At 46.2% G+C, this 143395-nt stretch overlaps 4 protein-coding genes across 5 annotated transcripts in view; 1 reads left to right on the forward strand and 3 right to left on the reverse strand.

Annotated features, from left to right (window-relative positions):
- Stk4 (serine/threonine kinase 4) overlaps positions 1-19958 on the reverse strand; it is an 83289-nt gene extending 63331 nt beyond the window's left edge. The window contains exons 1-5 of the mRNA XM_021149719.3: positions 19843-19958; positions 14225-14305; positions 9762-9890; positions 7092-7206; positions 4752-4916 (exon numbers count right to left, since the gene is read on the reverse strand). Coding sequence (XP_021005378.1) covers positions 4752-4916; positions 7092-7206; positions 9762-9890; positions 14225-14305; positions 19843-19877 — 525 coding nt within the window. The 5' untranslated portion in view covers positions 19878-19958. The remainder of the gene's footprint in view (positions 1-4751; positions 4917-7091; positions 7207-9761; positions 9891-14224; positions 14306-19842) is intronic.
- A 2682-nt stretch (positions 19959-22640) lies between these two features.
- Positions 22641-41011, forward strand: Tomm34 (translocase of outer mitochondrial membrane 34). 2 transcript variants are annotated; one of them, XM_021149653.2, is made up of 7 exons: positions 22641-22882; positions 27170-27269; positions 28582-28734; positions 33742-33911; positions 35947-36094; positions 39733-39859; positions 40050-41011. In XM_021149653.2, exons 1-7 carry the CDS (start codon positions 22756-22758, stop codon positions 40152-40154), a joined length of 930 nt encoding a protein of 309 aa, XP_021005312.1. In that variant the 5' UTR covers positions 22641-22755; the 3' UTR covers positions 40155-41011. The 2 variants fall into 2 exon arrangements, with proteins under 2 accessions (XP_021005312.1, XP_021005303.1); XM_021149644.3 differs by lacking the exon at positions 22641-22882 and adding an exon at positions 22914-23326.
- Positions 41012-49006: 7995 nt separating this feature from the next.
- On the reverse strand, positions 49007-75304 carry Pabpc1l (poly(A) binding protein cytoplasmic 1 like). The gene is made up of 14 exons (XM_021156020.3): positions 75112-75304; positions 73123-73316; positions 68675-68790; positions 67232-67371; positions 66973-67067; positions 64109-64246; positions 62061-62156; positions 56293-56541; positions 55600-55690; positions 54858-54974; positions 53115-53221; positions 51710-51803; positions 49764-49894; positions 49007-49412 (listed from the first exon to the last, which is right to left on the reverse strand). Exons 1-14 carry the CDS (start codon positions 75302-75304, stop codon positions 49350-49352), a joined length of 1824 nt encoding a protein of 607 aa, XP_021011679.1. The 3' UTR covers positions 49007-49349.
- Positions 75305-82883: 7579 nt separating this feature from the next.
- Ywhab (tyrosine 3-monooxygenase/tryptophan 5-monooxygenase activation protein beta) lies at positions 82884-106462 on the reverse strand. Its single transcript, XM_021186263.3, has 6 exons — positions 106209-106462; positions 89571-89873; positions 87373-87496; positions 86078-86241; positions 85247-85342; positions 82884-84768 (listed from the first exon to the last, which is right to left on the reverse strand). The coding sequence occupies exons 2-6, from the start codon at positions 89868-89870 to the stop codon at positions 84712-84714; spliced, it is 741 nt and encodes a 246-aa protein (XP_021041922.1). The 5' UTR covers positions 89871-89873; positions 106209-106462; the 3' UTR covers positions 82884-84711.
- Positions 106463-143395: the final 36933 nt, after the last annotated feature.

A 143395-nucleotide genomic window follows, 5' to 3' on the forward strand; every position in this document is an offset into this window, starting at 1 on the left:
AGAACGACTCAGATGTTTTCCTTCTTACACTCGGTAACACTCCCTTGGTTTATATGTGCAATTAGAAAAATCGCCTTAAAGCTGAGATATAAAAAATGGTCCCAAGGTTCCCCCGTGGCTTGAAGAAGGGTAGATGGCACTTACTACACTAATAAGCAGGTAAACACTGTCCCAGAATCTTGCTACAACTGATGCACAGTTAGGGAGAGGACTTCCAAACACAGCAAAGATACAGACAAGTCTCCCATCCCTATTCCCATACTCCTGAAGTGCCTGTGACTTAGGTTATGTCAGTTAGGAGCAATGACAGATGGCACTTCTAAACTAACCTCACACTGACCACCAAATTTAAAAACAACAACAAAGGAAACAACTTGGGCTTAATCATTTCCTTAGCAGAAACCTCAAACTTGCCGGCGTGTTTTCAAATGGTGATACCCAAAGTTATTTTTACTAGATTACTTAAACCAGAAAGGGATAGCTACATAAAGGAAAGTGTTTTGAGAATTAAGTAACCTGTGTATCCTAAACTCCAATTAGTTACAGAGTTACTAAGTACAACAGAGCAACAGAAAGTGTTAAACCCAAAAACTGGCTCATAACTATATATGCACACAATCAAAAGCCTGTCAGCTCTCACACAGACAATTTAACAGGCTTTCAAACCAGCGTGAGAAGGACAGAATATCCCCAAACTACAAAGCACTGGCCAAGGGTGGTAGCACAAACCTTTAACCCCAGCATTTGGAGCTAGAGGCAGGCAGATCTCTCTGAGTTCAAGGCCACCTGGTCTATATCAAAGTTCTAGACCAGCCAGTACTATGTAATGATACCCTATCTCAGTGGAGGAGGAAGAGGAGGAAGAAGAGGAGGAGGAAAAAGAAGAGGAGGAAGAAGAGGAAGAGGAAGAAGAGGAGGAGGAAGAGGAACAAACTAAAATCTAGGTAGTCATGTATAAAACTCTAAACTTAAATTCTATCTAGGGCTGGCGAGATGGCTCAGTGTGTAAGAGCACTGACTGCGCTTCCGAAGGTCCTGAGTTCAAATCCCAGAACCACATGGTGGCTCACAACCATCCGTAATGAGATCTGACGTCCACTTCTGGTGCATCTGACGACAGCTACAGTGTACTTAGGTATAATAATAAATAAATCTTAAAAAAAAAATTCTATCTAATACTTTTACCAAAATAAGTTTCTATATTTGGGGGGAGGGGGCAATTATCCTAAGGACAAAAATCAAATACACACTAAAAACTCCAGCTCCTGACGCTTACTTACCACATATCTACCATCACACTTGTGGCAGTAGGAACTTAAACAGCAAGGTCAGTGAGCACCCAGTGTGCAACAGCACACTCACACATGAAACTCAAGCTGCATCACACACTGAGTCTCAGAGATAGCCGTGTGCTGCTAACCCAGGGGGCTGAGGCAGAGGGATGGAGTCTAACACCAGCCTGGGCTACAGAAAACTGTCTCCAAAACAGAAAAAGAAACTAATTGCAGATTTCTGCTTAAAAGATGACAGACTGGACAAACACATCTTAATGTCACTTCTTCCCCAAACCATCTAAAACTGAAAAGCAGAGCCAGAAAATTCTGTAAGCTGGGAAGCAGATGGCAGCTGAACAGGGGAAGAGTCCTGAGGCAGTCACTGGAAAACTGAGGAACAACCTAACTGCAACCCAAAGCCTTCCAAACGGCTTAGAGGCAACTGGCATGAGAGGATGCTACAAGTGGACATCAGAACAGCAATGCTGGCTTCAAAGACTCTACGGAAGGGTTTAGAAAGCAGGCATCTTGGCAAAGGCCTCGTATCCCAGCCTTCAGGAGGCTGAAGCAAGGGGACTAGGAGTTCCAAGCCAGCTAAAGCTATACTGCAAAACCCTCTCCCAAAAATAAAGAAATGTCTATACAGTAAGGACGGCTAGAGGAGTGCTCAGTGATGCACGGCACTTCTTACTCTGTCACAGCACCTGCGTTTGGTTCCCAACACCCCCATCAGGTGTCCACATCAGGTGTCTGTAATTCCAACCCCACATGGATCTGACATCTCCAATGCTGACATCTAACTCAGTGAAAGACAGGCTTGAAAGCCCATCTGTAATCCTACATTCCTCCTAGGAGATGGGAGGTGAATTACAGGAGAACTTGTGGAATCTGCACCATGAAAAACAAAATGCCCTCTCTCAAACATCAAACATGGTGGAACCCCACATGCATACCTCACCACAGCATAGACATCCACACTACAACCACACACACATACTCTCACACACCTTTTATCAAGTTTTTTTTTTTACAAATTTATTATATTAGACACACACACACACACACATATACATGAGTACACTGTAGTTGACTTCAGACACACCAGAAGAGGGCGTCAGATCTCATTATGGGTGGTTGTGAGCCACCATGTGGTTGCTGGGATTTGAACTCAGGACCTCTGGAAGAGCAGTCAGTGCTCTTAACTGCTGAGCCATCTTTCCAGCCCACACACATACACTTTTTAAAAATGAAAACTAGCAATAAGCAACAAGCTCAGTGACACTGTAGGACAGAGTACATGCAACTCAACCATACTCCTGCACTCTAACAATGAACAATGTGAAACCTGTGTTCTACTTAAAACAGTATCAAAAAGGAACCATTAAAGAATAAACTAACCACAGCCGGGCGTGGTGGCGCACGCCTTTAATCCCAGCACTTGGGAGGCAGAGGCAGGCGGATTTCTGAGTTCAAGGCCAGCCTGGTCTACAGAGTGAGTTCCAGGACAGCCAGGGCTACACAGAGAAACCCTGTCTCGAAAAACCAAAAAAAAAAAAAAAAAAAAAAAAAAAAGAATAAACTAACCACACTAATGCAAAATATGGATTGTGCAACCAATATAACATCAGTGAAAAATAAAAGATCTAAGTAAACAAAAAGTCGTCCTCGTCTTTCAGGGCTGAATCCTAACATGGTGATACTTCAAGGCTGACCCACGACTCAGTGCAGTGTCTACCAAAATGCCAACAATCTCTTTGCAAAACTAACCCAGTAATCTAAACCTCAGGGGAAACACAGGGTCCCCGAGAGCCACACCAATCTTGAAGGATGAGAACAAAGTGAAAGGGCTTGCATCCAACCATCGTAAAAGGTAACAGTGGGGCAGCAACATGATGACATATGTCCCTACTCTTCCAAAGGTTCCGAGTTCAATTCCTAGCACCCACATGGTGGCTCATAACCATCTGTAATGGGATCTGATGCCCTCTTCTGGTGTGTCTGAAGACAGCAGCAGTATATACTCACACACATTAAATAAATAAATCTTTAAAAAAAAAAAGAGAGATCAATGGCCAGTTACCAATAGACAAAAGAATGCAGCACTGACTGTTCTTCCAGAGGTCCTGAGTTCAAACCCCAGCAACCACATGGTGGCTCACAACCATCTGTAATGAAATCTGATGCCCTCTTCTGGGGTACCGACCTCAGGGCATGAAAATTAACTCAGATCTCAAAGCAAATGTTGGATCTGAGACCACTAAACACATAAAAGATCTCGCACAAGGTCATAGTTTCTTAGTTGCATAAAGTACCAGAAGTATAAGCGGCCAAAGAAACAAGAAACTGAACATTGCCTCAAGTTAAAAAGTCAGATAGGCATGGTGGCACCGGCCTTTAGTCTCAGCACTTGGGAGGCAGAGGCAGGCAGATTTCTATCAAGGCCAGCCTGGTGGTCTACATTCAGAGTTCTAGACCAGCCAGGGCTACAGAGTGAAACCTTGTCTCCAAATAAAATAAAACAAAAGGTCTATATATAGCTGGGAGAAAAGGGGCATGGGGAGGATGAGACCCAGTTCTCCCTGTACTGCCCAGGAAACCGGTTGGCTTAACTGTAGAACTGTTTGCATTTTCCTAGACTTTCACATTCACCACACCACCACCACCAGCACCACCACCCCCAACCCCCTACCCCTCCACCTCCCATGCCACCCCCACCCTCCACCCCTGTTTTGAACAGTTTTCTTTCTCACTGGCAAGCACCGGCGAACAGGCGGAAAATCAAGAGCCAACACTGAACAGGCAGGAGGCTTCTAGCGCAGCAGCTGAGCTGCTTGGAAGCAGATAGGAGGAATCTCTGCCTTGCTGGAGGAAAGCAGTCTGGCTTAGTGAAGCTTTTATGTACCTGATGTATCAGATTTAAACTAAGGCTCATTTCTTATGGTAGTTTTCATTTCTTTAGGAGGACTGAAACATGGAACCCGGATTCCAGAAAAGATCTAAGATCCTATTCGCTCTTTGATACTGTACTCATAAATCCCACAAATTCGTACTGACACAATTAAATCAAGTATGATATGTTTAAAAAGTGAGAAAGTTGGGGTTGGAGTGATGTCTCTGTCAGTAAGGCATTTGCCATGTATCCCTGAAAAGCTGAGTACAGTTCTCCAGCTCCACACAACGCAGGATGCTACAGCATGCTCCCACAACCCCTAACTGGTGGGCAGACACAGACGGACTCCTGGAGCTCACTAGCCAGTCAGCCTATCTGAATCAATGACCAGTGAAGGACAGTGTCTCAGAAAGGAAGGTGGAGATCAACTACCACAAACAACATAAACTCTGGCTTCCACAGCACACAAATGTGCACATGAGTCGACAGGCATGCACACACACACACAAATAAATAAAGTCACTTATTGGAATTGGCTTCTCAAGACACAGCCTAAAGTACTGGTACCAGTCCCCATTTCCACTTACTGTAAGTTGACCTGCAACTCCAAAGTCTGCAAGCTTGGCATGGCCTTCTGTGTTTAGCAAAATATTTCCCGCCTTGATATCTCGGTGTATTTTTCTCATAAAATGAAGGTATTCTAGTCCCTTAAGAGTTGATTGTAATATTGTAGCTATTTCATCTTCTGTTAACTGAAAAACAAAAAACAGTAAGATGTCTCAGGCCTGTTAACATCAAATAGGAAAAAAGAGAAAAGCTACATCCAAACTCTGGGACACACAGCTGCTTCAACCTCGCTCTGTCCTTCCCATTCCGGTCCGTTCCCTGTGAACTCCGAGCCCGAGCTCTGGTCCCCTGGCTCATCTCACCTGCCTGGTCTATCTACCTGAGGCTCCCCCTCCCTACATCTATCTGAACTGCAGGCCTTCCTCAGTTTGCCCAAATGTCACTTATCAAAACAGCAGAAGCCTTTCCTTCGCCATGCCTAGGTCGTTCTCTGTTATAATCTAACATACGATGCAGTCTTCCTTGTTACAGATACATGCCCATTAAAAACTGGCTTTTGGGCTGGAGAGATGGCTCAGCAGTTAAGAGCTTGGGCTGTTCTTCCAGAGGTCCTGGGTTCAATTCCTAGCAACCAAATGGTGGCTCACAACCATCTGTAATGGGATCTGATGCCCTCTTCTGGTGTGTCTGAAGACAGCTACAGTGTACTCATATAAATAAAATAGATCTTTAAAAAAAAAAAAAATCCTGGCTTTTATTGTTTACCCTGGTATCAAGAGTGGGAAATGAAATTGCTCTAGAATGTCAGTGCTGGAGGCTGGCACAGATCTCTGAGCAGACTCAAGTCCTAAACAGATCCCATCAAACCCTCACACAGTTCCCGTGTGATAACCAAGTCACATTTGGGAGTAAGCAGTGGACACAGGGACCCAGGATCAGAAGGAGCAGCCTGCACTTCGGGCACTACTTTCTTTCACTTTTATTCTAAGACTTGAAATTGCTGAACGAGGACTAGTAAGGAGAGAAATCATCAAAACAAGGACAAAAATGAAACTCGGAGGAAACAGTGGAACGACCAGCACGTTATCTCAGCATTAATGATCAGCAGGGGAAATGTTCCTGCAAGCGAACCTCAACAATGACTCCCAAAAGAACAGAACCGGGAACTTCAAATGTCTCACAGGTGGTCAGATTCCCCAATCAATCATGACTTCAGGGTTAAATATAGCTACCATCTACTTAGATTTAATTATAGGGCAATTTTCTGCTTAAAGTCAAAATTTTACTGCCTCATGTGGGCCCCGTTCTAGTTTCCTGGCATCTACCCTCCCCACCCCCACGTAGACAACGTTTATAAAACATGAGAGGCTGAGATCCACATCAGAACACACCCAGGCCAAGAGAGCAAGCAGTGTCTGTGGTTTCAGCCTGGGCAACGTCACTTAGTACAACAGTATGATCAGTCTACTGTTATCTTTTTTCTCTTTTTTTGAAGATTGGTTCTATCATGAGAAATATTAAATTTTTATGTCTATTTGTTTGTTTTTCAAGACAGAGTTTCTCTGTGTAGACCTGGCTGTCCTGGAACTCAACTCTGTAGACCAGGCTGGCCTCAAACTCAGAAATCCACCTGCCTCTGCCTCCCAAGTACTGGGATTAAAGGCATGCGCCACCACTGCCCGGCCACTTTTTATGTCTTTCTGTGGTCATATTTCTTCAAATTGAAACAATACTTCTAGTCATCTGTGGTTGGCAGTGGTCACACTAAATGGTTCTTATGTAACACACAGCAAAATAATAATTAAGTCATATAGACTAATAAGCTAGTATTAACCTATCATTAGATTCAGAAATTGCTATCACATAACCTTTAAATTTTTAAAGTATTTTTTAAAAGTCACTCTAAAGCAGCCAGGCATGGTAGGGAGAATGACACAGGAGGAGTGAGTCCACGGCCAGCCTAGGCTACACTGTCAGTTCCAGGTTACTTACTCTTCCCCACTAAATCCTTATAAAAGAATGAAACCTCATCCCCAAACCATGGTTTGACAGCTGTTTCGCCTAATAAGAAATAAGCAAAACCCACTGGAACAAGTCAGTATCAAGCTGCCACGGTTAGAAGGGAATCGAGCAAGGTGGCTGACCCCGGGACCTAGCACTCGGGCTGAGCCAGAGGGATCAAAGGTAAGAGACCACACTGAGATTCTCCTTGTTTGAGGTTGGGGGAGGTGAGTATAAGAGAGCAGAGACCCAAGGAAAAGGGAAAATGACAGTCACTTCTCCGTGTGTAGAAGCACAAAAGGCCAGAAGAAGCTGGAGAAACTGCTCTCCCTCAGCCCCGTCCTAGGAGGTAAGCTTACCGTCTTGTTTCGCAGCCGAATGATATCAGATACAGAACCAGCCCCACAGTACTCCATAACAATCCACAGGTCTGTGTTCTTAAAGTAGCTGCCATAATATTTGACTACATGAGGGCTGGAAAGAGACACAATACAATTCAGTGGAATGTTCGTCAAACATTTTAATTCATTCTGTTCAATGCATGGAAAGTAACTTCTCATTTCATAAAAACGAATTATTTCTAGTTAGGACTAACAAAAGCAATCTCTCGAGAAGAAGATAAGCGATAGCTTTTCCTAAGAGTAATACGCAGATTCAAACCAAGGGAACTGTATTTCTAAGTGTATAACTTTTCTTCAGAAAAGAATCACAGACTCTCAAAAAATTAGCTATGAACAGGGACCTGATAAAGGAGACATGAGGTACGTGAGCAGCCAACATGAGGGAACCTAAGAAATAACAGCCTACCACATACTAAATACAAGTCCACAGAACATGTTAGAGGAATGGTTAATACATAGTGTTAATATATCCTGGGAGTAGAGACATGGATCAGCTGTTAAGGGCACTTGCTGATCTTCTAGAGGACATGGGTTTGGTTCCCAACCCCACATGGTGGCTCATAACTGTCTGTAACACTAGTTCCAGGGACCTAATGTCCTCTTTTGTCCTCTAGCACCAGGCATGCAACTGATACACAGACATGAAATTTAAATTAAAAAAAAAAAAAAAACAGCGTAAGAAAGGGGAAGCTAAGCTATAAACCAGCAAAGCAAACACAGGCAAACGCCCAGTGAGCCAGGGACAGATACCCCAAGGGATCCGTAACAGTGACGTAAAGTAATCTTTCTTCTTTCTTTTTTTACAAAAGCCATGATATAGTTGGGAGGAACAAGATCATCACTGTATAGTATAAAGACAGACAGACTACTTAGCATCAAATCTGAACCCTTGGTCTTAAATTTGCTGAGAGACACCAAGTAAGAAATATGTGAGAAGCCAAGCATCTCAGGAAAATGAACGCTGTCTCCACACCCGTGCCATTAGCAGCTGGACTACTGTTGAAAGCCGGGTTGCAGAGCAACAAAAGAAGCTAAAACTATCCTGGCTTCCTTGACTTTTGATTGCAAACGCCCCTTCATCCTTGGGACATATGCCAGTGGCAAAGAAAACACAGCACATAAAATGAGAATTCGTGAAAGCACAGGTAAGTGAGTTCCCAATCCGGGTGCTCTGCTCCCTCTCCTCTGTAGGCACTGGCTTTACTGTTGGGATAAGAGCTGTGCAGCCTTGTACTGCCCCGGCTAAGATTTCCTGCACTGCTCATGCCTGGGCTGTCAACTCCCAGAGAACAGAGGAAACCTACTGACGCTCTTCCTCCAGCCGATTTTTCTAGTAAGCCAGACAAAGGTCCCTAAACCCTCCCTTTACTCAAAAGACAGTGACATAAAAATAAAACAAAGAAGCAAACAGACAAAACTGCCAGGACACAATGACTCTGCCCTGTCTTCTTTTAATTCAGTTTGACACAGAGACCTTCACACATCATTTCTTAGCACATGATGCTCTCGCAGAGGACCCAGCTCCCAGCACCCACATGGCAGCTCACAACTGTCTGTAACTCAATTCCAGGGGATTGGATACCATCCATCTTCTAGCCTCCACAGGCTTCAGGCCCACATGTGGGCCTCATACATACATGCAGGCATACACATAAAAAGTAAAAATATATAAATCTTTAAAAGTCAAATCTTTAGTTAGAAGCATTTCCATACTCTATCTAGATACAGTCCCCATTCACCAACTAAAGAGAGTTCGAGTAAGTCCACCATGTGGCTAAGAAGAAAACCTGCTAACTTAATTCCACCGATCCAGCTGTGGGGCAGGGTGGAGGAGTCTGTGCGGTACAAGTCACCATACAGACAGTAACCACAAAGAGAGAAAGAAGTAAATAAAGCGGAGGCAGATGAGCAGCAGCTGCACTTCAAAGTCAGCGAGATCTGAGATCGCTGCAAAGTAACAAGATGCACTGCCCAGTCTACCGCCGAAGCCTGAGGAACACGAGGACAGGAGGTAACAGACTCATCTGCCCAGACTGGCCTGGAGCAACCGACCATGCTCCCCCCGGCCCCTCGCCCGCACCCCAAACTCCAGGACCTGGCACATTCCATCACTGTACTTGTACATCTAACAGAGCAGAGCCCAGGCCTGCTCCATCAACCAGCAAGTTGTCATGGAACTTCAGGGCAGATCACGTGCTCTTCTGTGGTTGACTTTGGGGCCAACTTCCTGCTTAGAGCTTGACAAATCTTAGTTCCTCAAAAATAAAACACTTAAGTACTCTTGACCCGAATCACTCTTAACGGCAAAAAAGAAAGAGTACCTAAGCAAATATTCTCTTTTTTATACACCAATCTGCTATGCTATGGTTTCTGGAGCTAAAAAGTATTTGAATTATCTTAGCTACCTGTGCAATAGGAAGTAAGAGAGACCTCTAAAAGGTCTGACTGATGAAGGAAATATACAAAAATGGAAACTGAATTAGCTACAAAAGCATACATGCTTTCTCCTATTTTTCAGAAAGAACATGCCCTGCGGTTCCCAGCCCCGCCCTCCTGAGTCGGCTCAGCAGATCAGTCTGTAGGCGGCAGGCTGGCCGAGCCTGTCTGTCAGAGGACCCGAGGCTTTACCTGTCGCACTGCTGCATGATGGAGATTTCCTTGATTATCTCCTGCAGGTCCGATTCCACGGGCACTTGCTTGATTGCAACGATCTGGCCAGTCTCTTTATGAATAGCCTTGTACACACTGCCATAAGACCTGCGTTTGGGGGAAGGAGGCCATTCATAAGGCACCGAGAGGCAAGGCCAGGTGTGGCACAATCACATGAATTACCCACGCTTGTGGAAGTGCTGCTATGATCTGAACCATGCAGTCTGAATGCGATGCTCGTTTTCCCTTCACAGCAACACAATACACATGTGTGTTTTCTATGGCCACTCTATTACCAGTCTCTCTGTCTTTATTCCTCTCATGTGCGGCAAGGCTTAAAACATGGAATCTCATGAAAACCTAAGTCTCTTCCGTGCCAGAATCAGATGAACAGTGCACATTCAAATCTTTTTTGCCTCGTGTTTCATCTTCCCCAAAAAGCTTATCAAAAGCAAGGTTCTATGTTCATTCAGTGTAGGTGCTACAAGAACAAGAGGTTTAGAATCTGAAGAGGGCAGACTGCAACCCACTGCCGATACACATTATTATAGCCTAAGTTGGCTCCTTGTGCCTCAACTGCCTTCTTCACAAGATGACAACAACAAAAATGCAAACCCCCTTACCAGACAGCTACGGTGCTCACTGGAAACACGCTAGAACCTTATGGACATTCTTTCATTAATACCCCGGGCAGCATTCAGTGATATGAGAAAAATCATCTCTTAAATTTCCCAAACATGCTGGGTGGGGACGGCATGCACCTTTAATCCCAGCAAGCAGGAGGCTGAGGCTGGCAGATCTCTGTAAGATCAAGGCCAGCCTGGTCTACAGAGGGAGTTCCAGGACAGCCAGGGCTACAAGGAGAAACCTTGTTTCAAAAAACTAAAAAAACAAAAAGAATAAATAAATTTCACGAACACACCGTTTCTACACACTATCTTGGTGAAGAGAAAATCAAAATAAAGAAAAATGTGGCCTTAGATGTCAAAATAACAGAGCTTTGTCACTGCCAAGAAGAAATTACCTCAATGTCAAAGTAGATTTTAAAAATTTCTTTAAAAAAAGAAAGAAGCCGGGAGTGGTGGCCATCTTTATCAAGAAATGATGTACTTGGGAGGCAGAGGCAGGCAGATTTCTGAGTTCCAGGCCAGCCTGGTCTACAAAGTGAGTTCCAGGACAGCCAGGGCTATACAGAGAAACTCTGTCTCGAAAAAAACAAAAAACAAACAAACAAACAAAAACCAGAAAGTATTATCTATGAATGCAGAGCACATGAATTCCTTACACTTGAAGAGGAATCAAGTCGCTCCAAGGAGCTTCAAGCACTGTTTTATCACAGAAAACAACTGTTGAGCAAGCAGGGAAGATCCAACCAGCGCCCTCTCCTCCTTGCTAAAATAACCCTCAATTAGGACAAATCTAGATAGGCTGTGCCATTTCTCTTCCTGGTGAATGAACCAGCAGCAGGAATCTAACTAGATCTGGCCAGCGTATGGCTAGAATTCTCGAGACTTTCTTTCTAGGTAAGACAAGCAAACAAGGCTGTCCATTTTCACTTGTCACTTTCCGCCCTGCTTGGATCCTGTCAAGGGGCGTGACACTTGAAACTAACATAACCATCGTTTGACCGTAGGAACTGCCCAGACCAACCGTTGTCAAGTCAACTGTCCACCTGGGGAAGACATATTAGCCTGTCAGTGCGTGCCTCCGTAGTTAGCCACTGTTAGCAGGTGCTGTTACTGACATCCACAGGCCTCTTTGAAATACTAGACTGAGCATCTGTGCAGGGATCTCTTCATGTCGGCTCAGGCTGGAGTGAGTTTTTCTGGGTACAGAACTCTTTCCCTCAGCACACGTGTACTGCGGTTTTCCCATGCCTTCTGCTTCTCATTCCTCACAGATAAGCTCTCCGCAGTATTCCATGCTTTAACATTCATTAGCCATGAAACTATGGGAACAATTTGTTACTATCTGATAATAAAAACGTAACGAAGGCTACATTCTTATGTAGCTCGGTGACGGAGCACATGCCTAACATACATGTGGCTCTTAGACTGAAGAAAAAAAAAAGGAAAATCTTAAAGGATCCACAGTGTAAAACTTGACAGAATCGGAAGGAGACGGGGCTCCTTTCTAAAGCCTCCAGCTGCTCAGCTCAGCTCAAACTGTGACTCTGCCCTGCCCCAGAGACACAGGATTTCTTCAAAAGAGCATGACCACAGCTCCAGAACTCAATGTAGTTCTTCAGCACACGCTCACTCTGAGAACAAGCCACAAGTCAGTGGAAACGGCAGCCCTTCCCTGCAGGACCATCTGCGTTAGCGGAGAAGTGCAGGTAAGGTCCTCCCTCAGGATCACGCTGGTTCTGTGAAACCTGCTCAGGTTCATTACATCAGGATGACAAAAATCCAAGTGTCTAATGGTGCCAGTTAAAAGTTCAACCAGATGATAGCACGAGAAAGGATCTTTAGAGGGAAATTCCCAAGTTCTTTGCTGAAGACATCCATATCTAAACAGAATTAAAAAAAAAAAAAAAAAATCAGTTAGCTTGTTGTTCTTCCTAACATGGTATTTCTGACATTTTCTGTCTGTAACTGTGATATTTCCTAAATTAAGCACCCCAAGCAATATTCCTGCTAAGAATACCTAATTGTAGTTAAAGAGTTAAGATTTAGCTTTGAAAAATGCTTCAGCTAATATACTCAGAAACAACAGCTGTAACTTACTAAGCACTCAGTGCGTGACAAGCACCGTACCCAGTACTTCTCTATTATTTCACGCAATTCTTCTGTGGCACCATATAATAGGCACTGCTATTATCCCCACTTATAGATAAAGGTTATAAGGCTCCGAGATTTAGAAGTTCATCTGCTATGACTAATCAACAGGACACCAAGACTTTTAACCCGGGTCTGCGTGACTTCATTACTCTAACATGCTTTTATTAAAAGTGAAAAATCCCATTAGTTATACATACAATTATGTCTACAAGTTTATATCCTATTCCAAAAATAATCTGTGAACCTTGTTCAGTAAAGGTGCATGGACTAACTGCCTTCAGGAGAGTGCCAGGAATGGCAAGCCAATGCTACAGATAGCAGGCAAGAGATACAGTGACTTCCACCACCTCATACCTTTACTGAAGCCGTCGGCTGACAGTCTTCCACCATCATGGGCTTGTCAAGGGCACCACAACACATGTTCTCTTCCTTCCTTCCCCTGCTTGACTTGCTGATGGATCCCAAAGAGTACTTTTCCAACTAACAGAAAGTTGAAGACTCATGTGTTTAACAAGGAGGTAATCCATGAAAATATAATCCATGTAATCCAGAATTGCACTTGTTACTACCACAGGTCTGTGTTAAACATGACTAATACTAAACTCTCAAAACAGCCAGGGAAGGGGAGGCTTTGCTCCGGCAGAGCACTTGCCTAGCAAGCGCACGGCCCTGGGCTCAGTCCCTAGCACCACTGAGAAAGGGGAAAAAAGCATATGGTCAAGTTAGTCATTAGTCAAAGGTATTCTGGACAGACAGATTTCACGTACCACATCAACCATCTCTGAATCATATGAACTTATTACGCATTCAAATGTTACACACTTAAGGTATCCCTAGCGTTTTAATGCACTGATCATTACAGAAGGATTGAGTCCACAGAATTAAATTGCAATGATATGTAGAAGCGTAATAAACTCTGACATAATGTCCTACTGTGTCGGTGAAAGTCTGTCACAGCCCATCATCTATTACTGAATGTCACTGCGGCACATTTCAGAGCCTCCACCAGATATCGGTACGTTAAGAAGCCCACTGGTTCCCAGCTGGGACACTGGATCTCAAGAAGATGCAGACAGTTCTTAATTCATTTGCTCTTTTGCACAAAGCTGCACCAAAAATGTTGACTTCCAGAACAGCATACAGAACTGACTCAGTCTAACTTTTTTTGTTGTTTGTTTTGTTTTGTTATGTTTTGTGTGAGAGTCACGTTCTCACTGTGTAGCTGGCCTGGAACCTGCTATGTAGAGCAGACCTGCCTCAAACTCTAAGATCTGCCTGCTTCTACCTCCTAAATGCTGGAATTAAAGGTGTGTGTCTCCATCCTGGCTGGTTTTCTAAAATCTAGATGAATTATAATCTAATTAGTGTTTCCTGTTGATGACATAAAACCATATGCATCACAGATTCTGTAAGGGAAAACAACAGATGACGTAGTATTAACAAGCCTGGAGTTCACCAAATCTGTTTAGTGGTAAGAGTGAAAACTGCAAAGGCACTGCAAGTAGCAGATGCACTTCCCCCAGAACCTAGAGCCACGCTGAAACGGGACGTTCTTTCTTTTGCGCTTGAGTGTCACACCATGAGAAGTTCACATCCTTTAGCTGCTAGGCCGGCGGGGGGAGACTGGGACGCACAGGTCAGATGTAGTTTATCTATACTCACCCCTCTCCAAGCTTCTCTAAAACATCAAACACTTCCTCTGGCTGCTTGGTTAAACTATCTTCATCCAACTTTTTCAGCTGCCTGTAGATTGAGAGATATGAACACAAAATGTGTCTTACTTGCAACTAAAAAGTAAAGAACACTGTATTTTACAATTACTGTTCTAGGAATTGCTCTATGAAGTCTAATTTCTCTACTAATAACTAATAGTTAAGGCAAGCTAAGGGTTTTTTTGTTTTGTTTTTGTTTTTTAAGTCAGGCTCAGGTTATAACTCAGATTAGCATCAAACTCACAGTCCCCCTGCCTCAGCCTCTCATGTGCTAGGATTATACGTGTACACCACCATTCCTGGCTCCTTTAAAGGGTCTTAGCAGACTGCTCGGTGGGAGGGATACTTTTGTACAATGAGCACATTCTGGACCAGAACATAAAACAATCAAATTTCAGTTCGACATCTATATGAATTTTCTAATAAGATGCGCTGCCCTAGAGTGATACAGACTGCCTTGAGAAGGCCAAGTGCTGTATGGTTGGAAAACTTATAGAAAATAAGATATCATGTGACTGAAATGCTATAGCACATTGCATAAATTAAGTCTATGGGTTTGAATGGCATAGTTATCTCTTGGTGTGTAAGTAACACTGTTTATTCAAGCCTGAACTGGACTAGCTGACCTTTTCCCTCTAGTGGGAAAGTTTTGGCCATCTTGTTTACCCAATTAAGTTCTACAGGTAACACAAAAACAGGAAGTAGAAAGCAGACATTTATACAGAAGCAAAAGTGCAAACTAACTTGACAGCAGAGACTTTAAACAATCTCCCTAAGACCCTCCCCACCATGATCAGCCACAGACCTTCCACAAGTGCCAAAAATCAAATGGGCCACTCACTACTTCTATAGAGCTCAAACTCTGCAACAATGGTAGACACTCATAATAAACTGGAGAGGCTACAAAGCAACATTCAGATTTAAAACTCTGAGACCTCTAATAAAACATATTAACAAAGAGTTTGCTCTGTGTGTGTGTGTGTGTGTGTGTGTACATGTGTGCCTTCTATACAATGGTTTCCTCAAACTACAAAGGACAACAAAGAAAAGGACAGCTCAGGAAACGGTGAAATATGGAAGCAGTCACACTATAAATTTCTTGTGAAAAAAAAAAAAAGGCTTGAACGATCTGAACAATACCAATTCTTAAAAGAAATTACTTTAAACAAAAATAGTAAAATCAGAAGGATATAAAGTTAAAAATAAAATAAAAGGCTGAGCACATGAAATGTAACTAACAAGCCCTGACCTCAAAGGGGCTGGGGGCCTGCACAGTTCTACAAAGAAAAGGAGAGCTGCAGAGCGTAAAGCCTGGACTTGAAGATCACCAACACACTGACATTTGGAGATTCAAAATCCCAGTGACTTCATAAAAACTCCCAGGTTCAAAACAAAGGGCTGAAGTGAGACTCCTCTTAAGCGTCAGGAGTGGTATTTCTACGAACTCTTAAGACCAACAGCTCATATGCTGGGAGTTTTTGGTAAAAGCCCCAGTCATAGCTGTATAAACAATGCACAATGCCTCATTCATCAAGAATAAACTCTTATAAACAGCTTATATAAAGGAAGATCTGATTCCCTTTCAAGTGTTGACTCTCATAGTTTAACAAAAGCAAAAGTCTCTATTTCAGAGACCACAGAATAACAAAGGAAACTGCCAGGGCCCTAAGAGACAGTTGCAAGACTCGATAAAACGCTAATGCTCAGACTGACAAACTTTAAACAACCTTCATGAGAGTTGTGTTTTGCACCTAGAGTTTTGAAAACACTTCAAACTTAACAAAGCTTTATTATCTCTCATGCCAAATAAACAAGAGATGGTCAGAAAAATATTTGCTAAACAGATAAACCAATGTAAGGGTGGCAATCACATAACCTTCAATAGCAATCCCTGTGTTCTCCGTGTTATCAAATAGAATTTCATTCCTTCTTTTTTTCGGGGCGGGGGGAGGGTTCGAGACAGAGTTTCTCTGTAGCTCTGGCTGCCCTGGAACTCACTCTGTAGACCAGGCTAGCCTAGAACTCAGAAATCCGCCTGCCAAATGCTGGGATTACCATTCTTTTTATTCTCTATCTTTCTTTCTTTCTTCTAGCCTAGCCCCTTGCCTAGCCTAGCCCTGCCTAACCCTGTCTTTCACCAGGTTGTCCTCGAACTCAGAAACTGACTGCCTCTGCCTACAGAGTGCTCTCATTAAGAGCTTGAGCCACCACTGAATGTCGGGATTACCATTCTTTCTTTTTTGAGACAGGGTTTCTCTCTGTAGCACTGGCTGTCCTGGAACTCGCTCTATAGGCAGGTTGGCTTCAAGCTCAGAGTTTCGTCTGCTTCTGCCTTCCAGAAGATGCTGGGATTAAAAGGATGAACCACCAGGCTCATGAAAAGGAAATCTCTCCTGAGATGCTAACTAGTAGATTATCAACAAATAAATTTCTATGAGACATCTGCTAAGTGACTGAGCCCTTAAGGACGAGGACTGTAGAACCCAAATAGTCTTGCCTTTAGTGAGCTGTGGTGACGAGGTTCGCACAGTGGTGACGTCCTATGCCAGTTTTCACTTGCTCATAATGAATAGGCCTGACCAATGCAATTACACACACCAAATATTGGTGACGTTCCTCTCCTATGTCAGCCGACATCCCAGGAATGGCCAGCATCCCAGGAATGCATCCTAAGCCTTCCACCACACCATTAGCCAACAGCAACTTACAGTTTAAAAATCACTAACTCTTGCAAGACACCGATCCATCATTAGCCACTGAGTCACACACAGATGTCAAGCTCATGACTGCAGAGAACATTTCCTGCACCAAGACTGCTGGGACACACACCACCTGAACCTCTCAAGAAGACATCTGTATTTTTCCAAACACAAGGTGTTATGAAATGATCTCTCAGATGACTAATTCTCAATCAACTATCCCATGTCAGAACTCTTAGAGGCTCAATGCATTTATGCATATTTATCTCTCTAATAGAATTTTACAGATTACAGTGACTATAAAAGATAACTGAAGCCGGGCGTGGTGGCACACGCCTTTAATCCCAGCACTCAGGAGGCAGAGGCAGGTGGATTTCTGAGTTCCAGGCCAGCCTGGTCTACAAAGTGAGCTCCAGGACAGCCAGGGCTATACAGAGAAACCCTGTCTTGAAAAAGCAGAAAACCCAAAAAAAACTAACAAAGATTAACTGAAACATTTTAATAACAAAGTTGTCAAGTCCAGCACCTGCTGCCTATAATATGACAGATGCTGCCAGGTTGTAGAGCGTTTGAGGACAGCCTAAGACACTGTGCAAGACCCTGTCTCGAAATAAACAAAAAGGGTAACTAAATTAACTGTGTCTTCTTCATGTGACTATAAAGATTCTAACTCAGAGAACCTCAGAATATGAGATTGCATCTGGAGATAGGAAACTTTGAAAGCGGAAGAGATAAGGGCACAGCCAGAGAAGACCGAAGACCACAAGAAGAGGTGGGGGGAAAGATGGTCATTTGTAAGCCAAAGACATCTGATTCCAAACTTCCAGCCTCCAGAATGGCAACTAAATAAAAAATTAATTTCTGTTGCTTAAAGCATCCAGGTGTGGTGCTTGTTATAGCAATCTGAACCACTTAATTCTGATAGTAAAATGCAGCAGTCCACTAGTTACAACGAACAAGGCAGCACCAATCCTCCAAGGACTCGGCCCTGCAACACTCTTCTCTCTCACTTTACTACAGTTCCTACAATCCAAACGGTGGCGCACGCCTTTGATCCCAGCACTTGGGAGGCAGAGGCAGGCTGATTTCTGAGTTCGAGGCCAGCCTGGTCTACAGAGTGAGTTCCAGGACAACCAGAATATTTACATAGAGAAACCCTGTCTCTGGAGGGAAGAAAGAGAGAAAGAGAAAGAAAGAGAGAGAAGTGTGCAAACAGAACTTTTAGTTAAATGAAGGTTTTTGGGGAAAGGAATCGAAGAGAAAGAACTCGCCTAGTGGTTACTGACTGTATACATACAGTAACAATCTGCTAAGATGTATATACACAAAGAAAGACCCAATGTAACAGGTAACTTCCAGAGAGACATCAGAGTAAAAAAGCTAAGCGCAAGGGTTTTAAGACTAGATCACCAGATATTAACACCCCAACTGTGCCTCTAACTATGGAGCAGCTAACAAGTGGCCTGCCTCTCTGTGCCCTGGCTTTATCCTCTTTACACTAAGGATACAGGGATATCCTCCTTATATGATAGTTGCGAAGGCTAGCTGCGCCAGTAAGGTGTACCATGTTTACAAGTTCAAAACACCAGCAATTTCCTATGGCTGAACAGGCAATCTGGAAAGCAATGAAACAGTGCCTGCCGCCCTGCAGCATTCTCTGGCTGTAATTAATAAATATTCCTTTGAGCGCCTCAGCACACCACACTAAGTCAAACCTGAGCCCATCTCAACAAGCCTTTTGTTTGATTCCATGTTTGTGTACTTCCAACAGCTCCTGCCTCCCCTAAGAGTGCTGCCCAGGCTTTCACACACACACACACACACACACACACACACACACACACTCCACCTCTCCGGTGCCCGGCACTCCCTTACTCTGAACACTTCCTATTTTAGTGCTCATTCTGCTGCAGGAAGTCAAATGTCTTCTCTGTGAAACCCAAGTTTTTAGTTGTGTCTGAGAGAAGCATGACTCCCTCAGGCTCTAGGCTTTTTTTTCTCCAGGTGAGACGGGGAGTGGTCCAGCACAACAGCAGTCAGTTCATCTTGACCCAAAACAACTCGAGATACTTCTAGAATCTAGAGCCGAGAGAGTATCGAAACAGAATTTGAACAGAACAAAGTCTGGCTGAACCTACTGTGTCTAAACTCTATTTATTGGACCTCAGCTTACCCACTCCCAGGTTGGTGTTTGTTTGTTTGTTTGTTTGTTTGTTCTTTATCAACGTCCCAACTTTGGGTGTTGGAAGGCTGAGGAGGATTTGAAAAAAAGTAGGCAGTCACTCAGGACATCAGTAATAAAAGCCATTACCGCCATCACTACTACATCATCCTACATGGGGCTGACACCCTTGGAAACTCTAGCCCCCCATAACCCACTCTCCATTACTAGAACCGTGAAACGTTGGTACTGACACAGTAAGGCAGTTAGGAGCAATGACTTGGGACAGAACCACCAGGACACAAAATCCCCGCTCCACCCCTTACTTAGCCATGGGACCACCAATCAATGTTTCTAACGACTTCTGCCTCGAAAGCGAAGCAACAGGGGTTAAGTCCTCGCTCACCCGGCCTCAGCATTCGCCCGTACATCCTCGGGTCCCTTCTTGGGGCGCCTTCCCCGGCCTCTGCTGGGGTCTCCCTAACTTGTCCGCACGTTGCCCAGAGAGTGCTCTCCCTAAGCAAAACCACTTCTGCCCGGGCCAGCGGACGCTCCCTCCTCGCTCGGCAGGTGCTCCTGCAGCCCGGTCACCAGCCTCGCGGGTCCCTCTCCGCCCGGCCCGAGCTCGCACCCCGGGGTCTACCCTCAGCAAGCTCGCGCCTTCCCTCCTCACCCAACTCTCTTGCCTCTCAGCCTACGGCCCCTCACCTGCGCGGTGGGTTCCTCAGCTGCACGGTCTCCATGGCGCTGCCGGCAGCCGCCCAGACTGCCTCAATGCTCCATCCTCCCGGAGTCCGCCCCGCGAACCCTCCCACACTTCCGCTTTCCGCCCCTACCGGAAGCGAGAGGAGGCCGGACCGAGAGGCGGGAGTCACGTGGTACAGTGGCGGGCGGATACAGAAGTCAGAAGCCGGAGAGGTGCCTCTCGGGCGGCCTCTAGTGGCCCGAGTGTCAGCGACACCCTCTCCTTGACTTGCCTTTGGACTGAATACTTACTTTCAAGCCTGACTCCTTGAGGGTTCTCCAGTTTCTCAGATGGGGAGGCTGTTAGCAAAGCACGGGCTTGATAAGAAGTGAGTTCGTGTTAGGGCCAAGGGGAAAAGCCCCAAACCCTCTGTAAGCTAGGGCGCAGTCAAGAAACCACCCAAATCTCTGCTCCAAGACTGGGGAGGTTTTATTGTAGATGAGCCCAAACAGCATCTGGAAGACTCCTGAGCAGAGAGAAAAAACAGACTGGCCAAGACCCGGGCTATATCTTCCGGGCAGAGAAAATAGCGAAGAGGGAGAAAGAACCGGTCGGGACCTTGCTGTAGTGTAACTGCTGCGGAGGGGAGTGTGCGAGTTGTAATCTGGAACAGCCTGGGAGCATAGTGGAGGAGGTAAGGAGGGCCAGGATGCTTTGCTACTCATAACAGATATATGTTACTAGGGAACAAGGAGCCTGCAGGTTAGCTTGGCTTAAGTCTCCTTTTGCCAAAGGCAAGGACGATAAAGGAGTGGCTCCTTTTGGTAGACAGAAACCAACAGGTTACAGAGGAATACTCCGGTCTATCCACCAGCAATCTTTTTGTTTACGCTCTCAATATTCAACACAAGCCTTCCCTTTTGGGGGAGGAGTTGGGGGTTCGCTTTGGACCTGGCACACCCCAGAAACGGGCAGACCCACTAATTTAGTCCAAAATGACAGTCTAGACTCAGCTCAAGCCGATAGGGTTATTAACAAAAATAAAGCTCAAGGGCTGGAGGGATGATGGCTCAGTGGTTAAGAGCACTGACTGCTCTTCCAGAGGTTCTGAGTTCAATTCCCAGCATCCACATGGTGTGTCACAACCATCTGTAATGGGATCTGATGCCCTCTTCTGGTGTGTGACTGAAGGCAGCTGCAGTGTACTCACATACATAAAGTCAATAAATCTTTTTTTAAAAATAATAAAGCTCACAGGTTTCTGAAGTTCCTTCGCTGAGCCCTCACCGTTCTGTTTTTAGGGGCGTAGTGGGTATATTTTTAGTTTAGGGTTGTTTGTAGGGATTTGTTTGAAGCAGCATCTGTATATTCCCTAGCTGGCCTGGAGCATGCTATATAGACCAGGCTGGCCTCAAATTCAGAAACCAACCTGCCTCTACCTTCTAAATGCCGGGATTAAAGCGTCCACCACCAAGCCCAGCTATTCATCTGTATTCACTGTATTCATCTGTATCCATCTGTATTCACCCACTAAATAAGTTTTATGGTCCACAAGATGCCAGGCGCTTTCCAGCTTTCTAGAATCCTGTTCCCGACATCTCAGGTTTCAGCTGATTCTCTGCCTCGGAGGCTTTCTGTGGCCGGCTCACGTTTAACAGCCTCCACAGGGGTATTTCCTATTGTTTGCCTTCCCCAATCTCCAGGTTCTCCCAGCATCCCTCAGTGCCTACCTGCCATGCCCTGCCCCCACCCCTGAACTTTACGCCCAGGGGCTGGGCTGCCCTTCCCCCAGAGGCTCCTCCCTATATAATCCAGACACTTTGGTCTGCCCTTCTCCTTTTCTCTCTATAGGTAAGCGCCCTCCTTCTTTCTTTCCCCCTCCCACCCCCCGCCCCACCCCACCCCACCCCACCCCCCGTCCCCATGGCGACTTCCCTGGCATCCTCCTTTGGGACCGGTGCACTTGCCCAAAAGCAGCTTCCCAATAAACCTGCCTTTACTATAATCTGGTTTAAATTGGCTCATTTCATCGGCAACGGAGAATAACCTATCACCTATAACATCACTGTGTTTTCTTAGTTTTGTTTTAAAACAGGAGCTCAGCTATCCTGTCCTTGGCCTCTCAAGTGGTGGAACTGCAGACTTCAACTTTGGATTGTGTTGCTTCAATTTTTTTTTAAAGTGCATTGTATTCTTTTGTGCGTATAACATTTTTTCATCATTCTCACTCTATCCCATACAGTCCTCGAGGGTGCCTTAGACTTCCACACGTTTGCATCATCCCGCTCTTTGCTTCTTTATAGTATTAAGATCTTGACGAGCCGGGCGTAGTGGCGCCCGCCTTTAATCCGAAAACTTGGGAGGCAGAGGCAGGCAGATTTCTGAGTTCGAGGCCAGCCTGGTCTACAGAGTGAGTTCCAGGACAGCCAGGACTATACAGAAAAACCCTGTCTCGAAAAAAGTCAAAAAAAAAAAATTCTTGACAAAAAGTACGTTTTCCTTTGGTCGTGGATTAAATGCATCCCAAGCCCAACGGACTGTGAGCTGCACGAGGGAAGATAATCCGCCTCCTTCGGTGATTCAACCTGTCGCCTCAGCACTGGAGTGCCAGCCACCATCTTCAAACTTGTTGATCACGAGTTCCAGACAGAGCATACGCTAAAGGCCCTGTTTCTCAACGTCCCCGCCTCCGACCCTCTTAGCTCCGCCCTTCCCTGGCCCCACCCCTGGACAAGGAAGAGAGGCCAGACCTAGCTAAGGGCTTGAGCCCACTCTTCCGCCCGCCCCGGCCACCTAGCTCCGCCCCGTCTGGCCCCGCCCCTCAGGTCTGGTCCACAGTGGGCCTTAAAGGCACGCAGCCGTAGCTTCCGGGTGGAAGCTGTTGCGCACCACCTAGCTGGGAAGTGCGTTGCTCCCTGTTTCCCAGCCCGCCCGGGATGGCCCCCAAAGTCTCGGATTCCGTGGAACAGCTCCGCGCTGCCGGCAACCAGAACTTCCGCAATGGCCAGTACGGCGAGGCCTCGGCGCTGTACGAGCGCGCACTGCGGCTGCTGCAGGCGCGAGGTAGGAACCCGCCCCACGTTTCCCTCCGGGCCTGCGTCCTCCACCCGCATCCCCACACCGGGCCTCCCGTTGGCCCAGCCTCCCTGGCTTTCCTTTCCCCGCGTCCAGCCGCCGCACCAGGCCCTCCCAGGGCTTCATCCCGCGCTTCTTTCCGACCCTGGCCGCCTAGCCGCGACCCCGTCTACCATCACCACCCCCCACCCCCCAGGCCAGTCGGCTGCGGGCCTTAAGGGCACGCATCCGCTGCTTCCACCCGGAAGCTGTTGCGCACTCCTCAGCGGGGAACGGAGGTGGTCCCTGTTTGCCGGCCTCCCGGGATGGCCCCCAAACTCTCAGACTCTGTGGAAGAGCTCCGCGCTGCCGGCAACCAGAGTTTCCGCAACGGCCAGTACGCCGAGGCTTCGGCGCTGTACGAGCGCGCGCTGCGACTGCTGCAGGCGCGAGGTAGGAACCCGCTCCCCCGTTTACCCTCCGGGCCTGCAGGCGTCCTGCACCCGCATCGGCGCCCTGGACTAAGTGTTGATCCTGTCCTCTGGGTCTTTCTTTTCCCCGGGCCATCTGCCGCACCAGCCTCTCCCACCACGCCCCCGCATCTTCCCCACTTTAGCATCCTATGAGAAATTTTACTTGGCTGTTTATGCCTGCTTTTTAGCTGCCCTATTGGATTGTATCCTAAATTATTCAGGCCTCCCTCTGACCCTTGAGTTATATATAACGCACCTGTTCGCCCCTCATGTATTCATTTTAAAATTCAGTTGACTTTTGTATATTGACTGAATGTGGCTGGCAAGATGGGGTCCTTTCAAGGATAGAACTTCCTGGGGCCAGTTGTCTTACATTTCTAAGTAAAGGAGACCTCTGAGATTAGAACTATTAATACAGAGTAATGTGATAAGGTTGGATCCTTTAGAAAGGAAGTCATGGGCGACTTCTAAGAGATATTTGAGATGTCTCTGAGAAGTTGAGTGTCTAATGCATGCCAGGTGCGGAGAACCATCAGATACACTAAGCAGCATAAGCTATTAATGAGACTATTTAAGACAGGAAGTACACAAAACCTTAATTGTGTTGGTGCTTTAAACCCTCCAAAGAGTTGGGATTTTATCCCCTAATTGGAAGAGTTTTAAACAAAAGAACAGCATATTAACAATGTTCCTAACCTTTGCCCAAAGTTCCAGAAGCTTTGACATGAAGACAGCCTTGAGTCCCACTTTCTCTGAGTCTTCATTCTCATTTTCTTTTTTTAAGATTTATTTACTATTATATGTAAGTACACTGTAGCTGTCTTCAGACATTCCAGAAGAGGGTGTCAGATCTCATTAAGGATGGTTGTGAGCCACCATGTGGTTGCTGGGATTTGAACTCATAACCTCTGGAAGAGCAGTCAGTGCTCTTACCCGCTGAGCCATCTCACCAGCCCTCATTGTCATTTTCTTGACCAGCGTTTGTTGCATGGTTTTCTGTGCTGGATGTTATTTTTGTTTATCTTCACTATGACCAGATCAACCTGTAGATGAGGAATCCCAAAGAATTCATTGCCTTCCTAGGATGACACAGTGAAGATTGTTAGACCCAGAATTTGAATATAGCCATCTGATTTCTGAGTCCGGTTTTATTTGTGGTCATGGGGTGGGGTTAATGTGCGAGAGGTGGCATCCCCATGGAGCTGGAGTTACAGGTGTTGTGCACTGCCTCACATGGGTGCTGGAAATTACACTCTGGCCTTCTGCAAGATCAGTACATGCTTTAAACCCCTAAACCATCTCTCCAGCCCCCTGAGTCCAAATTTTTAATCATTAGCTAGACTAATTCATAAATCCTCCTTTTTAGACCTTTTATGGGTTGAAGCTATTCGTGGGTGTACACACACACACACACACCCTGTTGTTTTCTCTGGAAACCTTCTTAGGCTCCTCCCACTATGTCAGTCCCACATCTTGAAGTTGCTGGGGACACTAAGGTGGCTGTTTCCTTCTCAGCCCCCTTCCCTGAGTAAAAGGCCAGAAGCTATGCTTTTGTGTGGATTTGTTCTGAGACCACTAGAATTAAACAGCCCTGCTGTTTAAATTTGCCAGATTTTATTTCTGTCCTTTCTACGGATTTTCAGTGTGATTATGGGGGTAATTCTCTTGGCTTCTCAGATCAGATTTCTCCGCTCTAAGGAGCACAGGGAAGCCGTGTAGCAAGTCTGAGACTTGAAACCTTCAAATATACATGCACTCAAGTACTCAGAAGAGTTGAGTGGATTTTGTAGGACCATTAACTAGAACCTTTCAGTACTGGCAAGGACTATTCAACTTACTCTGTATTTTCTGGCCCAAGAGAAGAATAAAAGAAGTATAAATTTATTGTGTTTATTACTCATTGTTAGTATTGAATGAAGGATATCAAGTGTCAACATGGTATCCTACTTCCTGAAGCAAGTGCAAAAGGATAGGCTGTGTGATGCCCCTTGGGGAACACTTTAGTGGTCCAGTTCCTTATGTGTTAATGATACGCACTAACGCACTAAAGTGGGCAGGGCTTGTGAGCATTGTGCTGGCCTCCAGGGACAAAAATGAGGATGGATGGAGCTTTAGCCATTTCAAAAGCAAAATTGAGGCCAGCCTGATGTATGGAGTGGCTTCCAGGCCCCTTAGTGCTACACAGTGAAGCCTTGCTCCCTAGGAAAGGGTGTGGAGGTGTCCACTTGATGTCCCAGCACTCAGGAGATAGGTTGTCAAAAGGTCAAAGCTAGCCTTCTGCACAGAAGATGGAACTCTGCCTGCCCCTGCCTTGGGACTGCTGAGGCTAAAGATGTGCCACCATACCAGCAATTTGTTTTAAGTTTTGTTGTTTGGTTTTTTTGTTTTTAAAGGAGGTGGGCGGATGGGTAAGGGGAGAAACTATGACGACATGAAGTCTTGTAGCTCCAGTACTTTGGGAGACTGAGGCAGGAAAATTGCTAGTTCAAGGGCAACCTGGAAAAGGTGGTGGGACCTCACTCGAAGGTGAGTGGAGGTGGGAACAACTGATTTTGATAAAATGGTGGATGCTGAATGTCATGTTAAGCATAAGCTATGAAAATAATGTTAAAATCAAATATTTCAGGAAGACCTTTAGTCTATATACCTAGGAGTTACTTGGTCCACACTGTTTTCTTATGTTCTGTGTTTGCTGTCTTGTATTTTAGGACCCATGCTAGTGAGTAAAATGTAGTTGAGAATATCTTTAAAATGAAGACGGGGGTTAACGGAAAGTACAGAGTTGAAGAGTGTGGAGGCAGAAGTGAGCCTAGGGGAAGTTAGAGGAGGGGGTTAATGAAATTCTCCAAAAAGTGAAAATCAGGGTTCTCCTCAGCAGGCAAAGGCACTTGCTGAGTTCCTAGGGCCCACATGGTAGAAGGAGAGAACTGACTCCCTCAAGCTGTCTTCTTTTTTTTTTTTTTTTTTTTTGGTTTTTCGAGACAGGGTTTCTCTGTGTAGCCCTGGCTGTCCTGGAACTCACTCTGTAGACCAGGCTGGCCTCAAACTCAGAAATCCGCCTGCTTCTGCCTCCCGAGTTCTGGGACTAAAGGCATGCACCACCATGCCCTGCTCAAGCTGTCTTCTTACCTCCATACGCATTCCTTCTGCATGTGAGCTTGCACGCAGGAGCACAAGCACGCACACACACACAGTAAGTTTTAAGAAATGAAAGTGATTACAGTCAGAGTGAGAGGTCTGAGCTTCTGTGCCTGGGTAAGAACATTGACTTTAGAGAAGTGACTAATGAGAAACGTTATGGGGTTGTTCACATTTCTCCATTGAGGTGCCCATAGTTCTGGCAGACCTGGCTCAGTTATATTTTTCTGGTAAAGGTTTTTCTGACTTAACTGCTTGCATTTCCCTCTGACTCTGAGTTACCCCCTCGTTGAGGCATTTGTTATCGTCCTTTTCCTTTCTCTATTGAGGCCCTGTGCTTTCTGTGATAAGTTAGCCACGCACCCAAGTAATTACAACAGGGTTTTCTCTCAGGCAGAAACCAGCTGCCTTATGTTTATATTTTTATCTGGTACCAAGTTCAGTGCTAAAATAAGTGATGATGGATGCTTAGTTTCCTGTGAATGGCAGAAATCTAGACTTCCCCACTGTGGTGATAGGAATGGTAAATGTGTTACCCTACATGATATATAAGCCTGGTTAGGCTACAAGATTCTGCTGCCTTTTCCCAAAGCCTAGAAAGCTCCGAATATGAAGTGCATCTCTACACCCTCTGACATCTATTTCCCAACTCATGATCTTGCTCTTCCTGCCTCCATCTGGGCAGGTTCTGCAGACCCCGAAGAAGAAAGTGTTCTGTACTCCAACCGTGCAGCGTGCTACTTGAAGGATGGGAACTGCACAGATTGCATCAAAGATTGCACTTCGTAAGTGGCCCAGGGAGCCTCTGGAATACCTGAGGGTTACTGAAGAGCAAGCCAGGCTTCTCCTCGGGGAGAATCCCGCCTCTCTCTCTTTTTACAGATAGGCCACTTAGAATGACAGACTCCTTGTCTTTGGAATTTGGGCTCACTGCTTCTTTAATGGTGTATGATGGGAAGTTAGAAGTAGACTATAACATCTCTGTGACTTGGCACATGAGGTGAGACGCAGTCACAGTGACAGACATGCTCGGGTGTTTTCCTGGGATGATAGTGTGAGAGGAAAGAAGAAAGGGGGTTAATAGATGCTAACAGGTAGTCTAAGAAGCAAAGAGAGGGTGGAGCACATCTTTAATCCCAGTGTCCAGTAGGCAGAGGCAGGCAGATCCTTGTGAGATGAAGGCTAGTCTGTTCTGTATCATGAATTCCAGACCAGCCAGGGCTACATAGTGAGGCCCTACCTCAAAAAAGGGGGTGGGGGCGAAGAGGAAGGAAGAAAAGACAGTCTGTCAGTAATCAGGTGTACAGGGCACTGAGTGGTTTCTCCTGTCTCGTTCTTCCTATATATAAGTACACTGTAGCTGTCTTCAGACACTCCAGAAGAGGCATCAGGTCTCATTACAGATGGTTGTGAGCCACCATGTGGTTGCTGGGATTTGAACTCAGGACCTTTGGATGAGCAGTCAGTGCTCTTAACCACTGAGCCATCCCTCCAGCCCTCCCCCCACCCTCACCCCCCGGGCTAGCCTTTTTTCATCTTGGCTAAACTAGCATACATCTGTGGCTAACCCTACGTGTGATGTTGCTGTACATGCATGGAAGGAGTAAGGAGAGGCATGCTCGTGGAGCCTGTGCTACTTTCTTTTCTCTTTCACAGGGTGTTCACTGTGGTGGTAAGTTTACCCTTCTTCCCAGGACAGAACCCAGGTGACAACGACTGGGATGATAAAGTGCCTGCCTGGGGTCCCGTTGCTAGTGGTAGCGTGGACAGAATGCAGACTCAACCCTAGGCTTGTTTATTACTTCTGGGCCACAGTGTGGACACATAGACACATGAAACTGAGGCCCCTGTTCTTCATCTGGGCAAGAAAGAGGACAGGGTAGAAAGATAGATTCATGTGCACGCACATCTCATTAGTGTTCCTCTGCCTTCTTTCCTTTCCCAGTTCATTCTAAGTTGAGAATTCCCTACCTATTCTAGAGCTGCTGTCTTTTTACCAGAAGTAATTCTGATATGCTGACTGCTCCAGATGACTGACTGAATCACTGCACTGTTGGGGAAACCTGTTGGCCTAACGTTTTTAACCTCCCGTTCTAGCGCGCTGGCCTTGGTCCCCTTCAGCATCAAGCCCTTGCTGCGCAGAGCATCTGCATATGAAGCCCTGGAGAAGTACGCCCTGGCCTACGTTGACTATAAGACTGTGCTGCAGATCGATAACAGTGTGGCATCTGCCCTGGAAGGCATCAACAGGTAAGCCCAGTGTGTGCAGAACTTCCTCATGGAGTCAGGACTGGTTTGGTTTGGTTTGGTTATTTTTGGGGAGCTGGGGGGTGGGGATGTTTTTTTTGTTTGTTTTTGAGACAGGGTTTCTCTGTCCTGGAACTCTCTTTGTAGACCAGGCTGGCCTCGAACTCAGAAATCCACCTGTCTCTGCCTCCTGAGTTTTGGGATTAAAGGCGTGCACCACCACGCCCGGCTCAACATAAAATTTGTATTGATTCTCTGAGAATTTTACATCATGCATCCAGATAACACCCACTTCCCAATCCTTCCATGTAAGTCCCCTGCCCATGTGAACACCCCACCCCAAAAAACAAGTAAGATTTTTTTTTCAATTTTTTATTAGATATTTTCTTCATTTACATTTCAAATACTATCCCGAAAGTCCCGTATACCCTACCCCGCCCTGCTCCCCTACCCACCCACTCCCACTTCTTGGCCCTGACGTTCCCCTGTACTGGGGCATATAAAGTTTGCAAGACCAAGAGGCCTCCCTTCCCATTGATGGCCAACTTGGCCATCTTCTGCTACATATGCAGCTAGAGACACAAGCTCTGAGGGGGTACTGGTTAGTTCATATCGTTGTTCCACCTATAGGGTTGCAGACCCCTTCAGCTCCTTGGGTTCTTTCTCTAGCTCCTCCATTGGGGAAAAGTAAGCATTTTTTAAAAATAGAGAACAGAAAGTCTACTTTGTGTTATCTGTATCTCACTGGCGCGTTGTCAGACTCTCAGTGGCCTGTCCCTGAGATGGAACTGAGCCCTTCCCCTCCCACATCCCTGCCAGAGCTACACCGCAGCATCCTTAGCACACTTGGTAAGAGCTCTTTTTGGGGAGTTGGGTAGGGGATGTCACAGAAGCCTTTGTGTCCCTCTTCAACTGTGCAGTCACTGATATCACAGCAAAAGTAGCCTCCTTGCTCCCACAGTCGTGGGAGCCCAGATTATGGGCCGACTTAATGGATACGTTCAACAAAGTATATACGGAGACTGACTCTGCTGCTGTGTTTGACAGGTTATGGATTATGTTCCTAAAGCAGAAGAGATGGCGCAGCAGTTAGGAGTGCTTACTGCTTTGGCAGGGAACCTGAGTTCAGAACTCTCAGCATCTACATTGGGCAACTCACAACCACCTGTAGCGCTAGCTCTAAAGTGATCTGATACATCCACAGTCACGGCACGCAGGTGGACACACTCAAATGTGAAAACATCTTTCCAGTCTTTTGAGCCATGGCTGGTTTTTCTCTCAAATAACCCTTCTTTGTGTATTTCATCATGATTCCCCTTCATGTGGGCTGCTAAAAGGTCATAGCCAAACTAATAGCAGAATGTGGTCTATGTCTGGTTTCTTGGTTGATTTTAACATCCAGTTTTCTCTTTGAAGTCATTCACCAAAGGCCACCAGTTGTGTGCCAGGCTTTACACGGACCTGGGCTGCTGATTGAGGTGTAAGTCCTGTCCCTGCACAGCTCTTAGCTGGAGGGAGTAGCAGTCCTTGTTACACAGGATCAGTGTAGTCAGTGCAGTGTGCAGTGTTACATGGAGCACCAGCACAGAAGGAAGGTGTTCACCTGGCTGCGAAGAAGGGGCCGTAAAGTGTTTCCTAGTGAAGTCACAAGTGAAGCTGAGAGAAGCAATTCAGTGAGCTCAGACGCAGATGGCCATTCAAAAGGTAGTTAGGTCATTAGGAAGGGAGGCAGGGGTTTAGCTGCAGAAGAGTAGTAAGGGGTGCCCAGGGCCTTTAATAGGTGAGCAGAGTTGAAGGGATTTCAGTCTGGAGTCACTCAGGGGAAAAAAAAAAACAGGAAGGAAAAAGCCTGCCCAGGTGAGGTCCCCGAAGGAGCCAGGGCTAGGACGCAGAGCTCTGTGTGCTCTGCCAGGAGCACAGCTTAAAGGATACTAGTTTGTTTGGATCCACGGTTAGCTGATGCATTCTGTCATGGCAGGCAGCAGGAGTTTGAGGCAACTATCTCCACCACATCGCATCTGCATTTAGGAAGCAGGGTCAATGCGATGCTCAGCCGACTTCTCCATTGTAAACAGTCCAGGACCCAAATTGAGGGCGTGAGTGGCTCTTCCTCCCTCCCTGGCTCCCGCAGACTGCTGTTTCTGTGGTAGGTCTGGATCTCATCAGGCCGACAGTTGAGGGTTTGTTTGGGGTTTTATGAGTACTTTGCCTGTGTGTATGTGTGCTATGTGCATTCCTGGTGCCCTTAGAGGTCAAAGGAGCATGTGGAATGCCCTGGAACTTGAATTATAGATGGTTGAAAGCCATGTGCGTCCTGGGAACCAAACCCATATCCTCTGTAAGAATAACAAGTGTTCTCCCAGGCCCAATAATCAAGAGTAGTCATCAAGCACACAGGCAGGTAGACTTTTATCTGGGGTATAGGAAGAATGCTTTAAAACACATTAGGGCCGGGCGTGGTGGCGCACGCTATCCCGAGCTTTTGTTCCCACCGGCAAGAACACACTCGGGACAACCGGAATCTTCTGCAGCAAAAGCTTTATTGCTTCTTCAAGAGGGAAGACCCTGACCCCAGAAAATGGAGTCGCTTATATAGCCCTCAGCCATGGCGTTTCAGCACCTGATGTGGCTTGTCAGCTCCTGATTTGTTGCTTGCCCATCACCCCACTATTACGCCCGAGAATGGGCAGTGACTAGGAGTGAGTTCACTCTCGCACCTGCGTACAAGGCTTGTTTACTAGTTAGGCACAGCGGAGGCCAGCGCCATCTTATAATGGCAATTGCTCGCAGCACGCACGGCTCTCCACAGCGATTGCTCGCTGCACAGCTCTCCACAGCACGCCTTTAATCCCAGCACTCAGGAGGCAGAGGCAGGCGGATTTCTGAGTTCGAGGCCAGCCTGGTCTACAAAGTGAGTTCCAGGACAGCCAGAGCTATACAGAGAAACCCTGTCTCAAAAAAAAAAAAAAAAAAAAAAAAAAAAAAAAACCACATTAGGGACTCGGGCTAAGGAGACTTGGTATAGCTGGGCCAGGCAGGAGAACCTCTCCAAAGCCAAGTGAAAGGCTGTGACTATGATGTACTTTTAGTCTGGTTTCTCCTCTTGTAACCGGGGAATGTAGCTGTAGGAGCTTCCTTCACTCGTGTGCACGTGCTTGCCTGTCGGCACCAGGTGGTGAACTCGGTGCTGGAACTCCACTAGCAGCATGGCCACATGGGCTGAGAGCACCGTCTTAAGCTGAGAAGTGAAATAAGGAGGACTTAGCGGGATCTCGGGAGGAGTGGAAAATGGAAGAGGGAGTGACACAGAAGCAGGATGTGTCCATAGGGTCGGTTTGTTTTTGCAGTGCTGGGGAATCAAACCTAGTGCATTGCACATGTTAGGCAAACACTGTCGCTGAGCCACACAGCCACTCCAAGGATCAGGAGTGGATGTAACATGAAATAAATTCAAATGCAGAGGAGGGAGACTACTGGGGATCACAGGCCACGTTAGCCTGCAAGTTGGAACCCCTAAAGTGTTAAAGATTGCTGAGTGAGCTAAGATTGGCACTGAAGATGAACGACGAGGAAATGACAAGCGTTAGATTGCTTTGAACTACTTTTATTGGGAAAATACGTTTTTGAAAATGGGATTTCTTCTTGAAGGTGCAAAGTTTATCCTTAACCAGTGGCAGAACACTTTAAAATTCAAATGTAGCGCCCAGAAGCTCGGAATACGCAAGGTACAATTCACAAGCCACAAGAAACTCAAGAAGACCATAGTGTGGATACTTCTATCCATCTTAGAAGGGGGGAACAAAACACCCCTGGAAGGAGTTACAGAGACAAAGTGTGGAACAGAGACTGAAGGAAAGGCCATCCAGAGACTGCCTTGCCTGGGGATCCATCCCCAAAACAACCACCACACCCAGACACTGTTGAGAATGCCAACAAGAGCTTCCTGACAGGAGCCTGATAGAGCTGTCTCCTGAGAGGCTCTGCCAGTGCCTGACAAATACAGAAGTGGATGCTCACAGTCACCCATTGGACTGAGCATAGTGTCCCCAATGGAGGAGCTAGAGAAAATGACCTAAAGAGCTGAAGGGGTTTGCAGCCCCATAGGAGGAACAACAATATGAACTAGCCAATACCCCCCAGAGCTCCCAGGGACTAAAACCACCAACCAAAGAGCACACATGGTGGAACTCATGGCTCCAGTTGCATATGCAGCAGAGGATGGCATTGTTGGACATCAATGTGGGGAGAGGCCCTTTGTCCTGTGAAGGCTCTATGCCCCAGTGTAGGGGAATGTCAGGGCCAGGAAGCGGGTGTGGGTGGGTTGGCGAGCAGGTGAAAGGGGATAGGGGAAGAGTGTTTTCCAGAGGAGAAACCAGGAAAGGGGACATTTGAAATGTAAATAAAGAAAATATCCAAAAAAGTAAATAAAATTTCACGCCGGGCGGTAGTGGCACACTCCTTTAATCCCAGCACTTGGGAGGCAGAGACAGGCAGATTTCTGAGTTCGAGGCCAGCCTGGTCTACAAAGTTGAGTTCTAGGACAGCCAGGGCTATACAGAGAAACCCTGTCTCGAAAAACCTAAATAAATAAATTAATAAAATTTCACATGCCAGCCTGGTCTACAAAGTGAGTTCTAGGACAGCCAGGGCTATACAGAGAAACCCTGTCTCGAAAAACCTAAATAAATAAATTAATAAAATTTCACATGCCAGCCTGGTCTACAAAGTGAGTTCTAGGACAGCCAGGGCTATACAGAGAAACCCTGTCTCGAAAAACCTAAATAAATAAATAGATAAAATTTCACATGTAGCAACCATGCTAAGTGAAGTGCCCCTGTGGTGTTGGATCTGAGAAAGAGTTGATAAGACAGCAGATTCCCGTGCCTCGTTTAGAGCTTGGGGTGGGGGTGGGGAGATGTTCTGACCTTGTAAAGGGGCCTCCACTCCTCGGGTGTGAGAGAGGAACAGCTTGACCTAGCTAGACACCTGTACTTCATCCTTGCCTTCCAGAATAACCAGAGCTCTCATGGACTCCCTGGGACCTGAGTGGCGCCTGAAGCTGCCCCCTATCCCTGTGGTGCCTGTTTCAGCCCAAAAGAGATGGAATTCCTTGCCTTCAGAGAACCACAAAGAGACAGCTAAAACCAAATCCAAAGAAGCCACAGCTACGAAGAGCAGAGGTGAGCTACGCTGGGGCTAAACTTAGAGCAGCCTTCCAGAAACTGACCTCATTTCCTCATTTGTCTCCTATGGAGATGAGGTGACATCATTAGTGTAAGGCTTCAGTTGTACATGGGATATGAATGTCCCAGCCTGGCACATAGGCACAAGTCCTAGCTCTTGTTGCTTACAGTGATTGGGTTCCAACATGGCAGAATAACAGAGGAAATGTATTGGCTCACAGTTACATGTGTAGTGCCAGAACCCCCACCCCACTTTACCCACCCCTCAACTCAATAGTTAAATTAAGGTATTCCCCTCCCCCATATCTTAGCCTGTGTTTTCCCAGTGTCATTGGTCACAGGCTCCTATGACCATGAACTGACATTTTGTAACTTTCAGCCTCCTCCCCCTGGGACCATCTGGCCATCCCCATAACCAGAAAGTGATCTATAGCTAGAGAACATATGCCCTGCGTAACAGAGAAGGGTGAGGGAGAGCAGGAGCAGAGCCGGGCAAGCATAGCAGGAGAGCGAGTGCCGGGAAGCTCCCACGGATGCTCCGGGAGAGCTGACCCGGGCTATCGAGCATCAGTCGAGACGCACAGGGAAGTGCACAGGCTTTTTATCAATGAGTGAAGGAGAGGGCACTCATTACAGGTTTTGGCAGGAAACTGCCTATGTACCCATGTGTGAGCCTGGTCGTCGTTTTCCATTCTTCCTTAGAAGGAGATTGCAGCATGCTAATAAACTAGATGGCTCAGGGTACCTGACTGTTCTTTGTTCTTTGAAGTCACTGAGCCATGTGTTAACAAGCTCTGTGCTAACCAGTGGAGCACAGAGGACAGAACTGGACCCTGAGGGAGTTCTGGTCTAGTGAGCAACTGGGTCATGGAGACAGTGATTTAAAGTATACGGAGGAAAAGCAAGTGCCATGGAATGGTTAGTGTTTGGGAAGTTTAAACACGGGCAGGTGCTAAAGGTAATGTCTTGACTGGACCTTAAAGGATGAGGTCATTAGGGAGGAAACTTGGAGGCAGAGACAATAGGAAGGAGCTGGAAAAGGAGCTACATGGGTACTGAGACTACCGAGGACTACCGAGAGGGGCATTGCAGAGCCCAGGGAGCACTGAGTGCATACATCCACCTACTGGGCTCCTTCCAAGGACTCATGTTCGTGTGTGCAGGAGTGCTCGCTGCACAGTGTTGGATAATAGCAAACCAAAACTAGAAATTACCCAGGTCACCACAAACAGGACAGGGGACAAATCTTTCCTGGAATTTTGGAAGTGAAAATGTATCAACTACAGCTCCACATATTCACACAGACAAATCTCAGAAGTAGACTGTTGCGGGGAAAGCAGCCAAGCCATGAAAGGCTCTATCGGGGACTTGTTTGTTTAAATGAGGCTCCACGGCTAGTTGCTTATAGATGCTATTGTAGCCATAGATTAGATTACACTAGATTAGACTAGATAGAGTGAGCGAGTGAGTGAGTGAAGGACTGTAAAACACTATGGTGGGGCACCTTGGGTTCCCCTTGTTCTCTGCTCTCTCCCCTAAGGGCTGGAGTGACACTACATATGGCAGGTAAAAGTAGATACTTGCAGGCTAAACACAAAACAGAGCAAGCCCTCTTCAGCGTTTCCTGAAACCCAGAAGCCAAGCCTTCCTGTTCTCAGCCTCTCCTCAGGGAGCTTGTAGGCTGCTCTCCCATTTGTTTCTTTTTCTCAGCTCTGACCTTAACTTAGCCCTTTGCACTGAGGGAAAAGACGGAGGTACTGAAGTTAAGTGGGTCATTCCAGCTACCCAGTGTCAGTACCATGAGGAAACCTAGCTTGCTTTTTATCATGTGTGTGTTTCTAAGTCTCCATCCTCTGCTAATGCAAACCTTTAATTGACTAGAAGGCATTAATTAGGGGACTCGGTAGTCAGGAAGAAAGCTCCGCAGCGCCCAGTCAGGCCCTGACTTGGAAGGGGTGATGCTGAGGAGATGTCATTGATCTCCTGTGAGCACCTGATCCATGGTTTTTTCCTCTTCTGAATTTGTGTCTAGTGCCTTCTGCTGGGGATGTGGAGAGAGCCAAAGCTCTGAAGGAAGAAGGCAATGACCTTGTAAAGAAGGGCAACCATAAGAAAGCTATTGAGAAGTACAGTGAGAGCCTCTTGTGTAGTAGCCTGGAGTCTGCCACATACAGCAACAGGTATCTTCTTTCTGCGCAGCCACTGGTTTTGGGGACTTGAGAGCATTTGACTCTCTGAAGGTTGGGATGTAGCTCAGTGGGAGAACACTTGCCCACCATGGGTCCTGGGGGTCGGGCTGTAGCGCAGTGTACTTCCTTGCCTGCACAGACTCCTGACTATCAAGGGATTCGGGTCCTACTGTGTGCATTCCCACCCACCCCAAGACTGCAATCAAGGTTTAAAAGGGTGGAGACGTAAAGAGATGCTAAAGGAAAGTCTTTCATTATCCTAGATTTTATCCCAAAGGTTAAGCTTGCAGTGTCAACACAGACTTTCTCCCCTGCTGTCCGTCCTATGGCTGCTTTAACTCACCTGTTTCTGACAGTTCTGTCCAGGAAGTGGGGTTAAGGTTAGGAACAGGTCTGGCTGTCTGGCTGGAACAGGAGGGAACAGTGCTGTTGTCTGGCTTAGTGCAGATCTGTGGGCCTGTAGCCAGCCCTGCATCAGGAACTGCTGTTGGGAAACCCTGAGAATAAAGTCCAGGGCATCTTCCCTGCTGTGGGGAACTCTGCTCTACACTGATGCTCACAAGTGTCAGCGATAGGCAGTGTGTATTACTGATGCTCACAGTGTCAGCTATAGGGAGCGTGTATTACCGATGCTCACAAGTGTCAGTGACAGGCAGCGTGTATTACTGGGTCAAGTTGAGACAATCAAGGTCTGTCTGAGCTCTGACCAGCCACTGAAATGGTAATAACAAATCTGGAATCTGCTCCTGTGAAATCGAGTAGTTTCTTGTCAGAGGCTTGATCCAGTCAACAGGAGGCTGTGTGTAATCCACACACTTGCTACCCATGTGTGCTCAGTAGTCTAGTTAGGACATCTCGGAGCTGGAGAGAGGGCTGAGAGTGAAGCACATGGCCACTCACGTGAGAACCCAGGTTCCATTCCCAGCAAGCACTGTATTAAGCAGGTCACACCTGTAACTTTCATTCCTGAGGACCGTGTCCTCTTCTGGTCTGTCCAGACACCTGCCTGCATACAGGTAGCGCGCGTAAACACACGCAGGCACACAAACAATAAATCTTTTTGATCTGATAGAAGTTCATTGTCCCTTCATAACAACTTTGAAGATACAATGTGTTTCAGGCCAGTGGGCTGACTTACCAGGTAAAGTTGGTTGCCACAGGAGTCTGGCAACCTGAGTTCTGAGCCCCAGAGCCCACATTTAATAAAGGTGGGAAGGAAAGTCCACCTGTGTGCCGTGGCCTATGCACCCACATAAACATATCATGCACACACATAGACAGTGTTCTTTTTAATTGAAGAAAACGTAAAGGTAAAGCATGTTTCCAGTGTCCACACACTGACCTCCTTGTGCAGGGTCTGAGGCAACTTTCTTGAGTGAGCTGTGGGAACCATCTTCCTGGGAGGTAGTACATGAGCCGTGGGAACCGTGATCCCGGGAGGTGGTACAAAGTATTTTTACCATATCTTGGGAGCATTTTTGTTGAAACACTATTTTTAAGCGGATGTGTCTGGGCCACACAGTGTTCCTCTCCCTCCTGCTCATTTAAATGATAGCCTTACCCTTGGGAGGGGTGGGGCTATGGGCAGTGCAGCGCTGGGCACCATACTGAGGGTCTCGTGCATGTTAGGCAGGCCTTGCTCCTGACCTGCACACCCAGCCTGCCTTAGGTTTGTGTCTTGTTTGTTTTTAAGTCATGATGATGATTCCAGAGTTTGTCAGGAAGAACCCAGACAGCACAACATTTAGTTTATAGTAAAATATGGGGATAAAAACTATCATTCAATAAATAACATTGTGTTGGTGGGGTCAAAGTTAAAACAAATTCTTCCTCTCTTTATTCTAAAATAAACTCTTAGAAGAGTACAATTTCAAATGAAAAACCAAAACAGTTGCAGAATATGTGAGCTGATTGCCATGCAGTGGAAGGAGAGAACCCTACAGAAGTTATTAAAGATAAAGTGGATAACTTTACTTTTATAATAGGGAAAGGCCTGTGCTTTTCATGTTTATAGAAACTAAGGAGCAAAGGAAAAACTAAGTACATTAGCTACCATTTCCTTTCATCTTAACAGAAGTTAAAATTTGAGACCCAGGATTGATAAAATTATAGGAAAAGAAGCTCTTGGTAAGTTCTTCAGAGTGCCTGGTAATCCCGTCGGAATTTGAGCTGTCAGGGTCTCTTGATCCTCACTGCAGCAGTCTGTACTGCACATGGAAGCAGTGAAAACACAGCAGAGCAGGAATAGCTAAAGCAGATCATGCCATGTCTAACCATTGAGTGCTCTCATCCACTCAGCAGTGAGGGAAGATGAGTGGGTGGGGCTGAAAGGCTTCCCTCTGGTCATAAGACTTGAATGATGTAAATACACAGTATTTTCCACATTTTATTATAAGGAATTTCAAAGTACCTTGAACCCCCATCCATCCACCTCTGGATTCTCCAGTAGTTACATGATGCTGGGGCCCTACCCCGTGCTTAGCATAGGCTCCATCTTGTTGTTGCTGTGCTCCAGAGTGATTGCTTCCATCTTCACACTCTACCCCTGAGGTGCCATCTTCACACTCTACCCCTGAGATGCCATCTTCACACTCTACCCCTGAGATGCCATCTTCACACTTTACCCCTGAGGTGCCATCTTCACACTCTACCCCTGAGGTGCCATCTTCACACTCTACCCCTGAGGTGCCATCTTCACACTCTACCCCTGAGGTGCCATCTTCACACTCTACCCCTGAGGTGCCATCTTCACACTCTACCCCTGAGGTGCCATCTTCACACTCTACCCCTGAGGTGCCATCTTCACACTCTACCCCTGAGGTGCCATCTTCACACTCTACCCCTGAGGTGCCATCTTCACACTCTACCCCTGAGGTGCCATCTTCACACTCTACCCCTGAGATGCCATCTTCACACTCTACCCCTGAGATGCCATCTTCACACTCTACCCCTGAGGTGCCATCTTCACACTCTACCCCTGAGGTGCCATCTTCACACTCTACCCCTGAGGTGCCATCTTCACACTCTACCCCTGAGATGCCATCTTCACACTCTACCCCTGAGGTGCCATCTTCACACTCTACCCCTGATGAGTGTTAATTAGTAGTTAATATGCATGCGTTTGCTTTTTTCCGTCTGTTGAGGGGAAGGTTTTGGGAATCTTTTCTTTGCTTAAAGAACCTGATGCAGAGTGATGAGTGGTGGTATTGTGCAGGGTCAGGCTCGAGGTGTGTGCAGACTGGTACAGAGCCAACTGTGGAAAGTTTCTCATAGCCTTTGCATCTGTAGGAAAAGGTAGGGAACTGGAGAAATGGCTCATCAGTTAACAGGACTGGCTGCTCCAGGGAACTGGTTCCAGTTCTCAGTACTACATGGTGGCTTAGAGCCACCTCCAGCTCCAGAGGTTCCAACACCTTCTGTCCTCCATGGGCACCAGAACATGTAGTGGTCACATGCACACAAACAGTGTCAAGAGGTGGGAGAACTGAGATGATTGAAGGTATAGAGCTACAGCACAGAGCAGGTGTTTAGCAAATCAGGTCATTCCCCAGCTGCCTCAGGCTTGCTGGGGGAGGAGGGCTGGGGGGTCCACAAGTGACTGAACTTCTGTCATGGTCTTTCTGCATCAGAGCGCTCTGTCACCTGGTCCTGAAGCAGTACAAGGAGGCAGTAAAGGACTGCACAGAAGCCCTCAAGCTGGATGGGAAGAATGTAAAGGCGTTTTACAGACGGGCTCAAGCCTACAAGGCACTCAAGGTAAAGATTCCCCCAGACACCCAGGCCTAGCTAGAGCTTTCTGCAGGCGCCAACTCCTGTGTTCCTTCTCCCAAGCCCTGGGAAAGCTCCATGATCTTGCATCAGCAGCTGTCGTCTGTCTGTCCATCCATTCCCCACCCCCGTTTTCGTGTCCTCTAGGTCCCCTCCCCAACTCTCTTTCTCTTTATAGGACTATAAGTCCAGCCTTGCGGATATCAGCAGCCTCCTACAAATTGAACCCAGGAATGGCCCTGCACAGAAGTTACGGCAGGAAGTTAACCAGAACATGAACTAAACCATAGAGGGCAACAGGAACCCTGTACTTGACCTTCCCAGAGAAGCTAGGGCCTCCCTTGCATCTGCCCCCCAATACCCAGCATGCCGCCAAGGGAGTGCAAAATCAACCCCACTTTGACTCCTTGGAGAGGTAGCAGCCTTCCACCTGACACATTTTACTTGTTCAGATTAAGTCCATTACAGACAAGCACAGGACTCTTTCTTTTTTTTTTTTTTTTTTCTTTTTTCCAGAAAGGTCCCCACTAGAGGTTTTTGTTTTGTTTTTAATTTAAAAAAAAGCGTGACGCCAACAGCCCTGGCCTCATTCGCTTGCTTCTGCCTGGCCCTTGTCAACATAGTCCTTGGCAACTGTCCCTGACCCAGATATGCACAGACTGGGTGCCTGTGGCTTCCTCTCCCGCCATAGCTCTGCAGTTCACCTGAGTGCTGACGGGCTAGAAGTGCTTGCTCGTCCGCAGCCACAGCGGCCTGTTGAGCTGGTTCTCCAAGGCTGCCATCTCCCCGAGGAGACAGCTGCTGTCTGCACCCTGTCCTTGGCACAGTGTCCTGTGTTGAGCCCCAGTGCCTTTAGTCCAGGCCCTTTGTGGGAAGGCAGAGCCTAACCCTTGGAGGCTCGGTGTTGTTGCCTTCTGTCTGAGCTACCTACGATGTTCAGAGAGCCCAGATTCCTCCTGCCTTGGGGAGAGAGGCCTCCTTGAGATTAATGTCCCTCCAGTCTGAGCAGGGACTTAACCTTTTCCCCCATAGCAGCAGCCCCTCGGGCTCCTTTGTTTTGTTTTGTTAATCTGTTGAAGTTAATTGAACTGATTTTATTGAAGTGTGTGTTGCTGTTGCATTAAAAGGTTTTCTTCTATACAGCTGGCTCTGACGCATTTGTTTATGCCTTCTCGGGTTTGCTCCTGCAACTTGGTCATGGTAACAACTGACTATAACACACAAGACAGGAAGCAAAGGCAAGCTAAATCTTACACATACTTTTTTGATTTTTCGAGATAGGGTTTCTCTGTGTAGCCCTGGCTGGCTGGAACTCACTTGTAGACCAGGCTGGCCTTGAACTCAGAAATCCGCCTGCCTCTGCCTCCCGAGTGCTGGGATTAAAGGCGTGCACCACCATGCCCAGCTACACATACTTTTTTGTACTACTGATTTTCAGCCCTGTAAAAGAAGTATTCAAATTTTAAATATTTCCTGAATAAGATATGGGATGATCAAAAAAAAAAAAAAAAAAAAAAAAGCTGGGCATGGTGGCACACACCTTTAATCCCAGCACTTGGGAGGCAGAGGCAGGCGTTCTAGGACAGCCAGGGCTACACAGAGAAACCCTGTCTCGAAAAACCAAAAAAAAAAGATATGGAATGATCTATGAAAGAAAAAGCTACTGGTTCTTAGACACTGATCTATTTATTAAATGAACTTTTAGAACAGCCCAAGCGTTGTGTATAGTCCAAGAGAAGTGGGATGACTATATGCAGTCCCTGCTCTCTGAAAAATGGCCCTGTGAAGACAAGAAGTGGATCAGATAGTTAAGGGTAAAGCGGCTGCTTTAGGCATAATGAAGGGAAAATCAGCAGCCAGGTGTCTTGTCTGCCTCCATGAAGTTTGCACAGTGGAAGGGTGAAAGTCCCCTAGAAAGGAGAGCTTGAACTGAATTCAGAAGAAAAACCTAAGAGTTGGGGGGTGTAGCTCAGTGGTAGAGCATTTGCCTAGCATACACAAGGCCCTGGGTTCAAGCCCTGGCACCACATAAAGTAAAGGCAGAAGCTGCCAACTGTGGAATCAGTATAGAGGGGCCTCAAAAGGTACCCATAGTCCTTGAGCTTCATTCATGGAACCTGTCTCAAAACCCATACCCATCCCATAACTATAAGGTTACCACTCCTTAGCTATCTAACCAGTAGGATCTCCAGGAAGCACGTGCTAGAGACTTGGCATTCCCAAGCCAAGGTCAGGAATCGGCATAACTAACCACCAGCAGTCGAATGGCTAAGATGTGCGCACGCCATGAGTGGAAAGTCTCTTAGTAGCCTGTGTGTGCTACGTGTGGACATGAGAGGACACCTTTGTGGAGTTGTTTCTCCATCTTCACATGAGTTTCAGGGGTCAAATTCAGGTCACCAGGTTTCTGTGGCGAGCAACATCACCTGGTGGATTATCTCTGGCCCACACAGAGTTCTATACAGCCTTAAAGAATGGCATTCTTTGCAGGAAAGTGGATGGAGCTGGGGATGGTGTTAAACAATACTGCTTGCTTGCTTATATGCGGAATCTAGATTTATCTATAAATGTGTGTGTGTGTAGAACATTTGGGAAGAGAGGGGCAGGAGGGCATAATGAAAGTGGTAAGCTAGGCTCTAAAGTTACAAATGGAAGAAGCTACTGGGAAAATTGATGGTGGTGAGCGGGAGCTAAGGATTGAGCAGTGATTAAGATGAGACCAGCAACACTGAGGTGAAATCTTCTGGACATTGATTTCTGGGAGCACAAAGAAGCCGTGCTCCAGAGATACCCAAGGTTGTACCTCATGCTGCGGCTGGACTTGGTGATGTTGTAAGAGTCACTCAGGTGGTGCTGCTCATGAAGGAATGAAGGGATCATGGAGAGAAGCTGAGGCTTAGCACTGTGAGAGGCCAGGGAAGGCCACTGGGGAAGGTGAAGACTCGCTGTAGTTGATGGCCCACGACTGAAGGGGTCATGCAAAGGATGTGAGGCTTGGCACCCTGAAGAGAGCCCACGAGAGGCCATTGGTGAAGCCCCGTTGGAGTGGAACACCCCAGTGTACTGGAGATGCCAGTCCCATGGGAGGATCACCAAGAGCAGCAGCGGTAGTGGAGTGGATCAACCTGAGCTTAGAGTGCTACAGAGGGCAGTGCTGGAAAAGTGATGTCAGCACCCACGAGAGCCCCCCAAAGCCCCCTAAAAATCCTCCCAGTCCCTGCCGGGCCCTGAGAGCCAAGCCTAGGGCGGAACTACAAGTCCCAGCATGCCTCAGGGAGTTGTACTCCTCAGCTCATAAATGGCCATGAAACTGGATTTTTTGGGTGGGTTTGGAGACAGGGTTTCTCTGTGTGGCCAGGCCTGGCTGTCCTGTGATCTCCCTGTGCATCAAGGGTTTCCCTGTGAAGAATAGAAAAATACTGACTGCCCAGACATCATGAACTTATCACCCTGGGCTCCGCCCCCTGGCCAGGTGGCCTCACTACCCCGAACTTTTGAGAAAAACACCCACAGAATGTTTCAATGTCCCAGGTGCCTTGAAGTAAATATCCACCCCTAGACTCCTAACTCCTCCCCCATCCTCCCCCTTGTTTGTGGTTTTTGCCTTCATAAGCCCGATGAAAAATAGGGTTGGGATCATTCTCCTCTACCCCTGTGTGGTGTATGTCTCGGCCCCACTTGCTGGTTGGACCTCTTGTCCCGTCTTCTCGCTGTTAATAGTCTTCCTCCTGTGAGTACAGTAGGTTCGGTCTCAGTGCCTGGCTGGGTGCGCGCTATTCCCGAGACTGCAGTGAGGGTCTCCCTTCGGGGGGTCCTTCATTTGTGGGCTCTCCCGGGATCTGCGCGACCACCCAGGGGTCCTAGACCCACGTGGAGGTGAGTTTCTCTGTTTCGTCTCGGTTCTGTGTCTATATTCTGTCTGAAAATCTGGTGCGGTCGCAGTTTTGTTTTGTCTCTTTCTGTGATTGTGTTTGTGATTGACTTCATTGTCAGTGTGATAGAAATGGGACAGGCTGTGACAACGCCTTTGACTCTGACTTTAGATCATTGGGCGGACGTTAAGAGTAGTGCTCGTAGTTTGGCTGTTGAAGTAAAAAAGGGACGGTGGCGGACTTTTTGTTCATCCGAATGGCCGAAATTGGGCGTCGGCTGGCCGCAAGACGGATCGTTTGATTTACCCATTATCTACGCTGTAAAGCAGCTTCTTTTTCAGAGACCAGGGGAAGATCTGGACCAGGTCCTCCCCTACATCCTTGTTTGGCAGGATCTGGTCCAGAATCCTCCACCCTGGGTGCAACCCTGGATATCCTTGACTCCTCCGGTGCTGGACGCTGTCGTTACATCACAACCAAGACCAAATCAGCAGCCGACCGGTCCCTCAGCTCCCCCACGGATCTATTACGAGATCGATGATTATGAATGGATGGAGCCACCGACACCGCTTTACCTACCCTTTCCCTGTTCCGATTGCCTTGACCCTCCGTACGGATGTTGGAGGCCCTCCCCCAGGCCCCAACAAAACTAATCATGCTTTTTCAGAAAATCCCTCGGGCTGGACTGGGCTCCTTGAGTTACATCACAACCCAAACCAAATCAGCAGCCAACCGGTCCCTCAGCTCCCCCACGGATCTATCCCGAGATCGATGATGATCCGTTGACGGAGGCACAGCCACCCCCTTACCCTTTACCTGTTCCTCCACCTCTCCTTCCTCAGGCCATCCCTACCCCTGTGTTCACACCAGCCCAGTTGGGATGATTGCCAGCAACTCTTGCAGGTCCGCTTCACCATGGAGGAGAGAGAGGATCCTGTTGGAGGCCAGAATGTCCCGGGAACAGACGGGACGTCCACTCATGTCCCCAACCTTGTAGACACGCCTTTTCCCTTGGCCCGCCCCAACTGGGATTTCAACCCTGCGGAAGGTAGGGAGCATCCCACAGTCTCCCGCCGGACTCTAGTGGCGGGGCTCAAGGGGGCCGCACAGCGCCCCACCCATTTGGCCAAGGTAAGAGAGGTTCTTCAGGGTCCAGGGGAGCCGCCCTTCGTTTCCTTAGAACGGCTGATGGAGGCTGATAGGAGATCTACCCCGTTTGATCCCTCCTCGGAGGGACAGCAAGCAGCTGTAGCCATGGCTTCCATGGGTCAGTCTGCCTCTGGTGTTAAGAGAAAGTTGCAGAGGTTGGAGGGACTTCAGGATTAGAAAGTGTATCCTGAGAGAGAGAGAGAGAGAGAGAGAGAGAGAGAGAGAGAGAGAGAGAGAGAATCGGCGTCGCCAGGAAAGAAACTTGACTAAGATTTTGGCCGCAGTCGTAGGTAAAGGAAAGTCAGAGACAGGACAGTAAGGGTACCTGGGCAACAGGGCCAGAAGACCTCCAGGAGGACAGAGACTCTCACTCCTTCCTTGTCCTTCCTGAGTGCCTGGCCCCCCTACTCGGAAGGGATCTCCTCACCAAATTAAAAGCTCCAGACTGCTCTGCTTGCAGCCCCTGCTTTGGCCTTGCCAGATTGGACTAAGCCTTTCACCCTATACGTTGATGCGCGGGCTCCAGTAGCCTGCGGAGTCCTGACTCAGACTCTGGGGCCCTGGAAGCGGCCGGTGGCCTCCCTGTCCACCAAGCTAGACCCGGTCGCCAGTGGTTGGCCCTCAGGCCTGAAAGTCATGGCTGCAGTCGCCCTACTTGTCAAAGACGCTCACCAGCTTCCTCTGGGTCAACATGAGACTGTCATCGCTCCCCATGCTTCGGAAAGTACTGTGCGGCAGCCCCCAGACCAACTGCTGGATGACAGACGCCCGAATGACACACTACCAGAGCTCGCTGTTAAAGGACCCGGATAACTTTTGCTCTGCCTGTGATCCTCAACCCTACCCCCCGAAGTGGATGACTCTACCCCAGTGCACCGATGCGCTGACATCCTGGCCGCAGAGACCAGAACCAGAAAGGACCTGACTGATCAACCTTGGCCAGGCGCACCTGACTGGGACACAGACGGTAGCAGCTTCGTGGTAGAAGGAAGAAGAGCAGGAGCAGCGGTGGTGGACAGAAAGCAGGTATTTTGGGCCAGCTGTTTACCAGAAGAAACTTTGGCACAGAAAGCACTCCAGGCGTTGACCCAAGCACTTGAACTGCAGAAGGTAAGGCCATCCATATCTACACTGATAGCCGCTATGCCTTTGATCCTGCTCAATTTGGGATTCCCAAGGTCATCGGCTCAGACAACGGGCCCGCTTTTGTTGCCCAGGTAAGTCAGGAATCGGCCACACAACTGGGGACTCATTGGAAATGACATTGTGCTTACAGGCTCCAGAGCTCAGGACAGGTAGAAAGAATCAATAGGACCCTACCAGAGACCCTTACTCAATTAGCCATTGAGACCGGCGGTCGGGACTGGGTGACTCTCCCTCCCTTTGCGCTTCTCAGGGTCCGAAACACTCCCAGACGTTTCGGCCTCACCCCCTGTGGGATTCTGTATGGGGGACCGCCCCCCTTCCCTGAGTCGGGTGGGATATTGGATCCCAACCCTGACCTTTGCTCACCCTCTGCTCTGTTTACCCACTTAAAGGCCTTAGAAGTTGTCAGAACACAGATCTGGACCCAGATCCGAGAAGCCTACACACCGGGGACCACAGCAGTGCCCCACGGGTTCCAGGTCGGAGACTCGGTCTTGGTCAGACAACATCTCGCTGGCACGCTGGAGTCATTAAAGATGCTATGTCTAAACTCAGGGACCAGTTAGACAAGCGCAGAAGGGAAAGAGAAGATAGACAGAGCTGGTTTGAAAATTGGTTTAATAAGTCTCCTTGGTTTACCACCCTTGTTTCTACCTTTGCCGGTCCCCTAATCATCCTTGTGCTTTGGCTCACTTTTGGACCTTGCATTCTTAATAAGTTAGTGGCTGTTGTAAAAGACAGGGTTAATGCTGTTTGCTCCCCGAACCTCCCCCTAGTTTGTGGGTTTTGCCTTTATAAGCCTGCTGAAAAATAGGGTTGGAGTCGACCTCCTCTACCCCTGCGTGGTGTATGAGGCTCGGCCCTAGAATCCTGGTTTGAGCTCTTGTCCCGTGTTCTTCATGTTAATAAAAGTTCCTCATGTGTTAAAGCAAAAAAAAAAAAAAAAAAAGTGGTAAGCTAGAGCAAAGTGCATGCTTTACATAATACATGTGGTAACATGTATGATAAATACATGCTGACAATAATGAGAACAATATTCTTTTTAGAGATTTATTTGTTGTTATATGTAAGTACACTGTAGCTGTCTTCAGACACACCAGAAGAGGGTTGTCAGATCTCATTTCAGATTGTTGTGAGCCACCATGTGGTTGCTGGGGTTTGAACTTGGGGACCTTCAGAAGAGCAGTCAGTGCTCTTAACCACTGAGCCATGTCTCCAGCCCCGAGAAAAATATTCTTAAGGTAATACTAATGGGTGAGAGGTGGGAGCTTGGACGAGCAGGATGTGTACTTCCTAGCTGGCAGTATGCTCTAAGGGAGGACTACTGAAGATGTATGAAGTTATCAACAACACCGGATGAGGCTGCAAGTTATATTGTTTAAACCTTAAGGAAACTGTGGGATAGCAGACTTATTAAGAGAGCAGATTTTTTTCCTTCTGATTTCTTGGAGGAAAAAAACCACCAATACGGTGAAGCCACAGGGGCTGTTGCCAGAGTCCAGCTGAGCTCAGGCCAGGATGATAATGAAGGATTTACAGAGTTGAAACAATTGAAAGATAGATTGCTTGTGAAGATGAGGGGAAGCGAAGGGCACATGCATTGGGAGACCTCGGCCTTGGGATAGAATGTGGGTGGGAAACTTTCCTGAGAACACTCAAGTCAAAAGCAAAGGGTGGGGCTGGTGAGATGGCTCAGTGGTTAAGAGCACCCGACTGCTCTTCCAAAGGTCAAGAGTTCAAAATCCCAGCAACCACATGGTGGCTAACAACCATCTGTAACAAGATCTGGCGCCCTCTTCTGGAGTGTCTGAAGACAGCTACAGTGTATTTACATATAATAAATAAATAAATCTTTAAAAAAAAAAAAAAAAAAAAAAAGCAAAGGGTGCGGGGAGCTCTGAGCCATGAACTTGGCCTTTGTTGTGGATCTGACTTGGTACTGATGGTCCAAGAATTCAGGGTAAGTGGGGTAAGGTCTGTGGAGCTTCCAAAGTGAACAGAGCTGAAGAACAAAGATACCAGAGTCTTCAAGAAAGCACAGTTGAAAATGAAATTGTGACTTAGACGTGAAGGAGCAGAATGTGGAGTAGAGAGGAAAAAAGAAGAATGGGGCTCAGGCCTGAAGACAGCCAGCACTGAGCATCTGGAGGACATGTAGGGGAGAGTGTGGGGCTCGGAGGCTAGAAGATAAGGGGAGTTCAAAATGGCCTTCATGGGGTGTGGCATGGGGGGGAACCATGAGAGGCAATGACTGAGAGACAGTGACGGGACCCCATTGGATGTGTTCCAATGGACTTGTGACAGTGACAGTGTGCGAGTGTATCCTCACGGCAAGGAACTGAGGTCTGTACTCCTTTGAGATGAGCACTGACTGCCCTAAAGGACCTTGAGAGGTCCCTATTTAGGGATGGAGACCTTGACCAGGAAGGTACTCTAGTATATTCTACAGAGTACTTAGCTGTGTTCCCAGCATTTGGTCACCTGGGACCCGCATGCCATTGCCGCCTTCTGTGGTGCTCACCTGGCCGGCAGAAATGACTTGGACTTTGAGCTTTAGTCCCTTCTCTCCATCCATTGCATGATGGGACCCATTTAACCATCTGCTGTTGGTGACCAGTTTGTAGTTTGGAGCAGTTACATAGCTAAACTCAGCTTTCAGTAGGTATCCTGTTAACATGCACACTTGCTGTGTACTTCAGCGCCTGTTTGGGGTTCCGGTTCTGCTCCTTAGAGCCAGTCTCACTACGGTCAAGTCGGCCCCACCCTCCTTCAAGGCAAGACAGATTTTTGCAGCATTTTTTAATATATAAAGCAAAAAGATCAGCAGGGGGACTGTGTGTCAGCCTTCATTACATATCCAAAGCTCAAGAACACAGAGATCCCCGTCAGGAAAGAAGTTAGAGTTCACACAGCTAGAACCAAGAGCAGAAATGCAGTAATCAAGTAGTCAAGGGAGTGAAGAGTCCATTTTCGGGGGAGGGGGGGAGTGGAGGGAAAAAAAATGTTCCCAGAATATGGAAAACACCCAATCTTCAGTCAAGAAGGTGGACCAGCAGACCAGACCTCCAGACAGGCAGAACGGAGCCAGGCAGTAAACTCTGAGGCCTAGCAGAGCAACTGGCATGAGAACATCCAGCCACTATGCCCGTCTCCTATGACTCCTTTAGCTTCACCAAACTCCCTGGTGCTTCAGACAAAGCCACCAACACATCACAGTGAGTTTTTTGATTGCTGGGTTCTCTACGGAGTCTCCAGAGAGCCAGCAGCTCAGCTGCTCTGTCGGTCCTTCCATCCCCAGGAACCCACAGAGTTCAGTTCCTATCTGCTGACTCCATTTCTCGATGCACCTGCAGTACTGCCACCGCCTCTTCTATCTATGGGACATAAAACAGAGGGGCTTAGTGTAGCTGCCCCAATACAGGCGGTTCCAGAAGGGCCATGACTGCACTTGCATAATAAAGGTTGCACGGAGCTCTGATGCCCTGCTGCTCAGAAAAATCCCAGCCCACTGCCTCCTTAAACCAGGTCACACTGCTGGACATGACTCTGTACTGCAGAACACAGCTACTTGTCCCGAAGCCTTACTAGGACCTACCCAGACTTTATCTGTGGAGGGACTGAAGTTATGAACCCTCAACTAAGACCCAGCAGATTGATGTCAGCTGCCCTATCTTCTCTAGGACAGCCCTTGGTCTTTGCTGTGCGGCCACCCAGTCTCCACCTGCCTTGGCATGGAGGGACTCTGGGGACTCCAGCAATAACAGAAGCTCCAGGTTGTCCAGCTCCAGCAGCATGCCCGTGATCTTGCCAGTCAGTGGGGCGTAGGCATCGTGGATGAGGGAGTAGAGACGCTCCCCTGTGTAGAACAACCTGATAGCTTACATGCACACCTGCCCCAAAACCCAGTATTCCATGGAAAGGAGCAATGAGGGTGCCTGAGATCTTGTCCTAGAACCTGTCACCCCAAGCTATATCATGTGACATTACTGGAAACTCTTCTTTCCAACTTTATAAAGTAGGCATAGCAGCACCACCTTACAGGACAATCTGAAGGGTCAGGTTGAGTATTATATATAAGAATATACATATATATATGTATTATAAGTTTATGGTTATATAGTGATATAAATAATATAAACATAATAAAAACAATAATATATAAATATAAACAATACTATTTAAAGGTATCTACAGCAAAGTCAGTTGTTTCGAGACTCCATTTGTTTTGTGAGAAGCAGTCTGACTAGACACATTGAGATTCCAGACAGGATGTAATGCTTGACTTGAGACTTTGGGGTGTGGGAGGCAAACACACAGCATAAATTTACCTTCCACCATCAGGTACTTCCAGCAATACAACCTAGTTCTGGTGTCGGGCCATCTTGATAGGGCATGGAGGACCCCCACAGGGTGGGGATGCTTGAGTGGGGTTAGAAGGGTCTTCCCATAAAGGAGGGAGAGTTTACAGACAGCAGCCAATGGAGCCTACATGAGGCATTTGTAATTTTCTTCTGTATGGGGGTGAGGAGGGGGCATGAAGCAGCCAAGGCTAATAAGCTAAAGAAGCAATAGAGCGAGGAGGGCCTTTAGTGAAGGGGCTTAAGGTCTATGTGGTCATGAAGTGAAGAACGTGCCGACCAGAAACAAGTTGCTCATTCATTCCAACATTAATAGTATGTGTGTGTGTGTACGTGTGTGTCTGTGTCTGTGTATCTGTATGCACATGTGTGTATGCAAGTGTGTGTGTGTGTGCAGAGAGGCCAGAAGAGGACATCAGATGGCCTGTTCTATCGGCCTCCACCTTATCCCCTGAAGACAGTGTCTCTCACTGACCCTGAAGCTGCCTGTTCAGCTAGGCTGGTTAGTCAACAAGTTCCTGCTGTCTTCCCATCTCCATCTCCATCTCCCAACTCTGGAATCAGGGCACACATAGCCATGGCCAGCTTTTATGTGGTTGCTAGGGATTCAAACTCAAGTCCTGAGCCATCCTCGCCCCTGTCCCCACTAGAGTCATTTTTTTTTTAGAGCCTGTCAGAAACTCTGGGGCTGGAGAGGAAGTACTCTTGGAGCTCAAAGTCCAGAGGACCCTGTATTTCCCAGCACCCAGGGATTTCCTGCCTCCCACAGTGAGCACCAAGAAACAGGTGCTTCCAGAGCTTTAACCAGAGCTTCCCCACTTTCAAAGAGATATAAGGATGTGTAATGACCACCCTGGACCAGTAGAAACCCAAGGGTGTTCTCCTCCCCGGCTTCTTGGCTCTGATCCCATATCCAGATATCTCCCACCTAAGTCAGAGCCAGACAGCAAGCTGGAAAAGGCCTTGGGAGCAACAGCCTACTGTTCTTTCAAGGACAGAGGCTTACAAAGAGGCAGCTTGGGGGAAACCGGGAAAGGGGATAACATTTGAAATGTAAGTAAAATATCCAAAAAATTAAAAAAGAAAGAAAGAAAGAAAGAAAGAAAGAAAGAAAGAAAGAAAGAAAGAAAGAAAGAAAGAAAGAAAGAAAGAAAGAAAGAAAGAAAGAAAGAAAAAGAAAGAGGCAGCTACCTAGTATCAGTGATGGGAGGAGACCTTGTTCCCACATCCGTCCTCACGCAAGGTGTTCTTGGCAGGCTAGCCAGCTCACAGCCCTCCTACCTACCCCGGTGGGGGAGGAGCCAGTAACTCACCAATCATCTGCTTTTGCTCGTGCAGGGGTGCAGCGGCCAGCATGGACACAGTCAGAGGCTGATGGCCAGGGACATACACGGCCGACTCCTGGACCTGCACATGGTGCCAGGAACACACCCCTTAACCACACGGATAGAAAAGGTCTCATACACTTACCCTAGCGGGTGAACACAAGCATCCAGGAAAGGCTCTGGAGGAAGGAAGGAAGCAAGGTCTACACAGTCAGGGGCGGGGCGGGGCGGGGGCGGGGGCGGGGGTGGTGCGCAGAGAGTCCCTCACAAGGGCGTGGACTGGAAAACAAAGTTATGCACAAAGAGATGCTGTGAACCAATGAAGGCCCTTCAAAATCCATTGTCACCTCAAAGGCACACTTAATAATCATCACTTTGCACTATTCTCAGCAGGCTTTATGAACACAGCAACAGCAAACATACATCTTATTGGAGTGCATGCATGTGTTGTGTGTGTTATTCTTGATTTTCCTTGAATTTTTATGCTTGCTTATTTATTTTTTTAATTTTAAAAATTTTTTTTGTTTGTTTTTTGTTTTTGTTTTGTTTTTTGTTTTTGTTTTTCGAGACAGGGTTTCTCTGTGTAGCCCTGGCTGTCCTGGAAGCCACTCTGTAGACCAGGCTGGCCTTGAACTCAGAAATCCGTCTGCCTCTGCCTCCCAAATGCTGGGATTAAAGGTGTGCGCCACCACTACCCGGTTTATGCTTGCTTTTTAAAAGAAAAGATTTATGTATTTATTTTACGTATATGAGTGTTATGTATACCTGTGTGCCAGTAGAGGGCATCAGATCCTATTACAGATGGTTGTGAGCCACCATGTGGTTGCTGAGAATTGAACTCAGGACTTCTGGAAGAGCAGCCAGTACTTTTAACCGCTGAGCCATTTCTCCAGCTCCTCCATAGCCCTCTTATATTGCGCTAACTTTAAAAGTACTGTTGCGATTAAAAGACAATTGTTCTTTTTACAGAAGCCATCCAAAGAAGACATTGAAATTCTAGACATGTTTCAGTAATACTGAATTTAAAACCTTTGTGGGGATAGGAGATACATAGCCTTTTAATTATAATAAACAATTTTAATCCTGTTTTGAATGTTCCTCTCATCCCTCCCGTGCTCAGCACGGTCTTGGCATCTGTCTCCTGCGCTCAAACACAAGTTCAAGTTCATTTTGGTAATGACTTAAACAAAAGGTTTGTAACCAGTAAACAGAACCACAGAACAGTGACCACAGTTCTCTCTCCCCTCTGTTAGTGGGAGTGATCTTTGACTGATTTGCGCACATTAGTAAACGAAATTTTGTAAGTGAAGAAAAGCAAGGACCAAAGGGAAAACGCCTTAGCCAAACTTAGGAGCCAGGATACCCAGAGCCCACAGTGAGCAGACCGCCTTACCCCATGGGCACTGTGTACAGCTGAGGTTCCTCTATGTGGCACGAGAAGCTGACCTGGGATAGAGGATCCCTCCCCACCTGGTCCTGTAGTCTGGGTACCAATGTTGACTGTAAAAAAGAAAGGAAAAAAGAAAAAAGCAGATGTCAAATGGCCACTTAGAAAAAAAAAATACAGCCGGGCGTGGTGGCGCACGCCTTTAATCCCAGCACTCGGGAGGCAGAGGCAGGCGGATTTCTGAGTTCGAGGCCAGCCTGGTCTACAGAGTGAGTTCCAGGACAGCCAGGGCTACACAGAGAAACCCTGTCTCGAAAAACCAAAAAAAAAAAAGAAAAAGAAAAAAAAATACATGGCAAATTTTGGTGAATCAGTAAAATAGTTGGGACATGTAGGTAATGCTGGCAAGAATGTTGGGGATACAGCAACTGTAGAAATACAATTGGGGGGGGGGTGATTCCTCAAAGAATTAAGCTTAGGTCAACACATCTAGCAATCTTGGTTCTGAATGTGCACTCAAAAGAGGTGGAAGCAAAGTTTCAAGATCATCTGCAAACCCATGCTCATAGTAGCAATAACTGTGTACAAGAACCCACGGGTGAGAGCAATCCATGTGTTCAACACGTGAATGCATAGCCAAAACACAGAATCTACATATGCAAGACATCGCATCTTGCCGGAACATTGCTGAATCTTGAGGACGCCATGCTAAATAACAAAGCATTGAGAGTCCCACGCCATTTGCATGAAGTAACCACACTCAGCCAGCATCAGAGGGATGACTGCTTGTCAGCCTTCTGGCTAAGATCAAGTGCAAATTCAAAGGGGCAAAAAAAAAGGATAGGTTTGTTTTTCAGAGGCTAGAAAGAATTATGAATGAGGAATTGTGGCTGGTGGAAAGTTTTGTTTTCGAGACAGTGGTGGCAATGGCTGCAGTTCGTACTCAGCACTGTGAATGTACTGGATGCCTCTAAACTACAGACTTAAAAACAATCAGGTCCTCACTGTTCTTGCAGAGTACCACGGTTCACTTCCCAGCACCCATACAGCAATGCACAACTGTCTAACTCTAGTTCCAGGGAATCCAACACCCTCCTCTGACCTCCATGGACACTACACACACATATGTGGAGGCTAACACTCATGCACATAAAATGAGAATAAATAAACCTTTAAAAATAGTGAAGCAGTTAATTATATGTTGTGCAGATTTTCCCACAGTTGAAGATTATAGCAATGACCATGGGTGTTGAAACCTGGCAGCGACAGAAGAGCAGAGGTTTCATCTGACTCATTATGCAGAATCCCTAATGCAGAATCCCTAATGCAGAATCCCTAAAGAACACCCCACCCCAGTGCTGAGCACAGGGTCAGCACAGAGATATGAGGATATTAGCAACAGATAACCTGTCTCCAAGTCATAGCACCTTCCGTACTTGCTAAGATGTAAGTCCTTCCATTTGTGAACTCACCAATCCTCCCAACAAAATGGGCACACTATTTTTATCCCTATCTTAAAGACTAAGTTGGCAGAGACAGCCATCAGCAAGGGTCCCAAAGTGACTCCCAAGGGCTGGATGCCATGCTAACGTTTATGTTAATGGACATCCTCCAAAGCCGGGCTGGCTCACCACGAAAGCAAGATCACTATGGAGCCTGGTCAAAATTTACCTTCACTGCCAACCCCCAGGTCTCTCACTCTTTGACACCCTTCCATTCTGAATCCTGGCAACACTCACACACACTCACCTACTCTCTGCGTGTGAGGCACCTGGCTGGAGACCTGGCTGGCACCGCTCAGGTGGATACAGGGATGCTGCGTCGTGCTTAGAGGCTGGACCACGGAGGCAGCTGGAGGGCAAGTAGCTTATAGCAAGCACAGAGAAAAACAGAGAGAGGTTTCCAGTAATCATCAAAGTGCTACACTGTGTCCTAAGTTCCCAGAGCTGGAGATGAGCTAGAAATTCACACACACACAAACACAGAGAGACAGAGAGACAGAGAGACAGAGACAGGGAGAATTTACCTAGACCTATGGAGGGTGCACAGAAATCTGCAATGACAAACCCCAAAACCAGCTCACATCTCCCCAGGCCCTGAATTTCTCGAGTACCCTGATCCTTCACTTTAGTCTCAAGAGAACTACATGTAAGCTTGGCTCTGGAAAGGCCATTCATTAGCAATTTAGCCAAAAGAGTTTCGTACTTTTATTCTCTGCTTTGCAAGAATTTTCAGCCCCAAATCAGAGTTAGCCTTTAGAAAGAACTGACAATGGCCACACTATGTGTCTTTGCCAGGGTTGCCATAGTGCTTGCTGCTTCATGAACATTTAGTCCCAAGTCAGGGAGGGGAAACTGAGGCTCATAGGAGTGGGGTAAGGTAACCGGTTCTGAGAAATGCAAAGCCAGGCTTGATGCCATAGTTTCTGTCTCTTTCCCTGAGGCTCACATCCACAAGCCAGGCTGAAGGTGGAAAGGGCTGGGTCACTTACATGGAGGTCCATGTGGCTGGGCCGTCCACCTGGGGTCTGGTTGCATTGGAGTTATGGAGCCAGAACTGTAGTACACAGCCTGGGCTGTAGACTGTGGAAGAAGAGGATCTGAGGTGAGGGGCTTCGCATCTTCTCAAGGACACCAATGTGAGGAACCACACTATCCCCTGCAAGAAACAGCTCGGGCCTCCATGAAGGATTCGCCCTCCCTTCCCATCTCCCCTTATCCCTAAGCCCCTCAGAACAAGATCTCAGATTTATGTCAATCAGTGTTCCTCACTCTGGCCGAGTGATAGAGTATGTCATTCCAATTTGTTCCAGCTCAAGCAATTGCTAAAGGATGTCAGCAATTGGTCTTCAATCACACGTATCTTCCTATTGCTCTGAGTTCTATGAAGTCATTTCCCTAGCCATGGACCTCAGAACACAAACAGCCAGGGCAGCTGTGTGACCATCACACAGATGAGTTGGGAAAACACCACAGGCACTGTGGCTGCTTGGGGGGAGGGGGAGAGGTGGAGGGGGCAATGGATGCTGATATAACTGGGGAAGATAATGGATACGATAAAGAAATTCTGGGACTGGAGAGATGGCTCAGTGGTTAAGAGCACTGACTGCTCTTCCAGAGGTCCTGAGTTCAATTCCCAGCAACCACGTTCTGTCCCCCAACTGGAGCTGTAGACACACTGTCACCTGGGGTACAGCAGGGAGCAGGTAGCTGGTAGGCTGCTGGAAGGAGCTCAAGACAGGGTGAGAGGGGCGTCGCCTATACTGGTTGGTCAAGATGGCCTTCCGCTCCTCCTTGCGCTGTGCCAGGGCCACATATAGCGGTTTCGTGCCCACGATGCGCCCGTTCATCTCCGTCACAGCCTTCGTTGCCTCTTCTGGAGAGGAAAAGCACACAAAGCCAAAGCCCTTGCTGTGGCTACTTTCTGTCATCACCTGAAAGCAAGAGGAGACAAGGGTTGCTGGGCACAGGGAAGCAAGACTCCTGGGATACATGCTTCTCCTCTGGGACCACATCCACCACTCAGCAGACCCTGAGACAGACTGTGATAATGGACAAACCATACACCCCTCATTTACTCAGGCCTACTATGTGTCACACACTTCATGAGCCTTCGTGGCACACAGTAGGCCTCCTGATGAAGGAGGAACCATGGCTTCCCCTTTACAGGGGAAAATGGTGACTCAAGAGTGACTCATCCAAGGCCACCTGCTGCCTTCTTATCTTATAAATGTGGACTTTAGACTTTATCACTTTAGACTTCCAGAAAAGCTTAAAGAGCTTTACAGAGAACAATGTGTGGTGGTGCACACCTGTCACTCCAGCACTGGGGAGGCCAAGGCAAGAGGATCATTGAGAGTTCAAAGCCAGCCTGCACTACATAGTGAGTTCAAAGCCAGCCTATGCTACATAGTGAGTCAAAAGCCAGCCTGCACTACCTAGGAGACAGAGAGAGAGAGAAAGAGAGAGACAGAGACAGAGACAGAGATTGCTGTATGTCTCAGACCCAGAGTTCCCTCACGGCTGTCTACTGTGCAACTGCTAGTTCCTGTCATAGCTGCCGTTCTCCTTCAAGACTTTGCTGGGATCAGAGCTTTTGAACTAATCAGCCTCATCTTTCCACAGACAAGATGCAGAGGACGTTCTTTTTTTTTTTTTTTTAAAGATTTATTTATTTATTATATGTAAGTACACTGTAGCTGACTTCAGACACTCCAGAAGAGGGTGCCAGATCTTGTTACGGATGGTTGTGAGCCACCATGTGGTTGCTGGGATTTGAACTCTGGACCTTCGGAAGAGCAGTCGGGTGCTCTTACCCACTGAGCCATCTCACCAGCCCCGCAGAGGACGTTCTTAACCCTTTTCAGGCCTGAGAGGCAAGAGCCCTTTAAAGGACCACCCCAGCAGAGCTCATGTTGTGACAGTGACTCTCAAACTGCCACACCCCTGGATTGCAGGCCTGAAGGGAGGGGCATAGATGGAATTGTACAAAAGTGTCTTTATTTATCTCAGTTACAGAAATGAGCGGCCAAAAGGAAAAAGCACAGCAGTGTGGGCCACGCCTGTGACTTGCTTGTGAAATCAAATCTTTTTTTTTTTTTTTTTTTTTTTTTTAGGTTTTTCGAGACAGGGTTTCTCTGTATAGCCCTGGCTGTCCTGGCACTCACTTTGTAGACCAGGCTGGCCTCGAACTCAGAAATCCGCCTGCCTCTGCCTCCCGAGTGCTGGGATTAAAGGCGTGCGCCACCACGCCCGGCCTGAAATCAAATCTTTTTATGTCACCCTAATGGTGATCACCACGTACTGTCTATCCATGCTGCAAGGATCCAGGCTTTACTACATTAACAGCACAGCACACAGGCCTGTTGCTATCATAGTTTGGTAACTGGATTTTGACACAACTGGCTTCCTGATGATTCTATGAATTTCATTTTTTGCATTTAAAAATATTCATAGACACACTCACACATATACACATCACACACACACTACACATACATACACACACATCACACACAAACTCATCACACTAGATGTCATTGTGTGTGTGAGATGTGTGTATGTGTGCTGTGTGTGTGTGTGTGTGAGAGATGTGTATGTGTGTGGTGTGTGTATTTGTGATGTGTGGTGTGTGTGTGTGTGTATGTGTGTGATGTATGTGTGTGTGTGTGTGTGTGATGTGTACATGTGTGTGTGATGTGTGTGTATGTATGTGATATGTGTGTGATGTGTGTATGTGTGAGTGTGTGTGTATATGTGTATGATATGTGTATGTGTGAGTGTGTTGTATGTACGTGATGTGTATATATTTATGTGGTGTGTGTGTGGTGTGTATATGTGTGAGTGTGTGTGTATGTGTATGATATGTGTATGTGTGAGTGTGTTGTATGTACGTGATGTGTATATATTTATGTGGTGTGTGTGTGGTGTGTATATGTGTGAGTGTGTGTGTATGTGTATGATATGTGTATGTGTGAGTGTGTTGTATGTACGTGATGTGTATATATTTGTGGGGTGTGTGTGATGTGTATATATGTGGTGTGTGTGTATGTGTATGATATGTGTATATGTGTGTGTATATGTGTCTGATGTGTGTATGTATGTGCTCTGTGTGCTGTGTGTGTGTGTGTGCGCACGCACACTGAGGCCAAAGAAGGATGTCAGACATCCTTCTCTATCACCCTCTACTTTCTTTCCTGAAGACAGTCTCGCTGTGGCTGGCAGCCAACAAGGCTCTGCCATCTCCCTGTCTTTATCCAACATAGCTCTGGGGTTACAAGCTCACACATGAGAAGAGTTAACTTTTTATGTAGGCTCTGAGGACTTGAACTCTGGTCTTCATGCTTGTACAGCAAGCACTCTCACCCACTGCATCATCTCCAAGCCAGACGCCAGAGGTCTCCATGAAGATATAGTGTTAAGAGTTTCTGTTAGCTGGCCGTGGTGGCCCACGCCTTTAATCCCAGCACTTGGGAGGCAGAGGCAGGTGGATTTCTGAATTCGAGGCCAGCCTAGTCTACAAAGTGAGTTCCAGGACAGCCAGGGCTACACAGAGAAATCCTGTCTCAAAGAATAAAAAAATTTAAAAATTTAAAAAAAAAAAGGTTTCTGTTAGCAGATAGTTTTTTTGTTTTGTTTTTGTTTTTTTGAAACAGGGTTTCTCTGTGTAGCCCTGGCTGACCTAGAACTCACTCTCTAGACCAGATTGGCTTCAAACTCAGAGATGCACAGGCCTCTGCCTCCTGAGTGCTGATGCACTGCCTGACTTTATTGTTCCCTTTTTTAAAATTATCTGTCTGTCAGGTGGATCTCTAAGAGTTCATGGCCAGCCTGGTCTACAGAGTGAGTTCCAGGACAGCCAAGACTGCAGAGAAACCCTGTCTCAAAAAACAAAACAAAACAAAACAAAACAAAATAAACAAACAAATTATAAAAGAGAACAATAACTTTGTTAAGACTAAAATGTAAGTGGAATTTACAGTTAACTTGGCAATGGCTCATTTACAATAGACAGTATATACACTTTCATTCACTTAAGCATTCTTTTGATTTATTCTTCTCTGACTTATTTTTTTATCACATTTTGTATAAAATAGAAAAAGTATATAATTAGATAAATCCTCATCATATAACCCACTCCAACTTCTGTTCCCTATCTCGTCATTGCCAAGTCAAAGGCCATTTCCTTTTGCTCCAGGAAGCCCCCAACTGCTCCACCAAGCTCCTGCATCTCTGTATCCAACACTGCCTCCCATCCTCTGTGTGTGTATATGTGTGCAAATGCTAATGTGCATGTTCATGTGTGTGCATGTGCTAATGTGCAGGACACATGTTCATGTCTGCAGGTTAACATACATGTGTTTACAGATACCAGAGGACAACCATGGGTATCATTCTTCAAGTAGCATCTACCTTTGTTTTGTGGCAGGGTCTCAAGTAGAAGAGACCGAATAGCAGACAAGCCCCAGGAATCTGCTTGTCTGGAATTACAGTACACAGCACTGTACCACTGCATACAGTACACAGCACCACACATACCACTGTGCACTGCACTGCACACAGCACCACAGTACTGCACACAGCACTACAACACTGCGCCACTGTACACACAGTACCACACCAGTGCATACATTACTGCACTACTGTGCACAGCACTACAACACTACAACACTGCAACACTACAACACACACAATACCGCAACACTGCATACAGTACCACATATAGCACACAGTACTGCACCACTGCATACAGTACCACACCAGTGCATACATCACTGCACTGCTGCACACAGCACTACAACACTGCAACACTACAACACACACAACACCACAACACTGTATACAGTACCACATATAGCACACAGTACTGCACCACTGCACACAGCACCACACACAGTACACAGCAGTGCACCACTGCACACAGTACCGCACCACTGCACACAATACTGCACTATTGTGCATGGCACTACACCACACCACACACAGTACACAGCACTTCTCTGCCTCATACACCACCACACACTTCACACAGCACACACCACCAGACTTGACTTTTAGTTTTGCCCACGTTCTTAGGCTAGAACTCAGGTCCTCACGCTAGCAAGGCAAGCACGTTACCAACTGAGCTCTCCCAAGTCCCAACTTCGCATCTCACGATAGTGATGGATCTGACCTTATCACTAGATCATAAAGCCCTCAAAGGCATGGACTGTGTCTTACTCATTTGCATACGCTTCCCACAGACCCTGGTATGAGATGAATAAATCTTGGGCCATTTTACAACCACCTGGGCTACTTTATAAAGTCAAATATCCCTGGGGCAGGAGAGAGGGCTTAGCAGGTAAAGGCACCTGTTACCAAACCCAATGACTTAAGCCAGACCCCTAGGGACCCATACAGTGGAAAGCGGGAACTGAGCCCCCACAGGTTGACCTCTGAGCTCTGGGTGGGTGTGTGTGTGTACATACATACATAACAAGATGTAATACAACTTTAATTAAAATAAAAAGTCAAATGTTGGGCTGGTGAGATGGCTCAGTGGGTTAGAGCACCCGACTGCTCTTCCGAAGGTCCAGAGTTCAAATCCCAGCAACCACATGGTGGCTCACAACCATCCGTAACGAGAGCTGGCGCCCTCTTCTGGAGTGTCTGAAGACAGCTACAGTGTACTTACATATAATAAATAAATCTTTAAAAAACAAAAACTTTAAAAAAAAAAAGTCAAATGTTCAGGTCATGCCCTCAGAACTCCACATGCAGCCTGTCTGACCCAGATGAGAAGCCAGGGCTGAGGCCCACGCAGCTCGTGCTGTACTTTCATCTTATGAGAGAGATGTGGACCCTAAGCCTCCTTCACAGTCATGGAACTGCTGGGGAGGATGGCCATTTGTCACATCTTAGGTATGTCACAAGATTGGGCACACAGCTGGTACTCAACAAATGGGGAAGAAAGAATGAAGCTGTCCCATTTTCCAGATGAGTAAACTGAGGTCCAGACAGAGGATACATTTTTGGAATCTGGCATACAGTAGGTATCTGTGGGCAGTTATTGAATAAAATAAGACCAGTACTTCAAGCCCAGTGCGATGCCTACATTATATGTTTATTTTTCCCCCATCCAGTCCAGACAAGGCTGCCAATGGATCTCCAAAGGTGTTAGCCAGAAACAGAAAGAGGGACCTAACCCAAAGTCTCTGGAAACTAACGGAGAGGCTTGGGCTGTGCAGGGGTGAGAGGCTGGGAGAGTGCAGGGTTAAGAATCTGGGGTATGTAGGGATGAGAATCTGAGGATGTGTAGGGGTGAGAAGCTGAGGGTTGTGTAGGGGTAAGAATCTGGGGATGTGTAGGGGTGAGAAGCTGAGGGTTGTGTAGGGGTGAGAAGCTGGGGGTTGTGTAGGGGTGAGAAGCTGAGAGGATGGGGATGCACGAAGGCAAGGAGAGCAGCGCCCCTCACCTTAGCGCTGGTGATCACTCCATAGGTAGAGAAAACTTCCTTCAGCCTCTCATCGTTAATGGAGTCGTCCAGGTTCTTCACATAAAGGTTCACACCCTGGAAGAGTGGATAGCGCTCAGTGTTCCTTCTCCTAGAGCCCCAGACTGCCGGAAGCGGTGGGCCAGTGTCTGGCAAGCTGACAAGGGACATGCAGAGCCTAGCCTCATGCAGCCACTCAGTCTGCCTGTGGCCGCCCCCCTGGGGGGGGGGGAGCTGCAGGTCACACAACCTTGAAGGCCCACAACCACTCCCACACAGCTGCACAATTCCTAGGCTCCCCTTTCACACAGGGGGACCATGGAAGGAGGGCTCAGGCCTACGCAAGCTGAGGCTCTCCAGGCAGCTGGGTGGAACAGCTGTTGGCAGACATCCTGGTGGGCCGACTGTGCTTTGCGCACCAAGTATAGGAGAGCTGCCACTCCACCACCTGGCAGCTTGACATATCATCTTACATAAGGCAGGACACCGCTCTAAGCCCTTTACACACTGACTGTAAGATAAGTAGGCTTTAATCCCCATCTTAGAGATATCAAAACTGCAGCGCAATCATTCGTGCCAGCTCCTTGTTGTGCGGACTGTGCTGCCCACCACAGGATGTGTGCCAACGTCCCCTACCTCCCAAATGGGACACCTGCAGGTTCTAGATACTCTCAACTGTCCCTGCAGTGCGGATAAGGCTGTCAATCATGTACGCACGCACGAGTATGTATGCACATCATATACGAGTATGTATGCACATCATATATATGTGTACACACAATGTACATTCTCCATAAAATCTAAAACTTCTATTAAAAAATTTAGAGGGGTTGGTTCATCTCCAAGAAGTTACAGTGTATTGATCTACACTTATTTTTAATTAACTAATTTTTAATTAGTTATAGTTAACTAATTTAGTTTGTTAACTTGCAGGGTACGGTGGTTCATGGCTGTAATCCCAGCACATGGGAGAGAGACAGAGGAGGATCATGGCCAGCCTGGTCTACATAGTGAGCTCCAGGCCACCCAGAGCCATACAGTGAGACTCTGTCTCAGAAACAAGAGACTGTAGAAACAGCAGGGAAGAGCGCCTCCTGCTCTTGAAGAGGACCTACATTCTGGAGTCTACATGATGGCTGACAACCATCCATAACTCTGGCTCCAGGGGATCTGAAGCCCCTTTCTGACCTCCACAGGTAGCAGGCATATATCCAGTGATATACATGCATACAAACAAAGTCCCACACTCATAAAATAAATAAACATTAAAAACAACAGTTAGGTCACGGTAACTATGTGTGTACGTGTACACACGTGCTTGTGTGTGTGTGTGTGTGTGTGTGTGCGCACACCCGTGTGCGCACATGCAGAGGTCATAGTTGACCTTGAGTGTCTTCCTCAATCATTCCTTGTTTTTTGACACTAGGTCTCTTCACTGTGAGTTGAGAATCAGCAGTTAGGCTAAGCTGGTGGATCAGCAAGTCCCAGGGATCCATCTGCCTCTCCCAGCATGTGTATTAAGTTTTGTACCGCCATACCCAGCTTTTACATGGGTACTGGGGTCAAGCTCAAGTCCTCATGTTTGCATAGCAAGCACTTTGCTGACTGAGCCACAACTTAAAGTGACTTTAATGGCTAAGCAACATTCCAGTTTCTAGATGTAACATGTCTGGCCTAATTATTCTCAGCCTAGAGTAAGGTGTCCTCCAGAGGCATTTGGAAATTATGTAGGACATTCTTGTTGTCTATCACTGGAGGATGCAGTGGGCATTAGACACACAAAGGATCACTCTGGCTGAAGTTGACAGCATTCCAACCAGCCCTTTGTGGTCCAGTTAAATGCCACTTCTCCTCTGTCACAAGCCAGGTGGGGAAGCCTACCCCAGGGCTCATCTGATCCCTGCCCCGACCCATGTTTCTAGAATCAGGGTGACAATAGGAAGAAATCATATTCAGTGACCCCCCCTCCGCACACCTCTCCCCTCCACCCCAAGACAGACCCTGCAGCCTCCACGGAAGCCTGGCCTCACCTGGTAGCGGTTCTGCCTCTCCTGCTTCATTTGTTCAAACCTGCGCTTCAGCTCGCTCTGCCGTTCTGCCCGCTTCTGGGCCCGACCCACATAGAGCAGCTGCCCGCTCACCTCCTTCCCATTCATGTGGTCCACTGCCTGGAGAGGAAGAGGAGGAAAGCCCCTGGTGAACCATCTGCACATGGCCCTGTCTCCAATCTTGACTCCTTGGCCAGCTGAGACCACCTATAACTAGGCTGGCCTTCTTAGCTGAGAATAAATGATACCATGGAAAAGTCTCTTACAGGACAATCACATTTTAAAAGAAATGGCCCAAGATTCTAGAGTAAGTGATAGATTTAATATTTTTGATTTAGGTTTTATTTTAATAAACAGAAGCCTGAGTGGTGACAATGTGGCTGTGAACCCTGGCATCCAGGAGATGGGACAGAGAACTGTGGTAAGTATAGGGCTAACTTGGTCTCCTCTTTGACCAGGCCAGTTGTGGTTACAAGCTGAGAACCTGTCTCAAATGAAAAGAAAAACAAAACTCAAATTAATGTTAAGTTTTCCATATTTAAATTTAATGCGAGTGTAGGTACGTAAATCTGCATAGGTATGAATGCTTGTATGCCAGTGCCCAGCGAGGTCAGAAGAGGACATCAGAACCCCGGGAGCTACAGGGGGTTGTGAGCCTCCTACTGTACTGTAGAGTCCAGGGGAACTGAACTTGGATTCTCTGCAGGAACTCTTAACTGCTGAGTCAGCTCTCTAGCCCCAAATATTTAAATGCACATTCCATTGAAAGAAGCCAGTCAGTAAAGGATACAACTAACTCTCACTCTAACGAACTTCTAACTCTCTCCAGGACAGTCTGGAAAAGGCAGAACTGTGAGGCCAGTGAGAAACTCAGTGGGGGTCAGGAGGCTATCGGATTGTAAAGGACTGATGGAACACAGGCTTTAGAGAGCTAAAACTATGGTAACAATGGATGCATACACTTCGCTATTGGTCCAAAGCCAGAGAGTGAACAACACCAAGAATGAATCCCAGAGTAAACCAGAGACCCCCAGTTGATCATGGTACATTGCTGAAGTAGGTTAACCAGTGTGACAAATGTACCTCCCTGCTGGGGGAAGCTGTGCATGGCAGAGGTATGGGGGACATCTACGCCATCTTACCCAGTTTTGCCAGGAACTTTACACTGCTCTAGAAGGTCTATTAGATAATAAGTTAAACTTGTATTCTGTCACCCCCCACACAGGGCTCATTAGAACAAAGCAAACACCGTTCTTCCAAGATGGCTTGGTGTCTAATCACAATCCTTCGTGGTACAGTTTACAATGCAGAACAATGTCTTTTGCTAACCATGAGGGCTTTCATAAGTAGTTCGAGAAACATTGCTCTTCAATCCTGACTTTTCTTCTCCCTCCCTCCCTCCCTCTCTCCCCCTCCCTCCCTCCCTCCCTCTCTCCCCCTCCCTCCCTCCCTCCCTCCCTCTCTCTTCCTCTTTCTCCTCATTTTCCCCCTCTTCTTCCTCCCTCTCTTTCTCTTTCCTTCTCTCTCTCTTTCTCTCTCACTCTCTCTCTCTTTTTGAGACAGGGTTTCTCTGGGTAGCCCTGGGATATCTTGGAACTCACTTTGTAGACCAGGCTGGCCTTGAACTCATGAGATCTGCTTGTCTCTGCCTCCCGAGAGTGCCACCACCACCCAGCTTTATCTTCTTTTTAAAATATATATATATATGTATATATATATATATTTTTTTTTTTTTAATTTAAAGTTAGCTGGGTGTGGTGGCACATGCCTTTGATCCCAACACTTGGGAGGCAGAGGCAGGCGGATTTCTGAGTTCGAGGCCAGCCTGGTCTACAGAGTGAGTTCCAGGACAACCAGGCTACACAGAGAAACCCTGTCTCGAAAAACAAAACAAAATTAAAGTTATTTTATTATTTTATGTGTATAACAGTTTGCATTGTGTCTGTGTACTATGTCTGTTCCTGGTGCCCACGGAGGCCAAAAGAGGGAGTCCGATTCCCTGGACATGGAGTTATGGATGGTTGTGAGCTACCATGGGAGAACTGGGAATTGAACCCGGGTCCTCTGTAAGAGCAGCCAGTGCTCTTAACCACTCTGCCATCTCCCAGCCACCTCAATATTTTACATTACATTACAAAGCATGTAAGAAAAAGATGTAATGTATGGTGTCTATCTGTGTGTGAGTGTGCTGCCTGTGGGCAGGTGCTCAAGGGGCCAGAAGAGGGCAGCAGATCCCTGAGCTGGAGTTACAGCCAGTTGTGAGCCCACTGATGCTGCTGGAAACTGCACTCGGTGGCCCCTGGAAGAGCAGCAAGTATTCTTAACTGCTGAGCCATCTCTCCAGCCCTGAGAGTTTTCTCTTCTTAACAAGCCTGACCCTGTTACATGGCATACGATCCTGCACCTTCTGCCTGAGGACATCCACTTGAAGAATTGATTTCCCATCGGTTTATCCACAGAAAGCCATGGTAGTCAGACAGACCCTAGTGCACACTGACTGGGTGGTTAGGACTTTTTACTGGCGTGGGGAGAAATATTTGAGGGGGACCTCTGGCTTCCCAAGAAGTCAGTTATTAGTAAGTATTTGCACACAGTGAGGAATGCTTCTGTGCCTAAATGCTCAATTCGTTGAACTTCTAGGTTTAGAAACCAACAAGGAAGGATAAGGCCAAATCCTACCATTCTGGGCGGGGGCGGGGCAAGGGCGGGGGTGGGGCGAGGCGAGGGCGGGGCGGGGCGAGGGCGGGGCTTTCTCACCCTCTGCTGGCAGGCCTGCCCCTGATCTTCTGGCTTCCCAAGCCTGGCTTTGGGGCTTCTTTCTGGAGCAGGACCATGGAGACACCTACCTTCTGGGCTTCCTCATGCTTCTCAAAGTTGACGAAGCCGAAGCCCCGGGATTGCCCATTGCTGTCTCTCATCACCTTCACACTCTGCATATTTCCTAGGAAGGACCAAACAGGCTTAGCAGGGAGTTGGGGGAGGGGCCTGCATGGTCCCTTCCTTCTTCTATAAGTCCCCAGAAATCCCAGAAGAAGCCCTCCTCCCACCTGACCTGGGCAAGAAGAGCAATAGTGTTCCCCCTCCTCCTTTGGGGAGCGTGCCCACCAAACTGGGAGAAGAGGTCCTGGAGCCTCTGCTCGTCCACGTTCGCGTGCAGGTTCTTCACATAGATGTTGGTGAACCCGAGGGCCCGAGCCCCCAGCTCTGCCTCCCGCTTCTGTCGAGACTTGAAATGGCCTACAAAGCTGTGGACACATCAACAGAGTGGAAACCACCAGGTTCATCGTCCCTCCATCCCAGTTTGGGCCGACCCGGCAACCCTAGGTCACTTGGACCAATTGCTATCCTTCAGCTTCCTGTCTCTTGTTGGGAACCCCGGCAGGGCCATTCTCCACGGACTGAATTCGCCCAGTTGTTTTCAATAGGCAAAAAGCTGTATTCCAGCCGGGCGTGGTGGCGCACTCCTTTAATCCCAGCACTGGGGAGGTAGAGGCAGGAGGATTTCTGAGTTCGAGGCCAGCCTGGTCTACAGAGTGAGTTCCAGGACAGCCAGGGCTACACAGAGAAACCCTGTCTCGAAAAAACAAAAAACAAACAAACAAACAAAAAAAAGCTGTATTCCAGACCTCAACTCTTACATGAGGTTACAAGGACATTATTCTAGTGACACATTCACATAGAATAAATGCTCCAGGCTAGGAGGGCACAGGAAAGGAGAGCATGGATTTGGAATCAGACACAAGCCTGGATCCTCACTGACAGTTGCCTAACTGTGGGGTCCTAAAGCCAGATACTGAAGCTCTCCACACCTTAGGGTTTATTCCTGTAAATCTGGGGTCCAATTCATACCATGGGGCTTTGTTTATCCATTTAACAAGTATGGGGAGTTCCAGAGAAGCGAGGTGAGCTTTTCAGACATAGTCGGTGTCAAGGTCACTGGTGATAAAGGGGAGACTGACATCATTTAAATACAACATTTATTATAAAATCCAGAGATTCTGGGCTAGGGATATAGCTCAGTAGTTGAGTGTTTGCCTAGCATTTACCAGTCCCTAGTTCAATCCCAAGCATAGCTAAAAAGGAAGAAAAGGAAAAATCTAGAATATTCAAGTTCACATAAACACATCTAAGAATCATTCGGGGGCAAGGGAGAGAAGAGAAGACTCTTACTATGCTGTTCAGGATTCCCTGAAACTCCTGAACTCAAGTAATTCTGCCTCAGCTTCCCAAGTAGCTGGGACTCCAGGAACACAAGGCTGCACTTGGCCGAAAAGACTCCTTGATTAACAAAGACCAGGCATATGAAAGGAGGGTGGTTTATGGAGCGCATGTGTCATAAGTAAGGTGGAGCAGACGCCAAGAGTTGAACACCAAGCATCAGCAGTCACCACAGAGAAGTGGTCGCTAGTCCGAGAGGCTGAGCAACTCACCTGACGTTACACACCAAGGAAGATCTCTGCCGACCACTAGACAGTCACAGAAGCAACACTCCTGATTTCACAGCTCTGCCCCCTTAGCCTCTCCCCTCCCCCAGGCCCAGGAACTCACACTTTCCGGTCGTTCAGCAACATCCCATTCATGGTGTTGATGGCCTTCTGGGCAGCCTCATGGGTCTCAAAATGCACAAAGCCAAAACCCCGCGATCCATGTTCATTGTATACGACCTGGGTCACAGGGAGGAAGGACAGAGACACCACCCAGTGGGGACTTCAGGGAGAGACAGAGGACAGGGGGTAACGACAGTACATGAATGTTCACAGATGAGCATAAAAGACCATTATGTAGAGGCTGGGGATGGAGCTCAGACCCTGGGGGTTCATCTGGCAGGTTGGGGGGAAGACTGAGACCTAATCTCACAACAGCCCCAGTTTAGAACTGGGGAACGGAAGTTTAGAAAAGCCAGTCTACTTGCTTGAGGTAACAGCCTATGTAAGAGTGGACTTGGGGTTTCCATCTCATAGCTGTCCCCTGATTCTGACAACAAACTGAAGATACCATGATACTGTAAACATCGCAGGGGAGGCTGGTGATAGAAGCTGTGGTGCAGAGTATGTGGTAGATAATGTGGCTTCCATTATTTAAAGTGTATAACTAAGGGGCAGGCCCATATCACACCCATTTGGATTAAAGTGGGACCTACAAATAGAAAGTTTTGAAACACACACACACACACACACACACACCTATTTTAGTTGGCTTTTTTTTTTTTTTTTTTTCCGGGGGATTTTTGAGACAGGATCTTGTTCTGTAGCCCAGACTGGCTTCAAACTTGAAATCCTCCTACCTTAGTCTTGCAAGTGCTAGGACTACTGGTGTGTATACAACCGTGTCCACCACACAAAACTACTGACATTGAGCATTCCTGGGAATCAGGACTGGAAAGGACAGAGCATTGTTTTGTTGTTGTTGTTGTTGTTTGTTTTTTGTTTTTTTGTTTGTTTCTTCTCTTCTATATTGTTTGAATTTTGCCAATCTATATATTATTCTAACAACAAACGCACTTCAAGTTTGTAACAGAGCACTCCATGTCTGTTCTGCAATGGGTCTGACTCAAGCGGAAAGGTCAGAAGTGGAGAACAAAAACTACCTCAGTTTTCGGCTCTTGGTGAACTTGAATGAAGGCTTTTAACCCCATTCCTAAGATGGTTCTGGCCCCAGTTATCACAGAACCACCACCTGGCTCTGCCCAATGGCATTATCCACCACTCCATTCCCATGCCATTGCTAAGATGCTCTTCCTAAAATTGAGATTGTGACGAACTAGGTCCCTTTAACCTCCCATGGCTTCAGCTATGCATAGAGGTCTGTCAACTTGGCATGTTGCAGCACAACAAATCCTGTATCCAAACCCTTGCTTGTGGAGCTGGGGAGATGGCTCTATGGTAAGAGAACTTGCTGTTCTTGCAGAGGACCTGGATTTGATTCTATATTGGGAGAGTTCACAACTGCATGTACCTCCAGTTGCAAGGGATCCCACACCCTCTTCTGGCCTCCAGGGGTACTGCACACACACACACACACATACACACACACAAACACACACATGCACACACACTGCACATGGAGATAAGCAGGCACATACACATGTATATAAATAAATATAATTCTCAACTTTATACCCCTTACATAGTCAACATCAGCCCTTTCAGATTCAGCCACGCCGACATGCCTTCCCCACCAAATGTGGGACCATCACCAGCTAAAGATATATACCAGAGAACCTTCCCAAGGAATTCTTTGTTTTCTTTTGGTTTTGATTTTTGATTTATTTATTTTATGTCTGTGAGTATACTGATGCTGTCTTCAGACACACCAAAAGAGGGCATCAGATCCCATTATAGATGGTTGTGAGCCACCATGTGGTTGCTAGGAATTGAACTCAGGACCTCTGGAAGAGCAGTCAGTGTTCCTAACCTCTGAGCCATCTCTCCAGCCCCCTAAGCCCCCCATGAATTCTTAACTTCTGAGATCCAGTGGGAAAATTAGAATAAATGACTGGTCCAAGATCAACCATTCAGTAGCAATTTCAAAATTATTGCATGTTCATTTAGATGCTCATGTCCCAGGGACCTTTTCAGAGATGGCACACGTAACTCAGTCCACCTCCCGACACCTATGAAGGGAGCTCTACCACTGCCCCTTTTAGAAGCAGCAAAAGTTCAGGGTCATGAACTGCCAGACAGTACAGTTAGGACATGGTAGCATTTGAACTCAGGACACGGCCTTGAGTATCCTCTTTCTGGCCCACTGGATTATGTTGCCTTGCTGCTCCATGGCTGGCTTTGCACTTGGGTGACCTGACTCTAATCATGTGTGTGTTCTTCCCAAAGTGCCACAGAAGTCTTTTCAGACTGGCTCCCTCCTTTCTGGGTCCCTGATTTCATTGGAACCTTAATCCTTCCCCTGAGCCCAATTCCCAGTTATTCTTAAAACTCCTACCAACTCCAGCCAAGCTCAGGAGTGAAGGTAGGGACCACATTGTAAGCCTTGTTCCTAACCATGCCCACAACAGGGGTTCCTTAGGCCTACAGGGACTTCTTGCCTGTGTCACACAAAGCTTGCTATGCAGTCTTCATTGGCCCAGGAGATTCAAGGCCTGAAGAAGTGGGATAGACTTCCCCTGACTAATTTACTTCAGTTAACCTGGCAAACCTACTAGCTCAATGACTCTAAAGCCAGGCATGGTAGTGCACAGCAGCAATCCCAGCACTCCAGGACACTGAGGCAGGAGGACTGCTTTGAGTTTGAGAGTAGCTGAACTATATAGTAGTATAGCATAGTAACTCAAGGCCAGCCAGGACTATGTAAGACCTTATCTCAAGAAACATTGGGAGGACGATGACAACAATGAAAATTCAAAACAACAACAACAAAAAACACAAAATCAAATCCAAAGCTTTCAACATTATTAACCCTCCATCCATCTACTGCATTGAACTGCAAACAAGCATCTTCCAGCTTCAAACCACTGTGGCCTCAAGCAAGACTTGGCAATCCTCCTAGGGATATCTTAAAGGGTGGGAAGGAGGGAGGGAGGAATCCAGAGAGGCCACAGACACAGACAACCAAGACCCTGTGCTCACACATGTAAGAACATATTCCACAACTAAGCTTCGTCCTCCCACTGGTCCTGAAAGCAAGGAGCTGCCGGTTTCTCTAGGGTGGCAGAGACAGGCCCTATCCACAGGGAGGGTGGGAGGACCCAGCTGAGAGCTGAGGGACTGTAGTTGGCTCATATCAGTGCTCAGGAAAGGCTCAAACCCAGAGATCACGGTACCTCTGCCTTTGCCTCTCTGCATGGACCTGATCAGCCATCCTCGATGTTATCCAGGGCACAACCCCAGACTTTAGCCCTCTGCTCAGCACACGAGGACCTACTTTTAGGCTTCTACTCCTGAATATCCGCCTATATAAGGTTGGAGAACTAATCAGAGCCCTTCTCAGACCGTCATAATCCACTCAGTACTTACGGCATGGCACGAGGAGCAAAAACTCAATGTGTCCATGGAAGCAGAAAACTAAATATAAAAAAAGACTTGGAGACAAGCAGTGGCTAAGAATAAAACGGGCTTTAAGTTCTAGTACAAGAACTACCTTAAAAACAAGATGTGGGGCTGGAGAGATGGCTCAGCGGTTGAGAGCACCGACTGCTCTTCCAAAGGTCCTGAGTTCAAATCTCAGCAATCACATGGTGGCTCACCATCATCTGTAACAAGATCTGACTGCCTCTTCTGGAGTGTCTGAAGACAGCTACAGTGTACTTACATAGAATAAATAAATCTTTAAAAAAAACAAGATGCTGTTGGGGCTGGGCATGAAGCTCAGCGGTAGATTGGGTTCCATCTCCAGCCCCAAGGGAAACCTGAAGCAAGATGTATCTGCTGATTGCTTCAATGTCCCCAATTAATAGCTTTGTCACAACCATACGCTTCATTCTGCTTTTTTGTTTCTTTAGTTAACTACCCCCTCACTTGAACGTGCATTGGCCTGTGACTGACTTTGGCATATAGAAAACAGTAGAGGTGAAAGGGTCTTGATTCAGAGCTGAAGTTTCAGGTAGCCTGGTAAACATCTGTCTTTTGAGACCTGCCACAGCTGTGAGAGAGACATGGGCTAGCCTGCAGGAGCATGAAAGACCACACGGAGGAAATCCCAGATGTTTTAACTGACAGCTGGCCAGGCCCATATGGGCCTCCTAAGAGTTCCCGCCAGGCTCAGGTAGCATATAAGGGAACCCAGCCAAGGCCAGAAATGCTGTCCAATCGAGCTCAACCCAAATCACCATTTCAGTAAATGTATGGGCTGACAACCATGAGGTGGGGAGATTACACACCATGATCGAGCTGTTGGATGCAGGGGTGACCTCTAACAGTTCTGGGAAGATTAAACCATGAATAGCTCCTGGCTAAGTGCCAAAGCCAATGGTGCTGGTTGGCATCCCTCTACCACAAAGGTATTTGACAACATCCAACTTTCCCAGAGGGGGCCATACCCACCTTAGAAGAGAGAATGCTCCCAAAAGTAGAGAAGGTGTCATACAGAGCCTTGTTGTCGATGGAATTCTCCAAGTTTTTGATAAAGATGTTGCCCATACCAGACTTCCGAAGACCTGGATCTCGGTGAGACCACATGATTCGGATGGGTTGGCCTTTGATCACCTCAAAGTTCATTGTGTCTAGTGCCCGTTCCGCTGGAGGGGAGGCAAAGGAGAGAAAAGGGTAAGCTAGGTGACATTGGTGTCCTTCTAGAATAGAGGAAAGGAAAGCCGCGGCCTGGGTCACTAGTGGATTCCGCTGAGGGAATTGTCCACGTACTCCTCACACACTGCAGAAAGAGCAACTCTCAGTAAATAGCATGGATTTCCCATCACACACGTGGGGAGGGTGAAGCTTGCAAAGGCAGAGCTGGGCTCTCCCGGCCTTGGACACACATTGCGTGGGTGAGCATGCAAAGAGGAAGGGAAAGTGAACTCCCATCACCCGTCTCTCATCCCCACCTGTGAAGTGAGGAGATGGTGACAGCACCTTCCTTCCTACACCTAAATGAGGAGGCAACATCCCCTACTGCCGGGCTGTCAAACAGGTTGATATGTAAAACGTGCAATGAACGATACTTGGTTTCTGCATGACGCAGGGAAAAGATGTTTGATAAATGGCGGCATACGCACAACCAGACATCTCTGCTCAGCACCCTTCTACTTGGACAGCCTATTCCCTGCAGATAATGTGCTGCCTGCTTCAAGGACACTGCTCGCTTCAGAGACACAGAAGAGGCAAACGGAGTGCAGTGGCGCAGGCCACAGAAGCCTGCAGTTTTCATCCATTGCTAACACACCCAGTCAGGACCTCCAGAGTTCAGATCTCCCATCTATGGACTGGGCCCTGATGGTCAGACTCTGTTTCAGTCAGGAGCTTTGCAGACAGGCATAGGCAGACGTGGAGTGTAGCAGAGGGCAAGAACATCCTGGCTTCAGGGAAACTCCTAACTCACACAGGGGGCCTGAACTACTTCATCTTGAGATAGGATCTCAATATGTAGCCCAGGCTGGCCTCAAATTCATGTTCTTGCCAGGGCTTTCCCAGTAGGTAGGGAAGGACAATTCTTGGTTACATCTCTGGAGCAGTTCTTACACTGCCCTTGAGAATACATCCAGTGTCCCTAATGGTACTTCACACTCGGGATCCCCATTCTTCATGATCCAGAGAAACGAGCCTTGGCCTCTCACCAAGGGTGTGGCACAGCCTCAGCAAAACCATGGTTCTTAACCTTTGTCCTCTGATTTCAGCAGAAGACCAGACATGCTCGGCTGACAATTACTAATCAATGCTTTCACCCTGCCAGTGGCTGGCAATGCCTACAGGAGGCGGCTCTTCCAGAATCAGAGAGGTGAGGCACCTGGGGTAGCCCTCAGGTCAGGCTACACTGGAGGGCGTGAACCCACGGCCTCTTCCCCACTCTCCACCTGCAAGGCTTTGGGCAGCTTCCTCCCAGGTGCTATCAATCTCCTATGTAACCACTCTGCAAGGGAGGCAGAGCCCCAGTTTCCTTCCACACAGCCAACTGAGCTCAGAGTGGTTGAGCCACTTGCCTGCTGTCACACAGATCCTGGATTCCTAATTCAGCTCTGCTTAATCCCAAAGCCACTCACCAACAACCAGCACGGCCAGCAGTAACTGCCAATTCTCCCCTCAGCGACTGAGCGCCTACCTTCCAACTCCCTGTCTTCAGGCCTCATTTTCCCTAACTATGATACAGAAGACGGAAACACAGGCTACCCAATCTTCCCTGACTATGATCTGTAATGTAAAATACCCACAATTAGCTACAGGCCCATTTCCACCTAAAAGATAGAAAAATCACTATTACTGAGCTAATAGAAGTTCATTTGAAAGAAAGCTTTCCAGTTCAGGATGGTAGTTATCAAAAGGAAAGTATTTTGGCTCAAGAATGTTAAAAGTAAACGTTTTCTCTTCTCTAGAGCTCACCGTCAGCAGGCTGCTGGAAATTGATGTAGGCATAGCCCAGAGAGCGCCGGGTAGCCACATCCCGACACACGCGGATGGAAAGGATATTGCCGATCGGGGAGAACATCTCATAGAGCATAGATTCAGTCACGTCGGGGTGCAGATCGCCCACATAAAGCGAGGAGAGTGAGCAGCCATGGCCACCTGTGTCCATGATGTGCAGGGCACCCAGAAGCGGGCCAGCAAGCGGCCCCAGCTCACAGGGGGCCGGGGCCTGGCAAGCGTAGTGGTGGCTGTAGCAGGGCTCTGCCAGTTGTCTTGTTTGCCTGCGCTAGCCCCTTGCCTTTACCACGCTTGCAAGCCAATCCTGGTGCCCAGCCCCACCCACCTGGGAGTCCTCAGGTTGAGAAAGGCGCAGGTGGCTGGCATCTCCCGCCTTGCCTAGGAGGAAGGCCAGAGAGGTCTGGGGCAGGGCAGCCAAGGCAGATCGTGATGGAGTCCTTTAGAAGAGGCAGGGTGCAGGTTCGAACATCAGGTCATTCATTTGCTCTCTCTAGAAAATGGGGAGTACTCCCTCTTGGGAATGATTAAAGGAGAGGGCTTTTGGGGTTTCAGTACAAACTAAAGAACTCCTACTCAAACCCTGTTTCGAGGTTTTTAAAGAGTTTTGAGACTGGGAAGATGGCCCAATGGATAAAATGCCTCCGTGTGAGCATGAGGACCCCAACGCCCACTTAAAGGCTAAGTATGATGACGAGGGGCTCCTATGACCTTAAGCCCTGAGGAGAAGGAGACATGGGCACTGTGTGCTTGTGATGTAATTCATACATGCGGGCAAAACATTCATACACTTGTATACACTTGAAATAAACAGAATTTTTTTTTCTGAGTTTTTCGAGACAGGGTTTCTCTGTGTATCCCTGGCTGTCCTGGAAGTCACTTTGTAGACCAGGCTGGCTTTGAACTCAGAAATCCACCTGCCTCTGCCCCCCAAGTGCTTTAATAAATTGAAATCTTAACGAAGGGCTGGAGAGATGTCTCAGGGGTTAAGAGCACTGACTGCTCTTCCAGAGGTCCTGAGTTCAATTCCCAGCACCCACATGGTGGCTCACAACCATCTGTAATGGGATCTGATGCCCTCTTCTGGTGTGTCTGAAGATAGCAACAGTGTACTCACATACATAAAATAAATAAATATTAAAAATAAAATAATTTTTTTGTTTTTGTTTTTGAGACAGGGTTTCTCTGTATAGCCCTGGCTGTCCTGGAACTCACTCTGTAGACCAGACTGGCCTCGAACTCAGAAATCCGCCTGCCTCTGCCTCCCGAGTGCTGGGATTAGAGGCGTGTGCCACCATCCCCCGGCTTAAAACAAATCTTTTTAAAAAAGAAAAAAAATCTTTTTTTTTTTTTTTTTTTTTTGGTTTTTTCGAGACAGGGTTTCTCTGTGTAGCCCTGGCTGTCCTGGCACTCACTTTGTAGACCAGGCTGGCCTCGAACTCAGAAATCCGCCTGCCTCTGCCTCCCGAGTGCTGGGACTAAAGGAGTGTGCCACCACGCCCGGCTTAAAAAAGAAAAAATCTTAATGAATACATATAAAATAAAAATGCCCCATTACCCCAGAGATTCCTAACACCTACATCTGTCCTACATTCTTAAGCACAGGATATTATAGAATTTTTTAAAACTATTTTTTATTGTTTTAATTTTTTAAGATTTTGGCTTGGTTTGGTTTTTTTCAAGACAGCGTTTCTTTATCTAGCCCCTTTTGTCCTGGAAGTCTCTCTGAAGACCAGGCTGGCCTCGACCTCACAGAGATCCTCCTGCCTCTCCCTCTAGAGTGCTGGGATTAAAAGCTTGTGCTGCCACTGCTCCACTTTAAGATTATGTTTAAAATTATGTATACATGTGTGGATATTTGCATGAGTGCATACACCCCTGGTGGGCAGAGGTGTTGGCCTCCATGGAGCTGGGCTTCCAGCAGGTTGTGAACTACCAAATCAAGGTTCTGGGAGCCAAATTCAGGACCCCAGCAAGAGCCATACGTACCCAACCACTGAGCCATCTTTCCAGCTTCTTTTTGTTTTTTGTTTTTTACTCGTTGAAGATTTCCTATACTGATCTAGTGTCTTTTTTTTTTTTTTTTTTTTTTTTTTTGGTTTTTCAAGACGGTTTCTCTGTGTAGCCCTGGCTGTCCTGGAACTCACTTTATAGACCAGGCTGGCCTCGAACTCATAAATCCACCTGCCTCTGCCTCCCAAGTGCTGGGATTAATGGCGTGCGCCACCACTGCCTGGCCTGATCTAGTGTCTTAATCACGCCCACCCTCACTCCCTTCTCCAGCTTCCTCCAAATCCTCTCTGTTCTCCCCCCTAACTTCAGGCCTTTTTTTTTTATTATTATATGTAAGTACACTGTAGCTGTCTTCAGACACTCCAGAAGAGGGCGCCAGATCTCGTTACGGATGGTTGTGTGCCACCATGTGGTTGCTGGGATTTGAACTCTGGACCTTCGGAAGAGCAGTCGGGTGCTCTAACCCACTGAGCCATCTCACCAGCCCCCCAGGCCTTTTTTTAATAGTCCACTGAGCTCAATAATGGTACCCATATATGCATGGGTTTGGAGCCATCTACCAGTGGATGGTCAACTTTCCAGGGGCCACAGTCCTAACGAACACTGACTCTCCTCTCCTCAGCCATTACTAATTGTGCAGGCAACCACAGTTACTGGGAGTTCATGAGTGTAGCAGTCCTACTGCAGAATTTGATCCATAGCCTTGTCAGAAATCATAATGTCTTACCCAACCATGAAATTCTCAGGAATTTCTCAACTGGCTCTCTCACACCATGTGTAATAACTTCCTGGTCTTTCCTTTACATTTGGTTTACACATCTTCAGGGTGTGTTTTTAAATCTAAAACCCTGAGGTGATATCTATCTAATGAAACTGTCTTACAGAGGGCAGACAGTATGCCAAGGTCCTGGACTATCATTATGTAACTAAACAGGATGAGTCAGCATCCTGATGAGAAATGCCAACAACAACAACAACAATAATAATTGGCTGCCTGTAGCAGAGAGTGATTTGTTTCTAAAGCAATGCCCTCCTTGGATGAAGTAGGTATGGGGGTTTTACACAAGACTATACATATACTGGACTAGGTGGACTTAGGCTCTCTCCTAAGTACACTCAGGTAAAGTATTCTCATTAGAACACTCAGTTTAAGATGCTGAAATGAATGTTTAAGATTAAAGCAATGGGGGGCTGGAGAGATGTTTCAGAGGTTAAGAGTACTGACTGCTCTTCCAGAGGTCCTGAGTTCAATTCCCAGCAACCACATGGTGGCTCACAACTACCTGTAATGAGATCTGACACCCTCTTCTGGTGTGTCTTAAGACAGCTACAGTGTACTTATTTATAATAATAAATAATCTTTAAAAAAAGATTAAAGTGATGGACAGGAATGTCTCTGGGCACAGTCAGTCTGTACTGTAAAGTTTTAATGGACCATAAACATCTTGAAGTTACAGTAATGGGGGAGTTTCCATACCTGAAGGTTCCTGCCTTGCTTATTGGCTAACAATTCCATGACAATGGGGTGATAGTGGAGACCTTCACTTCAGAGTTCTTCCTGCTGAGTAAGAGTTGGTCCGGGCTTCCAGCAGTTAGGGGAGTAGTTGTGCAAGCACTGGGGGAGGGGAGATCTCACCACTTGCACTGGCAAAAGAGCAATTTTGGGTAGAGCACGGACAGGGTAGCCTTATTCTATTTAGTTTTCCATAATTCAGCCATTCTCCATGAACTGAACTGTTTGGCTCTTTTGTTGTAACATATACATTTGTTGATTGATAATTTATTCATTCTGTGTGTCTATGCAGAACCATGCACATGTGTGTGCACAACAGTATGTATATATGTATGTATGTATGTATGTGTCAAAGGACATATGGAAATTGGTTCTCTCCTTCCAGCATGCGGCCCTTGTAGAGCAAACTCAGATCCTCAGGCCTGGCAGCGAGCCCCCACCAATTGAGCCACCTCGATGGCTGCATATATCTGCTGCTGCCTCTGCCTGCCTCCCTCCTTCTCCATCCTGTCTGTCTGTCTCTGTATCTCTCCAGAGTCTATGTAGTCCCAGAGCTCACTATGTAGACAAGGATGGTCTCAAATATACAGATATCTACTTTCCTCTGCCTCCCAAGGGCTGGGATTAAAGGATGTGCCACCATGCCTGGCCTCCATCTGTTTTTTTTTTTTTTTTTTTTTTTATTTATTATATGTAAGTACACTGTAGCTGTCTTCAGACACTCCAGAAGAGGGCGCCAGATCTCATTGCGGATGGTTGTGAGCCACCATGTGGTTTCTGGGATTTGAACTCTGGACCTTCAGAAGAGCAGTCGGGTGCTCTTACCCACTGAGCCATCTCACCAGCCCCTCCATCTGGTTTTACTGGTCACACTGGGCTCTTGAAAGGGTTTGGGGCCAGGTGAACCATCAATCCTTTCAAGAATTCTTCATGGTTTCTGTAGTTTTGCCCCACATTCCTGGGCAGCCCATTGTTTGGCATCTCTTGCTCTTGGCAGGGGGTTAAACAACTATTCAGTTCTCCTCTCACCCAACCAGGCAGGCCTGCCTTAAGTTCACAGACAATGAGAACTTTCCCAAGTGGTGTGTGGCGTGTGCCTCAGCAGCCCACTTCTCCCCAGCTAGTGTCTGGGGAGAAGTGTACAGAAGCCCGGGGCAGATCATTAGTCCCTCACGTGACAGACTTAATTCCTCTACCATTCTCTTCATCTGTCCACCAATGCTCACTGGTCTTGACACCTTTGAGGGTTGCCAAGGTACATTTAGCTCCAGAACCCACCACATTAATAGGTAGCAAATACATCTGCAATTCTCTGTTCTGTTCCTTATCTTAGCGCCACCTGCGGGAGGGCTGAGGTGGTCCAAATCTTCTTCCAAATGGGGTGAAGTCACTGAAACCTCGTCCCCTGCCACACCAACCCTCTCGCTGGACCGTGTACCCCTTGAATGAGCCAACACATGGTTTGAAAGCCTTCCCTCCAGAGCAGTGGCTCTCAACCTTCCTAACACTGAAGCCCTTTAAGCGGCTCCTCGTGGAGTGCTGACCCTCAACCATAAAATGACGCCCTTGCTATTCAGGAACCGTAGTTGTTACTGTAATGAATCGTAACATAAACATCTGACATGCAACCCCGTGAAGGGGTCATTCAACCCGCAGATCCGCAGGTTGAGAGCCGCTGTTTCAGAAGCTCAAAGGCACCAAATTTAGTCTCCAGTCCGCCCAGCTCAATACAAATACTCCATTTGCCCATTAAGCAACCACGAAAAGCTATCCTTGGGCTTGTCCTTTCCCCCAGAACCTCTCCGGTGTCTTAACGCTCACTCTGTATGTGCACACTATTCATCACTCAGCCCTGCCAGCCTCTCCTGCCTTACAGGGCAGATCCCACTTCTTGGTTTTTTGTTTGTTTTGTTTTCGAGACAGGGTTTCTCTGTGTAGCCCTGGCTGTCCTGGAACTCACTCTGTAGACCAGGCTGGCCTCGAACTCAGAAATTCGCCTGCCTCTGCCTCCCAAGTGCTGGGATTAAAGGTGTGCGCCACCACTGCCCGGCAGATCCCACTTCTTGTACCAGCAAATCCACTAATCTTGGGGGTCACTGCTAAATTAGCTTCTAACTCTATCTCTGATCGAGGTGAATTGTGCACCCATCAATTCCTTTGCAACAAGTTCTCAGTTATGCCCTTTTCCAAGAATTTCCATTTTAATCTTTTTTGTTTTGTTTTTTGTTTTCTTGGGACAGTTTCTCTATGTAGTCCTGGAACTCACTCTGTAGACCAGGCTGGCCTCGAACTCAGAAATCCGCCTGCCTCTGCCTCCCGAGTGCTGGGATTGGAGGCGTGCGCCACCACGCCCAGTTTCCATTTTAATCTTATATGCATTAATGTGAGGTATCAGATTCTCTGGAATTGGAGTTACAGTTTTGAGCTGCCATGTGGGTGCTGGGAATTGAACCCGGATCCTCCGGAAGATCAGGCAGTGCTCTTGACCCCGGAGCTATCTCTCCAGCCTCTAAAGCAATTATTTTTTTTTCTTCCTTTATGTGTGTGTTTTGCCTGTATGTCTGTGTATCATGTACATGCCTGCTCTGTAGAGGCCAGAAGACGGCAACAGCTCCCCTTAAACTTAAATTACAGGAAGTCACGATAAGGGAATTCAATAAGGGTCCTCTGAAGAGCAGGTGGTAACCCTTATCCACTGAGCCATCTCTCCAGCCCTAACGACTCCCTTTTCAACGCCTTCCAGTTCCAAATATTTGTGGCAATTCCAAGAAATAACCAAGTGTGCTTCATAGTCCACATGAGCGGACAGTCCACAAGGGACCAATTTCCCTGTTGTCTCCGACATCAGCCTTGTTCTCAGGAAAGGAAGGGTAATCCCCATTTTCATGACATAGTTCCACCCCAACTTCCCCTATGCTCCACAGCCTCACAGACAAGCTGTTCACCTTTTATCTTTTTGTGGAGGGTGTGTGTTCTATGCACAACATGGTACATGTGTGGTCAGAGGTCTTCTCTTCTTTCCTCCTGCCATGTGAGGCCTGGGAATCAAACTCATGTCGTCTGGCTTAGCAGCAGGTACATATTTTGGTTTTGCCCATGAAGCCATCTTAGGCTTTCTCCATTGTTCCATTGTAAGTTGTTCAGAGGCACAATAAGCTGATTATCACTTGCCTGCCAGGGCCATTACTAAGGCCGCCTCTGCGTGTTGAGCCATGGGCCTTCCCTTCCTCTGCACTACCAGCTCTTCCTGCGGGTCCCACGTGTTTAGATCCCAGGTACTTACGACATCAGTTGTATAAAACAATCCCTCCACCTCCCCCCTCCCCTTCCCCCACTTAACACAGACACAGACAGCGGGTAACACCCACTCTTCCCACTGGAATTCCCTCTTTAGGAAGGGAAATTCTGGACTGGCAGCGTGGCCTCAGCCGCATGCCTTTTTACCTACAGCATGGACCACTGCAACTGCCACTACTGCCTGCTTACAATCCTGACCCACGTATACCTTCGAGACTGTAACATACTTTCTTGTCCAGCAGCTGCTTGTTTGAGGGGGTAGATCACTTACCTGGAAGACCCTATTACAGAGGCAAACAGCCACTTGGGGGTTTCCCTGACACTTGGCTCAGTTGTATGTCTTATCACCTAAGGTGGGGCCATTACCTACTTCTTCCAGACCCATCTCTGTTTGGTGAATGGAGTATCACAGGCCTTGTCCTAGGGAGACATGAAGACACAGATAGGGATGATGCTAAGAGACTGAAGGAAGGATTCCACCCACGTCCGGTTTGGCAAACCAGCTGAGTTTTATTGGGTTACTGACAGGAAGGAGCAGAGTGGGCTCTAAGGCAGTCGCATCACTGTCAGGTCCCCTGCACCTTCAATGGCTACGTCACCAGCAGTGCTGTCTGTGCCTGTCCAGCCAAAGTACTCATGTAACCTTATGGAACACGCCAACACGCCCCCCCCCCACACACACACTAAAAGAAAGGCAAGGGTCTTCACAGGTGATCTTGGCTGCTCTGGTTTCAAGCCGGCAGTGATCACATCCAACTTATCAGAGACAGCCACCTAAGACATCTCTACTGCTGGTTCTAAGGGGTGAAGTAAAACTATTTACTCTTTAAAGAAGAAGCCGAAATTAAATGGGATGGGAATGGTCCTGAGCACGAGAGGGATGGTGGTGACACATCAATCCACAGGCGACTAACTGATAAAATGTTTTATTTCACTTTAAGTTTTTACATTTTCCTGATTACTCTGTGTAAGGTGAAACTAGAATGTTCGGACATACACGGATCTAGCACATCAGTAACTGGCGTTTCTTTTCTTTTTTGCTACACTATTTTCACAATCACGGGTGTGCTTGCTAGGCAAATAGAACCACCACAGAAGCAAACATTAGGCAGAATACTGGTAAGGGGAAAAACAAAACAAAACAAAACAAAAAAACCAGAGCAAAGAGCTACCAGATATACAGACAGGCTTGGTTCCACACTCACTACTGCGTTGTCAAGCGCCAAGTATTAACTGCACATTTTTTTTTTTTTTTTGTTCAGCTAGAAAGAGATTTTTTTTGTGGGTTTTTTTTTTTTGTTTGTTTAAATCAGTGCATGAATTCTTTTCATATTTCAGCAGATGGACAAACAGATGGACTATGGCTACGGCTACATGGAATGTCAAGGTAGAGGGGTGAGACTGAGACTGAAGGCCTGGCTGTTCTTGGTTGTCTCGACTGTAGTGTCCATGCAACTTCCCTGTGGTCTAAGGTCTCGCTGAGACGTGTCTGAGCACGAAGCTCGATGAGTACACTGGACGGTCTGGTGACAGGCACTAACAAGATTGTCAGGGCTGGGTGCAATAGGGGGGAATCATGGAGACTTCAAAATACTTTTGTTTGTTTGTTTGTTTTGGATTTGAGTCACACTATGAAGAACAACTGTGCTGCGACCTGGAGGAAGGCGGGGTGGTGGCACTGGAAGGTCTTCTTTCTCAACGCCTTAAAGCAAAGCTTGCTCACCCTGTGCTCAACACCCCGCCCTGTCCATACAGTACTGACTAGTGCAGGCTTCCAAAGACAACCACCCAAGGAAGCAGAAAGTCAACAGTCAGAAGGACAGGGCAGAAAGAATGTTAAATTTCAAAGCTTCCACCCTCCAAGCTAGAAGAACCCCAAGACTATGAGTGCTCCTCGGGCAAGAGGCCGTCTCAACACATTATTCTTAAAGAATCATCCAGAAAACTGGTCTGGCCATTTATAAGATACACTGTTTTCTCTCTTCCTTTCCCCTCTCCTTTAGCTAGGGGGTAACAGCCCTGTTTTCACACGCTGCTAATCAGAAACACACTGCTATAGTAAAGGGTTTAGTCACACAGGGTATGAGCACGGGACCTTTCTTTGTGGTGACACAGCCCAATTATCGGCCAAAGAAGTTCACTTTCAGGTTTTGAGTTTCCTCAGAAGACACTGCAGATATTTGTGGTCATGAACGTTTGAGTGGCAACAGCCCCGAATGATCAAGGGTTGGTAAGCCCTCAACCACAGGCAGAGTTACTGGGAGTTACCAAACTCAGGATGCCGGTGGTAAGCATCTCACCAGGTCCCAGCATCACCACAGAATCTCTAGAACTTTCTGTACAGCTTTACAACAGAATTGTATTTCAGTGACCATTTTGATATCAGATTAAACTTTCCAAGAAGTTACACATAATTCAGGTCTATTTTTCCTACCAGAAAGAGTTCTGCTAAGTTATAAAACCCCATGATCACAGTGTTCAGTTTGTAAAAATTAAACACACAGTAATCCTTGTCAATGTTGATCAAAATCAAGACTTCACAATACCATGGCATTAAGGGACCAGTCTGAGCTTTAGATACAAATACCAGCTGTTCATCCCAGGGACCATCTTTGCAAGGCTTAGGCTGTGAAAAATCGAAAGTCCACATTCGATTTTTTGTTTTTGTTTATCGCACAAAGGGACATAATGTGGAGGATACAAAGTGACACCAAACAGATCACAGAGCACAACAGACATTAGTTCTCTCCCTCTCCAGCATCTCCTTCATCCCCCTGGTTTTCTGACGTCCACAGCTGCAAAAGAAAAAGAAATAAAAAGCTGTAATAAAATTAAGGTCATTCCAAGTTTTCTTCAAGAGGAGGTCCAGTATAGCTTACCTCACTTAACTACCATTGTGAAAAAAACTAAAATGTTTTCCATGTATGGGTGTTGTGCACGTCTGTCTGTGTGCCTTTTGCACGCCTATGTCCTAAGAGGGCACTACATCCCCTAGACCTGCAGTTCCAGGTGGCTGTGGCTGCAATGTGAGGGTGTGGCTCCTCTGGAAGAACAAACAAGCTGAGAACCACTGAGCCATGTTTCCAGGCCCCTCACTCAGCTATTCAAAATTCCTTCTTACCACAGACGATGGTGACTGACAAGGCATAAAGTCCAGCAGTAAGATACAGGTGACTGTACTTAACAGAGTGCAGAGCCGCCTGCAGCCTTGGAGAGCGGTGGACTCAGTAGGTGCCCGCTCTCCGGAGCCCGCTCTCCGCAGTGTCTACTTACGGTGAGATTGTCCCTGAGCAGCTGCATGATCAGGGTGCTGTCCTTGTAAGACTCTTCATTCAGGGTGTCCAACTCAGCAATCGCCTCATCAAATGCCTAAAACAAAGGGCTTTTAGCAAAGATCTCCACAGTCTCTGTCTTAGCTCTATCTGTCCTGCTGTAAGAGGATGGGAACTGTTCTGCTCTCAACTATCTGCCACCTTTTTCAAATGTATGACATGTAACACACACACACACACACACACACACACACACACACACACACACACACCAAACAGCAATGATAAACCCCCAAAATTAACAGTGTTACTGTTAACTGTAGCACATTAAGTCTAAAACTTCATTCAAGTTTTTTGTGTAAACTAAAAAGGTCTGGACACACAGGGCAAAGGGAGAACAGCAAAGCTCCCTTCAGTAAGCCTCATCTGTCTCTGGGGCTCACGGTGCAGAACCCACTTCAGGCCCTCGTTCCAAAGTAAAGTAACAGTGTTCACCAGAAAAAAGCGTCTCAAAGACCACAGAAGTAACACAGCACTAACAAAGTGTGGGCTCCCTCTTTCATGGAGTCAGTCCTATCTTAGAACAGAGATGACAGTGCCCAATGCCCAAGTCTGATGAGAACTCCAACTTTTTACCTGGAAGATTCTACCAATGACTCCAACAGGAAGCAAACAAAGCACAGCAAACGTCAGCACAGTCGAGCAAAGACCAAGTGCAGGTCTGCGCTGATCTTCTAAACCCACCCCCTAGAGCACGCTTACACGTCTAAGACGTCGAGGACTGCTCATAAACACAAGGACGTTCTTGGAACAGCAAAGGGTCTTTCCTTACCGTTTTGGCCAGGCTGCAGGCCTTTTCAGGAGAGTTTAGAATCTCATAGTAAAAGACTGAGAAATTCAGCGCCAGGCCGAGGCGAATCGGGTGTGTAGGTTGCATTTCTTTCTTGCTGATTTCAAATGCTTCTTGGTAAGCCTGCTGGGAGTTTGACACCGTGGCTGGAAGGAAGATGAAATTATTAGCGTCTCCCACAGGCCACATCACACATGGGATCCATTATCAAGATACTTTAGTAAAGAGGCTAAAGCGAACAAGCAATCAAAACAAAGGTTCATGTCTTCAACACTCAACCTAAACATCTGCTAAATGTTTATGCTAAGTACTGTTCTGAATGCTTTGGAAGAAAATGACGGTTATAATGAAGTCTGTTAAAGCAGCCAAGAAATACAGACACATCCCTTCATAAGAACAAATGTGGATAATCTAGTGAAAAAAAGTGATGGGCTTAAGATTGGCATAAACAAATTCAAATTCTCAACCCACTTGCATGTGGCCTGGAGCAAGTGAAAGGCCTAACTGCCAGGTCTGCTCCTTTTATTGGAAAACACGGGAGACCCTCACCTAAATTCCAACTGGTAAGAGGATAATGTAAGCCCAATTACTTAGCACACAGTGAACACTGAATAAAATAACTACAATTGCTGAAAGATAGGTACTCCCTTATGGTGGTCTCAAACAGGTCTCCCTCATCTGCAGATGCTGAAACTAGACAGTACTGAAGCCTCGCACACATGCTCAGATAAATTAACACAGGAAACCAACAGAAGAGTTTGAACAGTATACTGTAACGCAATCTGCACTTGAGAAACCATCCAGTCACTTGGACACAAAGAGTGCCATACTCAAATAGTCAATCAAGTAGCCAATATGGCAACTAGGTGATGACTAGGTGACTAGCACATACAGGGTTACTTCGGGCAAAATTTAGACTCCTTTATCTCTGCAATTTTCCATTTAGATTTCAGTCTACAGATGCAGTAAGTAAAGGTGGGTAAAGCAAAATCATAGCCAAGGTGAATTATTGTTCTATAGCTGTACCTGCAAAAAAAGAAATATCAGTTCCCAGATAAGAGTTTGCCAAACACATTACATACCAAACTTCTAACACCCTTCATGTCTATCCATTAGAGATTTATTAACCCCGTGACCCCATACATGACAATACTGTGTCTCATTACTTCGAACTTAGTGTCTACAGTAAAGAAAGGCCAGATTTCAGCATGGAGCATTAGCTACAGCATGGAGCATTAGCTACCGCGGCACTGGCTGTTTCTTCAAATGTTACTTACTTTGTTTATTATCTCCAGATGCAACTTCAGAAAGATACCTAAAATAGTCTCCTTTCATTTTTAAGTAGAACACTTTGCTTTCTGCCTGGGTAGCATTGAGAATGAGATATTTGTCCAACAGCTCCTAAAAAGTGATATGAAGAATTTTGAATTGCTTGTGAGACGTTAAAATTACATTTGAGTTTAAGATGTGTATTACTACTACTGATTTTTCTGAAGACTAAAACCAAAGAACACTCTCCCCCAAACCCAACCAACCAAATCAACCCACTCCCCTACCCCCCAAAAAAACCAACCAATTTTCATTCAAGCTGCTAAATCCCATCTGGGCAAGTCCTATGAGCAGGTGCCTGTAGTTCCAGGTCCCTCAGACCACCACAGGGCTCCTTACACTGTAGCCACTACAGTGGGATGCAAAGGAAAAAAGATGGCCCAGAACTACACTGCTAACCAAATCCAAATGGAAAAGACTACAAGAAGACCTCATTTTAATCTTGAAGTGTGGGGGCATGCACACAAAACATGGGGAAAGCCTTGGAGGATTAATATTAACAATGCCTGGCAGTTGACTTTTACTTTGCAACTCTTCTGTCTATCTCTTAAAAACAAAACAACCCCCACTGACACTTGTGTTGCTTCTATAACTGTGAGCGTGTGGGGCCTTTCCATTCTGCAAAGATAAAGCAGCAGCAGAACCAGCCAGCCAAGAACTAAGCTTAAGCTTCACCTGACCTGGGAGGAAAACATTCTTCTGATGCTTACTGTCTGTGTCCACGTGACCCTGGAGAGATGGCCTTGGGACCCCAAGCCTCAGATTCCTTGGCTGTACAATGGGGAAGGGGACCAGGATGACCACCGTCTAAGGCAGTTGTAAGGACAGCAAGGTAACTTATATCTAGTGCTTAACACATTGCTTGATAAGCAGTAGCACTCAGTCTAGAACTATTAGTAACAAATTCCTTTAAACATTTATGCTTACAACAAAAGTAGTTCTGAAGGAGTCCAAGCTTCGTATACAGAGAATTATTTTCGAAGAGTTGTTTTAGAATGTGGCATCCTGAAAAGCTGGTTAAGAGGCAGTGAGTACCATGCTCTTCTTCACATTCCTTCAGATGCTCTGAAAAGCTGGTCTACACTTCAGGGATTATGGAACTCTCTTGCCTTTGGAATGCATGCCATACTTCATCTGAATACCAGATGCACCTAACATTCAGGAATTAGTGCACCATTAACAAACCCCCAAACAACCAAGAGGCAACATGTTTAGCCATGAAACTTATCTTACACCAAGAAGCTGATAGAGAGAGGCTCAAGGCAAAGCCCAGCTATCAGGGACTTCATTTAATCAGAGTAGGCGAGAGGCAGGAGTTGTTTGTAAGTACTGTGTAGACAGAGAGGGATAGAACTCCTGTGGGTTGAGGGAAGAGCATGGCCTTAGAGCCGACAAGCTTTATACTGGTTTTCAAAAGAAGTGTCAAGGGAAGTACTCTAGAGAGACAGACATACTGCAGGAAAGATGTCCCTTTCTCTTTAAAGCAGCCTCAGAGTTACCTTTCACCTGCTTTCACGTAGAAAATAAAATGTCCTAGTGGGCTCCAGATATGAGGGAAAGAATATAATCATGAGGTGTTCTAGGGTAGGTATCCCTCCCAACCAACCCCCAATGTAGCTAGAAGGATCCACCACCTGACTGCAGTGTACCTAACCCACAGGAGAAGTTCATACCACCTCTGACTTGGCTTTCAAAGCTACACTGCACTTGACAGGCATGCCTAAGTTTCAACATCAGATTTCTACACTTTGTGAGGGCATGGCCAAGAAAAGGCTGGAAGGCCTTTAAATCCCTTCCTTTCCAGAGATGAATCACTACTGAAATCAGAACTGTCCGCTGGTGGCTGCTTCTTTCTAAATATCCTCTTTATTTGACTTCAATTTCTAAAGAAAAATGGAGGAACATTTATGCAATGCTCCTGTTTGCTGTAGGTCTTTTTGAGGGAAGGAAAACACCCCAGAGAAGATGAACTGATCAAGAAACAGTGACAAAACCCAAGTTACATGCTTTAGAAAAAGTGACAGGTGGCTCTTAGCTTGAGTCCAGCAGAGCACCTCCTCTCTCTCCCCTGAGCTGTCTGAGAGCCTGCATCTGGACCGCTCGCTATGCCTAGAGATGCTGTGTAAAGCAGGAGCACCGCCCTCACCAGCACGTCGTTGCAGATGTCCTGCAGCTCCGCCTCGATCTTCTCACGGTACTCTTTGCCCATCTGCTGCTTCTTCTCATTCCTCTCGGTTTTCTGTTCGATGCTGGAGATGACACGCCAGGAAGAGCGGCGGGCACCTACCACGTTCTTGTAGGCAACAGAGAGTAGATTCCTCTCTTCATTGGAGAGTTCGTGTCCCTGTTCTGTTACGGCCTTCATAGCTGCAGCCATGTCATCATAGCGCTCAGCCTGCTCAGCCAGTTTGGCTTTCTGTACCAGCTCACTCTTATCCATGGTCATTTTCTACAACAGCAAGAGCACAGAGAACGCAAATGTCAGGCTTCCAACACTCTTACAATGCAATCAAGAATGTGAATCATATACTGAATGTCTACAGAGCCAAGACTGGGCCAAGGCTTTAAATCATTTTGGTCAGCCGTTATCAACCATCCTACATGGTAGGCATATCCCAATAACCCTTCTACCTTCTTAGAAAACATGAAGATTAAAAGAAAGAAAATGATGAACCCAGAAGAGCCCAGCATGTAGAACACAGTGGAAAGTCAAGACTGTTGGAGTGACCTTTTCCATATTGTATTAAGGTATGTATTTTAAATTGTTAATTCTGGCAATGGCAGAATTTTGGTATTGTCATTGCTACAGCTCATCACCAGCTTCCTATTTGTAACAACCCTCAATGGCTTAGGCAACCAAAGAGCCGGATCTGGAGTTGTCTCACCACTGGTTGGTTATAATAAAGAGCTGATGGCCAATAACTGGGGCAGGAAGTTCAAGGGTAGACCTTCTGGGCAGAGAGAGTGCTGCAGGGGAGGCAGGCTGAAGGAGCTGAAGGCAGTAGGGAAAGGACACTGACGGAACAGAGCAGAGCAGAGAGGTAAACCGCTAGTCACCTGGCGGGGGGCAGGCTGAAAGTCAGGTTAAGATAGATGGGCTGCTGGAGACTGCCTCAGCAAAAGGCCTACAGCTTTAAACATTATATAGAAGTTTTCACGCTTTATTATTTAATACAAGGCCTTTAAACTTGCCTGCTTCTTCGAGAGCTTCTTTGTTCCACTACCCTATCCCCCTCCCCAATACACAGAAAGTGCTTTTAAAACACTTGATTTTAAACATTATTTGTGTGTGCATGCCCATGGGAGAGTGCATGCATGGACGTGTGTGGGGAAAGGAGGATAACTGTGGGAGCTGGCTCTCTCCCTGCACCACATGGGTTCCAGGAATTGAACTTGGGTCATCAAGTTTGGCTCCAATCTCCTTTTCTTGCTAAGCCATGTTGACAGCCATGTTTTTTCTTTTTTAAAGTAACCTTAGCTCTACACCCTGCCAATACAGAAGACCCTTCTCACTGTCTACTTCACAGCATCCCACAGCAGCTAAGAGTCAATCTTTAAGCACTCTGGCTAAAAGAAATGTCAGCAGAAATGACAGTTCTCCCAGCCAAAAACCAGGGAAAACCCTAGATGCAGGTCCCAGGCCTCTTTTCTTAGAGCTGTCACCTACAAGTCCATGCATTCTTATGCGCAGCCCACCAATGGTGACCTTCTATAGAACAAGTTCCTGAGGGACTATGCTACACTAGACATGCAGCACCAAAGAGAAGCCTGAGCCACCAGGCTGGAGAGGTGGCTCAGCAGGGAAGAGCTGCTCTTTCAAGACTTGGGTTCAAATCCCTTCATGCTCGTAGCAGCTTACAACCACCCAGAACTCTAGCTTCAATCATACAATGCCCTCTTTTGGCTTCTGTGAGCAACAAGCATACATGTGCGCTCGTACACACATACACACACACACACACACACACACACACACACACACATGCATACATACATACACACACACACACCTATATATATATAAAAAGAAATAAATCTATCCCAGCACTTGGGAGGCAGAGGCAGGTGGATCTCTGTGAGTTCCAAGGCCAGCCTGGTCTAGACTAAGTTCCAGGTCAAGGCCAGCCTGGTCTAGACTAAGTTCCAGGTCAGCCAGAGCTACACAGAGAAACCCTGTCTCAAAAAAATCAAAATAAATAAACAAATCCAAAATAACTATTTTAAGATTCTTTGACACTGTCAGAATTCTTGAAGACTAAAAACCATCATGTTACTGCACACATGTATGTCTTTAAAAAGAAAACTGGTATTTTCTAAAACTTTCAATTGTGTGTGTGTGTGTGTGTGTGTATATATATATATATATTTACACACACACACACACACACACACACACACACACACACACACACCAAACCAAGAAAACATTAACTAAAGGTCCTGATACTTACTTACATAACTCAAGACTTATATAACATGGATTTTGGAGCAGCTAGGCCAATTTCAACAGAAAATGGGTTACACAACATCTAGTAGTTTGGAGGAAGGCACAGACAAGGAAAAATGAAACAGTTCCTCTTTCTTCGCCTACATAACACCCAACCTGCACTTCAGGTCACCATCTTGAGCTACCTCACATCTCAACTATCAGAACCATCCTGACTGTTTCCATGGCGTCTTCCTAGATCATAAAAACAGCAACAAACACCAAACCCTCTCACACGTTCTGCTGTCAAAACAGCTGTCTGCATCCAAGTCCACTTTCTGTCTTGACTCACTAGGCAATAGCTCTTCCTCACATGACCCCTACACCACAGTCACCAGCTACATGTGGCTATTCACTAGAAAATGTGACTAGGGCCACCTTTTGAAACCACAATATTTCGGATATTTAAAATTGTTCATTTAGCTTGTCTTTGGCTGTGGTATCTTTTTTTTTCTTCTTCTTTTTTTCTTCCAGACAGAGTTTCCTATGTAAAGCCCTGGCTGTCCTGGAACTCAGTCTGTAACCCAGGCTGGCTTCGAACTCAGAAATCCGTCTGCCTCTACCTCCCAAGTGCTGGGATTAAAAGCGTACTGCCCAGCGGTATCTTTCTTCTTAAAGTTGGGGCTTGAACTCAGGGCCTCATGTACATTACACTCTAGCATTGTGTAACAGCCCTGGACTTTGTCTTTTTTTTTTTTTAAGTTTATAATGAATCAACCAAATTTTGTATTCTATTTCTAGTCTCTCCCAGTCTCCTGTACATTACCTGGCATGCGCAAAGAGCTCCTAAATGAGATGGTAAAACAGATCCAGCCCCTACCCTCCAAACTTGGCAGGATTTTCTCCTTCCTCAAATGTAAGAATCCTAAGCTCCTGCTCCTCCACCGCTGCCCCGTACCCCACAGACTTACTAACACCACGTTAGCCATACTCAATCGTCTCAAGGGTCCCCTTTGGACTAGTATATCACTTAAGAAACCCTACTGGGTTGCTTTCAAAGTCCTTCAGCCTGTGAGGTTCTTAGGTACATATTCCCACATGCCCTGTTCATACCTCACTCAAACATGCAGGCCTTTTCATCTACAATATTCTCCTGGATATTTCACTTTATGCCTCTGTAAACTGAATGCACCTGCCTAGAGCTATCTGCAATCCAGGACTCTGAATCCACACAAACCTGCGCCCTAGTCTAGGGCTTCTTTACGCTGGTCTATGGTAGTGGAGAAAGCTCTACCACTTAGTTTCCCACACACTGCTCTCAAAGGAAGGACTCAGACATAATGCCACAAACTGCTCAAATATTGCATCTGTTAAGTTTCTCAACAGGCACGACTGGGAGAACAAAGAACACACAGAAAGGCAACAGCACCATGTGTCAAAGCACAATCTGCCACTACACAGAAAAGATCCCATTAAACTCAAGATTTTCAGTTTACAAATGCAGACAATAGCATCTCCCTCAGCAGAGTAGCTGTGACCACCAGGAACAGGGCATTAAAAAACCAGTCATAAAAATCAATCAATCAATTAATCTATCTGGTATCCACCCATCCATCCATCTGTGGGACAGTAGACCAGACAGAAAAAATGGTAAGGTAGAGCAGATTCAGGAACCTCCAGCAATTCTCATAATTGAAGACAGTAGGCATTTAAATCTACTCCCAACCAGGTGCCTGTCCTGGAACACATGACCTCAACACCCCTGTGAAAGGACTGTGACAATCAGTCACTTAGAGACAATACCTGAAGTCCTTCCACATGCAGATGAGGCATCCCTAACATTTCAGACCAAGCCAATAGAAAACATCTGCCTCTAGATCCCACCCAACCCCAAATGTCCTATCCATAGGGAACAGAGTGCATGAACCATCCATCTGAGAGTGCCTGTCTTACTGAGCTGTATGAGCTGTGACACTCCTAGGCAGAGTGCATGAGCCATCTGAGAGTGCCTGTCTTACTGAGCTGTATGAGCTGTGACACTCCTAGGCAGAGTGCATGAGCCATCTGAGAGTGCCTGTCTTACTGAGCTGTGTGAGCTGTAACACTCCTAGGCAGAGTGCATGGACCATCTGAGAGTGCCTGTCTTACTGAGCTGTATGAGCTGTAACACTCCTAGGCAGAGTTTTCTCTCCTCAAGCTTTTGTCGCTGAACCTTGACCCTGCCCAAATAGCTCAGTGCATGTGCTTGCCCACAGCCACTTCCTGTTCAGTCCTGTTTGGCTCATGGCTGCCAGCTGTGTCTCCCCGCTTGCCACTGACTCCAGGGCAGCAGTGGCTACAGAGGTGGCCCGGCAGCCTGAGCCTGCCTAGCTCCAGCTTCCCCTCAGAGAGCTGTAACACTTTGGTTGTTCTGGCTACTCAAGATCTTTCACTCCCACTGGCCAGGCAAAGGATTCTCCATAGGCTGTGCCCCGGGATCGATCGATCGATCCATCCATCCATCCATCTATCTTCCTTCCTTCCTTCTCATAATTTATTTTTCTATTCACATTACATCCCAAGTGCATCCCCCTTCCCCACCCTTGCAAATTCCTGCCCCCAATAAAATCTTTCTTAAAAATACACACCACACAATCTGAAGACCATTAGCTCTCCCCAAGTGCCTATATCTTATTATTTTAACCCAAAGTGACAGCTTCTTAAAAATATGCAATTTCAAAAAATGTTAGCTCACTGAAAGAGCACCTGTTTTGTATGCACAATGCCTCTGGTTCAATCCTCAGTATCAGAACAATGAACAAAAAACCAGAAGGAGAAGTGAGTCTAGACGGTTATATGTTAACATGAGACTCATTTTCTTTTTTTAGTCTTTTATTTTTTTAAAATTAGGTATTTATTTCATTTACATTTCCAATGCTATCCCAAAAGTCCCCCCCACGCTCCCCCACCCACTCCCCCACCCACCCACTCCCACTTCTTGGCCCTGGCATTCCCCTGTACTGAGGCAGATAAAGTTTGCACGACCAATGGGCCTCTCTTTCCACTGATGGCCGACAAGGCCATCTTCTGATTCATATGCAGCTAGAGACATGAGCTCCGGGGAGTACTGATTAGTTCATAATGTTGTTCCACCTATAGGGTTGCAGATCCCTTTAACTCCTTGGGTACTTTCTCTAGCTCCTCCATTGGGGGCCCTGTGATCCATCCAATAGCTGACTGTGAGCATCCACTTCTGTGTTTGCTAGGCCCCGGCATAGTCTCACAAGAGACAGCTATATCAGGGTCCTTTCAGCAAAATCTTGCTAGTGTATGCAATGGTGTCAGCGGAGACTCATTTTCTAAGTGAGTTCAAAATGAACATACATGTTAATTGTGACATTTTAGCAGTTGCCAATCAGATTTTCCTGGTGTTTGTAGGCAATTTAACAGAACAGCATGCATTTCTTTCTGAGACTTGGAATAAGAGTCCCACCAAGAAAATTCTGGCCAAACAGCCTAATTGCTTTTTACCAGGGCAGAGGAACTCCTCAGAGGCCACAGTCTAGCCTGGCACTGAGCCAGTAGAAAGGCACTGCCATGTCTGAGAACAAGAGTTCTCAAGCGCACCCACATGGTAATGATGGCTGTCAATCTGATTGTTCTAAGCCACTGGAAGCAGCAAGCCATGGAGCTGGGAGACATTTGCTAATAAATGCTTAGTGAAGTACTGGAAACAATTCAAATACCTAACAATAGAGGGTTGGTTGGAGGTGGGAGTGGGAGAGGGAGAGAGAGAGAGAGAGAGAGAGAGAGAGAGAGGACAGACAGACAGAGAGACTGAGACAGAGACACAGACAGTAAAAATGACAGGACTCCAAAAGGAGGTTGCACAGGAAAGACGATTAAGATGTACAGGTCTATGCACAAAGGGACACAGAGCATTCCTAACATGTTCCTAAAGAGCATACAGATATGATTAGACATCAATACAAAACGGGCGAGGGTAGGAGTTAGGGTAGGGTGGGAGGGTTATCTCGAGGTCCTAGTAGTAGTAGTATAATCCTTCTTGTTAATGCTGACCTTTCTATTTGGGAGACAAGGTCTCACTCATTATGTAGTCCAGGCTGGTCTGGAATCTTCCTAACTGCTCAAATTACAAACAAATCTGACAATCCACTACTTCTAAAATCATCCCAGCCCATGTTTGGATCAGAACACACACCAGATCAGATGAGGCCCAGGGCCTGGACCTCTAAATCCTCATGTGCACTCCCCAGTGCTGAGGTGTGTATGTGTTAGTTTACTTTCTACAATTATTGTAAGAACACAGCCTGTGATGAGCACCAGAGGAACACACTATTTTTGTCTCATAATAAAAAAGCTTTTTAGAAATCAGCCAGCAGACGGGGTGGGGGGTGGGGGGGGTGGTTGGGGTTGGGGACTTAGCTCAGTGGTAGAGCGCTTGCCTAGAAAGCAAGTCCTGTGCCCTGAAGAAAACAAAAACAAAAAAGAAAATCAGCCAGGGGGCCGAGGGGGAGTGGTGGAGGTGGGAGAGCACATGGCTTGGCAGACTTGCTGCCCTTTCAGAGGACCCAGGTTGGCTACGCACACCCAGTAGCTCACAACTGCCCAACTCCAGATCCAGGGGATTAGACACTGGTTTCTAAACTCTTCAAGCAAGGCCCCCGACTCTATAATCTTCTCTGAGGTAGAAGCTGTACTGGGGAGTCCACCAGAGATTTGGCATACCAGGTAAGTGCTTTACCACTGGGCTACGTTTGCAGCCTTTGTTGGTGTTTTGAAACAGGCTCTCACCATGTAACCCCAGGGTAGCCTGGAACTCTTCCATCCTCCTGTTCATCTCTCTAGTGCTGGGGTCACAAGAATATTACACAATACAATCCTAAAAGCAACTACAAATGCAGAGCTAACTCAACCAAGCAATGTAAGTCAACCTCACCTCCTAATTTTCCAGGCAGAGCTCAGTCAACATTTGGAGAAGTCATTTCAGAGTAGCCCAGCAAACACAAGATCACTACCACTCATCTATATAGTCTATATATTCTTGTAAAATTTTGTTCCAAATTAAGAAAAGTTGAAAATGATAACTTTACAAGGCAGTCCTCTCTATATGTAGCAGGGGCCACAGGCCAGCCCATGTATGCTCTCTGGTCGGCGGTTTAGTCTCTCAAAGCTCTGAGGTGTCTGGGTTAGCTGATACTGTTGTTCTTCCTATGGGGCTGCAATGGTTGGCTGTAAGTATCTGAATTTGTCTCAGTCCACTGCTGGTGGAGCCTCTGAGCACAGACGGCCAAGCGAGGCTCCTGTCTCCACATGCATGACACTGTAACGGTGTTGGGTTCGATACCTGCGCATGGGATGCTTCCCAAGTCGGGCCAGTTTCTGGGTGGCCTTTCCTTCAGTTTCTGCTCCATTTTTGTCCCTTCATTTCTTTTAGACAAGAACAATTCTGGGTCGAAAATTTTGAAGATGGATGGGTAGGTGGCCCATGTCTCAAATAGGGGCCATATCTATCTACTGGAGGTGGTCTCTTCCGGATCCATCTCCCCACTGTTGGCATTTCTTCCAAGGTCACCCCCAGTGGGTTCTGGGAGCCTCTCACATCCCTGCTGCCTGGGACTCGCTAGAGGTCCCTCCCCACATTGCTGCATATTTCTATTCATTCTCCTGGCCCTCTGGGCTTCTTTCCTGTCTCCCCGGCCATAACTGATCCTGTTCCCCCTTTCCCCCTCCCACCCAGGTCCCTCCTTCCCTCTGCCTCCCAAGATTATTTTGTTCCCTTTTGTCAGTGGGATTGACGTAACCACACTTGGACCTTCCTTCCTGTTAAGCGTCATATGGTCTGTGAGTTGTATCATGGGTATTCTGAATTGTTTGGTTAATATCCACTCATCAATGAGTATAGACCATGTATGTCCTTTTGGATGCCTTCTCTGGCCTCAGTGGGAAAGGGAGATGCTAGCAGGGTGAGGTGGGAGTAGGTGGGTGGGGGAGTACCCTCTCAGAAGCAAAGGGGTGAAGCAATGGTGTGAAGACCACAGGGAAGGGGGAAGGGGGAACCGGGAAGGGGGCAACATTTGGAATGCAAATAAATAAAAGAGAAAGTAAAAAAAAATTAAGAAGATGGTAACTTTAGCATTTAGAATCATGAACTATGTATTTCCAAGGAAAAGAATACTTTCAGCTGTGAGAAGAGTAAGCTGGAGCACAGTAACTTGTTCTACTACATGGCAAGAACCCTCAATTATTGAACACATGGCGCTCTTTTCAGCAAAGACTTACACAGTACCAACAGGAAACCAATACAATGCAATTAAGCAATCTCCCCCCCCATGTTATAACCACCTGTTTCTGCAGTATTAAAAGTAGGCATAGACATCAGTCAGATAAGACAACACACACCAATTGCTCAGAGAGCGCTCAGAGTAAAGGCTCATAGGCAAGCAATTCTCAAGGCACTTCACCTTAGGAAAAATGCTCACTACCCAACGTTGAAATAACTGCAGAAATGACCAGTATATCCATGAATTCTTTGGATTATTCACTTGAAGGAGCAGAAAAGAACTACCAGCAGTGTAACTCCCTGCACCACCCTACCCCCAACACTCGTGTGGAAACACAAGAAGGCAGCACATATTAAAGCTATACCAAGTCTCTTTGGAAAAGCACCAACTACACTTAGAGGGGACGGGTTAAGGGCTGTGTGCTCTGGGACCGGGGGAGTGCTCAGCAGTTACAAGCATGCACTGCTCTAAAGAACCATCTCTGGAGCTCACAATCCTGCCTGTTATTTCAACCCCAGGGGACCCGATGCCTTTGGTCTCACACACATGTAAAATAGAAAGACAAAAAAATCTTAAAAAAAATAAATAAATAAAAGGTAGGTGTCCTAGTGCCTTCTGTGCGATGGTAAGAGAGAAATAAGCTATAGTGGTAGACAGAAACCCAGGCTCCCAAGTGTGACTGGATGAGTGCAGGATGACCACACTCCCTGATGCACATTCCAGTTAGAGCATCCCCAGCACCACACAGCAGATCAAAGCTGATGAAGGAAAGCATGCCAAGCTGCCTACCTCCTAATGCAAGCCAGTGGGACCAGTTGGTTGGTGGGTGTTATCCTGAACAAGTGAAGCACTCCTGGCTCTCAAAGAAAACTACTCACTGAAAAACACCTACTCTAAAAATGACTGTGTGCCATTCCACACACAAATGTAGTCTCGTAGAACTCCAGTCTCACCCAGCAGGTACAGACTCTTTGCTGGAAACAGAAACCACACATCTGAAACACAACAGTTCTATATCCAGCAAACACTAACTTGTAAAGAAAAACCAAAATCCTCCCCTCCTTTCACAGCAGTTGCGGAACTCCATGTTGTTTTGAGCCAGCCTCATATAACCCAATGGGACTCCTGATCCTCCTACCTCCTAGTCCCGACTGCTGGGATTTCAAGCACGCCCAGCCCCCATCTTCCACACCAGTGTACGAGCATCATTACTAATTATGCCCAATGTGTGAACAAATAACATGCACCACAATAAATTGATCTGCTGGCTCTACGTGATCAATCCAAAGACATCGGCGAATTCTGATTCATAAGGAGACTGGCCCTATGAACAGATTATAATGCAGCCACTCAACCCAGCTCATCTTACCACAGAGCCACCTCCACCTCCATATTCACTACTGCTGTGGTTATAAAACCTGAGAACGAGTCAGCCCAGGTGTCCATCTATTGAACATATACTTGAAATGAATTTCATTCTGTTGTAAGGAATTCACATGAAGATGGATGAAACTAGACAATACTATTCTAAGTAATCCAGGCCCAGATCCTAGTTCTGAAGTTTTGGATTGTGTTTTTAAGTGTCTGTAGAGGTCAGAAAGCTTAAAAAGGGCCCATGAGTGGGAGAGGAGGAGACCCTAACAGAGGAAGGGGACAATATGAAAATAAACTGTGAGCTGAATAAACCTTCTCCCCCCGTCGAGATCACGTCTGTCATGTACTCACTCTATCACAGCACAGAAACTACAACACAACACCGACTTGGGAGATGAGAGGTGCTGCTTTTGCACTCAAGACTCAGCCTGGGTTCCCTGCACAAAATGAAGTGGAGTAACATTCTAGACCCACCCACCCGTAGCTGTTGGCAGTAGACAGCTGTGGGGATTCATTTAGCTTCAGGAGTGTAGCTACTGTTAAGTCATCTTATGATCCGGTGAAGAGCACATATCCATGGACGGGGGATCTCCTTATCAGGAGACCGCAGTGTGACACCCGTACAACTTTGCACTGTGTTCAAGCAGTTGACTTACACATAAGAGCTCAGAAACTCTTTAGCCTATAGTAGTCACTTATAAATTACAACTGTTTAAAAATAAGTATCTACCTCCATTTAACTAGATTTGAAAGCACACAGAAGCAAACCTGGTGACAATGTGAAGTAAATTACTGTTCCTAGTCAGTATCTATGCTTCTAAGGTTACCTGTGGGACCCAGTGACAATAAACAGTACCTCTTCTTGCCAAAATAATTTTAAAGTGTTAAATCATCTATAGCCATACTACTCTAACTACCCAATCATTTATAAAGAGTACTTCAAATGTGTGATACCATTGTTTAGAAGTCTCTGTAAGCCCTCAATTAACAGCACTAACAGATATTTCACAAAGCTAACAAGGGTCAATGAGTAAGAAACACATTAATATGCATCTCATTTCTTATAAATCTATCCTGTTCTCTTTACTGAACTGAAAAAAAAATAGTACATGTTAATTATGCTTATCTTTAGAATGTGACTCTTGGGGTTTACTGTTAACAGCTTTATTGGCACCTACAGTGGGCAGCAAGCTTAAGTTAGGAATCCATACTAGTATCCTTTGGACCCCCAAAGTGTAACTTATGCCCTCCACACTGAATTTCAAGCCACTTGGTCACCGATGAATCTTTATTTATCTATTTTTTTAATGTATGTGAGTACACTGGATCCCATTACAGATGGTTGTGAGCCACCATGTGGTTGTTGGCTCAGGACCTCTGGAAGAGCAGCTAATGCTCTTAACTGCTGAGCCATCTCTCCAGCCCCCACTGATGAATTTTTAAAAAGTGAACAAGCTGTTATTTCCTATGTGGACAAATGCAGGTAGGCTATGTTGGAGCTATAGAACACAAACCATAGATATAGTCTATCTTAGACTACTCTTTTTGGTTCCTGTTGCTCTTGCTCTATGACCAGTTGGCTAGCATTATGCAGCCTAGCCTCGCCTCAAACCCTCAGCACTTCTCCCACCTCAGCCTCTTGAATGCTGGGGTTAGAAGGCATGCGCCATCACATGCAGCTGGACTTCCTGTAGCATTACCTCAGCTCAGCTCAGGACGAGGCTAGGCTCTCATACTTAAGAGACTCACAGTAGATTCCAATAAGTCCCTAAAATACTTTCAAATAATATCCTCCATACGAAATGTGTCGGGTACCCAAGCAAAAGCCAACTAAAAAGGCTAAGCAACAACACTATCGCCATTTATGGCCTGCTGAAATGGGCAACGCACTTCACTTAGGAGTTCATATGGGTCAGATACCTGCGATCCATCTCAAGAGACAGGCAAGAGCGAGCACACACTCAGACCACAGGTCAGCTTTCGAGTGTCATTCCTCAGCACTGTCCTTGTTTTTTTTTTTTTTTTTTTATTGAGACAGACCTCTCATAGAGACCACTCACCAGCACTCCAGGCGTTCTCTCTGCACATCCCAGAACTGAGCTGAGATATGCTCACATCATCTGGCTTTCCCACGATTGCTGGAGAGAAAACACGGGTCCTTATGCTTGCATAGTAAGTGTTTTACCACAAAGCTATCTCCTATTCCCACAGCATTAATTTTAAAAAGTTGACATATTTTTGGGTGCACATGGAAGTCAGAAGACAATTGAGGCAGTTGGTTCTCTCCTTCACTATGTAGGTAACAGGAATTGAATCTGAAATATCAGGTTTGGTGGCAAGCACCTTTTCCAGCTAAGCTATTTCACCAGCCCCTCAACATTCTTTTCCCAATGTAGCAATCTTTTTAAGATCAGCCATGACTCCCAATACTTAAAGTACTACTGTTAATTGTTGTGAAGAAAGAATCGTGTGAAGTTATACAGCATACACTCAAACACTCGTCAAACTTTCAGATAAGCTTTAATTTAAGACTCTCCCCATGAAGACAATGACAGACCAGGCTCAGATCTACTTTAATTTGGCTCTTCATCTCTGTGTCAAGGCCATTCAGAAATAATTCTTCTAGCTGAGCCTTTAAGGAAAACAATGAAATAAACAAGCAGAACAGGAAACTTACATAACCAAGAACTGGGCAGAACTTGAAGTAAAAATCTACCTACAATCTGCCAGAATAGCTTGTTTCTGTGAGGCCACTGATCACTTTCATCTCGCTACAAGCACTAGAAACATAACAGCCTCTCGAAAGCAGCCTCCAAGTTGTTTTTAATAGACATATCACAGAATAGGAAAGCACTTCAAATCCATCTCTTCCTTCAACATTCCTTAAAAAAAACTCTTCAGAGTCCAGCTCCAAGTGTCTCTTGTTATGAAATGCAGATCTACTAAAATCCTATTCCTGTGGTGAAGATAAAGTCATTATGTAACTATATGCTCCTTGCCCCTAACTCGTCTGAATTCTTATCTCCTTAAGTAATGTATAAACCAAGTGTTTTATTTTGTTTTTTGTTTGCTTGTTTTTGAGTCAGCGTCTTACTGTATAGCTCTTTCTCTGCTGGAACTATAAAGAATGCTGTCACAAGGATCTGCCTGCTTCTGCCCCAAGTGCTGATATTGAAGACAACCAAGGGTCTAAACACCAACTTACAATGAAGTTATCGTTCCTGCAGTCCCTCGCTCACACGCCTGCTTTTGCCTGCTGCCGCTGACAAAGCAGGAGTGCAGTTCTCTCAGGATGCAGTAACTTCTCTACTTACAGAGGGGATTATCTCCCTTTTTTCCTTCTCCCATACAAAATCTAACCTAAAATACTATATAGTAGTATGGTTAGCAACCACAAATGGTTATGCTAAAATATGGTCTGCAGTTTTCTGATAACCTTTCTCCCCAGTATAAAGCAAATGCTAGAAAAACTGGCCTTTTTAGCAGCTTTCATCTGATATATACCAGTAATATCACCCTACAAATAAACGGCATTGTATACTTTGAGAACAGCTAAAAGTAGAATCTGAACACATTAATATGGTGCTTGTACAAGTAACTGTGGTCATGGAATACATGTTCAACCACAATTAAATCTATCATCACCCAGAGTCAAATGACCTGGGTATAACTCCTGATTTCAACATTTAAGTCTGTGTTACATAGATGTTATCTTTGTAAAAATTCTCATCTCTGCACCTCAGTTTCCTCACCTGTAGGATGAAGCCAACAGCACTTACCTCTCATTGGCTGCAGACTGAACTGAGGCTTGCAGCACTTACAAGGAAGTGTAGCACACACCAAGTGCTACAAGTGGTGAGTAGTGTGATCACGGGCTAGTACCTGAGGATCCCCCGGTAGCTAATGACCAAGTCACACGGGTAGCTTCTGTATGTTTCCACACTACCGGCACATATGCTATACCTAATCAGAGTGTGAACATGAACAGTAAGAAACAAGATAAAGGCGGATCAATGGGTGAAAGTTATAGTTACAAAGGAGCTGCCAGTTCAGGTGTGCTATGCGCTTCACCCTGACCATACATAACATTGTTCTATATTTCTTAGCTGGCTAGAAGAATCGACTTTATTTTCACCATAAAAAGACCAAGTCTGAGATAGGCTATTTAAGCACTACACAATACATATATATACTTAAACTTCACAGGGATATATCCATTCGTGTTCAATTTGTTTTATTAACCTTATTTGTATTAAGAATATCTGTATCCCAGAAGTTTATTTTAATTCCATCTTCTGCCAGCACACATCAAAAGCTGTATTACTAGCCCAGCACGGAGGTGCACACCTGTAAGTTCAGCATCCAAGAGGCAGAGGGGAGAAGACTGGGGCAGTGAGTCTGAGCCTAGGCTGGGCTACACAACAAAAGAGGTGGGAAGAGGGAAACAGTTATGTGTTGAGTCCAGATGAGAATTACTAGATATTCTCCATGGAACGTTCATATCATCTTTCATAGCAAGTGTAAAAAATAAGATTGCACCTTATCAGCCGGGCGTGGTGGCGCACGCCTTTAATCCCAGCACTGGGGAGGCAGAGGCAGGCGGATTTCTGAGTTCGAGGCCAGCCTGGTCTACAAAGTGAGTGCCAGAACAGCCAGGGCTACACAGAGAAACCCTGTCTCAGAAAACCAAAAAAAAAAAAAAAAAAAAGATTGCACCTTATCAGAAAGGGAGAAAGAAAAGACTGAAGTCAAGGATTTAAATACAACAAAACCAAAAGCTTGTACTTAACAGTTTACAAAAGGTCTCAGACAACGGTGGAGAAGGGAGGCTCAGAAGCAGAGATGAGTTAACTCCTGAAGACCACAGCTAGAAAGCAATTGAGGGAAGAGCTGAATCAATTCACCTAACCAGTGCTGTTTTTGGATCCACAGCCAAATGGGGAAAACGCACTTTTTGCAGCAGCCCAAATCTCTGGGGACTCTGCCTAGGGACTGAGCATCAAGGGAGTGTGCTCGGCCTGGTTTCCACACAGGCTGCCTCCCTGATCCAGACAGCTCCAGCTCTAAAATGGCTTCAATATAACCCAAGCACTGCATGATGGGAAATGGAAGATAACAGGGTGGGAGCCATACTCCAGGGGCTGACAGTCCATAAATACTTGCCACCGATGAAAGAAAATATTCAGTCTGTAAGTAGGTGTAAGGTTTAGGCCAAATCACCTCATTTCTTATAAAGACTTCATCTGTAAGATGGGTGAATGGTTTCTTATAGTTAGAAGGCAGAGGCTAAGAAAATAATTTAGCATTTAGTACTGAATTTCCAGCCTTTCATTTCTAAGGTCATGCTTAAAATTCTAACTTGGGTGGGGATGAAAAAAAAAAAAAAAAAAAACAAACAAACCAGTATCCGCTGGCTATATAATGCTAAGGACATAGATCTAAAAAAAAAAAAAAAAAAAAAAAAGACTTGGGCAACCCAAAGAAATGAATTGCACTGGAGGCAGGCAAGAGAAATCCACCAAGAACCCAGTAATATTCGTATAAATTCCCAGCAGCTAGATGTGAGATGCTGAGTAAGCGCGTGTTCAGTCCCATAAACTGTATGTCTGTATGGTTTCACAGGAACACCTGAGATACAGTGAGAAATGTAATTTTCATATTCTCTTAAGTGCTACACCTTTCTGCACCGGCTCCCGGGATTTTACAGATTTGTAACATCTTGCCAGATTCCACCTCCCACACCAGGCAAGTAAAATCAAGAGTCCAATGCTATCTAGTCTCACCAGAGAAAATGTACATGAGCCATGCATTTTTACAGAGGTTGGCAAATTCTCACCAACGCTGCCACCTTTGGAATCCTCGATGCACGCATGTTCTCCATTTGCAACAGACCCAGATGCGCTCATCTTGCAAAAAAGGGTCCACATCTCGCCTACTCCTTTCTCAAACACTGAGGTTACTAGACAAATTTCAAACAATATATAACACACACACACACACATATATATATATATGCCACAAAAAAAGTGTATGGATGAATTTGGGGTACGGACACACGAGATTCTGGCAGTAAAAGACGACAAATATCAAGAGAAAAGACTCAATTCTCAGCCTGATCTTCCCCCACCCCATTGGGAATCCGGTTTGAGTCAGTGAAAGGTTCAGATAAATCCATTTCTTAATTCAAACCTCAACCCTGCTGTCAGGGAATCTCGGGTCCAGCTGGGTTTCCCACACCAGCAATGATGAAATAGCTTTACTGCAAAGTGGGAGAGGGATTCGCCCCAGCTGTCGCCAAGGTTAAACCCTTACTCATCCAGGGGAGTGCGGCAGGGGCGTCGCGGCTCGGGAACTCGCCCGCCTTCGACTAACATTTCAATTTTTGAAAGCCACAAAGAATGAGAGAGGTTGACAGGCCCAGAAGGATGGCTCGGGGCCCGAAGGGAGCAGGCAGGGGCGGCGCCGAGCAGAGATGGTGCCGGAGGGGGGGAGCCTGCGGCCCAGCGGTCCCCAGCCGCGCAGGCCCGGCCGCACCCCGTACGGCGCGCCGAGAGAGAAGCCCGGCTTCCCGCGGAGGCGCAGGCCCGGCCGGAAGCGGGGAGGGGCGGCAGTGAGCCTGGCGGCGACAGCGAGCCTGGCCGCAGCCGCCGCCCGACAAGGGGCTTTGGGCTGGGGCCCCTGGGAGCCACGCCGCACTCACCGCGGAGGACTGGAGGGAGCAAAGGCGCTTCCGGGAAGATCGGAGGGCAGCGACTGCGTCCTTCCCGGGCTCACTCCTCAGGCGGGGCTGGCGGCAGCAGCGGTGGCAGCGACCGTAGGGGCAGTGGTGGTGGCGGCGGCGGCTACCCGGCTCCGAAATCGGCGGCGGCGGCGGCGGTGGCGGCGGCAGCAGCTGCACTTCCGCTCTGGCCAGCACTTCCGCTCTAGCCCAAGTCCCGCCCCACCCCGAGTCGACTCCTCATTGGGTGAATGAGGCACGGGGTTGCTCCGTCCTCCTGAAAAGGGCGGTGATAGCCAGAAGGAGGGGATGTCAGGGAGGACCAAGAGGGAGCGGTCGTGGGAGGACGCAGAGCCTGGGTGGGAGCGAGGAGGGGGCGGACGCAGGGAAAGGAAGTGGGGCGGGGGAGCAGGAAAAGGAGGAAGAAGAGAGGGCGGGGCCGAGGTGGCCGCCCTAGGGCTGGGGATGTGTGAGAACAGGGCGGGCTCCGGGAGGGCAGGGTTCGGAAGCTTGGAGCGGTCTTGGTTGAGCCTAGGATCGTCTGTTCCTACCCAACCCTGAAAATAATTCTCACGGAGTCGGAGAGCCTAGCAGTGTTTTTAGCTGTGCGTTAAGGGAATGCTTGTAACTAAAGGAGAACAGACAGCCCTCCATTTTCAGTTAGTTCACCTTTCAGTCCTAAAAGGTACTTACTGTTCTTTTCCTAGACCAAGGGCGCTTCATGAAGTACCAGGAACAGAACATTCCCAAGGTCTTAATAAAAACAGAAAAACAAAACAAAAAAACCAGTGTACATCAGTTCTTCGTTGAGATTCCTTGGTCCCCAAGTATCCTTCAAAGGGAAATCGTCAGAGACAGAACCCTGGGATCCCCAAATGGCTTTCAGTGTTACCTAAATTTTATTAATACTTCACTCAAGCCTGTTGACCCTTAAGCCTAGCCCTTCAAAATACCTCTACCACCACGCCTTTGTTCATTTCCCACAAATTCCGTGTGACAATTTTCAGAGTGCTGGGGAGTACAGCAAGACTTGCGTCATGAAGCTTACAGTTTTTAGAGAAAGAACAAAGTAATAGGCCTTTGTCATTTCTCCTTTTACCCTCACTTAGCTTAATGACAGACTTCAAATTCACCGCTTGACTCTCCAGCCCTGCCCCCATCAAGTACCAAGTGATCTTTTCAATGTCATTCTGTGTCCGCTGCTTTGTAACCCATCGCTGATGGCTCAGACTTAATAGTTCCCTGAGTGAGACAATCAGAGCTCTGTCCTTACCCATTATCAGCACCCCAGTTCATTTATATAACTCCCCATCCTCCCAATGTACTGTTCTAGAATGAATAAACAGTTTGAGTTAGCTGCTGTCTTAGCTAGGGTTTCTATTGCTGCGATGCTGGGGAGGAAAGGGGTTACTTGACTTACACTTCCAAAGTATTCATTATCAAAGAAGTCAGGACAAGAACTCAAACAGAGCAGGAACCTGGAGGTAGGAACGGATGCAGAGGCCATGGAAGAGGGATGCTGCCTTGCTCAGCCTGCTTTCTTATAGAACTCAGAACCATAAAAATCAGATTTCTATGGACAGAAAACTGCTGTCTACATTTCTATATGGCAGCTGAGACTATGGAGTGGCTGTCTACTTCAAATTGGGTGTGTATACACAGACTTTCTAGGGTATAAAGGTCCTTTTCAAGTCTTTTGTACAGACATTTGTTCTTTAGATGCTGACCACATCAGTCCTGAACCAAGTACAACAACTTTTAACTTGAATGAGATTAAGAGTGCATTGTGTAATATATATATATATATATATGGATTTTAATCAAAACCACTGAACTAGAACACTGGATGGGTTTCTTAATACCACAAGAACCTCATGGGGATTTGTCTTTGGTAGACCAAAGACCAGTTACGAATCCAGAGTCTGTTCAGAGTGCAGTAGCTCTAACATGACAGGACAGTCTTTTGCCTCCATCTAGACAGTAGCCTAATGGGTTAGAGGCTTTTAATGATTACACCACAAGTTACATCATCGGTACATGGAGTGAACAGAATTGCTCTTTGTCAGGCCTCCCCTAGTGCCTGCTATAGGGTTGCATGGATTAAATCCTTTCACCATCTCTGCATTCTAGGCCAGGGGTCAGCAAGCCACAACGATCAACTGATGGGTTCAAAGGTATATTCCAGTTTGCTTCTCTGTTGCTGAGATAGAAACAACTTGGGGAGGAAAGGGTTTATTGGTCTTCTATTTCCACAGTATAGACCATCACTAAAGAAAGCTAAGGCAGGAACCTGGAGGGAGGAACTGAAGTAGACACCATGGAGGAACACTGCTTATCAATCTCCTTCCCATAGCTTGCTCAGCAATGGACCGCCTGCCTAGGGGTGGCACTGCCCACAGTGGACTGGGCCCTTCCACATCAATCATTAATCAAGAATATGGCCCACAGACATGCCCACAGGATAATCTGATGCAGGCGATCCTTCAGTTGAGGTCTCCTCTTCTAGGTGACTCTAGTGTGTGTCAAATTGACAAAAACTAAATAGCACAGGGTGGATAAAGGACTAGCCTAATGGGCCAGCGATTACAGCAGCGTGGGGGAGACGGGCACATGGCCAGTCTCGGGACAGGAAAGAGTGCACTGACTGGATGGTACATCATTCTAATACCTCCCTATTCCTGACTGCATATCTCTCTTCTTGATAACATACTGACACTCCTGTGATACATTTGTTACATTTGATGAGCAGTATTGATAAATTATCTTTAACCAGCACCGGGTTTCACATTGGACTGCATTCTTTGTATTTTAAACTCCCATAGATCTTGCCAAGCATGACAGATAACGTATCCACCGCTGTCTTCTAAAGTTTTACTGCCCTAAGAATCCCCTGTGCTTCATTCATTCATCCCCCACTTTCATACCCTCAACTTCTGGCAACTACCTGACATTTTACACTGTAGCGTTTTCTGATTGGCATTTTTCATGAGTCAATGTGGTTTAAAGCTCCTTGGAGTTGTATCTTTGCTACTTTGTGTGTTTTTCTTTCTTCCACCCTTCTCCACCCCTTTTGTTCCAAATCCTTTCAACCGCCTAACACTAGATAGGAGATTTTTAAAAAGGATAGAGGGGAAACAGGAGCAAAGTTAGTGTTACATTGCTTCTTGCTAACTAGGGGGCATCGAGTTACTTGGAGAAAGTTTGATCTTTGTTGTCAGGATATCTAATTTCTTCTTTGCCCACAACTACTTAACAAACAACATCAACCAACCAACAACCTACACCCTCTCTACACCACCCAGTATTTATATACTCTCTGAAAAGTTCCCAGAATTCTAAATGTCACATGACTACAGAAACTATCTGCAGCTGGCAAAATCACGCCCCTGCTAGAGCAGGAGGCAAATCAGCTGCTGTGGACAGTGCGAAGCAGCCCCATATTCCACTCCTGGGATTAAAACAAAAACACTTCTTATTTCTGTATTTTTTAAAGAAACGAAGATTCTCACTACAGTTCCTTCATGTCTTTTTATAGACAGTTAACTCATTTCTTTTCATCATTGAGCACTATTCCATTAAATGAATATACCACAAATTATAATAAATTATTAACTAATAATTAACTATAATAATAATTAACTAATAAAGTTAATCTTTTTTTTTTCTTTTTAAAGGACAAGGTCTCTTGGGCTGGAGAGATGGCTTAGAGGTCAAGAGTTCTGTCTGCTCTTCCAGATGTCTTGAGTTCAATTCCCAGCAACCACATGGTGGCTCACAACCATCTGTAATGGGATCCGATGCTCTTTTCTGGCCTACAGGTATACGTGTAGAAAGAACACTCATATTCATAAATAAACAAACCTTAAAAAAAAAAAAAAGAGAGAGACAGGGTCTCTGACCCTTCAGCCCAGGGTAGCTTTGAACTCACAGCCATTCTCCTGCCCCAGTCTTCCAAATGCAGAGATTACAGGTGTGAAACATCACACCCAGTTCCTTTTTTTCTTTCTTTTCTTTTCTTTTCTTTTCTTTTCTTTTCTTTTCTTTTCTTTTCTTTTCTTTTCTTTTTTCTTTTCTTCTCTCTCTCTTTTTTTTTTGTTTTTTTTCGAGACAAGGTTTCTCTGTGTAGCCCTGGCTGTCCTGGAACTCACTCGAACTCAGAAATTTGCCTGCCTCTGCCTTCCAAGTGCTGAGATTAAAGGCGTGCGCCACCACTGCCCAGCTAACATACTGTCTTAAAGACATAAATTAGCCAGACTGACTTGTGTCTTCCATGAAGGTATGTTGAAGTTGAGACCTTAGATACCTATGAATGTCACCTCATTTGGAAAAAGCTCTTTGTAGATATAGTCAAAATAGATGAGGTCATTAGATAGGTCTTGACTCAGGACAGGGCTCTGTAAAACAGAGCATGCCATGGGGAGACAGAGCACCCAGAGAATACTCTGACAACAGAGGCAACGGGTAGACTGATGTAGCTACAAGCCAGGGAGCACCCAGGAGTACTAGCAACACTAGAAACTAAAGAGTCTGCCTTGAGTCTGGAAGAGAATATGGCCGATAGATACCTTATTTTGGACTTCTAGACGGAAGTCAGTGATTTGTGAGATACTATGTGGCTTGTGTTTCAAAGCCACCTAGTTGAGAGCACTTGGTTGTAGAGCCCTGGGAACTAATGGAAGCTTCAAGGGAGCTCTTGATCCAGCCTAGGACAATGATAACTAACTCTGCTGTGAACACTTAAATGCAGGTTTTGTGTGGACATCAGTTTTCGGTTCATGAGAGTGAATATGTAGGAGCAAGACTGTTAGGTTGATATTTAAATGTGTCTAATGTGCGTGTGCACAAGCACATGCGCATGCATGCATGCATGCATGCATGCGTGCATGTATGAATGTACTCAGGCTGTAGGCTGACATTAGAAGTCTTCTTTTTTTAAAAAAATAAAAGAAGTACTTATTTTTTTAATTTTGTGCAAACAGGTGTTTGATCTGCACGTATATTTGTGCCCTCTGAGGCCAGAAGAGGATGTCGGATCCCTTGCGACTGCAATTACAGACAGTTGTGAGCCACCATGTGGGTGCTAGGAATTAAACCTGGGTCCTCTGGAAAAGGAGCCTGGGCTCCTAACTGTGGAGCCATCTCTCCAGCCCCTGCATGTCTTTTTCATCCTTCATCTTGCTTTATTTTTTGATACATAGTTTCTCACTGAACCTCTCACTCATTGATTCAACTAGGCTGGCTGACCAATGGGTGAAAGATGTGTCTTACTGTACCTTGATTATTATGGGTACTGAGGATTTGAACTCAAGTTACCATGCATGTGACAGACACTTTACAGAGGGAGCCATCTCCCTAGCCCCTAAATCATGTCTGACATTTTTTTAAAGATTTATTTATTTATTTATTTATTTAATGTATGTGAGTACACTTTAGCTGTCTTCAGACACACCAGAACAGGGCATCAGATCCCATTACTGATGGTTGTGAGCCACCACCGTGTGGTTGCTGGGAATTGAACTCAGGACCTCAGTTAAGTCAGTGCTCTTAACCGCTGAGCCATCTCTCCGGCCCCTGTTTCTGACTTTAAGAAACTGACTTCAGAATGACTACATTTTCTATTACACCAGTGGGGAAGAGTGATGCTCCCTCAGGGTGCTCAGCAGGGAAGAGTGGTGCTCCCCGTGGTGCTCAGCAGGGAAGAGTGATGCTCCCTCAGGGTGCTCAGCAGGGAAGAGTGGTGCTCCCTCAGGGTGCTCAGCAGGGAAGAGTGGTGCTCCCTCAGGGTGCTCAGCAGGGAAGAGTGGTGCTCCTTCAGGGTGCTCAGCAGGGAAGAGTGGTGCTCCCTCAGCATGCCTATATCTGGTGTGTCAGACTTTAGTTCCTGTTGATTTGTTTTGTCGATTTGAATCATTGGAATTGGCATGCATGATATCTCATTACTCTCTTAATGTACAGTTCCTTAGCGACACCTTTTCATGAGCTATTTATCATCTGTATATCTTTATTGAAGTGTCTATTTCCTTTTCTTCTTTTTCTTTCTTTTTTTTTTTTTTTTTTCGGTTTGGTTTGGTTTTTTGAGACAGGGTTTCTTTGTTTAGCCCTGGCTGTCCTGGAACTCACTTTGTAGACCAGGCTGGCCTCGAACTCAGAAATCTACCTGCCTTTGCCTCCTGAGTGCTGGGATTAAAGGCGTGTGCCACCATGCCTGGCTTCCTTTTCTTCTTTTAAGAAAAAAAAAGATTGATTTATTTTTATCTTGTATCTGTCTGTCAGTCAGTCTGTCTGTCTGTATGCCGCTTGTGTGCCTGATACCATAGAGGTCAGAAGAGGTTTCGGGTCCCTTGGAACTCTTGTGGATGGTTATACACCACCCCTGGGGCCTGGGAACCAAACCTGGATCCTTTGCAAGAACACCAAGTCTCTTAACTGCTGAGCTTTCTCTCCCCCATTTTTTTTGCTTATATATTATTATTATTACTTTTGGAGGCCGGGGTTCGAGACAGGGTTTCTTTGTTTAGCCCTGGCCGTCCTGGAACTCACTTTGTAGACTAGGCTGGCCTCAAACTCAGAAATCCGCCTGCCTCTGCCTCCCGAGTGCTGGATATTTTATTATTTTTACCCATCTTAGATTGCGTTGTCTGTTCTCTTGTTGAACGTTGGGACTTGTTTGTTCGTTCTGCATTCCTGTCCTTTATCAGATGTGTGCTACTGCCTATCCTCTTGGCTGTGGCTTGCCTTTAATTCCCTTGGCAGTAACTTCCCAGATGCAGAGGTTTTAGTTTAATGAAATAAAACCTATCCTTCTTTTTCCTCCATGGATCATTCTTTTGGTATCTATAAAACTCACTGCAAAACCAAGGCTGTTGTTTTTGTTGAGACAAAGTTGCATGTAGCCCTGTCTGCCTCAAGCTTGCCATGCAGAAAAGAATGGCCCTGAGCTCCTGGTTCTCTGTCTCTACCCTTGAAAGGGGACTAAAGGCACACACAGGCCACACCCAGCAAAGGGTTCTGTCTAGCATGTGTGTGTCTGTGTCTCTGTGTAATGTATGTAGGCGCGCATACAGACTTGTCCAGGTGTGTGCATATGTGTTTACATATGTGAATGGAGGTCAGAGATCACTGTTAGGTGTTACATGTCTCCTCTATCTTTGTCTTTGAGACAGGATCTCTTAGTCCATCTAGAGCTCACTGGTCGGCCTCAGGGGCCAACCATCCCCCCCCTGGACACCCCTAGCTCTGAGGTTCTGTGTAGCCTTCTCTTTCCACCAGAGCCCTTAGAATACTCATCCTGGTAATAGTAAATGCCTAGCTCAGTAATGCCATCTTTGCCATGTCTGGTTATGATTCTCTCTCTCTCTCTCTCTCTCTCTCTCTCTCTCTCTCTCTCTCTCACACACACACACACACACAGAGTACAGTTCTATATATAAAACTCAGGGCCAAAACCAAAACCAAAAACCAACTCAGAGCCTCATGCATACTAAGCAAGAATTCTACCATTGAGCTATAGCCCCTGTCTTTGGGTTTCTTTTTTCTCGCTTCTATAATTTTCCAGTAGTTAGGCATAATGTGTTGTCTCATAGAAACTGAGGGAAACAGGGCTGTGATGATTTTGTATGTATCTGCCTGGAGTTAGGCTCTGTTTATCATTTACTGTAACTGTGTCAAAGGCTTCAGTTTCCTCTTTAATTTGCTTCCCTTGTCTAAGTTTCCCTAGAAACTTGTTTGAATGAAAGCTTACAGCTTTCTCAATTGTAATTCCCTGGTTTTTTTTTGTTTTTTTTTTTTTTTGTTTGTTTGTTTTTTTGGTTTTTCGAGACAGGGTTTCTCTGTGTAGTCGTGGCTGTCCTGGAACTCACTCTGTAGCCCAGGCTGGCCTCAAACTCAGAAATCCGCCTGCCTCTGCCTCCCGAGTGCTGGGATTAAAGGCGTGCGCCACCACGCTCGGCTAATTCCCTGTTTTTATACCGAAGCCACGTTGATGCTACAGTAAGGTTTCTGGTGATGGGAAGCTTTTGATAATCTTGTAATAAAGTCTCTTTTGTGCAGTATGAGGGTGTGTGTCTTAGTAGGCCGGAGTCCCTAGACTGTAACCTTCAAGATATATTTTAGCTTTTTCCTCTTCTCTTTTGTGAGACACAAAACTAAAGGAGACTGAAGATATCTAATTGGCTTTCCCCTGGGTTGATAAGGCTCTGATAAAAGTAGTTTCCTTTGAAGGGAGGCCTCTGCCACAGAGAACACAGTGCTCTGAACAGGAGGGAAAAAAATTTCTCCTCTTGCCTACATCTTTGGGTTTAGCGTTGTCCAGAAATGGGAAGTCTACACCCTGCCCCAGTGATTCCCAGTGTTTTTTGTTTGTTTGTTTTGTTTTTGACAGGGTTTCTTTGTGTAACCCTGGCTGTCCTGTAACTCACTCTACAGTGTCTGCAGACCAGGCTGGCCTCGAACTCAGAAATCCACCTGCCTTTGCCTCCTGAGTGCTGGGATTATAGGCATGTGCCAGTGCTGCCTGGCTTGATTCCCAGTGTATAAACATGTCACTGCGCTCAGCTGAGGCTGCCCTGGTGAGCTGTGTTTCTGTGCACCCTCTAACCTCTGTCTGTCGTTTCCCCATGACCCTTGTTCCCTAAGGGCTCTGAGAGGAGCTGCCGCCTCTCAGCGTGTTCCTGCTTCCCTGGTGAAGTGGGGTTCTGCCTTTTGAGCTCGACACACAATTTGAGCAGAAATGCAAAGTCATCCTAGTGAATTTTTCATTAGTCTAGAGGAGAATGAGAAAGAAAAAGAGCACAAACACTTTGTCTAAAGCTACACAGTAGGTTTTGTAAGTAAGTGGCCTGGAGCTTCCTTGAGAACAAAAATCTCCACACCTGAACTGATGCTGGGCACAGAGGATGCTGAGCCTGCCTCCGTGTGAATGAAATGAGGCCCAGGAGCCCCTGTCGCACTGTGGAATGGATATTAGAACTAGACTTTCCAAGGCCGTCCCCTACTTCCTGAGAAATTTGATCAGGTGATGTTCTAAGGATTTGGGAGAAAGCAGGAACTGAGGCTACCCCAGGGGAGGCTTCAGCCAGAGGACCACAGCTAGTTAGCCCATTGTCTTCCATCCTACAGCTGGTATCCAACAACAGGCTCCAAGCCTCACACGGTAGATTCGGAAATGCTGTCTTTACTTGTGTATTACAGCCCAGTGAGCAATGTGGCTTTATGACAGTATTTTTTTTTTAAGATTTATTTATTTATTATATGTTAGTACACTGTAGCTGTCTTCAGACACACCAGAAGAGGGCGTTAGATTTCATTACGGATTGTTGTGAGCCACCATGTGGTTGCTGGGAATTGAACTCAGAACCTCCGGAAGAAGAGTCAGTGCTCTTAACTGCTGAGCCATCTCTCCAGCCCGCTTTATGACAGTATTATTACATTACTATCTTTCATAGATTCTAAGGTATGTGTAGTTTCCTGACTTTACAATTTTATTTATAAAGCTAACAATTGTTTTTTTTTCATATTTTATTACTTTTTGTATGTTTGCTTTTGAGACAGGGTTTCTCTGTGTAGCTCTGACTGTCCTGGAACTCACTCTGTAGACCAGGTTGGCCTCAAACTCAGAGATTATCCTGCCTCTGCCTCTCAAAGTCCTGGGATTAAAGGTATGCACACCATGTCCAGCTTATTTTATTTTATTTTTATATTTAGTCATTTTACTTTCTGAGGGTTTGCTTGCACCAGTGTTTGTTTGGTCCTTGGAGGCCAACGAGTTATAGATAAAATTGTACGATGCGATGTGAGTGTTAGGAGTCAAACCATGATCTCTAAGATCAGCCAGTACACACACACACACACACACACACACACACACGTGTTAGAGCCTGTGCTGACTAGTTTAATGTCAATTTGACACAAGCTAGAGTCATTGAGAGGAAGGAACCTCAATTGAGAAAAGAACCCACTAGATTGGCCTGCAGGCAAACTTTAGGACATTTTTTTGATTGATAGTTAATGTGGGAGGGCTCAGCTCATTGTGGGTGATACCATCCCTGGGCTGGTCGTCCTGGGTTCCATAAGAAAGCAGGCTGAGCAACCCGTGAGGAGCAAGCCAGTAAGCAGCATCCCTCTATGGACTCTGCATCAGCTCCTGCCTCCAGGATGAGTCACTACCCCAACTTCCCTTAGTGATGAACCGTTGTTGCCTGAACTATATAAGATGAAATAAACCCCTTCCCCCCCCCCAACTTGCTTATAGTCACGGTGTTTATGTCAACAACAGAAACCCTGACTAAGTCCAGGCCTCATTATGCAGTTCAGGCTGGCCGGCAACCCGTCAAGTAGAACTGGAATAAGTTTTATTTTTATCAAAGTAACACATACTTTTGAAAGCTAGTGTGGTCACAGGCAATCGACTACCGATCTTCTAATAACTTCTCAGAAGCAGCGATGTGCAACTTACGGAGTTGTTAGTCCCGCTACTTTCCCCCTACATTTCCAGACACCTGAACATTTTCTAAAGCTTCAACTCGGATAATTTTAATTGACTTGTAGTACTCCCGACTCTAAGGTACCCAAGGCTGTGCCTTTTTCCATTTTGTATCTGTATTATATAACTTGGACTATCCCTACCCTGGGTTAACAATTCACTTTGTATATTTTTAAATGTTTATTTTTATTCTACACATATGGATGTTTTGTCTGCGTGTATGTCTATGTACCATGTGCATGCAGTGGCCAAAAAGGCCAGAAGAGGGACAAGATGCCCTGACGCTGTAGTTGTAGACAGTCATTAGCAGCCATGGAAGTTCTGGGAATTGAACCTGGATCCTCTGTAAGAGCAGACATTGCTCTTAACCACCAAGCCAATTCTCCAACCCCTTAACAATTTGCTGTAAAAATGACATTTTTTTTTAAAGATTTATTTATTATTATACCTAAGTACACTGTAGCTGTCTTCAGACACACCAGAAGAGGGCATCAGATCTTGTTACAGGTGGTTGTGAGACATCATGTGGTTGCTGGGATTTGAACTCAGGACCTTTGGAAGAGCAGTCAATGCTCTTACCAGCTGAGTCATCTCACCAGCCCAATATTTTTTATTTAAAATTTTTTTTATCACATTTATTTATGTGAGGTACTGTGTGTGTGTGTGTGTGTGTCCGAGAACAACTTGCAGGAGTTGGTTTTCTTTCTGCCCTATTGTCAATCAGTCTGGGAAGAGGGCACTTCTACCTGCTGAGCTATCTCACCACTCTAAATGGTTAAAGCTAACCACATGGTTAGTAGCCACAAACAAAGAAAACAGCAACAACAAAGCCACCACTACCAACATAAAACCCAAACTGACAAACCATCACTACCAACCACAACCCACCCCCCTTTTAAAAATTTGATTATTAAATCTGTTTCCTAGGCAAGGTCTCCACTTCAGGCTGGCTTGGATTTCATTATCTAGCCAAGAATGACCTTGCTTCTGATCCTCCTGCCTCCACCTCCTGAACACTGGGGGCAGCTTTATGCCATTCTAGGAATCCAACTCAAAGTTTGTGCTACCAACTGAGCTACATACCCAGCCCCCAAGGAAAAAATTTTCTATTGAACTATTATTACATCTGATGTATATATACATATGCACATGCATATATATGTGTGTGTGTATATCTATATCTATACACTTAGCATTATGATTCATGATGTGTGTTTTTAAAAGTCACCAGCACCCTTATATTGCTCCTCTGAGCAGTAACCTTCTGCTGTCTATTCCAAAACGATGCGTTTCGTCTGCGAGCTCATGACTCACGTGCTTTTAGAAATTTCTGTTGAGTGCTTCTTGTTAAATAAATGCTCAATATTTTTCCTGTGTGCCCCACATAATATTCCGTCAATTATCCCAGGTTTAAAAAAAAAACAAAATCGGGGCTGGAGAGACGACTCAGATGTTAAGAGCAATGACTGCTCTTCCAGAGGTCCTGAGTTTAATTCCCAGCAACCACATGGTGGCTCACAACCATCTGTAATGGGATCTGATGCCCTCTCCTGGTGTGTCTGAAGACAGCTACAGTGTACTCACATACATAAAATTAATAAGTAAGTAAATAACTAAACAAACAAACAAACAAATCATAAAAAAAAACAAAATCAAGCCAGGCGAGCTAGTATACACCTTTAAGCATCAGGAGGCAGAAGCAGGTGAATCTCTGTGAGTTCAAGGCCAGATTGGATCCCAAAGAGAGTCCCAGGAAGCAAGCACTACCCTGTTGCGAAAAAACAAACAAACAAAAGTAAATGGTGGAGGGAGCAGCAACAGCAGCAGCAGCAACAACAACAACAACAACAACAACACTAAACCAAAAAAAAAAAATTCCCCAAGTCTTCCAGGTAAATACATATTTCTGCCACCTCCACATGTTCCCTTTCAAAATAATTGTCATAATTTTAGTCAACTTCATATTCAGTGTGTACATGTTTTTCTTTTTAACTGAAGAACAAGCCAACAGCACCCTGCCTAGCTGTGTTTCCTTGGTAGTCTTCTCCTTGTACAACTTCCTTTTGTCCTAGAGAAGCAAAGCTTGTTTCTGCCCTCAGTTTCCCACCCTGCCCTCACTAGTCACTCCCTCCTGTGTTACCATCCTGTGATGGTGACTGTTCATTTTCAGCTTGACAGTATCCAGAATGACCTGGGAGATGAGCCTCTGGCCGTGCCTGCGGGGTTATCTCCATTCATTTAGTTGAGGTGTGTCTTAGTTAGGGTTTCATGGCTATGAAGAGACGCTGTGACCAAGGCAACTCTTGTAAAGGCAAACATTTTATTTGGGGCCAGCTTACAGTGTCAGAGGTTTAGTCCATTAATATCCAGTTGGAAGCATGGCAGCATCAGGCAGACTTGGTGCTGGCGAAGGAGCTGAGAGTTCTACATCTTGATCTTCAGGCAGCAGGAGGCGACTGTGTTCTACACTGGGCAGAGCTTGAGCGTAGGAGACCTCAAAGCTCACCCCCGCGCTGATGCATTTCCTCTAACATGGTCACTCCTACTCCAACAAAGCTACATCTCCTAATAGTGCCATTCCGCACGGACCAAGCATTTAAGCACATGAGTCTATGGGGTGGGGGGAGGGCATACCTATTCATACCACCACAAGATGTGAAGACCTGTCCACTGTGGATGGCACCATTCCCTTGCTGTGGTCCTAGACTGTACACGTGGAGAGGAGAACTGAGCAGCGGTGTGTTCTCTGCTTCCTGATGGTGGATGTTAGTTGCTTAAGTACTGTTCACTTCCCTACCACACTACACTCACAGATTGTCGTGTAGGGCATGAGCATCTTTGAGGGCCTGTTCTGCATACCGTATGCTTTCTCTCTGCCACATTAATCAAATCATTCAACAAATATTTATTAAGCCCCCTCTTCCTTTCTCCTTCCTTTCTTAAGTGTAGCACATTGACATTGAAAGCCTGGAGCAACAAGTCTGCTGTTGAACTCTATCCTGTCCTCAGCCCACGTTTACTTTTTTTTTTTTTTTTTTTGGCCTGGCTGTCCTGGAACTCACTCTGTAGACCAGGCTGGTCTGGAACTCAGAAATCCGCCTGCCTCTGCCTCCCGAGTGCTGGGATTAAAGATGTGTGCCACCACGCCCAGCGTCTCACAGATTCTTTAGGCCGGCCTGACTTACATAGCTAATGACCTGTAACTGCGGGTCCTCCTGCTCCTTGCTGGAACGACAGGGGAGCGCTGCCGGCGCTGACACGCTTGTTTCTGGGTTTTTGTTCGTTTGGTTCTTTTGTTTGAGTCAAGGTCTTGCTCTGTAGCTTAGGCTGCCCTGGAAGCCACTATGTAGACAAGGCTGTCCTTCAACTTGCAGCCCTCTGCTTCTCAAGTGCTGGAATTACAAGGGTGGGGACCACACCCCACTGGGATGACATCGTTCTTTCTTCTCCAAGTCTGTAGGCTGTGGCAAAATCTGATGTCTTAACGATTCTTTTAAAGATGTTTGCATACTGTGTGTGTCTGTATGTATGCATGTGTGTGTGCATGTGTATGTGTGTAAATGCATGTGTGTGTGCATGTATGTGTGTGTGCATGTGTATGTGTGTAAATGCATGTGTGTGCATGTGTATGTGGGTAAATGCATGTGTATGTATGCATGTGTGTGTGCATGTATGTGTGTGTGCATGTGTATGTGTGTAAATACATGTGTATGTATGCATCTGTATGTGTGTGCATGTATGTGTATGTATGAATTAGAACCAAGGATCTGTGTGTATGTGTGTGTATGCATGTTTGTGTATGTGTGTGCATGTATGTGTATAGTTGTGTGTGCATGCATGTGTGTGTATAGGTGTTTGCACATGCATGTGTGTGCATAGGTTAGAACCAAGGGTCTGGGTATATGTATGTGTGTGTGTATGTGCATGCATGTTTGTGTGTCTGTATGCATGTGTGTATCAATTAGAAATAGGGGCCTGTATATGTGTATACACATGTGCATGTGTATGCATGTATATGTACGTGTGTATGCATGTATATTTGTGTGTTTGTGTGTATATATGTGGGTTAGAACCAAGGGATGTGTGTATGTGTGTGTGTGTGTGTGAGTTAGAACCAAGGGTCTGTATGTATGTATGTATGGTTAGAACTAAGGATCTGTATGTGTCCACATGTGCCCCAGTGTGTGCATACATGTATGTGTGTGTATAGGAGCCTTGGGGAGTTAGAGGCCAGCCTTGGGTGTCATTCCTCAACTTTCACCTTGCCTGAGTAAGTTAATGTGTGTTGTCCCACATCATTTAAGCCGAAGTGTTGGATCTGTGAATGTCAAGGAAGTGTTTTCTCTGCCTCCTCCTATTTTGCTGTGGGAATACTGGGGTAACAGGCATGTGCTACCACATTTGGCTTCATGTGGGTTCTGGGGATTTGATCTCAGGTCCTCAGCCATCCCCTCAACCTGAACTAAGGGTCTTGCACATAAGTAAACATTACACCTCTGGGCCAAGGGCCAGCCTGCTTCCTTTTGGCCTATTGCTTCATCGCCCTTTGGGTTTCATTTAAAAATTATGATAATTCTAAGTAAACACCAAATAACTAGAGAACAATACAATAAACCCACACATTTCTGTTGCTTAGTCTTATTTTTCTGGTGAGTAGGCAGTATTTTATAGCAATTTTCATACATTGTACAGATCAGAACTTAAAGAAACAGGCACTCATTTATCCCACATAAGGAACTAGCAATAGTTTTTACATAAGCTAGGTTTAGTTTCTCTGCTTATCTAAAAAACAAAAACAAAAACAAAAACAAAAAACCAAAAAAACCAAAAGCCTGGCTTTTCATGCTGATTGCTTAAGTGGGTGTCTTGCCTCCTCTCCCCATGTGCTTGAATCTGGATCTGACTGCTGAGTCCTCAGGTCCTCACTGTGTTGCAAAATATGGCAGCAACCATTGAATGTGTTATAAATGGGTAAGTCTAGCGATGGCCCAGTTAGATAGACTCCAGTCCTGTTTGATCCTCTCACTGGTGGAGCTGTGGACTTCTTGCTGCACCATCACAGGCGCTGTCTACCTCTATTGGTTCCCAGTGATTCTGCCCTGAAAGAAAATCCATCTTCTGAGATTGTTGTGCATGTGTGAAATTATTTTTTGCCTCTCTAGTTTTCATATTTTCACTTCCTGTGGGGAAAACTGTTCAGAGATCTGGGCCCATGGAACGCTTTTCTAATTTCTAATTTTCTCTCTCTCTTGCTACTTTACCTTCTCATCTTTGGGTCTCCCTTCTGCAAGTTCTTTTCCAACTGTTCCTCAGTCATATTGCATTCAAGGCACGAAGATGGAAACCACCCTCTGTGTGAGAGGCAGAAAAAGCTTGAGTATGGCGAATCAAGTCCCATGAACTGAGGACAGTTCTAGTCTAAGAGGGCTCTTGTTTCCGAGTCACCAGAGCTGTGACTGAGAGATCGGGCTGCCTCTGCTTCTTCTTAGGCTGCCACTGTAACCGCCTGACACGTGAGGATGGAGATCAATCAAGGATCTCTGTAGGTTTGATTTCGCTTGTGAGAAGAGCCAACATGTCAAGCCTATGTCACGACAATTTACATGCTGTCTTTTATCTTAATCCTGTCTGGTTCAGAGAAGTCTACAAGAGATGTCAGAGACAGAGCTTTGCGGTTCTTACTGGCATTGCAAGAGGATGAGGTGCCAAAGAGACCTGGCATTCTCCTAGATTGTCTGAAGTGAGTTGGTCATAAAAATGAGGTCACTGGAAAGGTAGGCATTATGAATGTAAAACCAACCAACCAACCAACCAACCAACCAACCAACCAACCAAACACACATTCTGTTGAAGAGATGGCTCAGTAGTTGAAAGCACCTGCAGTTCTTTCGGAGGACCCAAGTTTGGTTCCCAGCACCCATGTTGAGTGGCTCACAACTGCCTGCAACTCTAGCTCCAGAGGATCTAACGCCCTCTACTGGTCTCCATATGCACTTACACTCACATGCACCCCCTCATATACATAATTAAAAATGCCTTTTTAACAAAAGGCATTCTATTCCAATCCATGTCTCGGTGTCATGATAGCTAAACCAGAAATAAATTTCCCAGTAGAGGCTCTGTAGATTTCTACCTGCAGAGAGACTGACAAGACCTTGTCATGCCCTGGCACCTCCTCCTGCTCTAGAGGCTCCAAGGAGCTCTCTGCCTCTAGTCTCCACCTTCAGAGCACCAGCTGGGCAGGAAGAACCATTAATTTATAGGGTGTTTATGCGTGTATTTTAAGACTGATATTTTTTAGCCTTTCATTTTAAGTAAGAAAGCACCTGCTATATTCTTTTTAAGTGATGTATTTTTATTATATGGTGACGCATGAATATATTTTCAGAATAAGAAAATGAAAATTAAACATAAAAGCAGCCTGAGATCATACCCCCCCATGTGATTCCCCCTCCCATGTTATTCTCCCCTCCAGAAGTAACTGTAGATCGCTTGTAGAGCAGACCTATTAACCTGTAGGTGAGACTGCACTGAAGTTAACATCTCCAAGACCTCAGTGCTTTTTCTTTCTTTCTTTCTTTTTTTTTTTTTAAGACTTATTTATTTATTATATGTAAGTACACTGTAGCTTCAGACACACCAGAAGAGGGCATCAGATCTCATTATGCATGGTTGTGAGCCACCATGTAGTTGCTGGGATTTGAACTCAGGACCTTTAGAAGAGCAGTCTGCACTCTTAACCGCTGAGCCATTTCTCCAGCCCTGACCTCAGTGCTTCATAATGATACAGATTTATATCTTGGTGTGTTGAGGGAGAATGTGCCTGAGTATGGGGCACATGTGCATATGGAGGCCAGAGGTTGATGTAATGTTTCCCTTCATTGATTTCCATTCTATTTACTCACAGAGGCAGGGTCTCTCACTTAAAACTAGAGCTAGTTGTTTTGGTCACTGTAGCAAACTAACTCTCCCCAGGGGTCTCCTGACAGTTTCCTGAGAGGACAGAGGTAACGGGCAGTTGCTACACTAACCCAGCATTTATGTGGATGCTGGAGATTAAGACTCCGGTCATCAGACTTGTACAGGAAATGGCTTATCCACTGAGCAATCTCCCAGCCCATTTACACTGTAGTCTTCACATGTTTGTATGAGTTTGCTTCCGCTGTATTTCTGGACACCGGGTGAAGAAGAAGCAGCCGGTACCTGCTGGTTTCGTGGCAGAGGGAAAAGGAAGAATGCTGTGGCCTCTTAAAGCTCCCACTTGGAAGTTTCCCATGTCACCACCACACACACTCCCTTGGCCAAAGCACATCCTATATCCATGCCTGCCTGCCTTGGGTGGGGTGGGGTGTATATATAATCCTTCCTTGTGGAGAAGTGGAGGAAAGTTTCCCATAATTTTTGTGGAACACATGGAGACTGTAGCACTCGTGTAATTTATTATGGCTCTGGTCTTTCTTCCTACAATAACATGTTTCAAGTCCATGTTATACAAGTGGATCCAGCCCCCCTTTACATCAGCATGTCACATTCACATAGTATGCTGTATAGTTAACTCCATACATAAAATTTTGCTTAGCTGTTTTCTATTTGAAGGCATTTAAACAATTTCTAATTTTTGACTCTTGTAAACAAGGGTGTTGCAAACGGCCTTCCACTCGCCCTCTGTGCAGATACCTGTTAGTGTGTGTGTCTGATGTGGGTAAGGGGATGTGGAGATGTGGAATTGCTGATGGACAGGTACCCATTGGCTCTGGGCCCACTTAACTCCAAACAAGATGTAGTACTCTTGCTCAGAGAACGTTGAAGGTAGCATGAGAGGGGGCTGGTAAGAGTGGGCCCATTATTATACCTCCAAAGCTTTGGGGGTGAAGAGAGAGTGGAATCCAGTAGAAGAGAGAGAGAGAGAGAGAGAGAGAGAGAGAGAGAGAGAGAGAGAGGAAACCAGTCCAGTGTGGTCCCCCAGGGAAGGTGCTATGGTAATATATGTCTTGGGTCACTCTTGTCCCTCTGTCTCCTACTGGGCTGACCTCAACCAGATGGCAGCAGAATGTGTTGATGTAGTCCATGCAAGCCTGTCTCATGGGACACAGAGGAACATGAGGAAGACAAAGAGTGAGTACAGAGAGGCAGCTGCAGGTCTGCACCCCACGCCCTCACCCACCCTCGGAGGAAGGGTTCAATCATTTGACAATGTCATAGGTGAAAAATGGAGGCTTGATGAGAATCCAGTTTGTGTTGCTCTGTCCATCGTCATGTTGCATTTTCTTATTATTATGCAACTATTGCCCTCTCACATTTATTAGCAATTTCCTATTTTATTGGCAGTCTGCACTTGTTCTGATTTTTGGGCGTACACTTTGTTTTCTGATGATGAGATGGATGGAGATCATTTACAGAGCTGACGTCTCACAGCATCTTGCAGGATGTATTTTACTTTTGCTTTGGCATAGGAACACTTAAAAACATTTAAATAGAAATCTATTTATTTAAATTTAAAGTATATTTGGATGTGCTGCTTGGGAATTTCATGCACATATCCGATATATTTTGACCTTACCCACCCTCGGCTCTTCTCTTCTATTTCTTCCAGGATCTCCTTCCCAGCTCTGTGTTTTTAAATTTATTCATTTTAATGTGTATGAGTGCTCTATCTGCATGTACACCTGCATACCAGAAGAGGGCGTCAGACCCCATGGCAGATGGTTGTGAGCCACCATGTGGTTGCTGGGAATTGAACTCAGGGCCTCTGGAAGAGCAGTCGGTGTTCTTACTCCTGAGCCATCTCTCTGCCCTGTTTTGTTTTGTTTTGTTTTGTTTTGTTTTGTTTTGTTTGTTTTTTCGAGACAGGGTTTCTCTGTGTAGCCCTGGCTGTCCCGGCACTCACTTTGTAGACCAGGCTGGCCTCGAACTCAGAAATCCGCCTGCCTCTGCCTCCCGAGTGCTGGGATTAAAGGCGTGCGCCACCACGCCCGGTTTTGTTTTGTTTTTAATTTTTAAAAGTAATCCACTGAGTCTCATCAGTGTCACCCACTGGCACTCAGGTACAGGCCCACCTTTGAGGTATGGTCAACTTACCCTGGAGAAAACTGGCTCTCCCTCCTCCATCTGACATTAAGTGCTAGGAGTGGCTCCCCCACGCATGAGGGCTGCTGACTGGCTTCTTCTTGTACAGATCTTATACAGAGGCAGCCGCAGCTCCTATGAAATAATGTAATCAACACTCTCCCGTATAGTTGTTGTCTTGCAATGTGTCCTTTCTGCTCACAAAGGATCAATACATTCCCTTATTTCTTCTAACACCGGTAGGCTTTGATCAAATATTTTGGATTTATATTTGGAAATGGTATGGGATACAATCACACTAATTTCCTTCCTCCAAATAGCTGTCTGTTTGTCACAGCAACATTGATCGAACAGTCCTTTGTTTCCTCAACAGAATTGACAGGTAGCATAAGCTAAAACCCACATGTGCATTCTGGGTTCTGGTTTCATGGAAGCATTTGTAAATTTGTAAACTGGTTTAATTCCTGAAAGTATTTTGTGAGCTGTGATATCTGGCAAAGTCTCACTGCTATTTTTCTATTTTTTTTCCAAAGTTGCTTTTGCTCAGTCCAGACATTTATCATTTCATAGGTTTTGAGTCAGATTTTCTACAAGAGTTGAGAGGGTTTTCTTGGAATTGCTTGGTATGTCTAGGTTCACTTTGAGGGAATCAACGGCCCTCTGGTCTATGCCTTTGGCACCCAGAAAGGTTATAATGCATACAGACCATCTGGTGAGGTCTCACAGGAAAGACTTGTGTTTGTTTCTAATGATCTGGCACAGTTTAAAGTCCCGAGGCATTTCACCATTTTGTGGGTACTTAAAACGGTACATTCGGTTCCACGATTTAAAAATGCTTGTTAGCCAGGCGTGGTGGCGCACGCCTTTAATCCCAGCACTCGGGAGGCAGAGGCAGGCGGATTTCTGAGTTCGAGGCCAGCCTGGTCTACAAAGTGAGTTCCAGGACAGCCCGGGCTACACAGAGAAACCCTGTCTCGAAAAACCACAAAAAAAAAAAAATAAAATAAAATAAAAATGCTTGTTTGTGTTGAGATGGACTTGCTGGGTATCCCTGGCCGCACTGGCATTAGTTATATAGCCCGGGCTGGCTTCAAACTTGTGACAACCCTCATGCTTAGCCTCTTGTGATACAGTTGTGGGTGTATCCCACATACTCAACCTACAGGAGTTGCCCTATGAGAGAGATGGATCCTATTGATTGTTGACAGCATCCAGAGTCATCTTAGGCACTAATCTCTGGGCAGGCAGGTCTGTGAGGATTCTCTTGAGCAGGTTCCTTGAGGCAGGAAGATGAACCCTAAATGTGGGTGGCATCGTTCCCTGAGTGGTGGGAGGGAGAGGGGGGTTCTGAACTGCACGGAAGAGAGAAAGCCAACTGAGCGCCAGCATTTGTTGCTTTCTGCTCCCTGATTGGATGCAGGATGCATGCCACCAGCTGCCCCAAAACTTCGCAGCTAGAACTTCCCTGCCACGATGACTCTACCCGGAGACTTGCGCCCAGGTAAACTTGTCCTTTCCTAAGGAGTTTCTGTCAGCCATTTCCTAAGTAGTTTCTGTCAGCCATTTTGCCCCAGCAATGTATAAGGTAACTAATACTGTGTGTTTGTTCAAACTGCTGAAATCTCTCAGTTCACAGGGATTAGTTGACTGGTGTGGGTTTCAGTGTTTTTCTTGCATGCCCACTTGCCTCACTCTCTCTCTCTCTCTCTTCCTGTTATGTGAGGAATGCAGTAGGAATGTGACTGTCTGGAAGGGAGGAAGAGAGCCCTCACTAGAACCCCGCCATACCAGCACTCTGACCTTTGACCTCTGACAGCCAGCTTCCAGAACTGAAGAAATAAGAAATAAAGAAATAAAGAGAAGTGAGCGATGTCAAGAAGCACCAATTTGTGGAGAGTTAGATTTTTCTGGCTGGCACTCGTGGTGGATGGAGAGTATTGGTTTGGGCAGAAATTCCACCATTCACTCCTAACATTATCTCATCCAGGATGGTCAAAGTGATATGTCCCTGAGGACCATGTCTTGGACCTTATGCTGGTCAGTGCGTGCTTTTTCTACTAACAGCAATAGCAGCAGAGTTGTGGATTTGGCCTAAAGCTTGCATTTATGCTATTTGGGTTCCCTAAATAGCATGAGAATCCTGCATGTAAGATGCTGAGGGTTCTTGCCCCGACTTGGTTTCAATTTGTAAAATCGCCAGTGGCCAATGGCTAGGCAAGGAGACAGAGGCAGGACTTTAGGTTTTGCAGGCAAAGGGACCAAAGGAGGAAAAAGGACAGAATTGCCATGCTGAGGGAAGTGCAGGATTGAGAGACAGCCAGCATGTAAGAACCAGGGAAGAACAGCCCCAGTCCCCTCCCCTCCCCTCCCCCACAAACTGTGTCAAGGGCAACAAAGATGGAGTATAGATGTTAGTAAGTAATAACTCAGGGGTATCAGACAGGAGTTGTTAGCCATGTGGAAGTTTAGGAATGACCCAGTCATTGAACTGATTAAGACATATTAAATATAAAGCTGTGTATGTGTGTGTGTGTTTCATTTGAGATTCTAGAACATTGGGGCTGGTAGCGAGGAACTCATGCTGCCACCACGGGGGCCAATCTTGAGTGCCATTATTAATCACCTACAGGAACACAGCAGAAAAGAGCCCCCTTCCCTTCTACACAACATGAGGACTGAGACTTGTCACCACTTGGGCGCCGTGTTAGAGTTAGGTTGTCCGTGAGTAAGGGATCATACTCAGTAATGTTCATAAGTTTGAAGTTGGAGGCAGGAAGCTCGGAGCTGATTTGATGGCTTCTTTCATGAAACCGCCCTTAATCCAGCTGCTTCATTCTGTATAAACCACCCTTTCTTGGCTCAGCCCACAGTTGAGATGGCTCCTTCGGCTTCTGCCATTGTCTCTGTACCAAAGACGTTGAGAAGGACGAGAGGTGGAAGCATTGCGTGGTGTCCTGATGTTTCGTTAGGAAGGTTCTAGAACTTGCCCTGGGATTATTTGGTTTACACCCTGTTGGACAAGACTCAGTGTCACACCTCATGTGGCCTATAAAGGATTTTGGAGATCTACCACGGATTCTTAGGGGTGGACCACGTTCCTAGATGCAAGCGAGACGACTTATCAATAGTTGTCAAAGTTCGGGATTCTACGGACATACATCTCTGGCAGTTTGTCTGGCTTTCCAGGCTATCCAGGAGGGAAGTCCTTGCCCTCTGCTCCCCATGACACTGCCTCTACCCACTGGGAGGCTCTTCTTAATCCAGCATCCTCAGGGCCATGCGTAATAAAGTTCCACAGGTTTTATAGCCTCCATCTTTTTCTCTTCTTTCGTGTCCTTTCCTTTCCTTTCCTTTCCTTTCCTTTCCTTTCCTTTCCTTTCCTTTCCTTTCCTTTCCTTTCCTCTCCTCTCCTCTCCTCTCCTCTCCTCTCCTCTCCTCTCCTCTCCTCTCCTCTCCTCTCCTCTCCTTTCCTTTCCTTTCCTTTCCTTTCCCCCTCTCTCTTTTTCTCTCTCTCTCTTTCATTCTTTCTACATTTTAAACTTTTTTTTTATCCATATGAATGTTTTGCCTGCATGTATATATGTACACTACATGCATGTCCGATGCCCACAGAGGAAAGATACCCTGGAACTAGAGTTATGGTTGGTGTGAGCCATTGTGTAGGTGCTGAATCAAACCCGGGTCCTCTGGGAAAGCAACAAGTACTCTAAGTGACTGAGTCAACTCTCCAGCCCCCTAGCCCCATTGTTTGATGACTTGGGGATTCCGGATTTCTCATGACTTTGTAAAGGAGGAAGGGAGAACTTTCTTAGGGGACACTGTGGTACATGCCACAGATGTCAGAAAAGTGCCTGACTGAGTGCTCACTCAGCCTTAAAAGGGACATCGGTGTCCCAGGGCTCAAGTGACGTGGTGTCAGAGGGGATCACTAGAGGGTGAGAGTGGGAGGGCCATGCCAGTGCTGTGAGATGTCACCTTCTGGACATGACAGGATTTGTGCATCCATGTACCTGTGGTTACCTGCACAAGACCTGCAGAAAGAAGATGGGGTCAGTCAATATGGTGGCAAGAGGGGGGAAGGGCAAAAGGCCCCATTCACAGCAGAGGAGGTTAGAGGAACGGATGTGAAGGAGGCATTTTTATGCTGGCAGGCTTCCATATACAACATATACGCACATTTGGGCAGCACTAGACTCAGTAGATTATTGCAGAGGTTGTGAAGTTTGGGGAGGAGGAGGTGAGGGGTCTGGGGGGAGTGGGAGAGGAGAGTTGGAGGTGACTTTGATTAAGATAGATAGTATACATGCATGAGATAATCAAAGAACAAATAAAAAATATACTTAATTTTAAGAAAGGAAAGGAAAGTGCCTGGCTTACCTTTTTGCTACACAAGAGCATAGGAGTCACATACAGTAGCTCTTTTAACATTTTTTTACATACCTATGTATATATATATATGCATATGTATGTATGTATGGGTGCTCTGTCTGCATGTACACCTGCATGCCAGAAGAAGGCAACAGATCTCCTTATAGATGATCGTGAGCCACCACTTGGTTGCTGGGAATTGAACTCAGAACCTCTGGAAGACCAGCCAGTGTTTTTAACTACTGAGCCATCTCTCCAGCCCAGAAGAAGTTTTTATTTATTTATTTATTTGTCTATTTATCTATTTATTCATTTAGAGTCAAGGTTTCTCTATATAGTGGTGGCTGTCCTGGGACTCACACGGTAGACCAGGCTGGCCTTGAACTCAGAGAGATCTGCCCAATTCTGCCTCCCAAGGGCTGGGAGTCAAATTGTGTGCCACCGCTGCCCAGCAGAAGATGAAATTCTAAAGCTAACATTTACAAACAACCAATCAAACGCAGTTATCCTTTGATGCAGCCTTATGGTTGTCCTCTAAAATCTTATAAATCCATACCTGTCAGCTACTGATATATATATGGCAGGTCACTTCCACATCAAGTGGTCATACATTAACAACCATGCATTCTCGCCAGCTGACTGATCCTCCCTGGCTCAGCAGGCTCGGCAGGGCTTGGCCCTAAACTGATGGCTGGCAAGGAGAAGACAGGGTGGAGTGAAACGTTTTCAAACAGTTTAGCGGTGACACATGCCTGTAATCCCAGCAGTTGGCAGGTGTATCTGGGAGGACCAGGAGTCCAAGGGCATTCTGGGTTACATGATACCCTGTCTCAAGAAAAGAAAAGAAAAAAAAAACCTACCACAACATGGTTGTGTTAACAAGTTACTCTGTTGTATTAGTTTACTTATGGGCTTCAAATTTTCCTTTTTGAATTTGAAAATGTTGAACAACTCACCAGTCACGTGCATGGCCACGCCCCTTTCCCCTTCTCTAGTCATAGATTATTTCGCTACAAATTGGCCTCAATTCACTAACTGGGTCTGGGTCACAAGTTCATTGGGCAGATATGGGCAGACCATTATCATTATTTTTTTAAATTATTTTATTGGTGGTGTGAGCATGTGCGCATCATACTTATGTGGTGGTCAGAGAACAATTCGCAGGAGTTGGTTCTCTTCCTCCATAGTGGGCTCCCGGGATCGAACTCAGATCCTCACACTTGCCTGGCAAGTGCCTGCACCCACGGAGCCACCTTACTAGCTCCATTTTCATTCTTTAAAACCACAACCCATCGCTACCTCTGTCGTCTTGACTGGTACCCTCAGGCCACCCGAGTCATACTGGGCCACGCAATAATGTAGGTAGGATGGGTGTATGGGCACTCTGTGCCACACTGACCCAGGCTCCCAGACCTTGGGCTTTGGCTGATGATAGCTCCTAGCTGAGTCTGTCTGTGGAACTGTCTCAGGGACGAGGAGAGCAACCTGGTCCATATTCACACCCCTTTCCTGAGCCAGTTAATATTGTATGGGTCAAAATCCTCCCTCCTTGCCATCCCAGTTTGGCCTACACCTGGTGTGATGGTTTATGTATGGCCCAGACAGCGGCACTTAATATTAGGAGATGTGGTCTTGTTGGAGGGGTGTATCACTGTGGGCATGGGCTTTAAGACTCATCTAGCTGTTCAGAAGCAGTCTTCTCCTAACAGCCTTTAGATGAAAATGTAGAACTCTCAGCTCCTCCTGCACCATGCCTGCCTGGAAGCAGCCATGTTCCTGCCTTGATGATAATGGACTGAACCTCTGAACCTGTAAGCCAGCCCCAATTAAATATTGTCCTTAGAAGACTTGCCTTGGTCATGGTGTCTGTTCACAGCGGTAAAACCCTAACTGTGACACCTGTATCACCTGGCACCTGCTGGACCTGAAGGCTTCCTGCTTGGAGAAGCCCATCTTGGAGCCTGACTTCTTGGAATCCTGTCATCATCCTCTGAAGTGAGGTGGGGCTGGCTTTCATTCCTTTCCCAAACAGACCGTCTACGTGACCCTCAGTATTATAAGGCACCGTAGGTCTCTGTGAACCTCGAGACTTTCATCTGAAGCTGCACTAATTATAGTATCTGCCTTTTGCAGTTACTCTGAGGGTGAACAATGTCACATGTGTTTAACTCAGTATCTTGAGTGTGTCAGATGCTATGAACGAGCAATAACGTGCCTATTTTGATTAAAAAACTGACACTCTTGAAATAACTGATAAAATTGGCAGTATAATTAAGAGGTCTAGAGCAAAGGAGATGGGGCGATTTTGTTGAATTTTTGTTCTTTCTCTTTTTACTCATTTGCCTGCCTGGATCTACAGCAGAAAATGACCTGTTATACTAACTTCTTTCCAGCAGGTGGCGCCTGCACATTAGGCCACAGTCATGGCGTGCATTATCTCATTCCACTCTCCTGCATCCATCCATCAAATGCAAATTATCCCATCATTCATTCTTCCATCTTTTCCCTCAACAAATGCTACTTAGTATTGACTGCAGCCAAAAGCAGCTTTAAATCCCATCTAAAGTATCATGGTGACTAGAAAACAAAAGGGAAAACATAAATTAAAAAACCCCTGACAGCCAGTTGGGCTGTTGAAACTGAGTCAGAGAGCAAACGATTCCTTTGAAGGAATCACTGAGGGACATTCAGATGACTATCTTCAGATTCTTCTAAGGGCTATTGATCTGAGACTTATTAAAATTGCCAACTAGGAGAAAGAAGAAGAAAATCTATAAGGGGAAGGAGAGGAGGGCTAAAGGGCTAAGTGAGAGGAGGGGTGAGGGGACCTGAGTTCTGGAGCTCCAGTAAGAAGTGACTTTGTAGGTCCTTGACTTATGCAGACAGGCCAGCATGCCCACCCGAGTGCCAGGAGGGCCTGGATGGGGACAAAAAGTACCTACCCTCACCTGACCCCAAACCCTGTGGGATGACCTTGTCTGAAGGCCACCTAAGCAGAACAGCTTAGGACTGTCATGGAGGGCACAGGGATAGGGTTGTAGCTGGTTTGATGAAGTTCTTGTTTAGCATGAATGGGGCTCAGGGTGAATCCCCAGCTTCATATTAAACCAGGTGTGGTATTGCGTTGCTTGCAGCCCCCAGCACTGAGGAGGAGGTAGAGGCAGGAGGATTAGAAGTCTAAGGATTTGCTTTCTACACAGTGAATTAGAAGGTATCCTGGACTACATGAAATCCTACTGAGAAAAGACAATATATATATATATATTTATAGCGATCTCTCTTTCTCTCTCTCTCTCTCTCTCTCTCTCTCTCTCTCTCTATATATATATATATATATATATATATATATATATATATATATATAGTGTGTGTGTGTGTGTGTGTGTGTTATATAGAGAGAGATGGGGGGGCATACTGTGTGACAGTCCGTTTTTAGAAACACCGACTCCCACTGTTAATGTCCTTTAAAGTGAATACTATAGAAAGCTGGGTATGGTTGGGTAGCACACATCCCTGATCCCAGCACTGGGGAAGCTGAACTAGAAAGATCACTAGTTCACATGTCAAGTCTGGATTACATAGCAAGACTCTGCCTCAAAAAAAAAATACAATTAAGTTAATATGAATTGGTGTGGTGGCTCAGTGGGTAATGACATTTGCTACTAAGCCTGATAACCTGAGTTCTATCCCCAAACCTTATGTGGTGGAAGGAGAGAACCAATTCCTGAAGGTCGTCCTCTGATTTTCATAAGCATGCTATGGCTCATGTGTGTACACACACATGCATGTGCACAGGGACACAGGCATGCTCACACAGAAATTAAAATAAATAAATGTGAAAAAATAAGATATATATTGAAGGAATTAAGAGAAGAATTTATATATAGATGCCTATGTGTGGGGTGTGGAGACAAACCTTCACATAGACACATCACTTGTCAACATTGGGTCATCTTGAGCTATAAGATGTGGAGTAAGTTTGAGAGATGAGGCTGCATAGATGGCTTAGCAGTTAAGAGCACTTGCTGCTCTTCCAGAGGACCTAGATTCAACTCTCAGCCACCACATGATGGCTCACAACCACTGGTAACTCCAGGTCCAGAGGATCCAGCGCCCTTTTCTAGCCTCCATGGGGACCAGGCATGCGCAGATATGTGCAGTGCACAGGTGTATGTACAGACAAAACAGCTATACAAATATTTTAGGTCGAGCATCCAAGAATGGCACCCATATTTACACCGGCCCTGGCATATGGGTGTTCCTCGGCTGCAGATATCACGTTACCTCAAACCTCACTGCCATTAAATCACAAGAACCAGGACTCACTGCTTCCACCCCAAAACTGCCAGATAACATCCTCCTCTACAGTTTTCAAATCCGAGTCTGCAGTCGCCTATGCATATTCTGGCAGCCAGGGATGCTTGTCATGTTTGGTGGTAAGGGGACTCTGGGCCCTGAGGAATCTAGTGAAGTTGATAGTTCTCTTCAGTACAGCAAGGGGGTGGAGGTGTGAGGGAGTGAAGAGCATCAATTTAGCCGGACCCTCTTGGTAACATTGTTGCAATCCCAGAACTCAAGTTTTCTCTTCTGCAAAATGGAACTTGGCATTGCTTCCTCTCTGAAAGCCCAGCCTGGAAGACTGAGGAAAAGAACACCCGCACAACTTAAGGGTTGTGTTGGCTCCTGGAGCTTTAGTTACATAAGCTCATACCCTTCAGATATTGGAAAGGCCCCTGTTATCCTGTTGGTTTTCCTACTTGGCACTGACAGCCATAACCATAGCCAGGGTGGGTGGTGCCTCATGACTGGGAAATGAGATGTAGTGATCCGTGAGACCCCAGTTCCTAGGAACCACCTGTTGCTGGTGTTAACACCACCAGTGATTCGTCAATGATTCTTTCCATGCTCTCTGACAGAACTGCTAAGAGGTAGGTTTGTAAGAAGTGCCTGGAATGGCTTCTAGGGATAGGGTTCCATTATTTGGGGGGTCATCAGAGGATCTGGGATACCAAAGATATCAGAGCACCCTGGGTTGGAAGTGGGTCCACAGTCCAGAGACTCTTCCCCCACTCCCTTCAGTTTAGGGATGGAACCCAGAGCCTCAGCAAGCTAGGTAGGCTCTTTACCATGGAGACACTGCACAATCTTGCAAATATCTGTTGAGGGAATAAGTATGTTGAAGCCCCAGGGAGGGGAGAATCCAGAAAGAGCTCATGGTAGAGTAGCAAGTTGCCTTCATCTTTCCGACCACCACTGCAGGCTGTTGAAATTCCAGATTCGAATAAAGTCCAAACTCTGTCTTCCAGGACAGGGCGGGGCCCAGGATGTGGATGTGGTGATACACAGCCTTTGACATGAGGCTCTCTTGCCAGGGAGACAGTAGGGTTTGGTGGGGTCTGGGAACAAGTGGAAAAGGCACAGGCTTTTCAAAGGGGACACCGACTGCTCTAAGAGCAGAGAAAAGAACTTGTGTTTCTTGGTTTTTCAATTTGTCCAGGAAAACCAGAAATTTGGGGTTTTATGCAAAAGTTCCTGTTCTTACTTTGGGGCAGTGAATATAAGACATTAAAAAAAAATCACATAGGCAAATTAAACAAAACAAAACAAAACATAAATTTTAATGAATTCGTGACCTGAGCCAGAGGCCAGGATATGACCTTCAGTCTTACTGGGACCAACAGATGGCTCTAAAGAGCAATCCTGACACAGTTCATTAAATGCAATTCAGGAAGACATGAAATGATGTGCCAGGGAATAAGAGGCATCCGAGGGGAGGCCACAAAGCTAGGTGCAGAGAGGCCAGTCAGTGGGGACAGCGCAAGGGAGGGGGCTGGCAAGGCTCAGATGAGGAAGGAGGAGGAGGAGGAGGAGGCAGGGCTGCAGGGGGCCAGGACCTTCAGAGCATGGCCTTGAGTTCCTGGAACGCCCGCTCAACCAACCATCTCTCAATCTTCCTGATTATAACTTCTGCTGGTTTTGATAGAAAGACAGAGGCTGTATTTATGCCCTCCACAAAAGACCGTTTCCTGTAATCAGAAGGCCTTTCAACTATGGAACTTGGCAACACTCCCTGTCTTTCTCCTCCCCAGTCCTTAGTCCTTCAGCCCATCCTGTATTTCTCCCATTTCATTCCCAGAAATACTAAAGAAAACATATTCTTGACCTTTACTTAGCACACCTCGCACACCTTGCATACCTCACACTCACCAGCATGACTGTTCTCCAACTGTTCTCCCCACCTCGCTTAGCGCCCTGAGCCAAACACACGGGATGACTCAGAGATGGCGGGAGCAGCCAGCAGGGCCTGGGTTAGAAGTCAGGAGTCCAGTCCAAGCCTTGCCCAGGAGTCCGAGCCCTCCTGCAGCCAGGCGTAAGCCCAGGCCAGTAGGCTCAGCTGTCACATAGGCAGAAAGTCGGATGGGCTCCAAGAACCTAAGGTCACTGCTGTGACTCGGGCTGCTCCCGCCAGCACTTGCCGGTGGGCCAGTCATGGTGCCGGGCTCCCGTCAAATGCAGTCCTTAGCTGATGCTGGGGTATTGGTATTGGTTACTTTTCTTTTTTTTCTTTCTCTCTTTCTTTCTTTCTCTCTCTCTCTTCCTTCCTTCCTTCCTTCCTTCCTTCCTTCCTTCCTTCCTTCCTTCCTTTCTTTCTTTCTTTTTTTTTTTGGGGGTGGGTTTGAGACAGGGTTTCTCTGTATAGCTCTGAGCTGTCCTGGAACTCACTTTGTAGATAGACCAGGGTGGCCTTGAACTCAGAAATCCGCCTGCCTCTGCCTCTGGAGTGCTGGGATTAAAGGCATGTGCCACCACACCCGGCTTGGCAGAAGCTGCCTACGGAAGGACCTGCGTATTCTGTCTCATGGTTTAAGGTACAGTCAGTCAGTCATGATGGGGGAGGAGTAGAGAGCCAGTCTCATCACATCCAATGCCTGGCTTCTACTCACTTCCTCACTTCTAGTCTGTCAGGACTCCAGCACATGGGACATTACTATGTCCCAAACTCCCATCCCCCATCTGTCCATTCCCTCCCCTTCACTGTCCTAGCTCCCCAGCCACAATCAGGATGGGTCATCTCACGTCTGTTAAGCCTATCAATACCCCCACAGCTAAGCTGGGAAGTTTGTCTCCTAAGTGATTTAAATTCCATCAAATCAACAATCGACGTTAAACATCATAATTCACCCCTTTGTTGATCTGAGGAATAAACATATCACTTAATTCAAACTGGGCTCTACAATTCCCTGTTCATCTCAGGATGCGAAAGGCATTTAAGACATCTCTAAAAGTGTCCACAACCTTAAGCCATCCCAATACTGTTCAGATGCCCAGCCTCTCTCCTGGGACTGAAGGCAATCTTTGATAACAAGCAAGCTGTATGCTTCCAACATAACTGGTGCAGAGTAAACATTCCAGTTCTAAGAGCAGAAGCAGGAAGCCAGCAAGGAGAATCAGATGACTCAAGACTGAAACACAGCAGAGCCAGCACGAACTCTCGGCTCTTGAGGGCTCTTGGTGGCATCCTTTGAGCTCTAGGGGACTTGGTCAGCATGATGGTTTGAATGAGAACTGGATAGTACTGTGGTTTGAAGGCTTGGCTCCCAGTTGGTGGAACTATTGAGGAAGGATTAGGAGGTGTGGCCTTGTTGGAGGAGGTGTGGCCTTGTTGGAGGAGGTGTGGCCTTGGAGGAGGTGTGTCACTGAGAGTGGGCTTTCAGATGTCCATACCATTCTCATGAACTCTTCCTGCCTTATGGTTGTATCTCAAGATGTGAGCTCTCAGCTAATGCTCTAGCACCATGCCTGCCTGCTGCCACTCTCCCTGACATGACAGTATTGGTGTCTTATCACAGCAATAGAGAAGTAACTAGGACAGACAGCGCCACCCCTTAGTTCCACTGCCTGTAGATATATAACCTCTCTCTTGGGTTGGCTTCTCTCTGTGCCTACAGCTCACCTCATGGCAATCTTATGGTCCGTTCAGCTACATCATCCTGGAAAACCCATAGCCTCTTAACCTCCACCTTCACCTTTGGTTCCCTCCTGCCACACATAGCGGGCACTGCACTGACTGAACCTGGGAAAATACTTGTTTTCAAGTGGGGAGTCCCTTCTATGGTGCTCTGAATCCAGGTTCTCTCCTCACTAATGAATTTGCACTTTTTACGTGTTGGAAACTTTGGTGGGGTGGAGCCTTTGATGGGTGGAGCCTTGCCCTCAGGACATTTTCCTGTTGTCTTAATACAGAGCTCAAGATTTTTCTTTAATGATGTGAACGAAACTCATTAGCAATCATACCTGGTTTCTGCATGCCTACCTTGTCAACAACTTAAAATTTGCTTATGTTTCTCTCTTGGCCAAATTACACATTTTTAAATATTTCCACTCTCACTGTAGGTCTAACTAAGAGCAATAAGCAATAACCATTCCACAGACTGGGTGTTACTCTCTCCTGGAATTTCCTCTGCCAGAAAAATTTGTAAATTACTTTTAAATCTAATTTTTCTCATATTTTCAGGACAGAGGCACAATGCAGTCAAGTTCTTTGCCAGAAAATAACAGGAATGGCCTCTAGTTCAGTTTTGAGTAAAGTTCTTGTCCATCTCTGAAATCTCATGAGTAGGGCCTCGGTGGTCCACATCTCTCTCAGCATTCTGATCTCCTAAACTCCCATCAGGATGATGTCTTAAGCTCTGCTTAGGGCATTCAGGTGTTTCCCTAGCTTGCAGGTTCAAACTCATACATTCCTCCCACAAACTAGTTCCAAACACCTACAAGCCTGACCACATTTATCAGCAACAACCCCACTCCTGGTACCAGTGTTCTGTATTAGCGTCTTTTCTTATTGGCGTGATGACTACCTGAAAACTCAGTGCAGGCAGGTGTTTGTTTGTCTGTTTCCCAAAGCTTGAACTCTCTGCCAGTTATGTCAGGAAAGGTGGGACAGTGAGTGTGAGGTGACTGGAAGCAGAGAGATAGATGCTGAAGCTTCCCTGCGTCTTCCTATGTACTTAGCTGAAATTCAAAGCCTATAGAATGGTGCTGTGTCCATGCTGGCATATCCAGAGGATTGTCTCCTAAGTGATTCTAAATATTGTTGAGGCAGCCATCCAGGTTAACCATGGATCTATGAGGCAAGGAAGGTGAAGCCTCTACAGGGAAGTAAAGTAGTAACACTTGCCTTCTACGGTGTTATTTGAAACAAATGGATACAAATATTGTCAGAAGATGTGCCTGCAGTCCCAGTCATTGGGGAGGTTGAGACAAAGAACTCAGAGTTGAAGGCCAGTTGAACAACTTAATAAAAACATGTCTCAAGATTTAAAAAAAAAAAAAAGTAAAATTGTAGGCATAAGATGCCGTACAGTAGAAGAGACTTGCTTGTCATGCACGAGGCTCCCATTCATTCCTGGCCCCAAAGCATCCACGGTAACACAATAATACACAGGAGAGTTTCAAGTGCAAGGCACTTGGCAGTTTTCCAGCTCCAGCCCCACCCATCAGGGACACCTTGGCAATCATTTTGATTTTTCTCCTCCTCCACCACAGTGTTGTGGTCTGAGTTTTGGGGACCCTGCCTGATCTCCAATTTCCCTGTTGAAATCCTAGGGCCAAGTCATAATATTGGGGGTGGGGAGCTTTGGGAGATGATGAGGTCCCAAAGGTGGGGGGACCTTGTAAATGGAACTGGTCTCTTGTGGAAGATGACTCACTGGTTAAGAGCACTGATTGCTCTTCCAGAAGTCCTGAGTTCAATTCCTAGCAACCACATGGTGACTCACAACCATCTGTAATGGGACCTGATGCCCTATTCTGGTGTGTCTGAGGACAGCTACAGTGTACCTACATACATGAAATAAATCTTAAAAAAAAAAAGAAGAGGCTGGTCCTCTTTAAGAAAGAAAGAAAGAAAGAAAGAAAGAAAGAAAGAAAGAAAGAAAGAAAGAAAGAAAGAAAGAAAGAAATATAGGAAGGAAGGAAGAAAGGGGATTATTGTTCTACCATGTGGCACTATCTGTGTACCCCTAAGGTGAGCTACAGACACTAGATCTTCTGCTTGATTTTGAATTTCCTGGTCTATAGTTCTATGAAAGTAAAAGCCTGTTATTCATAAGCCATGCAGTTTATGATACTTTGTTACAGCAGCCTGAAGGAACCAAGACAAACTACTGGGCAATATGTCTGACTATACCCTAAACTCTACTCTCCCTCTCAGCTTCTCACCCCTGCTCATTTGATGTTCCTGTACTTACTTGTGGCTCTGTTTCTTTTCAGAAATTCAGTAAATGCAAGCCATGGTTTTCTTGTTTTTCTTCTGTCTTTTTTTCTTGTGGATACTTGGGCGGTTTTCTATGCCTGGTCACTGTGTGCAGTGCTGCCAGGACATGGAGGTAAAACAACCTTTCTTCAAAACCTCTGTTTTTGTTTCTTTTTGTAGTTATATTGCATTGCTAGGGACCAAACACCAGGGAAGTGCTCGCTCTAACACTGAGTTAATTCCCCAACCACTGAGTTCAGTTCTGTCAATTTCAGAATTAGAATTGATAAATTATATGGTACTTCTACCTTTAATCTCTCTCTCTCTCTCTCTCTCTCTCTCTCTCTCTCTCTCTCTCTCTCTCAGTGTGTGTGTGTGTGTGTGACCTGTGGAGCTACAGTTATAGGCAATTGTGAGCCACCCTATGTAGGTGGGAACTGAATTTGGGTTCTCTGTAAGAGTGGCAAGGGCTCTTAACGGCTGAGACATCTCTCCTGTTTCTTCTATTTTTACCTTTTTTGGGTAATTCTCTCTCTCTCAAAGAATTATTTATTTATTTTATGTATATAACTATACCATAGTTGTCTTCAGAGATACCAGAAGAGGTTGTACCAGATCCCATTAAGATGGTTGTGAGCCATCACGTGGTAGCCAAGAATTGAACTCAAGAACTCTGGAAGAGCAGCAGTCAGTGCTCTTAACTGCTGAGCCATCTCTCCAGCCCTTACCAATCTCTTTTCTTTAACAGCTGTTTTCATTTGCAACACCAGCGCAAATGCTCATGACATTCCCTAACATTTTTATTATTTTGTTTTATTTTTTGGTGTGTGTTGTAAGCATTATGTGCTTGTGTGTGTTAATGTGACTATGTGGTGTGTAAGTGTATGTTTGTGTGTGTGTGTGTTGTATGTGGTAGTGCACGTGCACATATGTGCAAATGTGTGTGCATGGGTGTAGAGGGCCAAGGTTGACATTGGGTGTCTTCCTTGATCGTTCTCCAGCTTAGTTTTTGAGTCAGGCTTCCTCACTGGGCCTGGAGCTCACCGACTCAGCTCGATTATCTGGCTGGAAAGCTTGAGGGATTGGTTACCTCTCTCTGTCCCCTGCCAGAGCTGGGGTTACATGTGTGCTGTCATGCCAGGATTTTATGTGGGAGCTGCGAGTCTGAACTCAGGTCATCATGCTTTCCCAGCAAGCCCTTCGCCGGCCGGCGGTCTTCTCATCCACTTTTTATCCATCCAAGGTGATGACGTCTCACTGTGGTTTTGATTTCATTCACATAATGTTCAGCTTTGTTTCTTAAACTTAAGAAATAGCTCATATACAGGACAGTGCCATATCTTACAAGGACAGATGAAACACTATGTAAACATTTGTGTGTGAAGCCACTAACAGATGAAGATCCGGAATATTCCAGTACACGAGAGATCTCTCATGCCCCCTCCTAGTCTGTAGCCCCCACAGGTACGCTTTTCATAGGCATGTGTATTTTTAATATAGTTTGTGGCTTTTACCCCATTCAACTAGTTTGCAATCTAGTACAGTGATCTCTTAGAGTTCCAGAAATGCTTACGCGTTCTGTAGCCTTCTCATCTCTAGCTTGGAGAGGGTGATTTCATCGTTGAAAATTCTCCACATATTGACATTCTTCAGGTCGCTTCCTGTCTCTTTTATGAGTCTCCTTATCAAATCTCTTTGCAGCTTACACTTTTGTGACCAGCCTGCTGCACAGCAGAACAGCTGCTGTCGTCTCTCAGAGGTGAAAATACATAAGCTGAGCTCCTGGGACGCTGGTGAAAAATTGGAATGTCAATGTGTTTGTTGATAACAAGAAATAAAATTGTTGAGCAGACAGGAATCACCTCCTCAGCTTGAAGGCAGAACCAAGGAAAAAGCCAAATGATACTCGGGAGGTAGCTGGTGCACGTGTGTCTGTTCCACAGGCTCAGCTGAGAGCTGTCAGATACCAAACATCGCTCTGAACACAGGGAGAAGAATTCATAAGAAGGACTGGTCCTCATCCACAGATCCTGAAGTGCAGAGGAAGGCAGGCCATGAATAGATGATCAGACTTCTGGGCTCAGAGAGAAAGGCCTTGAATATATTAGCCTTAACTTTCTCTCTGAACTCACTAAAATAACAGGCCATAGATCTTGTAAACTGTAATTCACTAAGACAGGGGCCAACATATGGTGACCTGTGGCTTAAATCTACTTGCTGCTAATTCATCTGCAGTCCATAGGGTGAAGATGGTTTTACATTCCCAGATGACTGTAGAAAAGCAATCAAAGGGGTAGTAACATTTTACGATATGTGAACATGATGCAAAGTTTGGACTCAGGGCTCCTAAATTAGGTCTTTTTGGATTACAGCCATGTGTCCTAGCAGGTGGGTCATGCATTGTTTATGGCTGCTCTTGTGTCACAGTGACAGAGACAAACTCAAGCAGCAGAGACCTCATGGTGGGCAGAGTTTGCCAACCCCTGCTGGAGAGCATCCCTGTTCCAGAGACCTTTATGCAACCTGCATTATCCACTACATGTGGCCATCAGATACTCTGAAGGATGGCTAGTACAAATGTGAGGTGAACTTTTAAGTTTAAACATCTGCATGTGGCTTGTGGGTACCATATTGCATACCACAGCTGTGGTGAGCAAGAAGGCCAAGTTGCCATACACCAAGCATAGGGGAAGACAGTGAAGACCTTCTTTCTTCACATCGCAAGAAGGTACTTAGTGGAAGTTCCCCAGACAGGGCTGGAACTCACTCTGTAGATCAGGTTGGCCTTAAACTCAGAGATCTGCCTACCTCTACCTCTACCTCCACCTCCCAAATGCTGGGATAAGGTTTGTATCACCACCAGCCAGCAATAATGTATTTTTTAAAGGGTCAAAAATCATCCTTGGTAGCATTCTCTTTAGAGCTACCCACGGATGGGGAGCACAAAGGATGCTCAACACACACACACACACACACAAACACACACACACACACACACAC

This window comes from Mus caroli, unplaced genomic scaffold (assembly GCF_978045245.1).
Source record: "Mus caroli unplaced genomic scaffold, Mus_caroli_1 scaffold_2, whole genome shotgun sequence".
Taxonomy (NCBI): Eukaryota; Metazoa; Chordata; class Mammalia; order Rodentia; family Muridae; genus Mus; species Mus caroli.

What these genes read in the sequence shown, in the direction of transcription:
- Tomm34 (XM_021149653.2), top strand. Translation starts at nt 22,756, where the DNA reads ATGGCCCCCAAAGTCTCGGATTCCGTGGAACAGCTCCGCGCTGCCGGC. An exon ending in GCCCTGGAAGGCATCAACAG is followed by an intron (nt 28,735 to 33,741) that starts GTAAGCCCAGTG and finishes CTTGCCTTCCAG; the next exon opens with AATAACCAGAGCTCTCATGG. An exon ending in CACAGCTACGAAGAGCAGAG is followed by an intron (nt 33,912 to 35,946) that starts GTGAGCTACGCT and finishes ATTTGTGTCTAG; the next exon opens with TGCCTTCTGCTGGGGATGTG.
- Pabpc1l (XM_021156020.3), bottom strand. Translation starts at nt 75,304, where the DNA reads ATGGACACAGGTGGCCATGGCTGCTCACTCTCCTCGCTTTATGTGGGC. An exon ending in GAGTGATCACCAGCGCTAAG is followed by an intron (nt 56,542 to 62,060) that starts GTGAGGGGCGCT and finishes TCTTGCTTTCAG; the next exon opens with GTGATGACAGAAAGTAGCCA. An exon ending in TGCTCCCTGCTGTACCCCAG is followed by an intron (nt 55,691 to 56,292) that starts GTGACAGTGTGT and finishes CTTCTTCCACAG; the next exon opens with TCTACAGCCCAGGCTGTGTA.
- Ywhab (XM_021186263.3), bottom strand. Translation starts at nt 89,870, where the DNA reads ATGACCATGGATAAGAGTGAGCTGGTACAGAAAGCCAAACTGGCTGAG. An exon ending in ATCTGGAGATAATAAACAAA is followed by an intron (nt 86,242 to 87,372) that starts GTAAGTAACATT and finishes TCTTCCTTCCAG; the next exon opens with CCACGGTGTCAAACTCCCAG. An exon ending in CCTGCAGCCTGGCCAAAACG is followed by an intron (nt 85,343 to 86,077) that starts GTAAGGAAAGAC and finishes CCTTTGTTTTAG; the next exon opens with GCATTTGATGAGGCGATTGC.